Source organism: Equus caballus, chromosome 28 (genome assembly GCF_041296265.1).
Source record: "Equus caballus isolate H_3958 breed thoroughbred chromosome 28, TB-T2T, whole genome shotgun sequence".
NCBI classification, from domain to species: Eukaryota; Metazoa; Chordata; class Mammalia; order Perissodactyla; family Equidae; genus Equus; species Equus caballus.
Genome location: NC_091711.1, coordinates 9,014,999 through 9,159,177, shown reverse-complemented (window position 1 = coordinate 9,159,177; position 144,179 = coordinate 9,014,999). Strand labels below are relative to the sequence as shown.

General features: G+C 39.2%; 3 protein-coding genes and 1 long non-coding RNA gene across 12 annotated transcripts; 1 reads left to right on the top strand and 3 right to left on the bottom strand.

Moving 5' to 3' along the window:
- Window positions 1-25,345: 25,345 nt before the first annotated feature.
- On the bottom strand, window positions 25,346-33,909 carry LOC111771022 (uncharacterized). 2 transcript variants are annotated; one of them, XR_011433646.1, is made up of 5 exons: window positions 33,760-33,909; window positions 30,565-30,697; window positions 26,699-26,808; window positions 25,888-26,119; window positions 25,346-25,643 (listed from the first exon to the last, which is right to left on the bottom strand). It is a non-coding gene; the product is annotated as an uncharacterized lncRNA (long non-coding RNA). The 2 variants fall into 2 exon arrangements; XR_011433645.1 differs by lacking the exon at window positions 30,565-30,697 and having other exon boundaries at window positions 33,760-33,899.
- KRR1 (KRR1 small subunit processome component homolog) lies at window positions 33,835-50,437 on the top strand. Its single transcript, XM_001488436.7, has 10 exons — window positions 33,835-34,115; window positions 36,714-36,886; window positions 38,662-38,796; window positions 38,991-39,116; window positions 39,207-39,290; window positions 40,425-40,481; window positions 41,645-41,815; window positions 43,643-43,720; window positions 43,823-43,916; window positions 46,375-50,437. Exons 1-10 carry the CDS (start codon window positions 34,031-34,033, stop codon window positions 46,512-46,514), a joined length of 1,143 nt encoding a protein of 380 aa, XP_001488486.2. The 5' UTR covers window positions 33,835-34,030; the 3' UTR covers window positions 46,515-50,437.
- GLIPR1 (GLI pathogenesis related 1) lies at window positions 47,388-93,767 on the bottom strand. 8 transcript variants are annotated; one of them, XR_011433644.1, is made up of 9 exons: window positions 93,576-93,724; window positions 65,173-65,575; window positions 64,181-64,426; window positions 56,769-56,848; window positions 56,021-56,133; window positions 51,305-51,427; window positions 50,839-50,924; window positions 47,767-47,793; window positions 47,486-47,664 (listed from the first exon to the last, which is right to left on the bottom strand). XR_011433644.1 is itself a non-coding variant. In XM_005606486.4 (8 exons), the coding sequence occupies exons 2-8, from the start codon at window positions 65,344-65,346 to the stop codon at window positions 47,560-47,562; spliced, it is 831 nt and encodes a 276-aa protein (XP_005606543.2). In that variant the 5' UTR covers window positions 65,347-65,575; window positions 93,576-93,742; the 3' UTR covers window positions 47,486-47,559. The 8 variants fall into 8 exon arrangements, 5 of the variants coding, with proteins under 5 accessions (XP_070110286.1, XP_070110287.1, XP_005606543.2 ...); XR_011433642.1 differs by lacking the exon at window positions 56,769-56,848; XR_011433643.1 differs by lacking the exon at window positions 56,769-56,848 and having other exon boundaries at window positions 93,572-93,707.
- Window positions 93,768-103,298: 9,531 nt separating this feature from the next.
- Window positions 103,299-143,113, bottom strand: GLIPR1L2 (GLIPR1 like 2). The gene is made up of 6 exons (XM_023631216.2): window positions 142,838-143,113; window positions 131,170-131,415; window positions 129,620-129,723; window positions 116,084-116,169; window positions 104,483-104,509; window positions 103,299-104,400 (listed from the first exon to the last, which is right to left on the bottom strand). The coding sequence occupies exons 1-6, from the start codon at window positions 143,069-143,071 to the stop codon at window positions 104,081-104,083; spliced, it is 1,017 nt and encodes a 338-aa protein (XP_023486984.2). The 5' UTR covers window positions 143,072-143,113; the 3' UTR covers window positions 103,299-104,080.
- Between the last annotated feature and the right edge of the window lie 1,066 nt (window positions 143,114-144,179).

Below are 144,179 nucleotides of genomic sequence, written 5' to 3'. Positions count from 1 at the left end.
TACCCTTCAGAATCCTCACAATTAAAATGCCGCATGCTTTTCCGAGAGATCAAGACGATAGTAAATAGATAAGCATTTGATCAGACTGGATGTGTGTTAACATGGTATAAACTTTTTTTTGTTTATTTACACTATCTTATAGTTTAGATTTTCTCCATCCATTAATCCCTCAAAAATTTAATGAACATACTTTATCATGTACCAGGCGGCAGCATGCTAGGTTCCTAGGAAAGAGGAGCCAGTAAGAGTCCTTGCCCTCAAGAAGTTCACAATGTGCAAAGTGGAGATTAGGCTGCTGTGCCAGTGTCAAAACAGTCATAAGCCACAAATGCTAGTGGAACACACAGAAAGAAGCCATTTATACCAGACGGAGGAGAAAATAAGGGCTTTGGGGAAGTTACATTGAGTTGGTAGGAATTATTTTTGGCATGTTAAGAGGAAATAGAATCAATGTAGAGTGAATTTTCAAGACTGAAAAAATAGTTCAAAATTTGAAAACAATCTCACACTGATAATGCCATATGCATATGGGCATCATTTTTTACCACCATGTTGTTTTCGTTTTCTAAAAAGCAATTCTGGGTTCATTGTGTTTCTTCATGATTTGATACTGAATTGTCATGTGACCTTGTCAATTCACTCAAGCGTCAGTGAATATTTTGAGTCCCTTGAACCTTCTGAGTCTCAGTTTCTTCTAAAAATGAAAGATTTAGAAATAGATAACGTATAAGGTGGCTTTGAGATAAAAAAATCCAACAGACTGATTTTGAAATGGATGTATCGGGACTGACACCTGTGAAAATGTTAGAAGTTTCAATGTGGCTATTCTGAGGGATGCTACTTATATTCCAATGGTGTTACCATTGTTCCCACTATTTTTGGCAACTCTACTTTGGAACTGACTTAATGATTTGAGGACTTCTGTGGGAACAGCCTGAGGAGTAGAGGGAATTTCTCCCTAGGACAAGAAATCCCTTTGGAAATAGGAAAGCAGAGTTTACATCAGAGCTTGATCTCTCTGGCCCTCACTTCTTTATAAACTAGATCCATGAGTATGGACCCCGCCTGGCCGAAAGAACCACCAGGAGGCTCAAATGCTAAGGTTCTGTGAAATTGTTACCATGAAGCATAATACTAATCTCTCTCTTTCAGGATCAACTTGACTTTATATCTGAGCCAAAAGTCATTCAGAGTGAGGTAAATAAAGTGGATACCATTATTGGGTCATAAATGAGCAGTGATTTTTGAGACTGACTTTTCTTCAGTTTGTACATAGGTTCTGAAGGTAACTCAATGAGATGACTTTTTAGAAAGCACAATGGGTTCCTTTGTTGTCTGAAGATCTAGTATCCCAAGATGACTTCTTTTGAAACATTACCAGTTTAAGAACAATTGTAGTACCTTTACTAGAGTCATGATTTATAAAGTGTGTTCTATATATGGTTTCTAAAAATGACCAATAACGAAGATGAGTGTTGTAACTCATTTTTACAAAGAGTGAGCTGCTCCCAAAAAGCCCAATGATACATTTATATGGACTCTACCATTTAAAAAGTTCTTTGTGTAAATCATCTCATTTGAGCCTAATAACAACACTGTGAGATATATTTTAATTTTATTCTCAGTTTACAGATGAGGAAATTGAGGATTATCTGTAAAATGACACTAGGCCAGTTGTTAACCCTCTTGAGCCTTAAATTAGCCACAGGGCAGAGTTTCAGTCCCACAAATCCCGAATGTGAAGTCCTCCCACGCTCACACACATATTTAGACCACCAGACATCTTCATTTCACTGATGAATCTGTTAAAGCTATGTCAAGCTTGTCTGGATGTCTGGAATTGTCTGAACAGCCGCATTTTCTCGCCCCCTCGAGATGCCTGTGATCTGGGTTCGTGACAAGTTTTAACTCATTGGGAAGGGGCTGTTTCCTATCCTAAGGTTTCACCTGGTGGCCATGTGGCATATTGACTAATGGACCTTGGGAGGTCTATGGCATGGCCAGAAACAGAGGTTTGACTTCCCATTCCTGACCTCTCCCTTCAGTTGCGCTAAGCTCTGGCCTTGAAATAAGATGTCTATCATTAGTGCCCACCCTGCACGCTAAAAAAGCCAGTGTGGCAGGGTTCCTAATGCACTCCTGGGCCCCACCTGCAATTTATCCTTCTCTGATTTACTGGCTTCCCCTATAAACTCTCTTGTCTTCCTTTACACTCTCATTCTCTTCCTCCTTTTGTCACACACTCTAAGTGTCCACAGATGTCAAGTGTAGAAAAAGGCGTGTGGTGTTAATGCTTTAGTGCTGGCACAAAGGTACTTCCTGAAGAAGATATGGCCCCTCGCAGAGGTTGTTATATGCTGCCCATCTATATTTATCCCTGCTCACTGCTGATTCTTGATTCAAATAGCCCGACAACTTTCAAGCTGGCATGATGCCACCCAGGATATCAGTCAGCGGGCCATCTAGCCATATCAAGTGCGGCTGTTAAAGGCAGGAATCCTGGCCAGGAATTTCTAAACTGCTGTCTGTGAAGAGGTTCTATGCATTTTGGCTGGGGAAAACTTCCAAAAATAAAAATGAGATACCGTGGCCATTTGTTTGGACTTTGTAGAAGAGTTATTAGTCATTGGGGGAAGGGACAGGATGGCAGGGAAGACAGCATGAAATTAAACTAATTAATCACTCTGACAGGCAGACAAGAACTGAGTCCACTCTTACCAGAACAAGCGCTGGAAATCTAGGAAATGGGAAAAAAGCATTTAGTCTTACCAAATTGTGTTTATTTCTTCAGGAACTGGAAAGGCCAGATGAAGAAAAGTGTGTGGAAAGTAAACAATGCAGTGATCGGAGGCGTGTGTGCACTTTCCTTGGACTTTAGATGGAAGAGGGTCAACATGCCCTTTGTTTCCGTCTGTGTGATTGACTCGCTCTGCGCCATGCTTGCTAACTGAGACCTTCCTTCAGCTCTTCAGCTGAGCTGTGAGTGGCTTTGAGGGTTGGGAGGTCTCCCACTGAGGGGTCAGGGGTCGGGTCCTGTATACTTTTTGAAGAGCAGGGGCATTTGAGCAAAACAAAACTGGAGTTAATCCCTGCTTTCCTATTAGAAAAGTTGTGTTCTTTCTCTATGCCTGTTTCCCCATTTGTTAAAAAGTGATAATGGTAATACAACTTAGTGAGGCTGTTGTGAAGAATAAATAAGAAATTTGACATAAAGAGCAAGCTGACATTTACTAAGTTCTCAATAAATGTTGATAAATATCTAATTGATCCACTACAACTCACATAGGCTAGGAGTTTTTGTCTTTGCCTAAACATTCTCGTGGCTTTTATGCAAGCTTTTCTTTGTCCTGGTCTCCAAGTGGCATGCTAACGGCAACTTTTACTGGCTCGCAAGAGCCGATTATTAAATTTTTAGGAATTTTGAGCTCTGGTTGTTAAATACTGCCAATATTTAAAAATAGATGAAAAGAAACATATAATTAAATAATTATATTTAAAACAAAGTTGATAAATACTCAAAACTCATCACTTCCTAATTAGTTCACTGGATTTTACTATTATCTATACTCTTGAGGTTATGTCTATTTTTATCTGTGTGGTGAAAACATGTGCCTCGCTTCCAAACTTGTGTTCAGTGACATCCCTCTTGTGGCTTGAAAAGAGCCAAGTGGCTTGAAAACAGACATCCCTCTAAGTGGCTTCTGTAGACCATTGCTCCACAGAAATACGCGAATACTAAATTCAAGACTTTTCCCAAAGAGCCAATTATTAAACACTTATCATAATTTCGTGTTTATTAATTCTACACATGGAAAAATCGGATTAATTTTATGTGAGAATGTACAAAAATTTATTCTGATAAGCTTTTTATGCTGTGCAGGAGCCAACTCTAAATGAGTCAAATAAACTACATATTCTAGTGTAATTCCTTCATGAATTAAAAAAGTGCAAACAACAAAATTTCCATTTTTAGTGAAAATGAAATTTCTGTAAAACATGCCACTTAATAAACTTCTAAATGAATGTGCATTCATCAAACATTTTGATTTTAACTGGCTATTTTTGAAGTATCTGAAAGTTTACCTATTCTTGATTTGGGGAAATTGCTGAAAATCATAAAATTATTATTTGTCTCCAAGTATGTAGAGATATAGTTTTAAATAAAAATATTAATATGTAACTGTGCATCAATGCTGCTTTGTTTTTAAAATAAAAAGTCATTCAACCCGGTGACTGGCACAGATTGGAAATGAAGTGAAATAGAGGAAAGAGCATGAGATTTACATCTGGAAGATTTGGGTTCAAGTCCTGCTCATCGTTTGTGTGCTGTGACCTCCAGGCAGCAGTCAGTTAACTATCGGTAACGTTAGTGTGTCATGGGTATGTTAACATCCATGGGGTGTTTGGCATTCGGTATGTTTGGCATATATGAGGGAGTTTGGCATACAGTAGATTTTCCCATACATGCTAATCTACTGTGATGTCGTTAATATTTATGGATTAAATAAATCGAGATCAACTGATTACTTAAAAGCCTCAGTATATGCAAGGGAAGAAATTCAGAAGACCACACTTTTTGGGGAGCAATTCATGTCCTAATTTTGTCTGAATAAAAACATGTGTCCCCGACCCGATAATCTGATGTCTCTCAGCGCCCTTTTTCTCCTCGGCAACTGGCCACGACCTACAGAAACAAGTTTTAGACTTTATTCCCCTGGACTCCTCTTCCTCACCTCCAGAGTCCCCCTCAATCCCTCTTCGCTCTGCTTTTTCTTACCTTCTCTTCATCCAGCCCAAACGCTCCACTTCAGCCAAGCCTGGTCCTTATTATTCTTTGATTCAGCCAATGCTCTTGATTTTCTCTTCTCTTTACTCAAATTGTCATCTTCTCCACTTTTCCGCATAGGAAAACAATGATAATCTTTTTAGTCACAACCATTCTTCCTTTTTTCAAGACATCTTGCTGATCTTATACCATCAGTGTCCACCCTTGATGTCCTCAACTGTTGAATGCCCATAGTTCTTAGCAGCAACCCCTCTCGTTGGTGCACTGGTCTCTCAGCTCATCCATATGGGCATATTTATCTCATCACCTAGAGGGTGAACTCCTTGATAGCTTCCACTTTCTGTAACTCCCTCCTTATCCCCAGCGCCTGGCACTGTGCTAGACTAACAATGTACTCTTAGTAAAAGTTGGAATCTGTATGTGTCCAGCATCCAATTTGGTTTTTTCCTCCCAGACTATTTTTTCCTTGTTTTACCTTTATACAGATTTGAGAGGAAAATTGCAGCCTAGGAGTCCAATAGCCCAGAAATATCTGGTTTTCATTTAATATAAAACAATAAACCTCCGGCTGCTCGCTAGATTAAAATAACATAAGGCACTAAACACTTCATGAAAGTACATGAAGCGAGATATTTTTCCTACTAGTGAGTAAAAGATACTTTTTACTTATACAAATGTTCACAAAGAATGCGTTATATAAAGAACAAATCTAAGACCAAGATTGACGTCAATTTTTAATTTTATATCTATTCAATTGACTGTCTTTATAAACAATTGGACATTAATTTACTCAGAAACTTTTTGAAATTGAGGTTTCAATTTTCATTAGAATCAATAAAGGAATATATCTCTGGTAAACAGAGGAAAATTTAAATTTCAGATTCTTTTCTACTCAATTCCTCATAATAAATTATAGAGTACTGGGATGGAATTGTGAGAACTAATTAATATTCATCAACTTGCCTTTGATTACGTGTATTCTCTTCCTTTCTACTTGACTTATTTTTCAGGCCCCACAGGTTCTGTTCAATTTGGGCTGCTTGAGATTCTTTCCCCTTACAGCCAACTCTCCCGCCCCCAATACAGAGGGAACCAGAAAGAAAAGTTAGAAGAAAGGAAAACAGAGGACTGATTTGCAACTTTCTTTCTAACTGACCTCTTTTTTTCTTTTTTCCCTCCTCTTACTCTCTGCTAAACCATTAAAATAATCCTTACAGAAGTGCTGTGAGTACCCTTTTTAAAGCATGGGCTGTATTTTCTGAAACAATTCAGTTTAAGGATAAATGCAAAAGAACTAAAGTAGACACAAAGTCATGCAGATCTAAGTTGGTTTAAAAGAAAGTAAACATGTCAAGAGACAGGAAAAAACAGCTCTTCAATGCCATACAGCACTAATGTGACAACAGGAGATGTCCAGCCTTATGACTCAACCCCGTCCCTCTCTGACCCATGTACTATGATTTGCACACAACCTCATGAATCAAGATGCATGCCACATTCATAAAAACTTATCCAAGATTGAAAAACAGCTTGTAGAAGAGAGTGTAGGAAACGGAATTTGGTATAATCAAAATTCAACGGGCTTCCCACATGTAAATTTTTTCAGAGCAGACTGAGAGGGCATCTTGAACTGATAATCCCCCTGGTGTTCATGGAATTAGAGCACAGATAACCACTTGTACTTTGCAGACTTTAATTATTCTGTCCTGATCTGATCAGAAAATCACAAGCATGTCTTCTGATAAACCTGAGGATTACGCAGCAGCCAGTAAGTAGTCTCAATGGGGATGTCCAGGGAAATGTAATAGAAAGGACGAAGAATTCTGTTATAATTTCTGCTTGTTGACTTGCCATCTCAAAGCTCCACGTTTGTATTTTTGGATTTGCACTAAAAACAAATTGTCGTCCTAAAATTTATATGAATCAACAGAAGACCCCAAATAGACAAAAGAATCCTGAGAAAAAAGAACAAAGCTGGAGGCATCACAATCCCTGATTTCAAAATATATGACAAAGCTGTAGTAATCAAAACAACATAGTACTGGTACAAAAATAGTCACACAGATCAACGGAATAGAATTGAGAGCCCAGAAATAAACCGACACATCCATGGACAGCTAATTTTCAACAAAGGAGCCAAGAACACACAATGGAAAAAGGAAAGTTTCTTCAATAAATGGTGTTGGGAAAACTGGACTGCCACATGCAAAAGAAAGTAAGTAGCCCATTATCTTATACTATCCACAAAAATTAACTCAAAATATATTAAAGACTTGAATGTAAAACCTGAAACCATAAAACTCCTAGAAGAAAACATAGGCAGTACACTCTTTGACATTGGTCTTAGCAGCATCGTTTTCAATATCATGGCCACTCAGGCAAGGGAAACAATATAAAAAATAAAGAAATGGGACTAAATCAGACTAAAAAGCTTCTGCAAGGCAATGGAAACCATAAACAAAACAAAAAGACAACCCACCGACTGGGAGAAAATATTTGCAAGTCATATATCCAACAAGGGGTTAATTTCCAAAATATATAAAGAACTCATACAAGTCAACAACGAAAAAACTTGAACAACCCAATTAAAAATGGGCAAGGATGGGGCTGGCCCTGTGGCCGAGTGGTTAAGTTCGCGCGCTCCGCTGCAGGCGGCCCAGTGTTTCGTTGGTTCGAATCCTGGGCGCGGACACGGCACTGCTCATCAAACCACGCTGAGGCAGCGTCCCACATACCACAACTAGAAGAACCCACAACGAATAATATACAACTATGTACCGGGGGCTTTGGGGAGAAAAAGGAAAAAATAAAATCTTTAAAAAAAAAAAAATGGGCAAAGGATCTGAACAGACTTTTTTCCAAAGAAGATATTGTGATGTTTAACATCATCAATTATTAGAGAAATGCAAGTCAAAACTACAGTGAGATATCACCTCACACCCATCAGAATGGCTATTATTTTTTCAATTTATTTTTTTAATTTAATTTTTTTAAAAGATTTTATTTTTTCCTTTTTCTCCCCAAAGCCCCCCAGTACCTAGTTGTATATTCTTCATTGTGGGTCCTTCTAGTTGTGGCATGTGGGACACCACCTCAGTGGAGTTTGATAAGCAGTGCCGTGTCCGCGCCCAGGATTCGAACCAACGAAACACTGGGCTGCCTGCAGCGGAGCGTGCGAACGTAGCCACTTGGCCACAGGGCCAGCCCCAGAATGGCTATTATTAACAAGACAAGTGTTGGAGAGGATGTGGAGAAAAGGGAATCCTCATACGTTGCTGGTGGGAATGCAAACTGGTGCAGCCACTATGGAAAACAGTACGGGGGTTTCCCAAAAGAATTAAAAATAGAAATACCATATGATCTAGCTATTCCACTGCTGAGTATTTATCCAAAGAACATGAAATCAATAATTCAAAAAGATCTATGTACCCCTATGTTCATTGCAGCATTATTCACAATAGTCAAGACTTGGAAACAACGTAAGTGTCCATCAGCAAATGAATGGATTAAGAAGATGTGTTATATCTATATATAATGGAATACTACTTAGCCATAAAAAGGATGAAATCTTGCCATTGGTGACAACCTGGATGGACTTTGAGGGTATTATGCTACGTGAAATAAGTCAAACAGAGAAAGACAAATACCATATGATCTCACTCATGTGTGGAAGATAAACAAATAAGCAAACACATAGATACGGAGAACAGATTGGAGGTTACCAGAGGGGAAGGGGGTAGAGGGAGGGCAAAATGGTTAAAGGGGCGCATATGTATGACGTCAGACTGAAACTAGACTATTGGTGGTGAAGATGATGCAGTCTATACAGAAGCTGACATACATGATGTGCACCTGAAATTTACACGTTATAAACCAATGTGACCTCAATGAAATTAAAAAAAAATTAAGTCAAATGGCTATTCTAAGCATATAAATGAAATAAGGAAAGCATCCCATTGTTGCAATTCTCCTCTGTCTCACTCCCCGTGATTTTGTTTTTCCACTTTCATCTTTAAAAACAAAAAATCAGATGCTCTTCTTTATAAATTGCTCTGGCTTCATTTCTATTTCCTGCCAATTCTCATCTATTTTAAAATGAAGTTTCTGGCCCATTTAGGAGTAAATTTGGCTTACTCACTGACTATTTCTATGCCTGGCGCGTAAATTTAGCACAGCGACTCAAATGGAGGCGCTCAACATTTTAGAAGAAAATCCAAACAGGAAGAGCTCTTTAAAGTCATAGAGCCTCTTCATTTTACTTGTAAACAGAAAATAAAGCAAATCCCTTTCCTCTCCCTTCCAATAAAGAAAGAGAAAGACCCTTAGCTACAGGTTTAATCAGATTTTTGCAAGTGACCCCTCACAGCTGGAGCCGGGTCTTGGTGTAGGTGAAAGGGCAGCCGCGGAAATCTGGGCTTCAGACTCAGGTTGTTCGGTTTCCGGTCTCCTGCTCTGTCTTGCTCTCTTTAATCTTCACATACAATTTCAGAGTCTATTTTATTTTGTTTAAAAAAGGATTGTTCATAAGAAGCAGCATACTTAACTATGAAGGAAAAAAAGCTACCTTAAAATATCCTTCATTGTTTTCTTCTTTAACTAAAATGAATATGTAAGTCAAAAAAATGTTTTTAATTCATTTTGGGTGTCATTCATTTTTTACAATTTAATAGAGCTTCAAGTTAAAAAAAAGTTTAATTTATAAGACAATGGGGAATACAATGAGGGATTGAGTTGACCTCAGGTATCTAGCTGAATTACATAAACAATATTTTCTAATAAGTGGGAGCTGGGAATATTTTTAGGAAGGAGTACACCAAGGGAATCCTGAACACATTGAAAATCAAGAGCATGTCCCATTTATGGGTGCCTTTGATCTGTTTATGAGAAGGAAGTTTCAGTTTAGCTTTTCCTTGCTGTCTCCTCTGACAGCAGGACAATGCACTCTATTAGACTCCTTATTTTGTATATATTTCACTTATTTTATAGATTTTTCCTGAAGGAAACATTTTTTTCCTTCTATTATAAAGTCACGCTAAGCAGATTTGTTTATTCCCCATGAGTATAGCCAACAGGGCAATATTGCCTTTGCCCAACAAGCTCTGAGCATCAGGCTCTACTCGAGGTTCCCTTCAAAGGAGTCATCATTTTCCACTGACACACGTTGTAAATTAGCTAACTTCCTTATTTGTAATGTGTGTCATTGGCTTAAGCAACTTCAGTTCCTTTCAGTGAATTCTTATCTGACTTTTCTGTTTTTCACTAACTAGAACAGAATGTCTTCCCAGACACAGAAACACTAGCAATTTAGTAAACAAAGCAAAACAAATAAGCAAACAAACAAAAAGCTGTGATTAGGCTCTGACTCACTGGTGTTCCACATTCGTGAATAAGATTGCTACTATCTCTAAGATCATGGGCTTAAGAAACACCATAATATTGCATCAAACTCATCCTGTGTACACTCTCCGGTTCCTCCCAATCTCCCTTTCTGTTATGTCTTTCCTAGTTTTGTTTAATATGGTCTAGGATGTTCTTATAGTTTCAGATGAATAGATTAGGAAATCCGTAGAAATGTTTGAGCCTTACAGAACATGGAGACACTTTTGAGGTCAAGGAAGTTTTTACTTATGTATTTAAAAAAACGAAAGTCCTTTAGACAAAGATCCATCAAATCAAAGTGTGGTTCTCTTAAAAACTGTTCATATTAAAGACTTCTTTACCAGTCACTACATACCACATGGGTGCTAATAAAACGGTCCTTGCCTAATGAACAGCTGTTATTATTGGTTAAGCTGATTGAAATAAGAGAGAATTACGGCCAGCTGCAAAACACATTCGTGAGTAGTGAGAGAATCTAGCAGCTGGTATTCCACTTGCTATAAATATTTTTAATTAAAATTTGCCTCCTGGTTTTCAATTTGTGTAATAGCAGGGATTTTTAGTTAGTTACTTTAGGGGTAAAGAGATGTCTTTCTCCTCAAGAATAGCTTTTTAACTCTTCTATAAACGATAACTATTAACAACAATGGTGGCATCCTGCGGTCTGATAAGAAAATGAGCCCATGATGAAACTCTCATTCTTTTCTAGATCTGCACCCAAGAATTTCAAAGTTTTCTTTGTTAACTGTTAATACATGCATTTCCAGATGAAGAGTCCCTGCCATCCATCAAGATAAGATAGTAAATAGATGTATCTTACAAGTACCGAAATGGGACTTGCAGTAGAAATATAATACACATACAGACACACACACATTTTCTTACTGAAATTCTGCTTTTTTGGCTTATAGGACTCCCCTCCCACCCTTGATGGTTCCCTTTCATCTCATCATCCATTTGCTCTCAAACGCTGATAACTTTCTGGAATCTAGTTCCCAAGTCACTTCTACTCTGCATGCTCTCCTCAGATTTACGCAGCTTCTTTGTGGCATTAACCGTGATCTATGTATTAACAGTGCAAACCTCTCATTCTCTAGCCCTGCCTTCTCTCCTGAGCACCAAGGTTGTATATCTGGATTCCTCTAAGCACTTAACCCTCATTAGTTTCCCCACATCTGCTTCTCCTCTGTCTTCTGATCTCAGCACTACCTACTCCTTCACTGAAGCCAAAAGCCTTGGGTCACTTGAGACTTCTCTCTTCCCCTTACATTCTTGCCTACATCCTATCAGTCTCCAAGCTCTGATGATTTTGCTTCTTAAATATTTCTCAGTTCCGTCGTCCACACCCTCATCTCCATTGCTGTCGCCCTTTATCTGGACCGGGCACGTTCTGCCTAGAACGTTCGAATAGCCTCCTAACTGGTGTCCCTCTTCTCCGATCCGGCTCCTCAACTTTGTCATCTGCCTAAAGTTAAATCCTACCACTCACTCCCCTGCCTAACATTTTTCAATGGCTTTCGACCATCTCTCGGATAAAATTTGAAGTTTTAGCATAGACTTCAAGGTCCTCCATGACCTGGCCCCAGCCTATCTTTTCTTCCACCCCCATTTCATACTCCAGGCTGAACAGTACTGAATTGTTCTAGTCCTTCACTCATCAGCCTCAAAAATGCAGCTTAAACATGACATTCTGGTGAAGCCTTCCGCAGATTCCATGACTCTATTCCTATATGATCCCAAGACTCTGATCGTGTACCTCTAATGTAACATCTATCAAAATATGTTATAATCATTTGTTTACATGTTTGTGTCTATGATGGGGCTATTCTTCAATTAAGGACAATGTCGTTTATTCTTGTGCTCCAGCAGTGACTGGCACATGGACACAAATGTTCTATGACATTTAAAAAAAGGATTTTAAAGAGTAAAACTAGATCAGTATTCTTAGGAGTCTTTACTTAGCTTTAGGCCAAGACAAACTTTCTTATCAGTTATCTAGCAGCATTTTCAATGTTTCATACATGTGTAAAGGCTCTCAGTTACAGTATCTCAGTTCAAAACCCAAGACCAAATTTTCTGTCCTAACGTGGACATTCACAACAAGGATTTTAAAGAGTAAAACTAGATCAGTATTCTTAGGAGTCTTTACATTAAATAGACAATTTTGGAAATTAGAATTTTAAAAAACACCCATTACTGGGGCTGGCCCCGTGGCCGAGTGGTTAGGTTCGCGCGCTCTGCTGCAGGCGGCCCAGTGTTTCGTTGGTTCGAATCCTGGGCGCGGACATGGCACTGCTCATCAAACCACGCTGGGGCAGCGTCCCACATGCCACAACTAGAAGGACCCACAACGAAGAAGATACAACTATGTACCGGGGGACTTTGGGGAGAAAAAGGAAAAAATAAAATCTTTAAAAAAAAAAAAAGAAAACACCCATTACTTTTACTTTAAAGAGATAGGTACTTTATTAGTGACAGCAAGAGAAGATCTTGTCTGTCTCTTATTTACAAATGATATTCAACCAAAACCATTCACTCTCCTGGAAAATAATGACACGTTGAAAATAAGAATGACGTGATTCTACCAATGAACATCTTGAGGCAACCAGTAGAACTGCTTTGTACCAATAGTTCAAACACGGAATGCTCAGGACTCCCAGAGCAGAAAAAAATCCTCAGTTGAAAACAAGCTCACAATAGGAAAAATTACTAACTATACAAGTAATATTTGTTATGAAGGAAAGTCAGCAGATGCAATCATTAGGAGGATTAACACTCAATAAGAACTTGAGCTAACAGAACAATCTGAAAAAGGCAATAAAAATAAACATGTTTAACATATTCAAGAGATAAAAGAAGGACTGGAAACTGAGAGCAAAGAATAGAATATAGAATACTTAAAAGAGTGAAGACAAATATGAAAAAGAACCAAATAAAACTTACAGACTGAAAAGGGAAGTAATGAATTGGAAGAAAAATCTGAGGAAATGGCTTAGAATGAAGAGCAGAGACTTATAGAGATACCAAATATCAAAGAGCGATTAAGAGAAATGGAGTAAAGAATGAGAACAACAAAACTCCAATGGGAATTCAGAAAGAGAGAAAAGAAACATGGGGAAGAGACGATATTTAAGGAGAAAATAGACAAAGATTTCGGTGAGTTTACAGAAACACACAGGCCCTAAGTAGAACAAAGAAAACAAAATCCACATGTGGGTATATCATAGTGAAACTATGAAATTCTGAAGATAAAGAGAAAATTTCAAAGCAAAGAGAGGAAAAGCACAGGTGACCTACAGAGGAACAATTATTAGACTGATAGCCATATCGCCATCAGCAACAATAAAGGCAGAAAGAAAACTGAATAATATCCATAAAATACTGAAAAGTGGGAACCTAGAATTCTATTCTCAGGGCAATTTCTTCAACAGTGAGAGTAAAATAAGGACATTCTCTAAAGAAGGCTAGGGAGGTTAGCGCTCACACACTGGCGCTGAAAGAATTACTCAAAGACGAATTTCAGTGAGAAAGGAATTGAACCCATGAGTGAACAGCAGTAGTGAGCGAAGGAACATGTAAACATGTAATTAGAGCTAAGCAGGCATTGATGTTAAAATAAACAAAGATCTATGTACGCACGTGTGTGTTATATTTGATTAACTGGAGGATGTTTTAAAACAATGTATACTTCTATTGACCGTTATATTGGATATTCAAGCCAGCATGGTAAGAAAAAGAAAGCAAAGGGTAAAGAAACAAAAGAAAGAAAGAAAGAAGCAAGACTACCATTATACAGAGACTGCATTGTTGATTATGTAAAAATCCTATGAGAACCTACAAATTAACAGAATTAATGAGTGTCCTGAGTGCTTGCTACATATGATATTAATATATAACAGTTAATTACATTCCTAATTATCTACAATACAGAAAGTAACTTTAAAAGATGTCATTTAAAATAAGAACACAATTGCTAGATACCTAGGAATACCTCTTAAAATAGGCACAAGTGTATGAAATGTTATGGGAAGACATCAGAGAGACCTGAATAAGTGGGAAGATTATACCATGCTTATGGATAGAAAAATTCAATATCAAAATATTAATACCAAGTTAATTTTAAATTCATTGCAATCACAATAAAATCCCAACAGCTCTGTGTGTGTGTGTGTGTGTAACTAGGGAACTGATTCTAAACATTTAATTAATGAACCAAGGGACAAGAATAACCCAGGCAACTTTTTAAAAGAAGGATAAGATATAGAAAATCTCGCTACTAGACATTGTTACTTATAAAAAAAAAACCAACCATGTTTAGTACAGGAACAGCTAAGTAAACCAGTGAAACAGACGAGAGCCTGTATGCGGAAATAAGATCTGTGAGAGAGGAGGCACCGCAAAGCCACAGGAAAGGACAGTTTAATCAGTAGTCCTGGGACAGAGGCTTTTCCATTTGGAAATAATACAATTTGATTTCCACTTTACATCACACACAAAAATCAATTCAAAGTGAATTAAAACAAAAATGTAAAAATAAAACCGTGAAAGTTTTAGGGAAAAAAATGAAAATATTTTACGATCATACTTTCCAAAGAGAGAAAAATTTTAAACCAAACACAAACATTTAAATCACAAAAGAAGAATTTTACAAATTAGATTACATTAAAATTTAAACTGTCTGTTCATCAAAGGATGCCACAAAAAGTGAAAAGAAAAACTACATACTGGGAGAAGTTGTTTGCAACACAACATAATAGTATTTTGTGATGACCAGATTGATAAAATTTGAAGGCTGAATAGCAAATGTTGATAAGGATGTACATTGAATAAAAAAGCGTGTTGTAAAATATGTTCGGTATAACACACATAAATTAAAATTGCACAAAACAATACTGGTGTATGCATATGTTAAAATGTACAGATATACATGGGAAAGACATGTGCCCCCTTAGGACGGTGATAATTATTGGGTGTGAAGGGCTAGAGATTCTGAAACCAATATGACAAAATGTTATTCCAAGTAGTGGGTTCTAGATGGCTATTTTATTTTTTCTGTACTTTTCTGTATGTCTAAAATATTTCATAATTAAACAAAATCTAAATAGACTGACTTTAAAATAAATTAAACACATGTATGTATGTGCATGTGTGTGTATATTTGACTAATTGGAGGATATTTAAAAACAATGTATGATACCTCTATTCCACATTATATTGGATTTTTTTTAGAAACAATAGAAAAATTATTCTTATAAAAGAGTCTTATGCCTTAATCTGGACATATTAACTATATTACCCAAGTGTTATAGCTACACCTGACAAAGGACGTTGATCCCGGAAGAGTGAGAGAATGTGCTTTCAGCCCTGGTGCACGTCTGCATCCCGTATGAGGCTCTCTCTGAAGGTGATGAGGCTACGGAAGATGGTCAGGAGGAAAGTGAAAATTGGTGGCACATAAATCTATCTCCTGATAAACTGAATTACTGAAAATGTCAAAGGGCACAGACATAACTTATCGGTATTAGTGAATTCAGCATACAGCACAGAGTTGTGGATGGCGGAGTTGACTTTATGTTTAGAGAGATTTCAGTTTACATTCTTCTTTAAATGAGGGTTCAGGGGCAGGCGTGAAGAACAGGGACATTTCAGAGACTTTCTCTCTCAGTCACACCCTGCTGCCTCTTGTTTGGCCCTGAGGCCGGCAGCCCTCTTGTGTGCTGAAGAGGTGCCTGGCTGCTAAGCACTGTTGGGCTTCCCTATGCACTCACCATAAGCTGGATTTAGGAACTGCTTTCTGTGGGGGTGGCAGAACTGCCTCGAAGGCGCTGATGGCACAGCTGATTAAAGACGTGGTCTGGCTGAGTGAAGATTACAGCTGCAATGGTTCTCTGCCACTTGGCGCAGGACTTAGGCTCTTCCAGATGCCCTCCTCTGCAGCTCAGGTCTCTCTCAAGCCACCTGGCAAAGGAAGCCACAGGCCCCACGGGACTCCCCTACTCTCCGCCGTGTCAAGCTTGGCGACAGCCCTGGCCATTTACCACTTTGTGTCCAAAGACACAAAGCACGTGGAGTTCTCTGTTTATGGATTTGAGGCTCCTGTAGGGCCAGAACTACATCTTCAAGAATATGTGGGTGACTTGCTCATTGTAGACCAAGGGATAAAACAAAAAAGAAATTATCGGATTACATGCAAAAAAGTCTTTGTCTATTCCAATTTAATGATCCTGGAACACACACACACACACACACACACAAGTGTGTGTGAACATATTTTGAAACTGCTTTGTTTTTATGTTAATGTCTCTGTTACACCTTCTCTAAATCAACGTAGCATTCTACGTTCTGTTTTAAAATATTCTAAATTATGGAAAAGTTTTGTTATTTAAGTGTGAATGTTAGTTTTGGAATTAGCTAAGAGCCATATAGAGTTCATTTTAATCAAAACAGCAAAACCATCACATGGGATCTCTCAAATCTGCCAAAATTCTATTTAAAATGCTTGAGTTTCTCCCATCCAAGTGCTAACCAGGCCCGACCCTGCTTACCTTCTGAGATCAGATGAGATCGGGCACGTTCAGGGTGGTACGGCCATACACAAAAATGCTTGAGTTTCTCCCTAGCCTTGGAGATCAGATTTATTAAGAAAGGCCACACCAGTCTAGCACAGCTTAACTCTGGACTCCTTTACATGAAAGAGAAATTAGCTACTTAGTTTAAGCTGTGGCTATTTGGCTTTTTAAATTTATAACCAGACAAAATTAATGCAATTAATAATAGATACAGTACCTAAGAATATGTCAAATGTCAACAAGTGGTAGATATCAACTTTTCATCTAATCTGTAGTTCAGAAAATTGTATTTCAGTATCTTCAGGAATTTCTTTATTCCTGCTATGTGGTGACAGAATCCAAAGTCACTGTTCTATCGTCTCTCTTTGCAAGAGTTTCTGGCTAACCCCAAGGTTGCCTGGGGTAATCAGGGACACCTCTTGAGCTCATTTCTCTTACCAGTTTATATTTTCATCGTAATTATATTTTGTGTTCATGGACGATGCACGCCAGTCAACTCCAGCCTAAAAGTTCCAAAGAAGGACTATTGGGAGTTGATGAAATCTGTTTCTTCTTCTATGGTTCTGCTTTTCCATGCATGAGAACGTTAGGTTTTAATGAATATTTCAATGGCTTACATTTAATTCTCACACCTGGCTATCCCACTTGAACAAACCAAACAACACTAATAAATAAATAACAAGGAGAACCCAAGCAATTTGAGGTCTTTTCATAATGCTAATAATACTGTAGCCAAAAACAAGTCTGGGAACTCAGAAATTAGTATCCAGAGACACCAGGGGCCGTATGCTTTAACTGTGGCTCTTGTATTTGGCCCTTCAAAAACGTCATGTGATGAAAGTTGCCCATAGGAATTCCTTTGTCCTCCTTTCACAGCATTCATTCAGTTGATGATTTAACCAATGTTTATTATATACCTACTATGTGCTGAACACTATGCTTGACACTAGGCAAGAATGTTCCCTGTCTCCAAGGACCTCCAGGGACTTCAAGGAGTCTAGTGGGCTTACATTTCATCTACTAAAAAAAGTATTAAGACCACTTACCCCAAACAACTGATAGAACTTAAGACACACAGAAGGAAAATTTATATCAACTTAAAGTGAAATTCAGACAAACCTTCAAGGTAAAGCTTCTATCATGATAATTATAACAATAGATAATACTTAGAAATTTAACTGTACAAAATGTCTTTGTCAGTTTGCGCTGCTATAACAAAGTATCACAGACTGGGTGGCTTATAAACAACAGGAACTTAATTTTTGCAGTTCTGGAAGCTGGAAGACCAAGATCAGGGTGCCAGCATGGATGGTGTTCTGGCAAGGACCCTCTTCCAGGTTGCAGATGGCTGTCTTCTCGTTGTATCCTCGCTTGATGGAAAGAGGGCAAGAGAGCTTTCTGAGGTCCTTTTTATAAGGGCACTAACCCTATACATGAAGTCTCTGTCTTCATGACCTAATTACCTCCCAAAGGACCACTTCCTAATAGCATCACATTTGGGAGGAAGATTTCAACATATGAATTTTGGAAGGACACAAATATTCAGTCCATATGTACGTCTTAGGAGGTAGTTGCTGCACCCCCAGTGAGGGTTCAGGCCAGGATCTGAGTCAGGCAGTCTGACTCTGGTGCCTACAGTGGGGATCTTTTCAAGGTACTTTTGGTTTAATAAGACACAAAACACTTATTGTATGCCCGAAATGTTCACACATGTGAGAAATGCCCTCTCCAAAGTGGGAGCTTTTAGTCAATAGGCCCCATATATACAGCTTGTGGCAGCCTTGCATTTTTAAAAAGATATTTTCAGTCTCAGACTCTATCCCTCTGAAAGGGGCACAACATCTCACCATTGAGTTCAGAGTGGTCACAACCTGGGCTTCTCAAAATTGAAAGTATTTTCATCTCTTGTAGGGACAGCTTGGTGCTGGTAGCTTTGTTTGCATTCAACTCAAATATTCCAAAATTCATTGATTGAAACCTCATGCTTACAAGACAAAACGCTTTGAAAGAACCAGGATGATTTTCTGCCACCCAAAGACACAAGCACATTCTGATCAACGTCAGGCTCCTGCTAAGCACACCAAGGCCACCCTGAAGTCTCCGTATGTGGCCCTTCTATATATGACCAGCATCATTAGTAGAAGTTCATCAGTTAGGATAATGTTCATCTCTGAGGAACAAGAACCCGCTAAACCTTTAAAATATCAGGTTTAGTGTAGACCGTCCAAGGCCGACAGCATCTCTGAAATATCACTACCGAACTAAACTCCTTCTCTTTCTGCTCCATCAACCTTAGTGCTGACTTTCCTCCTTGGGGTTTCATGATGGCTGCTATACTTCCAGCCATCAGAGGCGTGTTTCAAACAGGAAGATTGGGAAAAAGCAAAGCAACAAAAAGCCCTCAGTCCACAGGGACTTCCATCTACATCTCATAGGCCAGAATTGAGTTACATACTCATAGCTGAGAGAAAGGCTGAGAGTTGACCATAGTCATTTTCTAGCCTCAACAGTAGAGAAAACAAGAGAGAAGAGTTGGAAAAGGTGTTGAAAGAACCACATTACAGCATGGACTACAGAAGTCTTTTGCATATCTACCTCAGCTACTATGGAGAACACGTCTCTGTGTATGGGACTTATCCTTTGCTTTAGTAATGAAAGGCCTAAGAAGAATAATTTGAGGTTCTTGCTAATCCACTTGGTTACTTCGGGGGGAAAATGACAGAGTGCAACCTTTTGAGGTGGCACCTTTGGGGCACGTGCCAGCTCACTATGATGCAGAAGAGAGTAGCATCCCCACCCAGCTTGGTGCACAAACAAAAAAGGGGGCCTTTGGAAACAGAAAGCAAAACCATGCGGGTACCACATGGACCTTATTCCTGGAACATTTCCAGTTGAGGGTATCGAACATTTCAGGATTCTAAATTGAACGGTCACCGCTGCCACTCTAGGGATGATCAAAGGCAGAGCTATTGTCTGTACTTAGTCCTCAAGCAGTCCTCAGACTGCGCTTTCAGAGAAAGGTCTTGAATATGCCATCGGGATTGGAGAGGTTTGGAAAGAATTCCGGCACCTTGTCACTGGAATGTCTTTTAGAATTCATTTAATCTGACCCCTCTTACTTTCATCTGAGGAAACTGAAACCCAGGAAACTATTTGCGCTGGGGTACCCAGATGAGGATCACTGTGATGTCCTTTTCTGTTCTACCAGCTGGAAGAAGTAGGAGCACTCCTGCATTGCCATAGGACCACGTGCTTCCCATATGTGACACTTAGCTGCAAACATTTGTCTGGTATCCTCCCCCTCTACACTGTAAGCTCTCAGCAGGTAGGGACTTTGTCTCAGTATTTCTAGGTCCCAGTACAACTCTGGGGATAGAGTAGACACTTGATATATTTTTATGGAATGAATAAATGAAAGACTAGATGGTCCGAAAGATGCTAAGCAACACCCAATAGAAGTTGTAATCTTTTTTTCTCAATCACCTGCATTTTCAAGGCCATCGTTACTCAGCTCATCAGCAGAAATTGGGTAAAGGGCCAATACAGTGTTGGACTTGGGAAGATTTCCTACCTATTCCATTCCCAAACCCTGTCACCCACTTTCCCAGAGCTAAGGAGCATTCGAGTCCCTCCTGCTTGTGAATCTGTGAATGAGGGAAATAGAGATATTTTCAGTAAAATGTTCCCTTCTCTGAGAAGATATTGGTAGCCTGACAATGATATAGACCCACAAATTCTGGGTGGAAACTGAGCCAAACATATATTTTTAAGTGCAGAGCTAAAGAGATTATAATAGTACCTGTCACGGTAAATCCTAAGGGCTCTCCATTGATCTATCTGGGTGGTCTGGAATGTGTAACCAGTTCACACAGTCTCTCATCTCATACCCTATATGCAGCTGGAGCCCAGGGATAAAAACACCTTCATGTACTTTTGCCACATCCTTGGGGTCTGCCGTTTATCTTAGGTTTTCAATGGCGTACTTTTGGGAGAGAGTCTCAGTGCTTTTAAGGTTACAGAGATAATTGTTCTAATCTTGTTCCAATCAGAGACGCTGTCTAGAATGCTGGGCCTGGAGAACGCGTTCAGACTACAGACTGCCCATCAGCCAGGCGTGTGAGTTGGAAATCTCCCAGTCATTTGTCCCCAAGGTAAGAATGAATTATAGGAAGAGGAAGCCGCTGTTTCTCCTTCTAAATCTCTTCATAAACCCTTATATTCTCTGCAGGATGAAACACCAGGGAATTAGGCATGATACAGATTTTGAAAGATTAGAATGGTTATTTCAGCAACTCTTGAGAGCAGATAAGGCTCTCCCTAGCGGTTAGAGAAGAAAAGATTTGAATCCTCTTTAAAGGCTATAGTTTCTACTACTTAAAGAGATTATCCTATAAATTGAATCTTACTGTTTTGTTTCCTAAGTTACAGACTAAAACAAATGACTTTTAACATTAAGCTGATTGTCCTAACCATAATTTTAACTCATTATCATTCATTTTAAAATACTGGTGAATCTCAGCTATTAGGTGTTATCTTGCCAAATACAGCTTATTCTCTAAAAAATACTAATAATCATCTCATTTGAATTTTTTCAAATTCTATATCAATAATTCTGTATCTACTTATTTTATAAATGTGTGATAAACATAGAAAATGACAAAAACTATTTATTCGTGGCATTTGCTTTTTCTCTCTAGGCAATAGTCTTTCATTGAAAGACACATTTTTTTCAAAATTTCTACCTAGGTTCCTTTTCGGCAAGGACACATCACTTGTCCTATCAGCATCATGGGAGATTACAAGGAGGTGACCATGGACAGACATTTCAAGACGAGTCCCTCTGGCCTTAGACCTATAGTTTGTGAAATGAGTCATTTTGCTTCTCCTTTTCTCTGTCCTTCTGACTCTTTTGCTCCAGCAAACTTTGATTACCACAGTCATTGATTTAAAAGTAATATTATCAACTTTCCAAAATAGTGACTCTCGATAAATTATAACAGATGTTCAGCTATTGCCAGCTAATACTGGCCAAATAAGAAATTTATCTTACATGAAAGCAGAATTTGAAAAGTCACCATTTAAATAAAAATACATTCAAACTGAATTCTAGCAATAGTGACTGTCCCAGTCCATTCGGGCTGCTGTAACAATATGCCATAGACTGGGAGGCTTAGAAACAACAATAATTGATTTCTCACAGGTGTGGAGGCTGGGGAGTCCAAGATCAAGGCATCTGCAGATTCGGTGTCTGGTGACAGCCAGTTGTCTGGCTCACAGAAACCTGTCTTTTCTCTGTGTCCCCGATGGCAGAAGGTGGGCAAGGGAGCTTTCTCTGGCCTCTTTTGGAAGGGCACCAATCGCTTCCACCTGGTCAGACTGATCACCTCCCAAAGGCTTCACCTCTTAATAAGATCACCTTGGGGGTTAGGATTCAACATGCGAAGGCGGGGGTCACGAACATTCAGACCACTGCAGTGATCTTCACTTTCCCCAGATTTTATCTAAAGGCAAATAACCTCTTTGAGGAGGAACTACATTTACTTAGATTCAACTGCATGCAGGCTCTGCGTTAATTGCATTATATATGTATGTGTTATACTTGTGTGGATAGTTTAAGTTTTATGACAACCAATCATGTAAAATATTATTTTTCCTACTTTACAAAGTGAGAAAATGGAAATGTAGAAAAACTGAGTAAATTGACCAAGGTTATACTACTAGTAGGTCACAGAGCTGGGCTTCAAACGCAGATGCGGTCTCTTTATCCAACTTCTGCTCCTTCAACAAATTCTTGTTACACATGTACTGTGGAGGGACACTGTGTGAGAGGATGAAGAAGCATAGAAAGTCATTCAGAGTCCCTGCTTCAAGGAGGTCACTGCTAATTTTAAAAGAACAAGGAAGCGCCTCAACAGGAGACACACAGATAGCACAGAGAAGCACGCTATGCAGGAAAGAAAAGCAGCCTGGGGTTCGCCAGTTCGGATCCCGGGTGCGGACATGGCACTGCATGGCAAAAGCCATGCTGTGGTAGGTGTCCCACATATAAAGTAGAGGAAGATGGGCACGGATGTTAGCTCAGGGCCAGGCTTCCTCAGCAAAAAGAGGAGGATTGGCAGCAGTTAGCTCAGGGCTAATCTTCCTCAAAAAAAATCCCAACAAAACAAAACAAGTATTATTGAGCATGAATGAGTGCAGGAAAAAAAGGAATTCTCTATTTTAACAGGACTTTTATGAAGGTAAAAACTGTATTCCCTCCATTTTACCACCCTGTTATCTTTTTTCATTTCATTTCTCTGAAGGAATATTCTATTTCATTTAGCAAAGGGAGAGCGTCAAGAGATATATGATCCTGTTTGAAATGTTGATAGGTGTTTCAAATATCTATTGCTGTGTAACAAACATCATGAGAACATAATGGCTTAACACCACCAAATATTTATTAATTCTCCCATTCCTGCAATCTGGGCTGGATAGTTCTTTTGCTCCACATGGTGTCTACCGGAGCTGAAATGTCTAAGATTGCTTCTTCACTTACTCATGTCCAGAACATCAGCTGTGATGACTGGAACATCTGAGAGGTGGTCAGGCATGTCTCTGTCTCTCTCTCCACGTGGCTAGCTTGAGCTTCCTTACAGTGAGATGCTTTCAGGGTAGTTGGTCTTCTGCCCTGAAGCTCTCAGGGTCCTTCTCTCTTGGAAGAGAGCTCAGCATCCCTGTTGAAAGTTTGAAGGAGGCAGGTGTATTTAGAAATGAAGAACGTGCAACAAAGAAGCTCTGGGAAGGTTAACCAAGATCACACAGCTGGTCAGGTAGAAGGACGGGAAGAGGCAATGTGTGTGTACGTGAGTGAGGATGAGAGAGCAGGAGAGAGAAAGGTCTCTGGGAAAAAGGAAAGGAGAGTCATCAAAATTAGTTTTTCTTTTCTCTTCCAATGCTGTACATAATGCCACTTAGTTATCTTAACATACTAAAAGATTTCCAGAAACAACAAACTTCTGGTATAATCAAAGACTGAGTTGTGCTCCCTAAATCACTGTAATGAGATTTAACCTGTATCAGATTCACGTTTGTTTTGCTTCTTTCTAGCTAACATGTCCTGACTCTCATGCGTTGATGAGTGTAAGTTTCAAAGTTCATTGTGCAGATTGAATGAAAAGACATGTAGCACATAATGTCTGGGAAGTGGCCCATAACAGGCAGCCCATAAATGGGAATGGTTGTTATAAATTTTTTGGCTGTGGGAATATTAATATGTTAATTGAAATAGAGAGGATTAAACAAATCTTTCTCTATTCTGTACCTAGAGATTTTTAAAAAACAACAGAATTGATTAATAGTTATCTAGGCTGCATGTTGTCATATGCAGCTGAGTTTTTACAATTAGAAGTAGGTCTCTGTGACCTCCCACCCGTCAACTAATGCCTCTGGGCATTAGAATCCTCATTTGTAACTTGACTGAACGGGACCAGGTGATCTCAAAGATTTTGCATCTCCGACACCTGCAGTTCTATGGAAAAAGAAAAAGCCTTGTAATTCTTCCCCCCCTCCTCCCCGCCCCACCCACCCCGCCATCATTTGTGACCATTTTGCCCTCTGGTGGCAAGAATCAAGGAAAAATACTCCCCCTGAGAAAAAGTTTCATGTCTACACTTTCATCAAAATCCGATAAATGTTTTCAGGAATGCTTAGACTTGCTTCCATATTGTTCTAGCTGTGTCTATGTAAAAATTACCGCAAAATTAGCATCTTAAAACAACAAACATTTGCACAGTTTCTGAGGGTCAGGAACTTGTGAGCAGCTTAGCTGGGCCCTGTGGGCTCGGGGGCTCTCAGGAGCTGCGTCATCTGCAGGCTCCACCGATGGGGGGGGGGGGGGCGCTGCGCTCCCAGCTCTCTCACGAGGCTCATGGCAGAGGCCCCAGGTCCTCCCCATGTGGATCTCTTGCTGGGGCTGCTCAAGACACGGCAGCCGGTTTCTCCCAGGGCAAGCCATCCCAGAGAGAACGAGAGAGAAACTATGATAGGAGCTGCAATGTCTTCTACACACTAATTTCAAAAATTTTATATCATGGAAGAATGAACTAGAACTACATAGATTCAACATGAGTAAATCTCAAAACAATCTATTCCACCAAAAAAGCAAGTTACATGAGTAGATACAGCGTACATATGTATATAACTTTGTGTGTGTATATATAATATATACTTTATATGTACATGACTAATGTAAAATACCTATATAACTAATTATGTTTATTAATGTATAATGTATAAATATGTCATATATAAAATATTTAAAGCCTACTTTATCTAAAGATTATGTGTGTGTGTGCAGCAGCTGTACAAACAAACAAATGCATGGAAGCGATAAACACTGAGCTTAGCGGGTGCTCCCCGCTCCCCCTGCCCTCCCGTGGAAGGGGAGGAAAGGGATTAGGGAGGCGCACACAGGGGCTTTAATTGGCAATATCTTATGTCTAAGGTTTAATTATGACTACTAAAGCATTGGTGTTGTTAGTCTATCTGCCTTTTTGTAAGTCTTAAATAGTTCGTAAAAAATCAAATCATATAGTTATTGCTTCTAGAAAAGAAAATACAGATACAGGTCTGTGGAGAGAGCAACTTCATTTTGCATATACGTAAGATTTTCTCATACAAACATTTATGTAAATCTGCGGCAAAAGTGGCAAAATGTTAACATTTACGAATTCTAGGTAGAGGGGCCTTGGGTGATGGTTGCATTGTTCTTTGCATTTTCCTTTTTTATTCTTTTCAAAATTAAAAGAAAAAAATACAGCCATTTGTTGTAGGAAATATGGTGCATGAGAGAATAATCATCATGAAAAGGGGTTACACCAAGTCCCCATGGTTACAGCAGATCACCTTTTCAGTATCAACACAAGTGCCTGGAGAAACAAATCAACTTATTAGAACAATCAATGCATTTCAGAAACCTCACAGCAAATATGGAGAATTATTACAACCCCTCCCCCAAATACAATTTTAGCAAATAATTCCTCTATCTTTCTTGGCCTAAGTAATTCTTCAAGTGTGTGGCTTATTTTAATGAAATGGTGGCATGGGAATCAGGAATGGTGATGGATAAAACCCAAAAATCTATTAATCCCTTGGATAACTTATTCTACTTACTGTAGTACACAGTGTGCGCTTATGCCCCTCTCACCAGCATCCATTCCCCTTCTTTTGGCAACAGCTCTCGATTTCCCCTTGGGAATCATTCCTTCCTATTCTCAGCTCACGCGGTTCACATGGTGTGGTCCATCTCTGGCTCCAGCAGGTGACTCAGGACTAGACACAATTCTTAGGAAGAAAGAAACTCTTCTTCTGTTGAGGATTTAATTCTGGAGCTGCTAGTAGACATCTTTGTTTCAGAATAAAGACAACACGGAAAAAGCAGAAGTGAAAGATGGAAGAGGCGAGAGGGGGGAGAGTGAGAGAGATCTGTAGAAGATGGTTGAGAAAGAGCATGAATGTCTCTATGACACTGTTGAGGTCCTAGATCCAGTTCCCAGGTATGTAGGACAATAAACCTCTTTTCTGTTATTTTGAGTTTCGATGACTTGCAGTCAAGGGAATCTTGAGAAGTGTACCCATATGCAAGTATCAAAGCATACCAAAATGCTAGTTGTAGAAGGCGTGTGCCTATTTACTCAGGTAGAGGAGCCCTCCATGCCCTCTGCCGCTCCTGGGGAGCTCTAAGAGCCGGGGACCTGAGCGTCCACAAGATCAGATCCAGGCTTCTGAGACCCTCCTCTCATGTTGCTTTAAGGCAAGGGTCCTTAACCTGATAGCCTTGTCCTCTAAGGGTTCCATGAAAGAGCGTGACACGTGTGAATATCCCATCAAACTGTGGGTAAAATGTTACGGGTACCCAAATATATGTGCTTCTCTGGGGAAAGGGTCCATAGATTTCATCACCTTAGTGAAGAAACTGGCATACCAAAAGAAGTTACAATCCCTGTAAGATGATCAAAGGCAAATGTGCAGTCTTTAAGTCTGAATTTTCATGTCTCTCATGTCCCAGGTGGCTAGACTTTCCAATCAGAGAATCTGAAACAATGAAGTGATGTCACAATCTGATTAACATCATGAAATGGCTTGTTTTAAATTAAGCACATTAAATGTTTGAAATACTTCATCTAAAAAATGTGTTTCATTGCTGCCCTCGGCGGTGACTACCCTCTGAAGGATGGGAGAGGCATATTGACTTAACAAACGACTAGAAATCTGCTTCCTGGAAAAGTTCAGATATTCCCCCAGTATCATGTAAACAAATAAAAGACTGTAGCTTGCTTGTTCTATTTGCATAAAATAATAATTCTCAGCAGTATCAATACATTTCACATGCCACTGATTAAATCTTGAATATTCATGCATGCATAAAAAGCCTTCTGTTGCCATGGTGGAAACTAATATCATGAAATGTATTCTAGCTTTCCTTTAGGGAGAAGGATATTATAACCGAAAATTAAAGCAAAGCTGTTGCTTATCAATAAGAACAACCAGGAAGACAAAGAGGGAAGATTGCCCTGGAAACAGTAGGAGAGGCTAGATTAGATTCCCAAAGAAATATTAATGTTTTGGGGGCCTGGAGCCTGGAGAGCCTAATATTCAAGTAGTAATGAGTGTCTTTGGACCCAAAGCATCCATTGTACATACAAGTACCATTGTTTGTTCGGGTAATGAGACAACAGAATTCCAGAATGACAGGAGCAGAGTTGAGAAAAATGGAGCAGGATTGCCCACCAAGGAGCCCAGCATAATCACCAACAGCCATCTGGAAACTTTGGCTTTTGACAGTAGACAAGTTCAGCTCTAGGTGGGTTAAAAGAGTAGAAAACAACTTTGCTTTCATTCCATTCCTGGTTAGGAGTAAAGTCCTTACCGGCCCTTTGAAGTAGAATGACAGGAATTAGGAACACCGATAGAACCGAGTTTCTTAAACTTAGCACTACTGACATTTTTGGGTTAGCTAATTCTTTGTTGTCAAGGCTGAAGATTCTTGGACCCTACCCCAGTCCTACTGAACTGTAAACTGGGAGATCACCCTTCCACGTGATTCTGAGGTTGGCTAAAGTTTAAGAACCAGTAACCTAACTCAACTTGTTGATTTTACAATGGAAGAAACAGAGGTTGGTCACGTGCCTACTCAAGATGCAACAGCCGGTTGGCAGCCAAAGCAGTCCACCACACCTCCTCACCCACAGAGTTTGCCAGGCGCAGCCTTGCAGGAAGAGGTGGATGTCCTCCAAGGATAGTTCAACCCAGCACCCCGACACATGAAACACCTTGCTGCACGGCAGAAAACATTCCGAGACTGGTTGAATACGTTTCTGAGATTTGGCCTCTCTCCTAGATTCTCAGGTTTCCTAGACTTTCATGCAGAATACTTCATTTTTTATTGATATTATTTTTCTGAAGATGGGTTAATAACATGAATAATTTACAGGTGGCTGCTTTATTGTGTCTTTTCCTTGTCAACTGTTATCATTAGATCCCTTATATTTTATTTTTTTAAAATTTTATTGAGATTATGATAGTTTACAACCTTGTGAAATTTCAGTTGCACATTATTGTTTGTCAGTCGTGTTGTAGAGGCACCACTTCACCCTTGGTGCCCACCCCGATCCGCTCTTTCCCCTGGTAACCACTAATCTGTTCTCTTTGTCGATGTGTTTAACTTTCACATATGAGTGGAGTCATACAGAGATTGTCTTTCTCTATCTGGCTTATTTCACTTAACATAACACCCTCTAGGTCCATCCATGTTGTTGTGAATGGGACAATTTTATCCTTTTTTGTGGCTGAGTAGTATTCCATTGTGTATATATACCATACCTTCTTTATCCAATCATCAGTTGATGGGCACTTAGGTTGCTTCCACGTCTTGGCTATTGTAAACAATGCTGCAGTGAACATAGGGGTGCATGGGACTTTTGGAATTGCTGATTTCAAGCTCTTTGGATAGATACCCAGGAGTGGGATGGCTGGGTCATATGGTATTTCTATTTTTAACTTTTTGAGAAATCTCCATACTGTTTTCCATAGTGGCTGCACCAGTTTGCATTCCCATCATCAGTGTATGAGGCTCCCTTTTTCTCCACAACCTCTCCAACATTTGTTACTTTTTGTTTTGGTTATTTTTGCCATTCTAATGGGTGTAAGGTGGTATCTTAGTGTTGTTTTGATTCGCATTTCCGTGATGATCAGTGATGATGAGCATCTTTTCATGTGCCTATTGGCCATCCATATATCTTCTTTGGAGAAATGTCTGTTCATGTCCCCTGCCCATTTTTTGATTGGGTTGTTTGATTTTTCGTTGTTGAGTTGTGTGAGTTCTTTTTGTATTATGGAGATTAACCCTTTGTTGGATATATGACTTGCAAATATTTTTTCCCAATTGGTGGGTTGTTTTTTTGTTTCAATCCTGTTTTCCCTTGCCTTGAAGAAGCTCTTTAGTCTGATGAAGTCCCATTTGTTTATTCTTTCTATTGTTTCCCTTGTCTGAGGGTTTATAGTGTCCGAAAAGGTCCTTTTAATACTGATGTCAAAGAGTGTACTGCCTATATTTACTAGATCCCCCCCTTTTTTTTTTAAAAAAGATTTTATTTTTCCTTTTTCTCCCCAAAGCCTCCCAATACATAGTTGTATACTTTTAGTCGTGGCTCCTTCCGGTTGTGGCATGTGGGACGCTGCCTCAGAATGGCCTGATGAGCAGTGCCATGTCCGCGCCCAGGATCTGAACCGGTGAGACCCTGGGCAGCTTAAGCGCAGCGTGGGAACTCAACCACTCAGCCACGGCGCAGCCCCTACTAGATCCCTTTTTAATATGCAATCTCGTGGAGTTAGAAGAGGCCTTATTTTTACAGCCAAGTTATTATTACTGTCATTGATGTTGCTAGATATAGGCTGATTTAAGATGTTACACCTTTCTGTGAGGTTGAGTGGACTAGAAAGCAGTTTATGTATGTTGGAAAATAAAAATGTGTCAATCCTGATAAATAGATGGCAAGCAATAGGATATACTAGAGTATATGAGGAAGCCATATGGCATAAAACGAATTCAGCCTGACCTCTTTTTTCCAAAAGGGCCTGACGTGGCTGTTGAGCACACACTGTATATCTGCTTTAAGTATTTGCTATGTCCCAAAGACAAGAACAAATGCCCTTAAGATAAAGATGCAACTTCCCCCACATTGGCATTTCCTTAAGGATAAGAACCACTCCCTAGGCTAGGAACTGATTGCTGTGCCCACCCTCTGACCACCCAGCTCCAGACAACAGACCTCCTACTTCCTGCGTCCATCCAGACAGCAGACCTGCTACCTGCTGTGTGAAAAGTTGTGCTGTGCCAGCTAGGCAATCTCGTGACTGTTGTAAAAGGCACATTCCTATCATATGGGATGTATGCTCTTTGTTCCAAGATAGTATATGACCACTCTGTACATTCCTCTTCTTTGGTGCCCTTCTTTCCTCGGGGAAGGAAGGCCCCAGGCTAGTTCACAGATCTGGCTCATAATAAATTCACCCCAATTTTGATTTATAGAATGATTATAGATTATTTTTGTCGACAATCCCAAGTATTTGAGAAACTCCCTCTTGATTACTTATTTTTTAAAAATTAGGAAAAAAATAGATTACTGTGCAAAAATCTTTTTTTATCCCTCGTAAATGAGTGTAGAAATGTTAAATGGAAAATAAACCACACTTATTTGTTCAGTTTTTCTACTCTTTTTAATAAGGGATAAACAGACCCTTCCTCCCCCAACATTGTTAACTCACATCCCAACTTCTCTGCCCACTAACCTCTGGGTTAATTTTGTGGGAACTGAGGTCTCTAATTCCAAAGGAAAGTTGTGAGGCCAACTTGCTTTTCACGGGAAAGTGAATAGGCAGGGTCAGAGCTGGTGGAACTCGGCATCTCTAGGAAGATGGCCACCTGTGGGCGTAGATTAAGAAGCCAAGGAAGGGAGAAGTCACGATGAAAACGGGTCTGCCGCTGTTGCTGCGACACAGACAGGACTTTCGTAGCCCAGATTTGTGCCAAGAAACCGTTCAGAGATGGCAATTTTCTTTCCCTTTTTAGCGTTATTTGTGCAATTTCTGGAAATAACCTTGCAGATCTCAGTACATATTTATATTCAGATTTCCAAGGATGTTAAAATAAAACGATGTAAATTGTGATTGATTTACAATGGTACCATTATTTAAATTGCCATCCTTTGAACAGCCTCTATACTGAGAAGTAACTTGGTCAACATTTTGGTCACCATCATTTCATATACTTCCCTGTGCACACGTGCACACACACACACTCACACACAGAGTTTGATATAAACAGGGTCATATGCATGCTGTTTTATCATAGAATCCTACTTTTTTAAACTCTTTTTGCCTACTTCCTTTTTCTTTTCTAATTGCCTTCATCCCTAAGGTAGCCAGCCTTATAAGCTTGATGTGTATGTTTCCAAACTTTTTTTCATTGTTCAATCACATACAAATATTCGTATATATACAGACACACATATATACACACATATAATTATTATTATGTCCAGCACATAAAACAGAACCAAGTATTTAGAACAGTGCCTGAAACATTATAGATGCTCAATAACTATTATTGAACGAATGGTTTGCTTTATAAAAATGAGATAATATATAATTATTACCTAATTATAATTATACATGATATATAAATTTATATATATTTAAACAGAAAGATGGGATAATAATAATATATATAATTATCCCATCTTTCTGTATCTGGCTTTTATCACTCAATGCCTTAGTTATCTCTTCCACATAGATTTAATTAATTCTTATGAATGATTGCATAATATCTCACAGTTATGAAGGTAACATCAATTTATTTAACTATATCCCAAATTGATAGCCAAGATGCTTTCACTTTTTTGTCACTATAAAAAAATAAGAGCTAGCACCTATTGAGTGAGTACCACATGCAAAGTATCTTTTTTTAGCATTTTACATGTATAAAGTCACCGAGTTAAGGCTATTCTCCCCATTGTAGGCAACTGAACAGGGGTCGGTAAGAAACTTGTGCAAAGCTATATAGCCAGTAACTGGCAAACCAAAGTACCAGCAGTGGCTCCAAAGTACCTTTCACTGAACCAGTTCTGTACAGGCAGTCATCCACATAGCTGTACTTACATCGTAACGGAATGGTGCTTTATTTCTAGCTGACAGTTTCCCAGGAGTGGAATTACTGTGGAAGAATATGTGTATATTTTACATTGATAGATTGTTTGCACAAAGGCAGTAACAGTTTACATTTCCACCAGCAGTGTATGATAGTTCCCTTTCCTCCAGTAGATTATCATTTTAAAAATATGTTTTTATTACTTCGTTTTTTGCCAATATGGTGAGTGAGAAGTAATATTTCATTGTTATGTCTATATGCTTTTTTTTTTTTTTTTAAAGATTTTATTTTTTCCTTTTTCTCCCCAAAGCCCCCCCGGTACATAGTTGTGTATTCTTCGTTGTGGGTTCTTCTAGTTGTGGCATGTGGGACGCTGCCTCAGCGTGGTCTGATGAGCAGTGCCATGTCTGTGCCCAGGATTCGAACTAACGAAACACTGGGCCACCTCCAGCGGAGCGCGCGAACTTAACCACTCGGCCACGGGGCCAGCCCCCCTATATGCTTTTTTGACGATAGTAAAGTTGACTATCATACGTTCATCAACCATTTGGATTTACTCTACTATAAACTGCTGTATCAGTCAAAGTTTGCCAGAGAAATAAAATACACATTTATATATATGGAGGCCTGGCAAGTCCAAAATCTACCCAGTGGGCCAGCAGCCTGGAGACCCAGAGAAGGGTTGATGCTGCTGCTGAAGTCTAAAAGTATGAGGCTGAAAACCCAGCTCTCCTTGGACACATTTGCAACAACGAATCCTTAGTGTAGTAGCCTTCCTAGAGGTGTTAATGGTCAGACTGTCTGGACTTGAAGTCTAGCTCACCACTTACTAATGACTGAGTTCCTCAAAATAAGGATAATAAAACTCTGCTTCCTAGGGTTCTGGGAACATTGAAGGAACTGCTTCTCACTTTTTAACTTTCACCTGTTGTTACTTGTCCTATTAAAGGCATTTGTCATTGCTTTTTGAGCAAACTGTTAAGAATATAGGAATGGAATCACTGTCATTTATAAGACAGGATAAAAGAAAAATCTTAACATAATCATGTGTCTTGGGATCTTCTTTCCCTAAGAAACAGTCCATTTTATACATGTACCTCATATATGAAAATCTAAATTTTTATAGAAGATACCCAAGGATGGATTTCAGATCAACGTTCTTCTTTTCACTAATACACGGAATTCAACCTGTCAAAGACTTTCCCTATTTGTGCTGCAGGAAATTTTAGAAAAGGCAAGCAATAAGACCAATCATCAAAAGAAGTCTTACCTTTAGCACATCTAAGAACATTTGGATTCCCAGAAGTGTAAAGATTCATAGTAGCGCTGAACTTCACCCCCTGAAGTCAGCCATATGCAGTGTTGGGGTAGACAGGAGTTAGTCATTTTGGGAAATCTTAGGCTAGGTGAAATACTTCAGAACTGTAGCTTAATTACTATCCCTCTGGCTTAGAAAGAGAAATACCAAGACCCTAGAAAATTACCGTAAAAACAAGAACTTTGAAAACTTCCCTTCCAAAATAGTATCAACCTTGGAGAGATTTGTTTTAACTTTGTTTTAAGGATTAGAAATGTAAATAAAGTGGCGGGCACAAAGTAGTCTCACAATAAATGGTAGCTATTACCGTCATTTCCTGCTGTTCAAGACCATATATTCCCATATTTGCACCTCCTGCCAACGCCTAGCACTTATTTGATGATCATATAAATATTTATCGAACGAATAAATAGGTAACATCAATGACGGCTGCATCCTGTGGCCAAACCCTGGAGTCAGGCGTCCCAGGTTAGACACTGGGCCCACGAGAAAACTCCAAGTCGGACAGCCTCCAACTTACCCACAGTGCGGAACTACAATTCCCAGCATGCAGTCCCACGCCGCAGTTGCAGCGCCTTCGGGAAGACAAGTCTCCGGCTCTCCATTGGCCACGCAGGAGAAGCGCTGTATTGAGCAACTCCCCGGGCTCTGGCGTACGTGCCACGGAGACTGCGCACATCTGCCCGTCTGAGTTCTGCGGAACTCCTTTTGAGTAGAGGGATTTTTAGGATTAGAATCCGGTAGTATTTAAGAACCGTTCCATTTCCGGTAACCCGGGAAGCAATTTGAAGATGGCGTCCTCCTCACTGAACGGGCCGGACAGGGCGGCTGGGAAAAGTGAGTCTCGGAGGCAGAATGCGAAGCCGGAGGACCGAGGTGAGGCGTGCAAGAAGCGAAGCCTGGGTCTGGGTGTGGATGGGACTGTCCTTTGGCTGGCTGGGGACGCGCACGCCGCAGGGGGCCGTTATGTGAGGTTGAGTTAGGTCCTTGCTGACGCCGGGGGCGTTGGCTGGACCTGCGGGACCGTCCGGGGATGGGGCCGGCCACGTGTTCCTAACGGGCTGCTCTCGCCGGAGCCCCCCGAGCGGAGGCGTTGCGGACTCCTCCCTCTGGAAAGGCTGGGCATGCGGAGATCGCGGGGGGCGCCGGCGGCCGGGGCTGACGTCGGGCGGGAGGAGGGGGCCGGGGCGGACGGCAGTGAACTCTGGCGCGGAAGGAGCGACACAGGCCGGGGGCGGCGCGGCGCCTGGCGTGTTTGTCAGCTCGGGGAGATATTTGGAACGTTTGCACGATCCCTGTTTGTCAGGTTGCTCAGATGTCGGACGACTCAGCTCCTGCTCTGTAGACTGAGGCTGGAGAAATAGCCCGGGGTCTGAGCAGCCAGGCTTACTGCAAGTGTTTTGCCTTGAGCTCTCACCCTGTGGGCAGCACAGCTGTAGGTGTGTTGTTGTTGTTAATTATGTGACGTTCAGAGCGGTGCAGCTTAAGGAAGAAAACCACGCGGGAGGGCGGCGCGCGGAGAGCCTTCAGCCGGGTCGAGCGCCCCGCCCCCTGCGGGCGCCTCTCGGGTCGGATTCTGTCCTTCCCGGGACGTAAAGGAACAGTTCTGAATCGTGTCGGTTATTGTGTGCTCTTTCTTCATAATCTTTACCACCCACGCACAAAATGGTTGGGATTTGTTTGTTTTTGAATTTTATAGGAATGAAAGAGGTGTGTAGGCATTTTTCTACGTCTTGCTTCTTAGGTTTGTCTTTGTTTTTGTTATTCAACCAGGGTGATACTTGCAGCTGTAGTTTATTCTTTTCACTTCTGTGTGATGTTCCTTTGTGTGAATGTACGCTAATTTATATTTTCATTCTACGCTGCCGGACTTTTGGGTGATTGCCGTTGTTTGCTGCTATAAACATCTTTGTAGATATGTCCTGGTTTACACGTTCAAGAGTTTTTGGAGGTTATGTACATGCATTGGAATCCTTGAAGGGCAGGGTATGTGGGGGTAGTGTGCAGGCTTTCCCAAAGGGGTTGGTGCCCGTTTACGCTCCCACGAGCAGTGGGTGAGAGTTTTCATTGCTCTACGTCCACACTGAGACTTGGAATTGTCCCTATTTTGAATTTCTGTCGTTTTGGTTAGTATGAAATGGTGTCTCTTTGGGGTTTTAGTTCAGACTTTCCTTGTTACTAATGAGGTTGCATATCTTTTCACGTGTTTGAAAATGGGGCTATTTGTACCTATTGTGAAACTCCTCTGTATTTCTTTTGCCACTTTGTTGCTTTTTAAAAAAATTCCTAGCCATTGAAGTGTTTAAATTGGATACGGACTTGGTCAGATATGCATTTTAAGTACCCCCATTGTAGAATTTGAGTTTTTTAGGATATTGGGAAGTGAATGGTATATGAGGACTGGCTAATCCGCTGTGATTTGAAGGACAGATAGCAAAGTGGATATGAGTATCAGAACCGGAAAGCGATTTTACCTGACTGGAGTAGATAATATGGGCTATAAAGACCCGTTTTTCAGACTTCACTGTGCATAGGGATCTCCTGATGAGATTGTTAAAACAAGATTCTTCAGCCTCATCCCAGAGATTCCAATTCAGTAGGCCTGGGCCGGAGCTGAAGAATTGCATTTCTAACAAACTCCCAGTTGATGCTGATGCTGCAGGCCAGTGGATCCTATCTTTGAGTGGTACTGAATTAAAGTCTAGCTGTTGGAGGTTCCTTAAATCCAGGACCAGAAGTTGTAATAAATTATGTGGGAGGTAATTTGTAGCCCTTAGGAGGCATTTTGTTTTAATGAAAGGAGACCTGGACTGAGTCACTTTTGTGTCCCCTTAGGCAAGTCACTAATCTTCTTGGAATGTCTTTTATAAAATGGGAAAAATAATACTGGTTCTTTCCACTTTTCATGGTTATCATGAAAAGTATACAGAAATAAAGCATGTGAAAACTCTTTGGAAAACCTGAAACTCAATATCAGTGATTATTAACTGAAAGTATACACCCGAATTTCGGCTTTTAAAAGTTTTGTGCATGCGTGTGCCTGTGCACACCCATGCACAAATATATACACACACACATACATAGGCTCCACTTCAGGAAAGTCTGAAAGGTTACTTATATTTAAAATGGGCCTGTAAACAAAATGGTATTAGAATTTTCAACTCTAAGGTAGTGTAGTACAATAGAAATTTGAGTACCCACTGTCTGTCAGGCGAATGCTAATTGGTGTGGATCCAGGGAGAGTCCCTGCCCTTAAGGAACTTTGTCTTATGAGGGGACAGGAGTGTATACAGATAATTTTAATACAGTGTGTTGATGATAATGAGAGGTGTGTCCTTTGTTAAATAATCTAAAAAGCGTGGGATGAGGAATTGTAAGGAGGGTATTGGGAAGCTTGTAAATATAAGCATATGTGTTCAGAAAGTGTCCAAAAGGAGGTTGAAATCTGATGTGTAAATGTTCTCCCCTCTCTAGATGAATCCGAACTCCTCACTGTTCCTGACGGTTGGAAGGAACCCGCTTTTTCCAGAGAGGACAATCCCAGAGGACTCCTAGAGGAGAGCAGTTTTGCAACTTTGTTCCCAAAATATAGAGAGGCTTACTTGAAAGATTGCTGGCCGTTGGTTCAGAAAGCCTTGAATGAACATGTATGCATATTTTATATATTTCTTTGAGATTTTGCTTTCTTATACCTTGCCTTTTAAGTAAGTGTGTGCTGATGGATTTTTTTTTAAGCTGCTAGCATAACTGGTTAATTTGGTTCCTTTTGTATTTTAAACAGCCTAGATAAACTTTGTTCTTATCCATTTGTTTTTAATTTTGGGAATAACAGATTACTTTGAAAAATTCACATACGTTTAAAATTTTGGGGATTTCATGGACTGTCTGAGACTCACCTGTGAACTCCCAAGTTTCAGAGTGTCTGCTCTTTGCTATGGTAGTTACACTGTACCTAGACAGTTTGATTTGAGGCATGTTCTTGACAAATTGCTTAATTTTCATTTAATTTTTAAATGAAAGGTGTAGATGTGGCCAACTTTCCCATATTTGTTGCTGCTGCCATCCTCCTAGAGCAGTGTATTTGTTTTTGTTTTTCAAACTATGGATTGAAACCTATTAGTGGATCAATAAGTCAAGTTAGTGGATATAATGAGCCTTACATAAAAGTGACTATTACATGTGGTAAGGGTAAGTATCATTTTCATGAAGCTTTTGTTTCATTTCTGTGTGTGTGTCTGTCTACTAGATTGTGACATAAAATGCCTTTCTCAACTATGGGACCGGTCTGGAGTTGTTTGTGCCCGTTGGGTATGAGAGTGGGTCAGCAAACTGCAGGCTCTGTCTTACAGCTGTCTACACCTGGGACTGGACTCTCTTTGTTGTTAACTCATAGAGACCCAACCTTATGTTGAATTGTTCATCACTCACTATGTTGAAATAGTCTTCAGATTATGCTCGTAAGACAGAAAACGGCGTTTTTGTTTGTTTTGTTGCCATCTGGTTCTTCCTATTAATACTTAATGCATAATTTTCCAGTCAATTACTGCTTCTTTCTGAACCTGTGATCATTTGTTTTTACTTTGTATTTAGCTAATACAAACCAAACTAGAAAAAGGATTGAAAGGGAAAGTCCGTTCTCAGTCTTAGGGAGCAGATGGTGGATGAGAGCTGGCTCCAGGATAGGGAAGCTATGTAGCTTTACTTTCTTTTTTCTTTTTTTGTATGAGGAAGTCTTAATACCAGAGTGAATCTTCCTCCAATAGATGACTTGATTTTGTCTAGATGCCCGTAGAATTTTTTTTGTCTTTGAAGTCGATTAATGCTGAATGTGTTTCAGTGCTCAGCAGTCAGTACCAACTTTTCCTGAAGTGATGTGTTCTTTCAGTCTGTAAATTGAAGTTTGCCTTTATTTCAGTAAAATGTCCTAGTGTTACAATTTAAAATTTTTTTTCCTATTCCATTTGTCATATTCTCTTCAGAGACACCAAATATCCTTATTTTGGATTTCCTTTATTCTGAATGCATTTTCATCATTCTCTCTTATCCTTTTGATACTGTATTATGTATCTATTTATACTGTATATAGGTTTACATTTTTATTTTGGTATTAAGTATAGCCTCATTTGGATTTATTTATAGTTTTTAAACTGCAGATAACCTGTATTCCAATAAGTACAACATATTCTAAAGCCAGGTAAGTGTAAATGGCTTCAATTGCTTGACTTTCTGTATTCTTTGAAGTATGAAAGTAATCAAGTATTCATTATTTATATTAACTTCCCAGCTTATTCAAGGAGGAAGTTGATAGAATTTGAGAGAGCTTAATTCACAGTGATTAATAGTTTGATAGGTTAGGCTCTGTAATTATCTAACATTGCATCCATTTTTAGACAGCTGCTTCTTTTCTCTTTCCTGTGTGTAGCACGTTAATGCAACGCTGGACCTGATCGAGGGCAGCATGACTGTTTGTACAACAAAGAAGACCTTTGATCCATATATCATCATTAGGGCCAGAGACCTCATAAAACTATTAGCAAGGAGTGTTTCATTTGAACAGGTAAATTTAGAATTACAGAGACTTTGCTTTATTTGCATAAACATTAGAGAGCATATAACACTGCACCCCTCCCTCCCTCTTTTTCTCCCTCCATAGAGTTTTCATTTTTCTGCTTAGATATCATTAACCTGGGCTCTGAAAAGAATGTATTTGTAAAGAATATTGATTTAGTATTTTCCTTATTTTCCCAAAAGGCAGTACGAATTCTTCAGGATGATGTCGCATGTGACATCATTAAAATAGGTTCTTTAGTAAGAAATAAAGAAAGATTTGTTAAAAGAAGACAACGGCTCATCGGTCCCAAAGGGTCTACATTGAAGGTACTTTTTATCAGCGGACTACTTGAATGTCTTTCTCTATCATTAGTTTTTCAGTGTACTGAATTTCACCCTATTGTCCTTTTGATATAGGCGTTGGAACTCTTGACAAACTGTTACATTATGGTTCAGGGAAACACAGTTTCAGCCATTGGACCTTTTAGTGGCTTAAAAGAGGTGAGAACTATTTACTATCTTCAGTTAGTTTTTAGCAGAGAACGAATTAAATAATTTGGTTATAATATAATGGTTCATTGGATAATGTATTGTTTTATAATTATTTTGTTTATTTGGAATGTGCTTGGTTTGATTTCCCATTAGTAAATACTTTGTACTTCATGTAATTTGAGGGAATCATCACTCCAGGACCCTATTATGGGCAACCTTTGGTCACTACAGAGGCGTCCAGGTTTGAATTAGAAGGTCTGCCCGTCATCACTCCTTCCACTACACATTTTAAATGGGTGTGTAAGATCTTAGTGTGCAGCGCATATGAGACACATGATGTAGTTAGGTGTGCTCAAACGATCGGAGAGTTGGAGAGATCTTGTTATTTGCAGTAACGTATAGAACCAGTAGAGGTCAGACTCTGAAATCTTCTTTTCCTTTAAGATGTATTTTCTTTTGTTTGAATTTTAGTGCAGTGTTTAATGTACTTATGAACATTTTCTTTAACTTAAGTGTTACGAGAAAATCTGTGGAGCAGATACTGTCTCTGTTAACTCCCTTTGGCGCTGCTGTTGTCCGGATCTGGCTGTGAGGTCTTGCTTCCTTTCCAGGGCCTTTGGTAGTAATTCTCTTGTACTTCTTTCTCATAAGTTATCTTCCCTTTTCTCATGGGACAGTAATAATTTAAATGCATTGAATACTTTATAGTTTTGTAAAGTCTAAATATGTTATCTTATTTAATTCTTACAACAGACCCTTGAGGTAGTTTTATTTCCATATAACAAATGACAAAGCTGAAACAGGAAAATTAAGTGACTTTGCCATGTGAAGCTGCAGTCCAATTATTTGAGCCCACGTTTTCTGACTCTAAATCCAGCCCCTTTCCCCTAAGTTGCACAGCTCCGAAGTGTTGTGTTAGTTCTGTGTACCACATTTTAGCAGTAAAGTTGGCAGACTTCATTGCATTCGAGGGAGGTTGACTATTATGAAAGATCTAGAAGTCACTCAGAGCAGTTAAAGGAACTGTTATATTCAATTTGGTAACCATTGCCTGCCTCACAGCGTATGTTGTAATATATTAATTTCCTTTTATCTAGTTTATTAAATCTTTATAAATGATTCATTTTTCTTTGCAAATTTCAGGTTCGAAAAGTAGTCCTAGATACAATGAAGAATATTCATCCAATCTATAACATTAAAGTGAGTGTTGATTATGGATTACTGTAACAGTGGTGGTCAAATTTCTTTTAGCTACAGAAATATTTCTTGAAATTATATCTTTTATGAAAGTCTGATATACAAAACAAATAAAGCAGAGCTATATTTGGATAAATTAGACTTCAGCCCACTCAACTCTACCCTAGTCCTGTAGTTAGATCCTTGGAACCTTGGGCCTCTGTGGAATACAGTTTGAAAACTATTGAAGGGGACACTGTAATGTATTATACAGTTTTAATGCAAAGAAAATGTTTCATAGAATTTGTCATCGATGACATCAATCCAGTTTTCTTAAATTATGAGCCCATATACTGTATTTAAAGATGTGATCTTTCAGAATTGTGTTTTTCTATTAGATAAAGTATAGACTATTTCAGAGTGCATTAAAACCTTTTTTGGAATTTAACACTCAAATTATAGACTCAGAGAGAGATCTATTATATCCCTGTGTGCACAGAGCTCCTGATGGTACTTGGGAATGTAACCATGGTAGCGTGAGCTGTTTTATGATGGGAATTTGTTAAGCAGTCCACTTAAATTTGATGAAGTTGAGTTAAAAAGTCACTCATATTCGGGTAAAAGAAGAATTTTGAGTTACATTGGGACATTAAAGGTGAGAGCTAGTCTTGTATCTGATGCCTGGTTTGCATCCTCTGATGTTCCAGTGTCTGTAAAATTCACCTGGTGTGGGGGAAATGTGAGAATATTGGTTTTGTCTGAGCTTGAGAAAATTTACTTTTTTCTTTCCCTGTGATATTTCAAGTGCTCCCAAAAGCTTCCTGCTTGCAGGGAACACTGCTAATTAAGAGCTCTCCCTGCTGTTACTAAGTTGAATTTTAAAGATTTTCAGGAAATAATGTTTGAAAAGCTGAATTAGTCTCATTTTCATCTCAATTTATTTATCAATGCTGCATTTCTTAATCTAAATTTCTGATGGTTTTCTGATGCTTGGTTAATTATACATGTTTGAGATTACATATTTTTTCTTTATGGAATTGGTTTACTCCTACTGAAGAGACTAAGAACTGTTCCTTCTTTTAATTTTATTATTTATAGGAACAATATTTATAATGTCTTAGTTTGAGAAATATATGAATTTTGAAATTAAAAACTTTTACTTTGTTCATATATTGCCATGACTAAAGACCTTAATGATTAAACGAGAGTTGGCAAAAGATTCTGAATTAAGATCACAAAGTTGGGAAAGATTTTTGCCACAGTTCAAGCACAAAAATGTGAATAAACGCAAGGAACCGAAGAAAAAAACTGTTAAGAAAGAGTATACACCATTCCCACCACCACAGCCAGAAAGTCAGGTCAGTATTAAATGTTGAATTTCTTTATGTGAGGGGAAACCATTATAATCTATTTTGTCAGAAACTTTATTGAGGGTATTTTAGGTGGAATTTCTGTGTATGTGTTTGGGTGTGTAGAGAGAGAAGAAACTGAAGGTAGGTGTAAATAGGCTTATTTTGAGCCAAGTCCATGGGGTGGGGATTGGGGGCTTTACATTGTGAGTGTAAACTACAAGGTGGTTGGTGTCACTTGTGTCTATAGCCACTGTAAATGTTCCATGGATGAAAAATCCAGTGACTTAGCCCACAGTACTCTACTGTGCTTTAGCCTCGTTCCTCCAATGTGGATCAGTCCTAGAAGTCGACTTCTTCCCGTAGTGTGGCTACCAGACAGCTGGAGAAAGTCAGATCTTTGGATTCTATCTACTCTAAATTCAGGTTTCTCAACTCACATAGGTCTTCAGGACTGTCTGGCAGTTGTGTGTATCCTCTTAATTCTTTAGGCACCCTCCCACTCCTAGCAGATGACAGTGCAGTTTATTTTACTGAAATAGTTAAGACCATCAGGCGGGAACTCCTTCAACTTCCTCTTCTCTCACCTTTAGCTGTTTTTTCCATCTGCATTAATCCTTTCTTAACCTGTTCTTTGAATTCTGTTTTCACCTGTTTCCTGAGGGATCTTGCATCGTTATTCCCTGCCTTGGATGTATCTTAAAGTCTTCCCTTTTTCCTAGTTCTTTGGCTCAGCATATAAATCCATCCCTTTCTGTGTACTGTCTAGTCTTCTCCACAGCCTTTGTTTGGAGTTTTTCAGGGAAGGTTCGATGAAAGGTCAAAGGGAAAAAAGGCATGATGATTATCATGGTGAAAAAACAACGCAAGTTTTGGATCATGAGTCTACACTGGAAAAGGATGAAAGTGAAGCCGGAAAGAAACTGATAGTAAAGTGGGGTGATCCAGTTACTGACCCATGCTTCCCCGACACCTGCCACACTTCTTAGGGCCCTGTCCTGTAGTTAGTCACTGTCCTATCTTTCTTCCCTGCGACTATAAGCTGCTTGAAATGGTGATGTCTGAGTTGACTTATTCTGCCACTTATTTGCTCTGTGACTATGGGAAATTTATTTAACCCATCCATGTCTCAGTTTCCCTGTACATTAACTGGGGATAATGATAATACATATCTCAAAGAATTGTTAATGAGTATAAAATGGATTAGTGATTGTAAAGAGCTTAGTAACTGTAAAGCGTTTAGAATGCTGCCTTAGATATAATAATGCTATGTAAGTGAGATAGATCACTTATATATGTGGAGTATATATTGAATGATTGAGCTGGAGCTTTCTCTCATTAGTATTTAATTAGTCACCAAATCCTGACAATTCTTGTTTTTCATTTTGTCTGCTGCTACGTTTATCCCAAGCTTTCATTTCTTCTCCATTCTTCTGTACCTTAGAAAATGCTGCTTTGGTCTCTTCACTCTCAGAACCCTTCAAGTCATTTCTAATCATCTCACCTCCTTTGCCTGGCATGCAAGTTTCTTTAAGCTTCCCCAACACTATCTTTCCAGTTTCCTTTCACACTTTTCTGGGTCATTGACCTTCCACACCATCCAAGGCTGTCTGTTGTGTATTCTGTGAACATATCACCTACTTTCCTACCTCCATGTTTTTGTGCCTGCATTCCCCTCAGCTTAGAGTACATTTTCTTTTTTTTTATGTTGCTTCCTTTACAAATTAATCATGGATTTTTGACCCCATTGTCTACCTCAGGGACATTGTAACTTTCTTAGGAAATGACTTCTCATCTGTATTATTCTGATGTAATTGTAAATACCAATTTCAACAGATCGATAAAGAATTGGCTAGTGGTGAATACTTTCTGAAGGCAAGTCAGAAGAAGCGACAGAAAATGGAAGCAGTGAAGGTAAGACTGTCACTCACAACATTAATAGCAAACGTCAGAGAAACTGAATTCCTGCTTACCTATAAATTGTGTTTTACTAATGTATTTGTATTAATAATGTAGGCTAAACAAGCAGAAGCGCTCAGTAAGAGGCAAGAGGAAAGAAAGAAAGCTTTTATTCCACCTAAAGAGAAACCAGTTGTGAAACCGAAGGAAGGTAATGCTTGTTTTCCAACACTTGGTATGATGTGAAAGTCTGTTATCTGAAGAGCAAACTCATAGGGAATTTGTCTGAATCTCTTTGAGTGTTCAGTAAAGAAAGGACCTTATCTTCCATCAGTTCTCTTAGCACGTCATTAGTAACTAACCCTAGGGATAAGAGACAATGAGGTCATGTATAAATTAGGAGCAGCTAATGCCTGCTTAAGAGATCCTAGATTGACAGTCCTCTCCTGACCTCCGGTTGTGCTGGTGAAGGACCCTTTGTTGTGAAAGAGAGAAGCCAGAGCGGTGACTCCTGTGAAAATAAACGTAGAGCAGGGAGGGCCCTGCGCTCTGCTCTCCTTCCTCTCCGACACCTGCTCGGAAGTGGTGCTTTTCTTCTCTTTGCCTGTGTGATCTGTGGCTTCAAGTTTGCGTCCTCTGTGGTCAACATGGATTTCTCATCGCCGTGGGCTGAAGGACACCAACAAGATATCAGGAAGGTCTTCTTCAGGGGCTTTTTAAAAAGGCACTTGTGCCTTTTCTTCTCCCCTGGCCTCATTTTGATCTATCCGCCCCTCTTTTGCATGCTCTTTCCCACTAATGAGACTTGTCCTGTTCCTAAGGTAACTCCCAAGTGGCCAGTGCACAGTGAGGGGAGGGGTCAGTGCTGCAGCACTGCACATGACCTGTCGGTCAAAGCTGGGTGCAACATTACTCTTTTAGTATCTTAGGTTACATCAGTGATAACAGCTTTAAAAATACTGTTTTACTTTGTAGATCATTGGTTATGTAAAAGTTAAAAATGTTTTCAGCATTATAATTTCCAGTTTGTACAATCTGTCACTTGTGTACTTTGAAGGTTATTCAGTAGGTGGTTTAATTCAGTGTGTCACAAAGAGCAAGATTTCCTTCTTTTTAATGGCTGAATATGCGACAACATGGATGCAACAACGTGGGCATTATGCTAAGTGAAGGAAGTCAGAGAAAGACAAACACTGTATGATTTCACTTGCATATGTGGAATCTTAAAAAAACAAACGAGCTTACAGATAGAACAGATTGGTCAGAGTGGTGGTGGCCGGAGGAGGAGGATGAAGGGTGGGAGAAATATGTGATGGGAGCGAAAAGGTATAAAATTCCAGTTATAAAATAAAGGAGTCCTGGGAGGGCATGTACAGCATGGTGGCTAGTTAGTAATACCGTATGGCATATTTGAAAGTTGCTAAGAGTAGATCTTAAAAGTCCTCATCATGAGAAAAAAAGACAGTGATGGATGTTAACTTATTGTGGTGATCATTTCATAATATATACAAATATCGAATCATTATGTTGTATACCTGAAACTAGTATATAAGATTATGTCAGTTATACCTCAATAAAATAAAAAATAATCTCAGTTTCTAATGATTAAAAATGTAGCTGTTCCACTATAGTGGAGACTTCAGATCTCTGCCCCTCACCTTGCTGGGTAGTTTGTCTGATGACATTTGATCTTGTGATACTTTTATGCTCTGAATACTGTTCTTTAAAAGCTAAGAGAAAGTTGCATTTTTTTTCTCTGCTTCCTTTCGTTTTTTTTGAGGAAGATTAGCCCTGAGCTAACATCTGCTGCCAATCCTCCTCTTTTTGCTGAGGAAGACTGGCCCTGAGCTAATATCCATGCCAGTCTTTCTCTACTTTATATGTGGGATGCCCACCACAGCATGGCTTGCCACGCGGTGCCATGTCCACACCGGGATCTGAACCAGCAAACACCAGGCGGCCAAAATGGAACATGTACACTTAACTGCTGCGCCACTGGGCCAGCCCCTCCTTTCTCTATTTTGTTCAAGCTTTTGGCCTTGATTGATTAGATGGTTGGGTTCTGTTAGGAGGAGGACCTCCAGATACTCTCATTATTATTTTTATTACCAAAATCTTGTTAAATAAAATACTACTAGTCATTCATTGAACTAATATTTGGAAAACTTTATTTTTAAATTTTTATTTGTGGTTTTAGATGAAGTAGATTTTGCATATAGCTTCATGATTAGTTAAAATTATTGAAGCTAGAAGGACAATATGTAATATTCTTCATGAAATGTAATTTTCAATTATTTTAATGTGCAAGATGGAAAATTGGCATATTAATGAATGCACTAAAGTTTTAAAATACAAGAGAGTAAAAATCTAATCTCAAGTATAATTTAAGGAAAAAATGTAGTTTTAATATAGTTGAATCTAGTAATTAGTTCAAATAGCTAAACTATAATGCCGTTTTCATGTATACTTTCACGAATGTATTTTTTAAGTACTTTATGATTTCTCTTAGTTTGAAGAAATTTCTAACTTTCCTTCAGGCAGGTGTTTTATATTTTATAACATGACCTTTCAGTTTATAACAGTACTCTGAAAGTATTGCCCTAAAATATGTTATGTTTTATTGGGTAAAATCTAAGTAATTATAGACATTGTGTTCTTAATTTGTCTAGCTTCTACTGAAACTAAAATTGATGTGGCTGCCATCAAGGAAAAAGTTAAGAAAGCAAAGAATAAGAAGCTGGGAGCTCTTACAGCTGAAGAAGTTAAGCTTAAAATGGAAGCAGATGAAAAGAAAAAGAAGAAAAAGTAACATACAGAAAAAAAACTGAACTAAAACTTAATAAGCTTTCTCCTTTTGTAAAGGATTTTGAGATACTAGGGCATTAGTTGCCTTATCTGATGAGTATACTCTGATGATTTTTTTTCTGAGTTTATTTTTTAGAAAAGTGTTTATATAAACAGCTGTTCTTTATAAACATAAATTATTGTATTCTTGATGTGTTTTTTGAAAAATTTTATAGTAGAAAGTGGTATATATGCCTTTGTATATTTTGCATCTAATCTGTTCCAGGTGGGTTTTGCCTAAGCATGATTTTAGGATTAACTCTTTAGGTGGTTTATATAAATATTTTTTGGAATGTGGCTATTGTAATTAGCCATCAAATCCAGTGTCTCATGCCATTCGTTAGTCTTTAAATCATGTCTCAGCATTTGTTTTGAGGAAAATAAATGCAGATTTTTCAATGTGCTCTCTAATGATAACAGTAAACATTTAGGCATATTCCTTTTTATAATCTCATTTTATGTTTCGTTCCAAGATGAAATAACCGGTAAGCAAAAAGCAAGGCCTCTTAGCTCAAATCCTTAATGCCTTTTCTATTGAGTCTGAGGAAGTGGTAAACCAGAAGCATATCAAATTGCAGGAGAGTGGGGAAAAGCAGGTATTCAGAGTTGAAGCAGCACGCTCCCAGTGAGGCAGAACTGTGTTTACTGATGAGGGCCCCGGGGGTTATTGGGAATCACCCGCAGCTAGCTTGCTCATCTTACAGATTGAGAAGCTGAGGCACACAGGGACTGGGTTACGTACTGACAGTCACCTGTGGCAGCCTGAAAACAATGGTCATTTCACAGAAGAGTAGAAAGTAAAGATGAGTTTATCCTATAGATTTAGGAAGTTGAATAGTTTCTTTTGATCAAAGGTTTATTGCAACAACATTTTTTTTCTGAAATGTTTTAAAATTTGAATTGAACCCAGTTATCTTTTAAAGAGCCATATGAATGTTTATTTTTTTTTTCTGGATTGTATGAGTTCAACAACTAAATATGAGGGTATCTGTGCTTGACCCAAATGGTAATTATAACACTGAGTAATAGAATTGGCGGACTAACGATGAGAAAGAGAGAGAGGTATCTGTTACGTGAATATAGCGGCCAGTCTGGATACACGGTAGAGTAGTAATCTGTGAAGTAAACATAAGATATCCTCTTAAATGCTGTTCCTCAGAATGCAGTAACATAATTCAGTAGATCTTAATGAAACAATTTAAGATTTATATACATACGTGTGACTTTGTCTCGCTGTGGGTTAGCTATAAAATCAGAAGAAAGAAAAATTAAAAGAGTAGGCACTGGTGAGGCTTTTGTTGTTATTTTAAAAAGCCAAGTCTCTAACGATAACCATTACCTGTGGCTTTGGCTTCACTGCAGTGGTTTTCACAGGTTAATTATTCAAGATGTTTTTGTATTAACTGTGCTAACTTGATATTTTTATGTCAACTTTTTATATAAACTATTTATATACCACCACTAAAGATGGAAAATCATTTTACACACCATAACCAGCAGATAATAAATATAATTTAAAAATAATTAAAATTAGTAATAGTGTGAGGAATTTATTTAAATATTTTCCTGTAAATCACTTCCTCCCTGAGAAGAACGATACTGTTTATGATCAGTCAGTAACAGAAAAAGCTGCCTCCCCCTCACCTGTCCCAGTGTGTCCTTACATTGTCAGTACGTCCTTACATCGTCAGTACGTCCTTACGTTATCAGTATGTCCTTACATCGTCAGTACGTCCTTACATCTTCAGTACGTCAGTACGTCAGTACCTTGTCAGTAGGGCATTTGGCTATGGAGTCATAATCATGCCTCTCCTTTCACTGACCTTTCTTCAGATTTTAACATGCAGAGCACTGGGAAGAAAATCGCACATCTGCCTTAGCCTTCTTGATACTACTGTATTAAAAGAGTCAGACATCTTTTCCTCATCAGTTCTCCACCAGCTGCTATTGGATTCCTGTGGTGGAATCATCAAGGAGCTGACCCTCTGGGTACTTGTGAGCATCCCTGATCATCATATGTGTGCTCGGGCTTTGTTGATGGTAAATTAGCATGAAGCTGCTGCTGCTGCTTTAGCTTTTCTTGGCAGTTATAAAATCAAGGATGTGATGTGCTAGTTACATTTTTTCCTATGTATATATTTTTAAAATGTTAAATATTTCAACTATTGAATATTGAAACACGACCCCTGTACTAGCTAAAATCATCTGGTGTGCTGTCTGTATGCCCAGCATAGTTTGCAGAACTGCCCTGATTTGGCCTCTGTGGGTATTTGTTGAACTACCAGCAGTATCCAGAAGTCCACTCCAATGTTTGCCCTGATTTGTTGGAGACGGACTCTGTTAAACAAAAGCTATATCCTCTAACCCTTACCCTACGCACGAATCAGCCTGCGTTTCCCTTTATCTGTCTGAAGAGCCCAGGGGCTTTTCACTGTTGGACTACAGCTTTAATTTTCTGAATTTTATCCCACAGGATTAGAGACCATCTCAAGTTAGATCTCCAACATCAGAAGCTGAAACTCCAGCACTTTTCTCCCTGTTGTCGTGGTGGTGGTGGTGTTACTACTTAATCTAGATTTTTAAAGGGAAGGAAAGATTTTTCTAGGAAACATGCATTCAAATTAGTGCTTATTTGCCAGCCAGAGTAGGCACTTTGGATACAAAGGAGAATTGAATAGGCATAATTCCTGCCTGTTTGTAATTTATAGTCCAGTGGGAAAGGCAGCTAACCAGTGGCAACAATTAAATTACTCTTCAAATAATTTAAAATGATTGTCTCACTTTTCATCACTGATTTTAAAGAAGCATCGTGAAGATTGTTCATGGGCATAAAGACATACCACCTAAAAATGTGGGCATAAAGAGAACACCAAAACATCAAGAGTAAACTCAAGATTTGGAATTACAGGTAGGACACACTTGGGGACAGATAATGTTTGTTCAGTGCCATGGTGTGCCAGGCCCTTGTTCTAAATATAAACATTTCTTTCTTTTTTTTCCCTTGGTTTGTTTCACCACACCTGTGAAAAGGTACTGTTACTGTCATCCGCATTTTATTGTTGAGGAAAGAGGTCCAGATAGTTGCCCAAGGTCAGTGCGTGGAACTAGAAATTGACCTCGAGCACATTGTTTCTAAAACCTCTGGTTTTAACTCCTGTGTTACTGTATACTGCTTAACTTGGAAAAAATAATACTATGCTTTGTAGTGTTGTAGCAACATGAAAGGAGAACTTGAGTTAATATGTCGATACTCTGAGGAGAGATTCCTTGCGTTATGGCTATGTTACCGAGTTCTCAGAACTGATAAGAGTGAAATAAAGAATGGTTGAACTGGGAGAGAAATGACTGGCTCGGAAAGTTAGTCAAAAGTGTTGCATATCTGGAGTAAAGATGAGAATTCAGTGTTTACAAATCAGGAAGGGAACAAACAGTTTAAAAGAATTTTATAATTTTAGACCTGGAAGGGACCTTAGAAAACATGTAAGCAATGGAACACTTGCCAAACAAGATCTGTGCAGTGAAACTCCGTCCACGCTATCCTCGCTCTGGTCTAAGTACCTACCCCAGCCCTGGAGCTCGCAGGAGTTCACTTGGTTACAGATGTGAACACAAAAGTACTTATAGGATTTGCACAACTAATAGCTTAATCGAGGCTTCCCTTCTTTACCCCATGAGAAAACATGAATTAAAATACTGGGATGGAAGGGGAATGTGTCTGGACAGGAACCATAGATAAACTCTTGGCCAGTTATGTATTAATACTGCAAAATTACACAATTTTAATAGGAAGTTCACTGAAGCATCCTTGGAAAGTTATCTTTATTGGCTTTCTACACTGTTCTCATTGAATGCTGTCTTGCTAATAAAAAATGCCACATTGCAGCTTTATTTCATTTGTTTAATTCTACAGATGAAAATGCAAGCCTTGAGTGCCCTGGACAGGTAGTATCATGAAATTGAGAATTCTGCTCTTTTGGATATCTTTGTTATACAAATTTTTGATCTTGATGAAATTATCAAATCTTGAGTCTACAGTTTCCAACATCATAGCCATTTTTTGTTGTACTGATAATAGCTAAATAAAAAGGATATCATTTGCTTCTTTAAATTTATCTTAAACATATTCATTCCTAGGTAGGTAAGTAAACCATTGGTTTGACTGCTACCTGATGCCAGTCTCCCTAAAAATAGCTATGAGGATAAAACAAATGTTTGCATTCTTAACTCTGTAGAAAGTTAAAATAGTTTTGAACACATTATATTATCAGTCGATTGTTCCTTTTACTCACCACAGAGATTATCCAAACAGACGTCATTATTGGGGCAGGCACTGCAAGTGGATCCTTCCTTATACGGCCAAGTAAAGTAATTTCCTCTATAAAGTAGAAGAAGGCTGTCCATTAGGAAAGATTTTTTTTTGCAGTTACAATTTACTATGAATCCTTGATTAAATCCATAGGACGAAAGCCCACAGATTCAGAGGGTTGGTAAGAGAAGTGGAGAGAGAGAAGCAGAAAGGGAAGCCTGTTAATGTTTGCAGAGTTCATTCTGTGTGTCTGTGCCTATGAAACTATGTCTTAATCTACATCTCATTTAATTCTTAAGACAAGTCTGGGAAGAAGTCATCTTTATTTACAGATAAGGAAGGTACAGCTCTAAGAGAGTAAGTAACTGGTCAAAAATCACAGTGTACGTGTCAGAGTCAGAACAAAACCTAGGTTGGTCTGCCTCCAGGGCCTCGCCCCCTCTACTTACTGTCTGGCCTATATGATTACTGTCTTCCAGACACTGTCCATCTTAGGAAAGGTGTCGGACCCACATCTGCTCGGTCTGGCAGACGTCCACAGTGTTATTGGGTAGGAGCCATTTGTAGGGGAACTGCCTTTCAAAAGAAAATCAGATATGAGGGAGTTTCTAAAGTGCAGCGTTTTCACATCAAAGATGTGATATGAATGATAGACAATAATTACTGAGAACTCCTTATGTGCCAGGCACTGTTCTAAGCATGAATGAACTAATCTTCACGATAATCCTATGAGGAAGATACTTATCCCCACTATATAGGTAGAGGCTGAGGCACAGAGTGTAAGTAGTTGACCAAGATCACAGACTAGAAAGTGAAATAATCCCAAACATTTCATAGCCCCATGAATACCTTCAGAGAGTAATGATGAGAGGCTGCAGATTTATTTCAGTGAACCTGCCACCGCACTGATCTTTCTTAGAACTGTGCTTTTGGAAAGGAGTTCTTAACTTTTTTGTCACGGCACCCTTTGGCAGCCTGGTGGGGCCTGTGGACTCCTTTCAAAATAGTTTTTAAATACATTAAGTTCGTAGGATTATAAAGGAAGCTGATTAAATCAAAATAGTTATCAAAATGTTAAAAAATTTATGATACGGTAATATGTGCTTCTCTATTAAGTATTAAATAAGACCTAGCAGGGAGCTAATAATTACAGCAATTTCAAAGCAGTGATGAATAAAACCTATATTTTGAGATACCGGCAGCAACTGGAATGTGAGATGAAAATAGCTGTGATGTTTACAGTCACGGGTGGTGCTGGTACGACTGGCGAGTTATCTTCGCGCAGAATGAAATGTTCCTTTCAATACAAGTGAGTGGAAATAAAGATGTAACTTTTCTAATCCAAGTTCACAGACTCCCCTCCCTGATACTATACGCTTACCTCCAAAGTTAAGAACTTCTTTAGAGACGTTACTTTATGTTAACACCTCATTTCCAACCCAAAATACAGGTTCTAATCTCATTTGGCTCCAAATGAATTTAGGTTGTTTCAGAAATTAAGTTTACCCTTGTGCTTACTCTACATCATGGGAAATAGTCAAAGGAGAATAGCTGAGATTCTGATAATTATAAAAGGTGTCCAAAATGGACATTAATCATTGGAATATCTTTCATTGTTAACAAGCACTATACTCATTGAGTGGTTAAGTTCTAGAATGTTTTTAATAACATCATTTATGCTGCTTCATTCTTTGCTTAATCGTGCATTCCAAACTATAAGGAAGAGGGAAAAACTGCTACTTCAAGAAAGGCCTGGGCTGTCTGGATGGGAGTGAGGAAGACAAAGGGGCCTGAAGGGTTCTGCCCCATAAAACAGCAGGAAGATTGAGTGTTTCCCCTCGCGGCCTGAGAGAGAAAGGGCTGGGACCCTGGGACTCTGGGGAAGAGAAAAGACAGATCTTGAAAGAGAGAAATATGAGTAAGGGCCCCCAGGCAGTGCTGGCCCAAGTACACTGGGTACTGTCCTCTGTGCTTGTCCTGCTCGTTACCTCCCCTCTGTGCTGTATCCTCTCCCAGCAACTCCTCTGAAGATCCGCTGGGTAGCCTTGTTAGATGCCCCGAGAATGAAGAAGAGACTGTCTGTGCTTTGGATCATGCAGATCGACAGACCTGACGCAGCCGGGAGGAGAGGGATTGAAACTGTCCCCGGCAGTGGAAACGGGCTGAGGGCTTGAGGGCCAGGCGGCTGGGGAGTGAAGCCCCCACTTCCCAATCTAGGAAATACCGGGGGCGGATACCAGACTTCTTAGAATTATATGGAATCGGGGCCTATGACTTTGCACGGAGAAGAAAAACAAGCTCAGAAGGCAGAAGGGAGCGAGGACATTCCTAACTGGTCTCTGCTCCCTGCCATGCCCTCCACTCCATTCTCCACGCTGCTTGCAGAATGACCTCCAAAGTTAAAGCACGTCCAGTCACTCCCTTGCTTTAAAACTTGGATGGCTCCCTCCTGTGATGTGATAGTGAAATTTGCACTGGCCTGCACAGCCCTCAAGAGCCCAGCTGCCTCCCTTCCCCTAGTGTCATCTGTTCAGTGGGCTGAGCACCCCTGTCCCTTCTGCAGGCCTCTCCACAGGAGCTTTGCCGCCGTTTCCTCCACCACCTCTGTGCCCAAAGCTCCTCACGCGTCTGGTTCCTCCTCGCCCCTCGTGCCTGGGCTTCCATACATCACAGAAAGCCCTTCCCTGATTGTTCTTCCTCAGCTGAGGGCCCTGCCTATCGATAGTGTCATTACAGTGTATGTGTATTTCCTTCATCACTCCCATCATAACAGAGTTATTTCATTTGTATTTTTATTGTCTATCTGCCCCATAACTGTAAGTTCCATAAGGGCAGGACCTGTGTCTGGCTTGTGCCCCTTTGAATTTCAGTGAACAAATATTTGTTAAATAATTGAATGTATGGATGCATTTATTTGTATGAATAAATGAATGTTACTCAATCTTTGTAGATGCATTATAACTGGTTTTAAAGTTTTACAACTTAATATTATTTATAACTCTGAAGGCAATTAAAGTGAGTCTAAACCAAGAGAATTCACATTTGCACTTCGTTATTACAATAATAATAATTATGTATACTTCTTAAACCACCACCATTGCCAGGCATGGCATGTAGTTGGTGTTTAACATAGCTTTCTCATGTAATATTCATAGCTACTCAATAAGTAGTAAGTGCTATTGTTAACCTGACCTTTTAGAGAGGAAACTGAGATTCAGAGAGGTTAAGTAACTTGCTCAAGGCCACACAGTAAGTGAACTAAAGTAGTAGGCCTCAAGAGTCTGTATCTTAACCATTAAGCTATAGAAATGTCATGAAAAGTTCCCATTGATTGACTTGTGGCTTTGGCCAGTTTTTCCTGGGTTTCCCTTACTTTCTGACTCAGGGGTTTTAAGTCAAAGCTGTTATCTTGTGAACAACACCTGATTGTAGTCCCCTCACTCCCGCCCACTCTCAGCCAGACTCCCCGGAAGCTCCTCTGGACATCGCTTCAGGGAAAGAGAGGCTGCTTCTGGCAAATCTCCAGGAATTCTGACGATTGGTAAAATCCATCGAAATTCAAGCACAACGAATTGAAGAAAAAACTGTTACATATATGACAAAGGGTTAAAATAGAAACAACTACCATAAACCAATGAGAAAGTCACTCTAGGAGAAATGAGCAGGCCGCATGCTTCCCAACAGGAATGTAAGCGGTGGAAATGTGTCCTCACTAGTAGTCAGAGACGCTAAAGAAAACACACCATTTTCTATCAAATTAGAAAATACTGAAAATTATAATAGTACTGATGAGGTATGAATTGATATAGTAACAGTGGAGGATAACTTGGCAATCAGTATTGAAAAAGATTAAAAATGATCACACCTTTTATTTAGTGTGCCATTTCCAGGAATTGTAGGGAAATAAATGTGACCAGAGACTTATATACAGGGTTGTTCATCGTATATTCAAAGGAAATACAGGGAACAATCTAAATTCTGTAGTAGGATGAGCGCTTGTGTGAGCATCAGCCCAGACGTGGGAGCAGCCAGCCAGGTGGCTGTCCAGCTGACGTCACCAGTGCGGGCCCTGGGCAGCTGCTCACCCCGATGGGGCCTCAGTTGTCTTATCTGCATAACAGGCAGTAACACGACCTCTCTCCCAGGCTTTCTATGAAGATTAGGTCAGTCACTACATGAGAAGCACTTAGCACAGTGCTTGGCACGCGGTAAGCATCACACAAGCATCATCTCCCCCTGTTTTTATAACCATTGAAATCATGTCTGAAATTGTAACGAATGTGAAATGCTCGTGGTATAACTTTTAAGTAAAAATAGAAAATTTTGGGGGCTGGCCCGGTGGCGCAGTGGTTAAGTGCACACGTTCCGCTTCTCAGCAGCCCAGGGTTCGCCAGTTCGGATCCTGGGTGCAGACATGGCCTCTCTTGTCAAGCCATGCTGTGGTAGGCGTCCCACATATAAAGTAGAGGAAGATGGGCACGGATGTTAGCTCAGGGCCAGTCTACCTCAGCAAAAAGAGGAGGATTGGCAGCAGATGTTAGCTCAGGGCTAATCTTCCTCAAAAAAACAAAAAAGGAAAAAAGAAAACGTGTATTTCTAGTATGACCTCAGTTTTTGAGTTTGTGTCTGATGTGTAAGCACACATATCTAAGTTTAGGAAAGTTGGGGGATGTCATGTGTCTTCCCCGTTTTCCAAAAGGAGAAAAATTGTATCTATTTCAAAAACAAAACTGTCAAAAGTAAATGAAATAAGTTATATAAATTGAGGAATTCAATTGAGTTATTTTTGTTTTGAAAATTGTGTAAAACTTGCCCAGTTTTTAATAAACCAATAAATATAAAGTAACATCAGTCCTCCCATTTTGTGACATTATTACCATATCCAATTAATCTCTGTCCCTGAAAACATTTTAGTCTTTGCTACTCTGAAAACTGTGTGTGCGCGCGTGTTTATGTGTTGTTCACAAAGGGTGTGCATACACACACACAAACACACAAACCAAGAAAAATGTACCAGAATCTTAATGGAGTAGATCTCTGGGCAGAGGAATAGTAATTTCCTTTTTTATACTTTCTTTATTATCCAGATTTTCTATAATGAAGGTAAATACTTCTAAAATAGGTTTTAAAAACATTTTCAGAAAGAAGTTGATTTGGGCACTTACGCTGGTCCGTAGTTGCATATAAAATGTGCTCCATTGGAAAGACCTTCAAAGCCAGAAACTTTAAGACAAAATTGTACTGCACAGCCAACTTTGTAACTATCTGCCCAAACAACCTAAAAAAAAAAAAAAAAGGATTTGTAATGAGAGACAATAAAACGGGGAACACCTGAGTGCGATGAGGCCTCACGCCCGCTGGACATCCGCCCTGAGGAGGTGGAACTCAAAGTCCAGGGGAAAACAAGACCTGTAATTATCATCACTGGCGAGTGTGAGAGGGAAATATGTAAGCAATAGCTGAGGATGGATGTTGACAGCTGGTGCAATGAAGAAATGGAACAGGACAACACGCAGAGCGACTGCCGGGAGGAGGGGAGCGCTGGGGGCCGATGTCTCTGCAGGAGGCGCCTCAGGAGGACTGTGCAGGGGCCCTCTGCGCTGGGGAACAGCGCTCTGCGCAGAGGGGTGCGAGCGGCAAAGGCCCCGGAGGGCTGTGCTGGCACGGTAGAGGAGCAGGAGGAGGGCGAGCAGAGCTGGGATCCAACGAGTGAGCGGGAGTCGGAGGCAGTGAGGTCAGGACAGGGGAGCAGGCCGGGGGGAACTTGTGGGTCAGGAGTGATATGCTCTTTTCCACAGCTTAGAAAGATCACTTTGGTGGTTATGAAGTAAAGGGACTGAGAAGAGCGAGGCAAGAAAGATGGAGTTTGGGAGGCTGTTTCAGTGGTACCAGAAAGAGAAGACGACGACTCACGTGGACGATGGTGGGGGCGTTCCAGAGATTTCATCAGGCTCACGGGTCAGCTTAGAGGGAAAGCTGAAGGAGTTCCTTTGCTTTGAGGGTGCAGTAAGAGGGACAGAGAAAAATCAAGTTAACGTTTTGGCCCTGAGCAAGATTTCCCGCGACGGGAAGCTGGGGCAGGAGGCAGTGGGCGAGGGCGGCCAGGGGCTCTGCTCAGGCCGAGTCACGTCTGCGATGCCTGTTAGACGGGCGCGTGCAGGTCCACCGGGCTGCCGGGTGTGACACCTGCAGCTCAGAGCGCAGGTCCAGGCTAGAGATGCAAATCTGGAAGGCACGGGCCTCCAGTAGATCACCCGGCAAAGATCATAGCCAAAGAAAGTGAAGGCGAGCGGGGTAAAGAAAAAACCAGCCGGCAAAGCAGAGTGAAAAGGAGTGTCAGCGACAAGGCAGGGACAGAAGGACACAGTCCGCTTCGGGACAGGGCCCTGACCGGAAGGGCTGCACACTTGGTTGAATTCAGCGCTGTCACACAGTCGAGCACTTTCCTCCGATTTCTGAACAGGGGCCTCCACATTTTCGTTTTGCACTAAGCCCACAGATTGTATAGCTCGTCGTCAAAGCATAAAGAAAAAGGTATTTAAAGAGCTCGCTCTGGAGATAAGCCAGCAGTTAAATGCACTCCTTTTTACAGTGATACCAAACTGCACTTTAAATTACTGTTCCTCGTAAATGTTGTTTAGCAGTTTTGTGACCGGACTTGTGCCGACTCTGCGGGATGCAGGGGCGATGAGCGGGAGCAGTGGGCGCCTCCGCAAAAGTGCAGAGACGTAGTCGTGGCAGCCGCCCAGGGTTTTGGCCACTGTGAGGGGGCGGAGGGTGCTGCGGCCTCCAGCGCCGGCCTGCTCTGAGCCAGCGGGGCTGAGCGGGAGCCCGGGGAATCTCCAGCAGAGGGCGACGCCTGTGTGGGCCCAAGGCGAGAAAGACTCCGGTCGGAGAAAGCCAGGGTGGCTGCCGAAAAAGATCGTTTCCTTTAAAAAAATCAGCAGAAGTTCCTCCCTGGGGAGAGAGGCTAGAGCAAAAGAAGAGGAGCTGAAGATGGAGTCTGAGCTTCTCCAAGGCGTGAAGGCGGGGTAGGAGGTGGGCAGTGGCGACGGAGCGGGAGGGCAAAGTGTCAGGGAGGCCGCTGGGCTTTGCATTCTGTCCTCCTTGGTTGGGCAACTGGGGAGGAGCTGGGAAGGCAGCTCCTGGTCCCCCGAGGAGGAGCAAAGCTCTGCCTCGGCCTGGGCGGCGCCCTCCCTGCTCCCCGATGGAAGTGGGGCGCTTCCCTTCACACCCCGTGCCCCGGAATCGCCTTCGGGGAGCTCCAGTTCACCCAGTGCTCGGCCCCTCTCCCACTGAGAGGCCCAGCTTTATGGCTAGTGTCCCTCAGGTTCCACCTGGTACTTTTACTTTACAATCATTTTTGCATTTATTTTAAATATTCTTAATTTCTATCCACTGCATCTCAAAGTGATTTCACCTGAGGTGCTTCATTTAAAATGCAGATTTCTGGGCCCATCTCAGTCCTACTGGAAGAGAGTCACTGGAATTGTCCTTGAAATCTGTACTTTTAAAAATTGAGATATAGGTGACATATTAGTCTCAGATGTAAAACATAATAATTAGATATACATATATATTGCAAAATGATCACCACAATAAGTGTAATTAACATCTGTCACCACACACGGTTACAAATGTTTTTTTCTTGTGATGAGGAAGAACTTTTAAGATCTACTCTCTCAGCAACTTTCAAATATACAATACGGTATTGACTATAGACACCGTGCTGTACACCACATCCCAGGACTTATTTATTTGATAACTGGAAGTTTGTACCTTTTGACTCCTTGACTCATTTTGCCCACGTCCCACTCCCCACCCCTGGCAGGCACCGATGTGTTCTATCTGAGTTTGTTTTTTGGGTTTTTTTTGATTCCACGTATAAGTGAGATCATACAGTATTTGTCTTTCTCTGGCTGACATTTCACTTAGCATAATGCCCTCAAGGCCCAGCCACGTTGTCGGAAAAGGCAGGATTTTTTCTTAAAGAAAATGTGGTATGTATATACAATGGAATATTATTCAGCCATAAAAAATGAAAGCTGTGTTTTACAAGTTTCTCACGTGATTCTTACGCATGCTAACTGGGTACAAGGTTGTCTGTGTTCCTTTTACTATCACCTTAGCACAGTCAGGCACTGCTTGATGACATTTTGGTCAACGATGGGCTTCATATATGACAGTGGTCCCACAGGATCAGTACCATACAGCGTAGGTGTGAAGTGGGCTGTACCATCTAGGTTTGTGTAAGTGCACGCTGTGATGTTCGCATGACGATGAAATTGCCTAACGATGCGTTGCTCAGAGTAACCCTGTCATTAAGCGACACATGACTATAAATCACTGTCTATTTTTATCTTTTGGTCAGTGAGTACGTTCTTCTGGTGGTGTTGTATCTCAAATATTCTCAATCTTTGGGTTCCCCGCCACTTTTATGTTTTATGCTATATCTTTTATTGTGCTTTCTTCTAGATTTCTGGTCTCTTTTTCCCAAGTGTGCAAATGTTAATTACTACTCATTTTGTGTTTTAGATGGTCTCTTTTTTTAAGTCGGGTTGTAATTAACATACAGTAAAATCTACCCTTTTTAGGGGTGCAGTTCTATGAATCTTGATAAAAGCATGTAGTTGTGCAGTCATCACCATATTCAAGATCTAGAAATTTCCATCACCCCACAAAGTTCCCTTGTGCCCTTTGTGGTTAGCTCCTATCCCACCCCAGCTCCTGGCAATCACTAATCTGTTTTCTGTTCCTGTAGTTTTGCTTTTTCCAGAATATTATACAAATGGAATCATTTTAAATGCAGCTTTTTCAATCTGGCTCTTTCACTGAACATAAGCATTTGAGGTTCATTCACGTGTTGATCATAAGCAGCCACTCCTTTTTATCGCTGACTAGTATTTATCGGATGGATGTACCACAGTTTATTTATCCATTCAAGCTGGTCTCTTTTTAAAAGCTTCGTGGGCATTGGGTTCTGGGTTAAACTAGTGGGCTCTGAAGCTACAAAGACCCAGTTCATATTTCAGCTCAGCCACTCCCTCTACGACCTTGGCCTTAGCTGCCTCGTCTATAAATGATAGCGGTGCCACAGGCTTACTTTACCATTTTAAAGGGGCTAAGAAGAAAGTGCTGAGAATCTAGCACTCGGCAAATGTTCATGTGTTTTTCCTCTTACAACTAATTTTGTTTTCCTTTAAAATTTTTGAAATCTTTGGTTTTTTATTAGGCTGATTTCTGTTGTATGTTTCCTTTTCATTTCTTTTATAATGGTAAACAAAAAACATAATTATAAAAAAAAATAAGAGCTACTCGTTATTGAGAATTTACTTAGCGCAAAGGCAGTGTTACGCATTTTCCGTGCAACATCACGTCTGGCCTCGCAGCACATCAATAAATAGGGATTCCCTGTTTCTAGAGAGGAGACGTGACCACGAAGTCCTGGGAGGACAGTCCACGCCCTAGGCAAGGTACCTTCAGAGCACCTTCCCTTTTGGCAAAACCGGGAGCAACTCCACACCTTTCTGACACAAACACAGTATCTGGGCACCCAGTGTGGCCGTCAGTGTGGTCATCTCTCCTTCTAGCTGACAAACCCTTCCCATCGTCATCTTTCAATTCTCAGTATGAGTCCACCTGGCTGATTAAAAGGCGTATGCAGGTAACACTGCAACACATATAAAACCAGCTAGAGAAACCTGAAACAGGTCACACTTCCATTGGTTCTGTGAGTGTAAAAATTACAAAAATTTCAAGAGGGTGGGGTAGGGTGGGGATAAAAACAAAAATGGATCAGTAGTGCCATCTAGTGGGCATTTACAGCACTACCAAACCCAAGCGGCTGCCCTACTAATTGAATAATCTTTCATATTAACGTACCAAGATTCTTCCACAATGCAGATCCGCCTCTAGTGAAGACAGAGCTAAAGTGTGTGTTAACAAGTCAAGAAATATCACACCGTTATGAGGTCATAATGGATCTGAAACTACTGTCTTTGCTCCATACAACCACCCTTCACTGGCCAAAACCTGATAATAGCTTGCTTTTTATTAATAGAAGATGAGGAGAAGTGGGGGGGTTATAATACCCACTTGAGGTAATTTCCAGCATGAATTTCAAACAGAACTGAGCAGTGTTGAATCTCCCAGCAACATTTCTTGCAAGGATGAAAACGGAAGTCTTTAACCAAGCTATCAGAGTCTTCTCCCAAAAACTGGTGGAAAACCAGCTGCTGGAAGAGAGCTAACTTTTGTTCAGTGCCTACTAAATACTAGTACTTTCCTAGATAATTGATATACATTCTATTATTTAATCCTAAAGCATCCCTGATATTCGAATCCCGACTCTTCCTCTCACTAGCTCCATGACATTGGGAAAACGACTTCTTAACCTCTCTGAGCCTGTTTATTCCCCATGGGTAACAGCACCTCTCTTAGAGGTTTATGGTGGGAACTGAAGAGAGCTAAACACCATGTGACTTAAAAAATGGTTGCTCCTGCCCCGTCTCCCCAGACCCACGGGTCCCTGGGCACGCTCCCCACGAGGAGGGCCCCTCTTCTGAAGAGGCAGCAGGATGTGAATGCACTGGTTAGGCTCACTCAGCTTGGGCTCTGATACCTAGATGTAAGGAACTGGATTTTAGGAAATGAGTTTTCTCATGTCCAAAACCTTAGCCCTCCATTTTTTCCCTAGACATAGGGGGAAAATTTACCAGCAAGCTCAGTTAATTTTGGGAGGGCCGTCTCTGAGATCTCGGGCCCAGATGCCATTAGCTCGAGTTTCCTCCTCTTGTTCTGACCCGCTGGCATGAGGGCCACGGAGGCTCTCGCACAGTTTCAGAGTCCGCTGTCAGTTTAATGTCTCTGCTCTCGGTACACCTGTGTGCTGAGCTGCCTGCCATTCTTCGGAAGGACAGGCCCAGTTGCACACACTGCACACCTTCTACACCTTGTTCGTTTTGCCTGGAGCTCTCTTCCCTTTCGTTTTCACTCAACAAACGCTCACTCAGCTTTCAAAAACCAACTCACCCATCTCCTGCTGTGAGCCCATCTCCAGACCTCCCCTTGGCCGCATGAGTTGCTCTGTCCTCTTTGCTCACACGGCACCTCGTCAGTTTCTCCAAACTGCACCAGCCACGCACTCTGACACAGCCACTGACACACCTCTCCCAGGAGAAGGTCAATTCCCCAGGGTCAGGGTCCCTTCCCACTGCGCCCCTCATTCCCTCCCCCCCCCCCCACTCCTCCTCCCCTCTTCTCTGCAACTGGACTCACCAGTAGAGTGCTGGCACAGAGGCTATTGTCTCAGGTTCCGTTTTCCAGGCATCTGGACTAAGACACACGACCAGTGCTTACAGAGTGCCTGGGATAGGACTGAGGCTTAAATCTGACTGAAGGCGAGTCGGCACCCTCAAACTGACATTGCTGGAGATTTAAACACCACAATGCATAATGGTATCAGGTACCACTCATAGGCAATCTGGATTTAGCTTTCTTGCCCTCTAGGACTTGTGGGAATCCAACAGACTTTACTTTCTGGTTAAATTTATTGTAAACATAAACCAAAATTGACGCTTTATGGGAGAAGTCGAGGGGAGACCTTATTTTTATTTCCAAGAAAGGGACCAATGCTGCTGTTGATTTGACAGCAACTCTTTGCTTACAGGACTCCCGAGAGGGAAACGCCACTGAAATCAGTCCTTCCCTCTCAACATTGTCATCTCCTACAACTGTGCCAATGTGTCTGCCTGTAACGACACTGTGAGAGCAGAGGCTCTATAAGGCTGAACTCTACCGAGAGTGTTTCCAACATTTCCTCCTGAAAAACATCTAAGATTCTAAGTTAACTGCCTTGTTAGAAATGTTTTTGCCCTCATACCTCATTTCAACAAATTTTTGTACACTGAAACCAGTCAGGGGGTCGGCGGTGGCATAGTGGTTAAGTTCACGGGCTATGCTCTCGCCGGTTTGGATGCTGCCTGTGGCCTACGCATGGCTCGTTAAGCCACGCTGTGGCGGCGTCCCACATGGAGGAACTAGAATGACCTACAACTAGGCTACACAACTATGCACTGGGGTTTTGGGAAGTGAAAAAAAAAGAAGAAGATTGGCAACAGATTTTAGCTCAGGGCCAATCTTAAAAAACAAAACAAAAACCAGTCAAACACATGTTTAGCACCTTTAGTTATTAGTTTGACAAGGACTGCCAGGAAATAAAAATAAACAACGTATGGCCAGGATAGAGAGGCAGCATTTTAAGACGACTATAGATGACGCTACCTAGGGATTTGTTTCTGTCATGTTGCAAACGTGAGTAGGGTGAGGAAGCCAAAACCAGCTTGAGTAAAAGACAAAATCGCAGTGGGAGGCTCCCTGTTGGCTACTGGGACTAATGCTGTAGATTCTGGGGGCAGAACAGCCACTGGATGGTTTATACAAGTTGACATGTTGGCCTCTCCATTGGGGCTTGGACTGTTTTGTTTTTGTTTTTTCCTCCTCGGGTGGCACATCATAGGTTCTCAGTCCATGTTTGAAAGAATAAGAGGATATGGAAGCATCAATAAGAACGAGAGGCTTGGGGCTGGCCCCGAGGTTGAGTGGTTAAGTTCGCTCGCTCTGCTTTGGTGGCCCAGAGTTCACCGGTTCAGATACTAGGCATGGACCCACACATCAGTCATCAAGCCATACTGTGGTGGCATCCTACACAGAAGAACTAGAATGACTTACAACTGAGAGATACAACTATGTACTGGGGATTTGGGAGAAAGAAAAAAAAGAAAGAGGAAGATTGGCAACAGATTTTAGCTCAGAGCCAATCTTCGTCAGCAAAAAGCATAAAAAAAAAGGAGAGGCTTATTTCTCCCAATTTTATAGTCCCTAAACAATGCCTCAAATTTCATAGAGAACTCATACCTGGAAATCCATTCACTTAGAAGGTCCTTTGATTACTCACAAATGGAATAAAGTCCCCTGAGAAGACAGCTGTTGTCAACATTGTTCAAAGTCTACCCAGATATTGGTGGGCCTCACATTTTACCTATGTCCACATAACCGATTTCTTCAAGCACTATCTCCTCTGGTATTGGAGTCTATTCCATGTATTTATTTTTTTACAGTAAATTTTAAAATTTAGACGTTTAAATTACTTACTTACTTTAAAAGTTTACTTACTTTACTTACTTTAAAACAGTTCATTTTTTAAACCCCTACTCTGTCATATTGACAGATGCACTAGCTTACTATATATTTTCTTTGCACCAGATTCCAGTGTTCTCCTCACCCTTGGAAAGATGGTTTCAAGGGAACATAGGGCCGATACTTACCTGAGTGTAATGGCCGCAGACGTTGCTGCATTTCCGAGTCTTGAAGTCATAGAACTTACTTTCGTTGTACCAGGCTGTGACAGCTGAAGACACAGAAAACAGAGACAGAGACCCAGTCCAGATGTTTTCTCCCAGTGAAGTGAAATTTGGGTGCAGCTTGTGGGGTGGCTTCAGCCGTGTATTATGTGAAAATTGACAATTTCTTGCCCACGATTTTGCAATTTGGGCTAGTCCTGGGTCCCAAGTCTGCGAAAATAAATATTAAACAACAGGAGGGTCAGGAATGGAAGTGATACCCACAGCGTAAGTGGAGTAAGCAAAGTGGGGATTGAAATGGGATGAGGTGCGATGACAGAGGTCGGGGGAACCACAGACGCAGGTCCCGCAGGAGTGTGCTCTTCAACATGGCCTCAGGCGGTGGAGACCCGGGTGATCTCGTTCTGTGGAATCTAGAATCTAAGTTAGGGACACAGACCAACATTTCACTGAAGGCCCATTCTGTGCAAGATACTGGACACTGTGTTTCACATACTTTATGTAATTTGCTAACCACGGTAGCGCCTATCCTAAGCAGCTCAGAAAGTCAGACCAGCTCAAAGCCACAGAGCTGAAATTCAAACCGAGACTGACTGAACCAAAATCCTCTCCTCTCCCAGATGCCATGCTGCCGTCCTGAGAAGTCCATGCTCTGCCCACAATGAAAACAGTAAACTTAGAGAACAAACAAACAGAAAACCTCACAAAAATTAACAGAGGAGAAAAGGGAAGTAAAAGCTACCTGTGAACAGCAAAAGGAAGTGTTCAAAAAGAGAAGTAAAATGCACTTGTCGAGATTGCTGTTAACAAGAGTTGAGCAGACAGAATGAAACTGGCCGCGCTTGACCACAGATTGTGTTACTGTACACTCAGGATTCCCAAGGATTACCTCCCAAATCAATACCGCTTAGTTGTTTTTGACTGACTTATGCCACAAATACGGATATTTTCCTTACCATGTATAGCATGTCACTGGCCGTTGGCTGCACCTCTGATCGGAACTTGTTGTGCATTCGAACACACTCTTTGATGAAATCTTCATTCTTGATATCTGGCAAAGTATCTGCTGGAGATGAATAACTGGAGACTAAAGAAACCATCCAGGCTGTCACAGCAAGTGTGACTCGCATGCTCAGTCTGCCTGGCCCGGAGCCCTGGATGCTGGAATCCAGAGCCACCGCAGGTCTGGGAGTGGGCGCGTCTCTCCGTTTTACCAATCACAGCTGACCTCAGCTTTGAGAAAACAAAAAGCAGAATGGGAACTCCTCCCCGTTTGAAGAAATGGGTTTCTCCATATATGGTCTGCAGCTGTTTTGTGCTCTTAACCCTGTCTTTGCAGTGGTTCTCGTTGAACGGCACCTATTGCAGCACAGATTTTTAAAAGACTTTGTCAGACTTTCTTTTGGGTTGGGGGATATTGCCAAAGGAAATTCTGGAATCTCCAGAAATAACAATCTCAATTTTTACAGAGGTTCTGGTGGTTAAATAAAAACATATCTCTTACTTCCATAAATGTCTTGCAAAATGCTTTTTAAAAATTTTTTCTAGAGTCCTATCAGCACACAGTGGTTGGAATATCTGGTTAACATCATAACTTGACCTGGAACTCATCACAGTGGTGGATGCGGTGTGTGCACCCACGGGCAAGAGGAGGCAAAGAGAGAGACAACAGTGGAAAGATCATTGGTCTCAATTCCAGATTTTAGTTCAAGCTCTGTTTCTAACTAGCGGTAAGACCTTGGACAAGTTACCAAACTCTCCAGCCCTCAGCTGCCTATGCACTGCGTGAGGCCTTCTCTATCCCCTTAATCGGGAGAGCTGGGGAGGGGAGCAAATGAACTAGCTAATATTCTAATTCAACACAAATTAAATTCCTGCTCTGCCTACTCAGTTTAGTAACAGGAGATAAAAACCTAGTCTCTGTCCTCAAGGAGCTTGCAGTTAAGAGCTGTGAGATGGCAGTGACAGAGACAGGGTGAGCTGAAGATGTGGATGGAGGAGAGCGGAGGGGACTAAAGACGCAAAGGAGAGAGTGCTGAACCCATTCTGGGAAGGGCAGAGACGGCTTCCCACATGTGGCAGGGAGGTCTGCACTGAGCTGGAATCAGAGAGGTGTTGATCAAGTGAAAAGGGATGCAGAGATGAAGGGAATTAGTGGAACAGGAACTGCATATCTAGTTGGGAAGCTGGAAACACCGTGTCGTGGCAAGACTAAAGCACCACGGCACGCTGCATCTCCCCATAGAGATGGTCTTCAAGAATTGCTTATGGCTAGTAGGAAACACGGTACCTGGTTTCATGGAATTTAGAATCCAAATGGTGCCCTCATGCCAGTCGGGGAGAGAGGTAAGAGTCGGCCCAGAGAGACTTCTGGATTCTGCCAGTGATTTGGATTTTATCACAAAGGTTTGAGGAAGTGATAGGGGGCTTTTTAGCTGTAGGTGGAATGTGATCTAGTTTTAGAAAACACCAGAGTTTTAGAAAATCGAGAGATACAGAGAATGGAAAGGGGTGAGGGAAGTATTTCTAATGGAAACTCTTAAAAAGTAAAGAAACATTACAGAAGCATAAGGTGGAATTATTGTTGTCACACACACACAAAATAACCTCACAAAATACTCATATATAATTTCAGATTTTGTCCAGGCTGCCTAATTTGTACTAGCATTCCTTTCCATTATATTGACCCAGGATAAGCATCTCCTTGTCTGGGGCTCAGAGGCAACCTTTGGATCAAGGTAGCAGCAATCAACAGTGAGGCCTTCTCCCAGCTTGAGGTGGAAACCAGGCCTGGGGCCTGCTTCCCATTTTCTTCTGGGTCTCTTTGAGCTAGTCTGTCCAGGTTTTGAAAACAAGAAAAACGAGACCTCGCACGCAAGGAAATTCAGTGACATTTTGTGGTTGCTTGAGCAATCCCCATGGTACACAGACAACTTCCAGAAAACGCATTATCTTAGCATTGAAAATGCATCAATTTTTTCCCTCTCATTTCCAGAAAATAAAAAGCAAAAGGAAAAGTCTACCATTACTGAGACCATTTTTACATTATTATTCATAGTAATTTAGCTCCTTAGAGCTATCACCCTCAAACTTCTTAATTCACACCTCGTTTCCACCACAAAAGCCCTCAGAAGTAGTTTGCTCAGAACAACAAGACTTCTGCCTGGAAGCACAGGCAAGCCTTCAGTGCTTCCGGAAGGCTCACCACTTTGCTGAGTCTTTCCTATCCTTAGGCTGAGTCTTCACCATGGGCTCCTTCAAAAATACGTGTGTGTGTTAAACATTGAAAACAAATCTGTCTTTCTTATCTCTGAATGGTGGCATTTTAGATTTTTTTACTTTCTTTTTTATTCTTTCTGTATTGTTTACATTTTTTTTACAGTGAGCATATACTATCTTTTATAATCAGAAAATAAGCTAAAACTATTTTTACTTTGGAGAAGCATGGGATCTTTATAACCATGCACAAATTACCACATATAAACAGCCGATAAACCCATGCACAGATAAAACACTAAAGGAATATTGGTACACCAGTGTTGATGCAAGTAACTAATACTCAATCTACATATTAAAAATGGGGTGAGTTTATTACATGAGCCAGTTCCGAGGACTATAGCCCAGGAGAGCGACCTCCGCCAGGGAAGAAAGCACTTGGAGAAGCAAGGCGTACAGCATGGTTATATACCGTTTTGGAACAAGGAACATACGGCAAATACGGCAGGAATACTTTTTTTTTTTTTACTACAGTCACAAGATGTTTTGCCACATACAGCAGGTCAGTCCCACTCTGGCTTCTGGGAAGGAATGCTTATCTTTAGAGAAATGCTGATGCTGGAGGGTGGCATTCATCCCTACCTTTAAACACAACCTTCTCTGCTTTGGGATGCCCTAGCTGTTTAAAGCAGATGTACAGTGCATGCTTGACAGGCCACGTCAGACCATTCTGGAGAAACAAGGTCAGGCTGCCTCAGTTTTAACCCAGACGGCTTCCTCACATACACTAACCTTTCCGTTGCTTTCCATCTATTCCACCACCAGGATTAACTGCAGTTATCAATGGATGGTGGGGTGCGTTCCTCTATCACAGCGTGTTTCACTGAAGGGCTTCATAAAAAGCAACAGTTTGTGCAGCTGCAGATAACTGTCTGTGTTGTATGGCAAAATCTCAGCCTTGCTCTACTGTTCTAGACATGTCCTTTTAGATACAGGATTATCTAAAACATGATTATTTTACAAGCAATAAGGTACCTTTCTTATGTCTTGGGGAGAAATGATGTAGAATTCCCTATATCTCTATATATCCCTCTCTGATTAGATTCTGTAAATATTTAGGCTCCAAAAGGCTTTAGTCACATTTACATTGAAGATGGGGGTGGGCGGGATGGGATGGACAACAGTTAGGGGTCCAGAAAGGGAGAAGGATTCTAATATTTATCAGTGAAACCTCAGCACAGCACTGTTACATCGTGTGTGACAACGCTCCTCCAATCACAATAACTGGGTATGAGACAGTTTCACGTATGCCAGTGTGCACACGTTAACTCGAGTCTACACTCTAGGAACACAGTGCTGAGGTACTCTGATCAGGAATCCGCACTCCAAAGCAGGTCTCAGCACGTAAGATCTGGTTATGGAAATTGACACTAGAGAGTTTGTTAATTAAAGTAGGGATGTTAAAGAATAATTTCCACTGATGAAATGAGTATGTTCAGGGTGGATGGTTTGTAGGAAGACTGAACATGCCCCCCGCCACCGCATGAATGAAGCAGCGCAGCCGCCAAGTGCGGCTCTCTTGAGACCTCTCACAGAGGCCTCGGGCGACAGGCCCTGACTTCGGACCTGGCCAGTCCTGGCTTCGGAATGTGTGCTGAGTGAGCCTCTCACACGAGCGCATGGTTGGAGAGGTAGGGGCAAAGCAGGGCTGCTTTTATAACTGCTGGCCAATGGATGTTTAGACGCTGAGCAGAATTTGTCCAAGGCTTGCTGTCACAGTAGCATACCATCAGATATGAGGCTGTTGGGGAGGGGAGAGGAGCCTTTGCCTGACCCAGCTCCAACTGCGCGAGGCTACCTGTATTTCCGCATATTTAGTGGCCCCCGGCCGCTGGGCCCACGCTGGTTCAGCCAGCCCCAGCGAGGTTTCTTCACTTCCCCTCTCTCCGGCTTTCACAATAACTGTGTGAGATCTACATTATTATCCCTGTTTTACAGACGACAATATTGAGAAAAAAATAAGTTAAACAACTGGACCAAGAGCATGACTCTAGTAAGATATCAACACAGGGTCTGTCTGATTGCAAATCCTGCTTGTAGTCGTTAAGAGCACAAGTCCTCTGAACCGTCTGGGTTCAGACCCAGTCCTGTGTGCTGCTGTGTCACTTTGGGCCCTTGACTTCTCTGGGCCTTGGCTTCCTTGTCTCTAAAACTGGGATAATAATAGCATCTATTTCATTGCACTGATAAGAAATTATTTGTAAAAAAAGCTTAGAAAGTGCCTGACACACAGTAAGTACGATATATATGAACTATTATTATTACTTCCCTTTTATTACCCTAGGTATGCATACACTCTTCTATAGGTCCAACTGAGACTATCTTTAACCTAGAACATTTTCATATTTTACAGCATTACATTTAGATAATTGTTAGAAAAAAATGTATCTTGACAGTATAAAAATTATTGCTGTAGATTCACAATGGATTTTGATGTGAATTATTCAGACTGGTATTAGATTTGTTTCTTAATAGATTCTTTATCTTGTGATTTTTCATGCCACTGCATTTGATATTCATTTGCATAGTCTAAATAAATTATTTATTTTCCTAGTTTTAGAAATGGATGGACTGAGTTATGCATAATGATATTTTATAATTAGTTTTTAAACATTTTATTACTGGGCAACAAAGTATGAGTGGTTTAAAGATTTCAAATATAGAGTGTCCAATTAACCTTTTAGAACTTACGCTAATTCATACTTCCATCATCACCATATAGGCACTGAGACCATATATTATCTTAAACATTCGAACTGTGTGTGTATATGTAGATGGTTGTGCATATTGTCAAACAGAACCAGAGCTTTAACTAGCTAAAGCAGTAAAAATAGATTTTATTCAGAAACTATTGCAATAGGGGAAAAGAGACCTCAGTATACAACTAGGCTCAATTCCGAATACAATAAAGACAGCTGGGGATTTACAGCCAAGGAGCAGAGTTGGGGTGGGAGGGTGTTGGTGGGTGGAAAATTGCTGAGAGCAGGCCAGTGTGCTCAGATGTCACGGGCTGGGGATGAGGAATCTGAGTAGATTTTGAGAGTGATTAGACGTCAAGGGTGGGAGAGAGTCTCTCTAATCTGACTTAGCAGGATTCTTGCTAAACCTGGGCTCTGCAGATCTGGCAAGACTGACGCCTAGGTCAAGAACATGGCTTGGAGATGTCTGACCGAAGCGTGCTCAAGGAGAGTGTCTCGGAAATATGCATATTCAAGTACTTCCTGTTTTCTCCCCCCTTCGCTTGCTAGATTCTAGTTTATCACTTCCTAACTTTAGCTGACATTGAGGCTTAGTTTTTCCAAAGAGGAAGGAAACCACAGTGGAACTTCTCAATTTTGCCTTTGACTTGTTGTATGGGATAACAAGGGAGACAGCACCCAAACCAAATTTATGAGCACTGGGATAAATTCTGTTCATACTTAAGCAGATTAGTTGTTTTTAAAAATATAAATTCAAAGATAATGTTAACATGAGAATTGAATAACATACATTTCTAAACTCTTAAACACGGCTACATTTGTCTTTCTATAGATATTTCTAAAAACTTTGTTTAGCATGGATAAGTTTCAGCAAAAAATAATTTTCTGAAGGTTCAAATCTTCTTGTTGCATTTTTTCATCTGACAAAAGTCCAAATATGAGTTAACTGGAGTTCAGCATAAAGATCCGCCTGGTGCTCCCTTTTCTGTTCCTCTATGGAGCAATGCTGTTCTGATTTGCATAATGCAAGCGAGGAGTCCTTACTGTGCACCCCCTCCAGCTCCTCCAGGACCTCTCTGCTGGAGCGACCTCAGAGTGATTCATACGCTTCAGCAGTTATGCTACAGGCTCTCGGTAGCTGAGCAAGGATCTTTGTACAAACCGCAAAGCGTCTGTAGAAAATCAGTTGAGAGCTGGTGTGCAGTTGCCATAGCAACAAGCCTTCACCTTCTGCCCAAGACAGGCGAAGCCTAACATTCTATGTGGGACTATTCCACTTACTTGGAGGGCAGCTATCTGCTGCCAGTTCACTCTCGTCCATTCACAAGACAGAGATCCATGACCACCGGCTTTCTATTTTCCATGGCATGGTATAGCATGGCCCGGCATGTCCTTAGTTAATGTTTAATTCATTGTGATTCTGGAAAGTATGTATCATATCTACATTTTTGATGAGGAAATTGAGGATCAGCATTAAGTAATTTGCTCAAGTTCACACAGTAAGTGAAAGGAATAAATTAAACTCAGGGTTATCTCTCTCACACAATGACTTACACACCTTCGTGGGCATTAGAATGTCCACACCGTAACAACCCACCAGTGCTTTTAATCAGCTCTCCCCAGTATTTCTGGGGGATGGCCAAAGTTTAAGAACCACTATTTTATATCATGCTGCTTCTCTTTGCCTTGATGACGTCTTATCCCCAGCAAAGTGCTTAGGCTGAAGGCCCTCATTCACTCTCATTCACTGTGTCTTAGGATGTTAGGACCAAAATTCTCCCAGCTTCCAACTGCTGTTTCTAGACCATTGCTATACAGCCTGTCCTCAGTATGCTTCTCTGAGGTGTACGACTATTTATTTACACCAACTTCCACTCTTACCATCGTCATCCTCAGACCTCCCCTACAAGGCCTAAAGACTTGAGCCTTGGTCTGTGGTCCTTGTCTCCATTGGAATTTTCTAACACTGTGCCCAAAAACTTCTTTAACCAACACTTACCTCACGGATTTAACAAATCATTCGCATAGACATATCTGGGCCTTGCCAACTGAGTCGCTCTACTTCCAAACTCCACCCGGACTGGCTCTACCTCCGAATTCCTATTCTTGGGCCACGATCTCCTCCCTCCCACCTCTCAAGCACTGGCACTGTGTCTGCTCCTAAATCTGCTCTCCACATTCATGGTGATTCACAGGCTTCTCATCTTCTTATTCTCTCAGCCATCACCCCCCCCGCCCCCATTTCAACCTGTTTTCATTTCTTCTATCTAGCCTAGGCACCAATAATCAAAAATCACAAATGTGTTCACATTAGCACCTTCAATCCTTAGGGTCTCCCTGTGAGCTAGCTCAGCCAATCTTTAATCAAAGAATGTTTGTTGTTTTAGTTTCTACTAAGTACAGCTACAGAAAATAGGAAAACTATGATAATGGGCACCATCACATTGCTTATTGCTCAGCAACATTTCAAATCAGATCTACCTTCATTTTGAGAAATGGTTTATCCAAACCTTTTGCAATCCTCAAGCTACCTACCCACTCTGAGATCTGGTCTCCTGTAAGCTTCTCAGCAAGCATTAAATGCCAGGTTCTTCTGCAACTCAGTGTTTCTGTTCCTTTTGACCCATGTCATTTTCTTACTTCTTTCTCTGTCAAACTCCTACTCACCCTGTAAGGCCCAACTCAAACTTTGCCTTTTCTGTGTTGCATTTTCTGACTCCCCTAAGCATCCCTTTTCCTCAGTTCCCCTATATTTCCTTTACATACATGTCTTTCTTTCCCACTAAACAATGAGGAAGAAGCAGTCTGTCTTCATTATACTACCTCCTACATTCTTTCCCTGTGCCTTAGACTTCTCAGGCTGCTAGAACAAAATATCACAGATGGGGTGGGTTAAAAAACAGAGCTGTATCTCTCACAGCTCTGAGACTGGAACATCCCACCACCTAGGGGCTGGGTGATTTGGTTCCTGGAGAGGCCCTCTTCCTGGCTTGCACAGGCCCACCTCTTGGTCTGTCCTCATATGGTGAAGAGAGAAAGAGAGAGCTCTGGTCTCTTCCTTTTCGTATAAGGACACTAATGCCATCATGGCGGCTCTACCTTCAGGACCTCATCTAAACCTAATCACTTCCCAAAGGCCCCACTTCCTAACACCAACACCTTGGAGGTTAGGGTTTCAACACAGCAGTTTGGAGGGGACACAAACACTCAGCCAATATACCCTCTACTTCAGAATCCCCACCTAAAATCACTTTAAGTAAAGAGAAGCCTACTTGGATATTGGATGAGATGTGCTCCAGCATCAAGGCACTTGCAAGAGCTCAGCCTTTAAATCTGTGCTGTCCAGTGTCATAGCCACTAACCATGTGGGGCTGTGGAGCCCTCAGAATGTGGCTAGTCTAAATTGAGGTGTGCTCCAAATGTAACATAGATACCACATTTTAAAGACTTGGTATGAAACAAAGGATGTTAAATATCTCCTTAATACTTTTAATATTGATTACATGTTGAAATGATATTATTTTGGATATGTTGAATTAAATAAGCTCTATTATTAAAATTAATTTCATCTGCTTCTTTTTACTTTCTTAATGTAGTTAAATTTTAAGAAAATTTAAAATAATATGTGTGGCTTGCATTATATTTCTATTAGATCATGCTGTTTTAAATAAGTGATCCACGACATTCAGTATGAATAGAGTGACTAACACAGAAGTATAAATTGATAGAGTTTAGGAATATTTTCAACTAGGAACTTTGTGCATAAGCCTGTACTTACAAGAATATTCTATTTTTTATAATTCTCCAAATTATATAGTACATTCATTCTTATCAATATGAGATTAGAATTAGAAAGAAAGTGGTGATGATTCTACCCTGCCTCATTATCAGAAGACTCTATAGATTGTGTCCTAACATATTCTTGTATAAATTTAAAATATAAGCATCCTCATTATCCAAGTATTCACATTCAATGCACCACAGTTACAAGGTGGCATGGGGCAGCTAACGCAGTCATAACACACACACACACACACACACACACACACACACACACATTCGTTAATAAACATACATAATTACTTCTAATTCAAACATTCCTATTCTCTTGTCACTAATACCTAATCCTTGGAGGAAGTGTCATTATGTTTGTAGTTCTCTTGCTAATTCTGCAATGCTGTCAACACCCTACAGTACAAGGCAAATGCCATAGAATAAATCAATTGCAATGTGAGACTGCAATTCTTGCAAAAGATTCAGGATTTCAGGAGTTTATTCAAAAGCTGCTGACAAATAAAATGCTGGCCAGCATTCAATCAGTTAATATTTGAAGGAGAACAAATAAACAAAATAATGACTCCATTAGTCCTTAAAAAGAGACTGATTTGGGGAAGTGATGTCAGCAACATGGCAGAGTGAGCTATTCCCTTTGGCTCTCCTCCTTTGAAGTACAACTAAATGGACATTCATTGACCAATGGAGGATGCCCACACAGCACAACAGGATGCCTGAGAGGTCCATGCAGGTATACATCCAAAGGTAGATGAACTGGACCCCCAGGAAGTAGTAGAGATGGGTGAGCACTCCCCTATCATTCCTCGGCAGCCCTGTGCATGTGCACAAATGCTCTCCCACCCGGTGGAAGCACCCATAGTGCCACTGTGGCCCTGCAAGTGGGAACATGCCTCAGCTTGTCTGTAAGAAGAGGTGGTGGCAGATCTGAGCCTGTGCACAAATGCCTTCCCAGCTGGCAGGAGTGCCCATTGTGCCACTGCGATCCCAATGAGTGGCCCTGGCTCAGACCTCACAAAGAAGCCCTGCCCACCAAGCACAGCAGCTGGCACAACCATAACAAGAGGTGGCAGCAGATCTGTGTTTGCATGCATGAATGCTTTCCTGGCCAGTGGGAGTGACCATAGTGCCACTGTGGCCCCACAAGTGGGAACGCACCTCAGCCCAGCTGTAATAAGAGGTGGCAGCAGCCCTGAGCCCACACATGAATGCTTTCCCAGCTGGCAGGAATTCCCATTGTACCCACACAACTTCCAGCAGATGGGTGGGACCAAAAACACAGCTCCTGCTTCATCCCAGTGGTAGCAGGTGAAATCTGTGAACTGATACTACCACAAATGCACCAGCAAAGGATTAGTTCATCAAAAATCATGAGAAACTACAGCAACAATTCAGAGCAGACGGAAAATGACAAGTCTCCAGAAACCAACCCTGAAGGCACAAGTTTACAATCTAAATGACAGAGAATTCAAAATAGCTGTCATAAAGAAACTCAATAAGTTGCAAGAAAACTCAGAAAGAGAGTTCACTGAGCTCAGGAATAAAATTAATGAGAAGAAGGAATAGTTCACCAAAGAGATTGAACCTATAAAAAAAACCAAGCAGATATTCTGGATATGAAGAACACAATTAATGAGATAAAAAATAATCTAGAATCCTTAAAAAATAGAGCTAACGTTATGGAGGAAAGAATTAGTGATTTAGAGGACATAAATATAACAATGCTTCAGGTAGTGGAGGAAAGAGAACTAAGATTTTTAAAGATTTTACTTTTCCTTTTTCTCCCCATAGCCCCCCGGTACATAGTTGTATATTTTTAGTTGTGGGGCCTTCTAGTTGTGGCATGTGGGATGCTGCCTCAGCATTGCTCAATGAGCAGTGCCATGTCTGCACCCAAGATTCGAACCGGCAAAACCCTGGGCTGCTGAAGTGGAGTGTGCGAACTTAACCACTGAGCCATGGGGCCAGCCCCAGGACTAAGAGTTTTAAAAAATGAAGACATTCTTTGAGAAATATCTGACTCAATTAGGAAAAGCAACATAAGAATTATAGGTATTCCAGAGGGAGAAGTGAGGAAGAAAGGAGCAGAGAACTTGTTGAAAGAAATAATAGCTGAGAACTTCCCAAACCTGGGGAAGTAACTGGACTTACAACTACATGAAGCCAATAGAACTCCTAATTACATCAATGCAAAAAGGCCTTCTCCAAGGCATATAATAGTAAAAGTGGCAAAAGTCTACAACAAAGAAAAAATATTAAGGGCAGCTAGGCAGAAGAAAATAACCTACAAAAGAACCCCTATTGGGCTTTCAGAGGATTTCTTGGCAGAAACTGTACAGGCTAGGAGAGAATGGAATGATATACTCAAAATACAGAAAGACAAAAACTTTCAGTCAAGAATACTCTATCCAGGGAAACTATCCTTCAGATACGATAGAGAAAAAAAAGCTTGCCCAGATAAACAAAAGCAGAGGGAGTTCATCACCACGAGACCTGCCCTACAAGAAATGATTAAGGATGCCCTCATACCTGAAACAAAAAGGCAAAGGTCTACAAAGCTATGAACAAGGAGATAAAGAGAGAGGTAAAATAAGAAAACTGCAGTTCTCTTTCACGACAGGGTAGCAAATATTCAATTATAACTTAAAAGATAAAGGAAAGGAAAGCATCAAAAGTAACTATAAACACTTCAACTTAGTCACAAACTGACAATACAAAACAGAATAATTTGTGACAACAATAATTCAGAAGAAGAAGAGGAACGGGATGAAACCTGACTAGACTAATAAAGATAAGAGGCTTTGAGAAAATGGACTATCTCATCTATGAGATATTTTATACAAACCTCACGGTAACCACTAAACAAAAAATCAGAGCAGGGGACAGCCCCGTGGCCAAGTGGGTAGGTTCACGTGCTCTGCTTTAGTGGCCCGGGGTTTTGCTGGTTTGAATCCTGGGCGCAGACATGGCACCACTCATCAAGCCATGCTGAGGTGGCACCCCACATGCCACAACTGGAAGGACCCATAACTAAAAATACACAAGTATGTACTGGGGGCTTTGAGGAGAAAAATAAAATCTTTAAAAAAAAATCAGAGCAAAGCCACAATTCATAAATAGTGAGAAAACCACCACAGAAAACTGCCAAATTGAAATGGCAGTCTGAAATAAAAGACAAGAAAAACAATGGAAATATAGAACAACTGGAAAACAAGAGATAAAATGGCAGTATAAGCCCTCATATATCAATAATCACTCTAAATGTAAATAGATTGAATTCTCCAATCAAAAGACACCGAGTAGCTGGATGGATTAAAAAACAAGACCCAACAATATGCTGCCTCCAGGAAACACATCTCAGCTCTAAATACAAGCATAGGCTCAGAGCGAAAGGTTGGAAGATGATACTCCCAGAAAGTGGCAAACAAAAGAAGCAGGTGTTGCTACACTTCTACCAGACAAAGCACACTTCAAGATAAAAAAGACAATGAGAGACAAAGAGGGACAGTATATAATGATAAAAGGGACTTTCCACCAAGAGGACATAATACTTATGAATACATATGCACCTAACACAGGAGCACCAAAGTATATAAAGCAACTATTAACAGATCTATAGGGAGAAATTAATAGCAACACAATAAGAATAGTGGACCTCAACACCCTAGCTACATCAATGGATAGATCATCCAGATGGAAAGTCAACAAGGAAACAGTGGATTTAAATGAAACACTTAATCAGATGGACTTAACATATATAGTGCATTCCATCCAAAAACAGCAGAATACACATTCTTGCCTAGTGCACATGGAATATTCTCAAAAATAGACCATATGTTGGGAAACAAGGCAAGCCTCAATAAATTTTAGAAGATTGAAATCATATAGAGCATCTTTTCTGACCACAATGCTATAAAACTAGAAATCAACTACAAGAAAAAAGCTGGGAAAGTCCCAAATATGTGGAGACTAAACAACATGCTACTGAACACCACTGAATCAATTAAAAAATCAAAGGAGAAATTAAAAAATACCTGGAGACAAAAGAAAATGAAAATGCAACATACCAACTCTTATGGGATGCAGCAAAAGCATTTATAAGGGGGAAATTCATAGCAATACAGGCCCACCTCAACAAACAAGAAAAATCTCAAATAAGTAATCTTAAACTACACCGAACAGAACTAGACAAAGAACAAACAAAGCCCAAAGAAGGGAAATAATAAAAATTAGAACAGAAATAAATGAAATAGAGACCAAAAAAAAACAGTAAAAAGGATCAATGAAACTAAGAGCTGGTTCCTGATTAAAAAAATTGACAAACCCTTAGCCAGACTCACTAAGAAAAAAAGAGAGAGGGCTCAAATCAATAAAATTAGAAATTAAAGAGGAGAAATTATAATGGATACCACAGAAATACAAAGGATTATAAGGGAATCCTATGAAAAACTATACGCCAACAAATTGGATAACCTAGAAGAAATGGATAAATTCTTAGACTCATACAACCTCCCAAAACTGAATCAAGAAGAAATAGAGAATCTGAATAGACCAATCACATGAGATCAAAACAGTGATCAAAAACCTCCCAAAAAACAAAAGTCCAGGACTGGATGGCTTCTCTGTAGAACTCTACTAAGCATCACAAGAAGATTTATTACCTATCTTTCTCAAACTATTCCAAAAAATTGCAGAAGATAGAATGCTTCCTAACTCAAATGATGAGGCCAACATTACCCTGACACAAAAACCAGGCAAGGATAACACAAAGAAGGAAAATTACAGGCCAATATTGCCAATGAACATAGATGCAAAAATTCTCAACAAAATCTTGGTAAACCGAATTCAGCAATACATTAAAAGGATCGTACACCATGATCAAGTGGGACTTATGCCAGGGATTCAGAGATGGTTCAACATCCACAAAGCAATGAATGCAACCCACCATATTAACAAAATGAGGAATAAAAATCACATGATAATTTCAATAGATGCAGAGAAAGCATCTGACAAGATCCAACATCCATTTATGATTAAAAACTGTTAATAAAATGGGTATAGAAGGAAAGTACCTCAACATAATAAAGGTCATATATGACAAACCCACAGCCAACATCATACTTAACAGTGAAAAACTAAAAGCCATCCTTCTAAGAACAGAAACAAGACAAAAGTGCCCACTTTGCCGCTCTTATTTGACATGGTACTGGAGGTTTTGGCCAGAGCAATTAGGCAAGAAAAAAATAAAAAGAATCTAAATTGGAAAGGAATAAATGAAACTCTCACTGTTTGCAGATGATATGATCCTTTATATAGAAAATCCAAAAGAATCCATCAGAAAACTATTAGAAATAATCAACAACTATAGCAAAGTTGCAGGGTACAAAATCAATTTAAAAAATCAGTTGCATTTCTATACACTAATAACAAACTAGTAGAAAGGGAAGTCAAGAATACAATCCCATTTATAATCACAACAAAAAGAACAAAATATCTAGGAATAAATTTAACCAAAGAGGTGAAAGACCTGTACACTGAAAACTGTAAGACATTATTGAAAGAAATTGAAGGCAATATAAAGAAATGGAAAGATATTCTATGTTTATGGATGGAAAGAACAAACATAGTTAAAATGTCAATATTACTAAAGCAATCTACAGATTCAATGCAATCCCAATCAGCCCAATGACATTCTTCACGGAAACAGAACAAAGAATTCTAAAATTTATATGGAACAACAAAAGGTCTTGAATAGCCAAAGAAATCCTGAGAAAAAAGAACAAAGCATCACAATCCCTGATTTCAAAATATACTACAAACCTACAATAATCAAAACAGCATGGTACTGGCAGAAAAACAGACATGCAGATCAATGATACAGAATTGAAAGCCCAGAAATAAAACCACACATCTACGGACAGTTAATCTTTGACAAAGGAGCCAAGAATATACAATGGCGAAAGGAAAGTCTCTTCATTAAGTGGTTTTGGGGAGACTGGACAGCCACGTGAAAAAGTATGAAAGTAGACTTATCTTGCACCATCTACAAAAATTAACTCAAAATGGATTACAGACTTGAATGTTAAACCTATAACCATAAAACTCCTACAAGAAAATATAGGCAGTACACTCTTTGACATTGGTCTTAGCAGCATCTTTTCGAATACCATGTCCACTCAGGCAAGGGAAACAAAAGAAAAAATTAACAAATGGGACTATATCAGACTAAAAAGCTTCTGCAAGGCAAAGGAAACCAATAACAAAATTAAAAGACAACTTACCAATCATGGGAGAGAATATTTGCAAATCATATATCGGACAAGGGGTTAATTTCCAAAATATATATAAAGAAGTCATACAACTCAACAACAAAAAAACAAACCCAGTCAAAAACTGGGCAGAGGATCTGAACAGACATTTTTCCAAAGAAGATATACAGGTGACCAACAGACACATGAAGAGATGTTCAACATCACTAAATATTAGGGAAATGGAAATCAAAACTACAATGAGATATCACCTTACACCTGTCAGAATGGCTATGATTACCAAGACAAAAAACAACAAATGTTGGAGAGGGTGTGGAGAAAAGGGAATCCTCGTGCACTGCTGGTGGGAACACAAACTGGTGCAGCCACTATGGAAGATAGTATGGAGGTTTCTCAAAATATTAAAAACAGAAATACCATATGATCCAGCTATCCCACTACTGGCTATTTATCTAAAGAACTTGAAATCAACAAGTCAAAGAGATTTATGCACCCCTATGTGCACTGCAGCATCATTCACAATAGCCAAGACATGGAAGCAACCCCAGTGTCCTTTTACGGATGAATGGATAAAGAAGATGTGGTAAATACATATAATGGAATACTGCTCAGCCACAGAAAAAGACAAAATCACCCCACTTTGAGATCCCATCCCCAAATCATCCCAACAACATAGATGTTAAGCGAAATAAGCCAGACAGAGAAAGACAAATACTGCATGATTTCACTCATATGTGGATGATAAACGAACACATGGATAAAGAGAATAGATTAGTGGTTTCCAGAGGGGAAGGGGACTACGATTTGGGTCAAAGGGATAAAGGGGCACATATGTATGGTGATGGATAAAAATTAGACTTCTGGTGGTGAGCATGATGCAGTCTATATAGAAATTGATAAACAATAATGTGCACTCTAAATCATATGATGTTATAAACCAATAAGACCTCAATAAAACAACTGGAAAAAAAGAGACTGATTTAAATGTCACAGGAATATAAGATACCTTGGGAAAATTGATGAAGAGCCCTGATATTTATATATTTTAATGACCTTCTTTACTTTGAATGTCAAATGTAAAGTGAAATATGCTGTTTTGTATGACTTCTTAACTTTGTTAAAAAATTATGCAAATCTCTTCAAGCAACACGTTTTATTCTTTCCTGTTTCAAAGAATTAGTCCATTGTTGCAAATTTCAGTTAAACATTTGTTAAATATGAGAATAAAAGAACCCAATTTCTAAATTTTCCCTTTGATTTTTCTAAAAAAAATTACATTTAAATAATTTTTTCCACATTTTATTTTGAATATTTAGTCCTCATTTATAGTACATCAAATATCCTAAGATAATTGTGATGGCCTAATTTAAAAAATCATTATAAATTCAAACAGGATAAATGTACTTTCTAAAGCAATAAACAGGCAGAAACGAACAAATATTAATAGCTTAGTGCTTGTGTTAATGAAGTGCTTACATCATACTGAATAATGTTGTAGATTCAGTCATTCATGAGTTAAATTTGTTTGGCATCTGAACACAACCTGAATGTTTACAGGTAGGAATACAAGACATAAATGGTCCAAGAGATAATGTAGCCAATATAATTTTATAGCCTTGAGACTTACACAATCAATGTTTACACTATTCAACTAGTTCCACATTTTTAGTTTAGTTAAGCCCTCATTTCTAAGAAGAAAATTACTTTAAACTTGCTCAATCCAAAGGAAATGGTGGTTTCAACAGCTATTTTGCTGTTTCCTTTGAATGTTTTAGTTCTCAATTTTTTTCTTTCCTGTTTTCCGCTTGCGGCTTCTATGCTAAAGCATCTTCTTTTTTTTTTTCTTTTTTTTTCCAAAGATTGGCACCTGGGCTAACAACTGTTGCCAATCTTTTTTTCTTTTTTTTTCTGCTTTTGTCTCCCCAAACCCCCCTGTATACAGCTGTATATCTTAGTTGCATGTCCTTCTAGTTGTGGGATGTGGGACGCCGCGTCAACGTGGCCTGACGAGCAGTGCCATGTCCGCGCCCAGGATCCGAACCCTGGGCCGCTGCAGCGGAGCGCGCGATCTTAACCACTCAGCCACGGAGCCGGCCCCTAAAGCATCTTCTAAAGCATGTCCTGTCAGCTGTGGTTCCAGGGGCAACTGTTTTATTACAGGCCTTATAGAATTATTTGATTTCTTAAATTATGCATATGTATATCTTTAATATAAATAAAATTTAAGAAATAGAAATATTTTTAAAAGCTTTAACTCATTACCATTGCTGTAAGGAAAATACTGTCCTTTGTCTCTCACCCAAGTCTCGTATTTTCTTTCAGTATCTTTGAAACTGCGACTGACCAGCTTGTTAGCTTGCAAGCAGGATACAGTCTCAGACCTTTCACAATTTTTGACATGAGGCAATTCATATTTTTTTCTTTATTCTCATGTTGATTTTGGAAGTAGACTCATTAAAGAACCTGCATATTCCATTGAAACTGTTGAATCTTTTGACAAAAAGTTAGTTGTTATATTCATTTACTATTCTTTTAATTTCTCAAGGGCCTCCATTAGTGTCCTTTGTTTTATTCCTGCTATTGGCAACTTTTGTTTTCTCTCTTTTTCTTTTTGCTCAGTCTTGCTAGCGGATTACCATTTTCATTAACCCAATATAGGAAGGCTTAGCCAGGATTCCATGGAGCTGCCAGTTAAAAGAAGGGTTAAGAACTTAGGCCAAAGTCAGTATTAGGAAAGCTGAGTGAGGCAGAGAAAGGACTGAGAAGTAGCCAGCCAGATCAGAAACCAAACGGGAACTCTGCTCTGGGCAGTGTCTGAGGTCACTGATATCTGAAATTAAAGTTGGCAAAGATGAAGCAAAACACCATCACACGTGCACAGGTGGGTTGGTGCTGACAGTCCTTTAGTAAGGAGGACATCTGTCACCAACGAGACTGGACTTTACAACCTTACTAGTAGGTGTGAAAATGTGGAAGATCACACTGACTTAAAAGAGAAAGAACAAGAAAAACAGAACTAAAATATACACTATTTGTTATTTAAAAAAAGACGCTATCTGCTTGTGTTGAGCTGCTCAGATATGCCAATCCTCCATCGCTACTAAGCATGATTGACTTCATAGATTTGCATGAGCAGTTAGGCCTGAGGAAGCAGTCCATTAATATAGCTGTTTCATTTTGAGTTGCACTGTTTTGAGGTTGTTTTTGAAGGGAGGGAAGGTGTACTCGTTGCACAAAAACTCATCTACAGTGACAACTACAATGGGGTATAATCTTTCTAAAATAATAGTAAGTCCAAGGTGGGGAGTTCAGGGCTGGTGCCATAGCAACAAGATGTCAATATTTCCTTCTCTTCCTGTTTTCCTGCTCCATCATCCTTAGCATGTGGCTTTTCCACTCATGCCTCTTATCTCAGTCACAAGACGGCTGCTCCATCTATGGCTTCGCATCCACACTCCAAGTATGAGAAAGAAGGAGGAAAGGGATCGTGCCTATATCCGACTGGAGATACAGTGGAGACAGCTAGTTTCTGCTTTGCATAGGAGGCAGAAAAATAAGTTACCACAGGAGAGATATCAGCATCCCCAGACAAGGCACCTATTACGGATTAGGTTGAGTCCCTCCAAAAGATACGTTCAATACTAACCTCTTGTACCTCAGAATGACATTTGGAAATGGAGTCCTTGCAGATGTAATCAAGTTAAGATGAGGTTGTTAGGATAGGCCCTAATCCAATATGACCAGGGCCCTTATAAGTAGAGAAGAGATACAGAGAGGGGAATGCTATATGAAGACACAGACAGACACAGAGAGCAGAAGACCATGTGAAGCTGAGGCAGAGATGGGAGTTAGGCTGCCACAAGCCAAGGAATGCCATGGGCTATTAGAAGCTGCAAGAGCAAGAAAGCATCATGTCCTGGAGGCTTCAGTGGGAACATGGCCCAGCCAACACCTTGCTTTTGGACTTCGGGCCTCGAGAAATGTGAGAGAATAAGTTTCTCTCGCTCAGTTTGTGGTATTTGTAGCCCTAGGAAACCTAATATGGCATCTAACCCAGATTTTGGTGATGGTTATTCCTGAAATCAACATCCCGATTGACAGAATTTGAGAGGACAGCAATGAACAGAGCCTGCTTATAGGAAGGCTGTCAGCCTGGGAGGGCAACAAAATATGCATTACTACAGCTCTATAAAGGAATCAGAAGCAGAAAAAGTAAAGAAGGACTTAATCGAAAGTATCAAGGTTTTAGAATAGGATAAAGTTTTTAATCATTCTATTTACAAAGATACTATTTGTCTTGCTTTTAAGTTATGTTAACAGTTCAACAGAATACATCAATACTAAAGCTGCATTATAGTCTGTTTTTTAAGGAGAGTAATAAATGTTTAATACAATTGATGTTCATAGTTTTATTGGAATATAAATAACAAATTTAGCATTAAAATAGATACAAAGGAAATTTTATGCAAAAGTTCTTTGACATTAAATAACCTACTAGTTGATAAATTTATTTAAGTCCTAATTATTACATATAAATTATAAAACTGTTAAGCTGTTGAGTCAAATACATACATACACTTAGACAAACTTGTTGTAATACAAGAATGTATCATCACACCGGGAGGAGAAGAAAGAGCAAGGAACGTGGGGCAGAAGGCCTAGGGAAGAAATGAAAAAGACAGTGGACGAAAAGCAGCAGCTGAGAGGCAGAGCACAAAAAGTGTCCTTAGAGGAAAGCAACTAAGAAATAAATGACAGTACACAAATAAATTGAATAAATATGGAGCTAGCTTCCTAAATTGGAAAACTGCTCCGAGAAGTGTCAATTTTCACTAATTTAAATGATAAATCGAACACAACCACAATTACAATAATCCCAATGAAAAATATTAACGTGATTTTCTAATAACTTGACAAAATGATCCCAGAGTTCATGGAGAAGTGAGAATAGCAAAAAAATAAAATTGAAAAAAGAAAAAATGAGGAGCGATTTCTCTACGAGAGATGAGAAAATGTACTAGATTACGATAGTAATAATAAAAAGGATCTTACTGGAGTAAGAATGAAGTAACTGGCCTCTATGAGGAGTTCAAGCTCCTCGTATTCATTCTAGCCCTCTCCTTCCACCTGTAGCAGATATACTAAACTCAGTTTGTCATATTCCATCGAACTGACTGGGTCCTGTTATTTGGAGTGGAGTATTCAAAGGAAATAAAAAGTCATAATGACCCAGGCTGTGATCTCTTCTCTATTTTTCTTCCATGTCTGGGTGCAGCTCCTCTTGGAGTTTGTAACACTTTTATCTTTACTCACATAGGATAGGCCTGGGATGTACATCTGCTACATTCCTTTGCTTCTCTTTCCTCTGGTGCGGCAGGTATGGCTTTCAATTCCACTCTATGGTAAACCCTGAGATCCAGGGTTAGGTACTGGGGTGGGAGAGCACACAGGCCATAGTTGGACATGGCTTAATCAAGCTCACTATTGTTCTCTAGCGGGGGGTTGGGGACAAAGCCCTTGCTAACAGTAAAGTATTACTTTGCCTTGCATAATTCTCATGCAGCTGGGGAGTGTGTGTCAAGGGCAGGCAGAGGAGTGAGATGGATGATATTCTCAGGTCTCTTGGTTAACAGCATCTCACTTATATTAGTCAGGGTGCTCCAGAGAAACAGAACCAATAGGACATATATAGATATATAGAAAGAGATCCATCTATTATGTGGGATTGGCTCACGTGAGTACAGAGGCTGAGAAATCTCATGATCTGCCATCTGCAAGCTGGAGGCCCAGGAGAGCTGGTGTTGTAGTTTCAGTTCAAGTCGGAAGGCCTGAGAACCACGAGAGCCAAGAGTGTGTGTCCCAGTCTGAGTCTGAAGGCTGGAGAACCAGGAGCGTTGATGGCCAAGGGCAGGAGAAGATGGTGTCCCAGCTCAACAGAGAGCGAATTTGTCCTTCCTCCACCTTTTTGTTCTATTTGGGCCCTCAACATATTGAACGGGGCCTACTCACACTGGGGAGGGGATTTTCCTTACTCGGTCTGCTGATTCAAATGCTAATTATCTTCTGGACACATTCTCATGGACACACCCAGAAATAATGTTTTACCATCCTTTAGCCCAGAAACTGACACATAAAATTAACCATCACATCAGCATAATCCATTTCTTACCACTAACCTAACAAAACAGATCAATGGAATAAAGCAAAAAGTCCAAAAATAATTGTAAGTGTTTATAAAAATTTAATATATGGCAGCATTTTACCAAACTATATTCTCTTGAAAACAGAGCAGATATGTAAGAAAGTGCTTGATGATAATAAGGGTGAAAAACTTCATATTCTATACACAGTTTAGAGATCCTTAATTCATATTTAGCCTATCAAAGGCTCTGGGAACTCCTGTAGTATATAGCAAAGAAATAAGTTTAACTGTAATTCAGCATTTTCAAGTGCTGAAATTTCAAATTCAAAATGGTATTTGGTCAGAATTTTTGTCCTGGTATCTGTCCAAACATATTTGGGGATTAAGTGATTATTCAAAAAATGATTTCCAGACAACTGGCTCTCAATTTGGGAACAATTGCTGTGGCACATTGCTGTAATTAACTGTGGTAATTACACTGTTTCTGGTTTCTGCATCAGGAACAATTTCCCACCCGCCAGCTCTGTGCAGCCGTGGTTTGGCTGTCAAGCACAGTGCCTGCTCCTCCATCTCCACAGACTGGAACGGCCACACATCCTAGATCGGGCCAATCAGAGTCTTGCTTGAGCTTTCTCTGCATTCTCTGGGTATGGTGCTTGGTAAAGAACGAGAGCAGGACCCAGGCTAAGCCATGTGGAGTCCTTCCTGTGTTTTGGGCTGCAGCTAGTAAGGCAGATCGTCTCTCCTTGTTTGTGAGATAAAGGAGCTAGGCCTGGGGTTAGTGACAGCCATCTTTCCTCCCACAGAGAGGTTCTAAACAAAACGACAGACAAATATAAAAGCAAGTGAGAAACTGGGAACAGATATTGCAACCCATATGATGTAGCATGGTTATCGTTCTTAAATATATACATTCTCACTTATCAGTGAGAAAACAATGAAAACTCTAACTGAGGAATGGGCAAAGAAAATGTACAGGCAAACAATGAAAGAACTGAAACAGCCAATAAGCACAAGAAAAAGAAGTCCTACTTCACTAGCATTAAAAGAAAGTTAAGGGGTGGGCCCAGTGGTTTCGTGGTTGAGTTAAAGCACTCCGCTTCGGCGGGCCCGGGTTTGCAGGTTTGGATCCTGGGTGCAGACCTACAGACCACTCATCAAGCCATCCTACATACAAAACAGAGGAAGACTGGCAGCAGATGTTAGCTCAGGGCCAATCTTCCTCACCAAAAAAAAAAGTTAAAATATGGAGATGGCGTTTGTACTCTGTCAGATTCACAAAGAGGAAAAAGAATAATAGTATTCCCCATTGAACAGGAGTCCACATTGAACAGGAGGTGGAGAACTAGGTACCCTCATCCACTGGTCATAGAGGAAAAAGAATAATAGTATTCCCCATTGAACAGGAGTCCACATTGAACAGGAGGTGGAGAACTAGGTACCCTCATCCACTGGTCATAGGAGTATGAATTGTTAACATTTTCTGAAAGGTGACTGTGGTAAAACAAATCAGATGCCTGCAACATTTGTATACCGTGACATCCCAGTTTTATAATTATTCCAAGAAAATAATTGGACAAGTGCTCAGATACATGTGTTTGTGGCAGGGCTTGATCTCAAAGTATTAGTCTTATTCACTCTCCCTTTTTTTTCTCATGTGTATCTCGGAGGATAATTCTGTGCCCCTAACTCACACCAAAGACTCAAATAAATCACCAACTTAGTCCAAGCAGGGCTGGTCCCTATGCTTTACCTTCATAGGCCCCTTCTGCCATAAAAAATACTAAAAATTATATTTTATAACTGTTGGTATGAAGAAGAATATAATCCAGGCTGGAAGCATCGTTATATGTTATCATTGTATTAATTTTTCTTTTGATTTTAAAAGAAATTAAAATTAAAACATTTTCGTGGGTCCCTAAAAGTGTAGTGGCCCTAGGCCCTTGCCTGCGGTGCCTCCTGGATAAGTCAGCCCTAGAAGGAGGCCCTGGGCTGAGGAGAGAGCCAGAGCGGCAACTCACAACAAAAGGAGATGGAGGAAAGGACGGAGGAGACCAGCGAGCAAAGCGGGAGAGACTCAGGACCAGCTGTGCCTGTGCTCTTCTCCTAACCACTGGTCACTTGTAGAAAACTTTCAAATAAACAGTCCTAGACTTTTTTATCCACACTTTATGGACTTACATGGAGACATGGTGTACAGGGAGAACTGTCCCCCAAGGCTGGAAATGAACTGAAGTCATGGGGAATCTCCTTCTGAGCAGGACGATCAAGAGCCACTGCCATTCATGTAATGTGTTTGAAAGAACAGGAACATCAATAAAAGGAGGCAGGCAGGTCATACAGACAGCATTCACGCAGTAGAAATTTTTGCAGCCATTAAAAGGGATTCAGACATATTTTATTAATATAATAACACATGATCCAATGAGACGGTTCCCAACAGAGGCATTATCAGTCCGTAAGTCTACTCCCACCAGTGGGAAAATAGAATGGGCCTGAGAACCACTCACCTGGGTTATATCTCAGCTCACAAGGTCTAATAATGGCTTGCCTGTCACTGCTGTCCCAAAGCGAGTCTAGTTTTGTGCTTCCCTAAACTGTGATCCCAGAATCCCCAGCCATTGTCTAACTATGGACATTTGCTCCCATAATTCCTAGCATTAATAATAGTTCTGGCTATTTGTATGGAATAGTTGCATATAAACCCACTGTCTCAAAACCCTTTAAGTTTACATTGTCCATGTTCACAAAGCTTCTGCACCTGTCACTCTTGGCCAGGATCCAGAAACAGAAACTCTTCCTGGGCTTCCATTTTACTGCCTTTTCTTTATTATATCTCTGATTCATAAAAATTAGTTTTTTTTAAATTCTGGTTCATGGCTCCTAAACCAATTATCATTGCACCATGTTATATCAAGACTATTTTTCATATAGGACTTAGAAGCCATCTACAAAAGCAATGTCATTTTGCTTATGCACATTTATGTAGAGTACGTATGTAGAGTGTCATGTAGTCATTCACGTAGAGTACGTATGTAGAGTGTCATGTAGTCATTCACGTAGAGTACGTATGTAGAGTGTCATGTAGTCATTCACGTAGAGTACGTATGTAGAGTGTCATGTAGTCATTCACGTAGAGTACGTATGTAGAGTGTCATGTATTCATTCACGCAGAGTACGTATGTAGAGTGTCATGTAGTCATTCACGTAGAGTACGCATGTAGAGTGTCATGTAGTCATTTATGCAGAGTACGTATGTAGAGTGTCATGTAGTCATTCATGTAGAGTATGTAGAGTGTCATGTAGTCATTTATGCAGAGTACGTATGTAGAGTGTCATGTAGTCATTCATGTAGAGTAAGTATGTAGGGTGTCATGTAGTCATTTATGCAGAGTACATATGTAGAGTGTCACGTAGTCATTTATGTAGAGTAAGCCACTTTAGATCTTTTCCATTATATTTAGGAAGTTGGTATAAATTTCAATACCTTGATACATTCCAAAACATGGTATCTGTTTTGCATTTCTGTTCATAGTCTGGCTGGCTGTTTGGTCAGGTAAATTTTTGCCTGGGTTCTAAGGAGAAAAACTCAACACCGATTAAATAACCTATTATTCCCACTTCTATTCCCAAATTATAAGTATCCCATTAGGAATCGGCCACATCCACAATGTTCATTTATTATTGCCCATACAGGATAGCCTTTATCCAAGTCTACAGCAATAGACTTGGGATGACTAGATCAGTGCTGGAGTCTCCTCTCAAGATCCTTCCTTAAGGGGTACAGACACATAGAGTAAGAATGCTAACAGCACATTCTCCTGTTCTCTACTCTTCTTTAAATGCCAATATAGGGTTGCCTGATGCTGCTAGCTCTTTTCTTTCTCTCCATCTGCATCTTTCCTTTGCCCTATGAGAGGAGACAGCTTTGAGAAATACTCCAAATAGTGAGCAGCAAATATGGCACGACCAAACTCTTCCCTCTGTTCATTCCAACCTGCAGTCACGGTGTCTGTGGAGTTCCCCGCTCCCCGCCCAGCGCCCTGGGGAAGGACACTATAAGCAACAGATCTGCCTCAGTCATGAGAAGCAGGGCTGATCCAGCCCATCAACATTATTAATGAAATTCTAGCAGTCACATTTGTATAACAAGTCACAGATTACTGGAATTCTACTGTTCCTATCTTGGAGACACATAACTGAATCTCTGCTCTTAAAATAATGACTGGAATAAAAATTATCTAAAACATTACTTAGGTAATTACACTTTGAGTTACATCTTTCATCTCTACCCCCCAACTCCATCTCTTAGAAATAATTCAACTGGTGATCTACCTTTATTGCCTTTTAATGTGAGTTGAAACACACTCTTTTAATCTGGAACACTACTTCTTAATACTCTATCACCCCCCTTATTTTGTCTAATAATTGCTTAAAATGCCCATTTTCATTTATTCCTCTGCTTTGTGGTTATGAATTATCGAAAGGATCACTTCACATTACATTTCCTGCTCCTTCATATTGTGTATTTACTGTGCTAGAAGACGCTATTTCCTGATCTGTTGATATATAACTTTGGGTCTGTATTTGTGGATAGTCTTATCTTTTTGTCTCTGTCAAGGCTCAGTCACAAAGTCAAAACCAAAAAAAGTGTCCATACCACAGAAAAACTAGTTATCATTTATTGCTCCCAAGGGTGATGAGCCATGTAACCTTGGGATCTGTTTACTGACTAAAACATAAATACATCTTTGGCTAGTTACAAGCTGGACAATCCCAAGAAACGAGCAATTTTTAGAAATGTGTCTATTGAAACTTAGCTTACAGCCCCATGCACTCTCATCTCAGGGACCTAACACTGCCAAAGCACACACAAATAAATACATCTTGTCTCAATCACTAGTACTTTCTTCGTCTGAATGTGACTGAAGGGCATGGACAGGACAAATCCATATTTTCAGATAAAGAGCTCATGGTTTTTCCTTAAGCCCAGCATCCAAATGATGGTATTTTGTGTGTGTATGTTTGAGGAAGATTGGCCCTGAGCTAACACCTGTTGCCAATATTCCTCTTTTTCCTTGAGGAAGATTGTCCCTGAGCTAACATCTGTGGCAATCTTCTTCTATTTTGTATGTGGGATGCCACCACAGCATGGCTTGATGAGCAGTGTGTAGGTCCATGCCTGGGATCCAAACCTGTGAACCACAGGCCACCAAAGCAGAGCATGTGAACTCAATCACTAAGCCACTGGGCCAGCCCCCAAATGTTGGTATTTTTAAGTCTTATTCCCTGGGTTCCACATGTCAAAACAAATGGTTAGACCACTGGTCATTGACTGAGTCATTATATGTATATATAAATCTATCTATCTATCTATCTATCTATCTATCTATCTATCTATCTATCTCTAGCTAGCTAGCTGTCATCTACTTATCTCAGTAGGGGTTATGCTACCCACACTGTATATAACTCTGTCCATTTTGCTGACATATCCCATATTTTTTTCTTTTACAAGTTTTCTGTTAGCTGGCATTCTTTCAGAAACAAGTCTCCTCCATTAACCAAGCATTGCCATCCATAAACCAAGCCTCATCATTTTTTTTTCTTTTTCTGAATATAGAAACTCATATAGTGGGCCACAAGCCTTCAAAGTTAGAAGCAAATCATTTCATGGGGACAGTCTTGGCCTCAGGGAGGTGGTCTCCTCTTGTTTACAGACAGTTTCTGAATATACCATTTCCATTTAATCAGGTCACTTTGATAAGCTGCCTGTTTTTTATTTAACTGATTTTTCTGAAAATGCTCAGGTTCTTATTGGAATCTCTGATTTTAAAACTAGTGGAGTCTCTCATTAGTAGGTATAGTTTCAACCAATACCGAGTAGAATGCCTATAACTGCATTTCAAAGGGAAAGTGGTGAGTAGCTAGATCAAGGATTATTAGGTCTAAGATCCCAGAGTTCCCTGAAGCACTTCCCAGATGTGTTTCTGCCCAAAGTACAGTTTCCTATCATGCCCTACCAGGTCTGCATTTGAAAACTTTCCTATGTCTTCAGCTTCGATTACTCCAAGGTTCCCACTTAATGAATCCTTCCTCACTCTCTCAGTGGCAGCAGACTCCTGCCACTCACAGCAGAATTTCCTGTTCACTCACAGCGTCCACACCAACAATGGGCTCTGATGTTCCTCATAACAGAATCTGTTCCTAATTTGCTAGTTTAACCCCTTCCACTCTCTCACCACTGCATCTTTCTCTCCCCTCAATATTGACATATGATCCTTGCCCTAGGATCTGGGTTGTACTGTACACTGAGCCCAGTGCTCAGAGATCCAGGAAAGCTTTGCTACTGATCCTTTGGCCATTATACCATAACCCCATCATACAGCTTCAGCCTGCCTGTCGACGGGAATTTTCATCTCATCCTCCAGGAATTATTTTCCTCATGGAAGAGAGTTTAATCTCAGGCTCTTTAAATCCCACTCTCTCTCTCTTTTTTTTTTTTTTAACAATTACTTTCCCCCCATCTTCTCTGTGAAACCTTAACAGCTGTAAGATCTGCTGCATATATGATTTGACTCATGTGAAGCGTCTGTTACAGCAAGCGAATCTTAAATTCACTGTGGCAAAATGGAGGCATATCCCTCAGATTTCCCTTCAAGATAGAACCTGCCAGAGGAGTCTGGAAGATGACGGTGTAGCAGGAACTGCACTCACCTCCTTCCATGGACACAAGAAATCTATGACTACCTGTGGAACAATTTCCTCTGAGAAAGATCTGGAAACTGGATAAAAAGAACCCCCACAAAAGGGACAGCACTGATGGGGGTGGAAGAGGCAGAGATACAGCTATGCTGAAGACAAAAACCACACCCTAGCCTCAGTACTTCACAGCCAGGAGCCATCTCAAAGGGACAAAGCTTTTACCGGAGAAGCAGGGGATCTGAACTCCACAGTGGGCATCTCAACCTTTAGATTCAGCACAACCTACATGAGATCCCATAATACCTGGCTTTGCTGGCTTTGAAGACCAATGGGGAATACACTGAGAAAAACTAAAGAACTTCAGAGAAGGAAAAGCCTGCTCTTAAAGTGCCCACACACAGATACACCCAATCTGGAAAGCAACACAAAAACATCAGATAGGAAAGTGCATAGTCCATTGATAAAAGAGACTCACTTACTAAGCTCAGAGGCATCCCAGAGAGGCAGGAGGCAGCTGGGCCCACCCTCTAGAAACTGAGACACAGGCAGCAGCCATTACTGTGACCTAGTGCAGTTGTGCTGACACAGAACTCACAGCTGCCAGTTGGATTCCTTCCTCTAGCCTGTTAGTGCAGGGGTCAGCCCCACCCACTAGAGCACCCAAGGCAACTGAGCACAGCTAGGGCAGGCAGCCTGTCCAAAGGGCTGGCCCCACCCACCAGGAAGCCCTCAGGGAATTTGTGGGCTGGTATAGGCAGGCTGTGTGGGACCTCTGCAGCAGGGTGGGGCATGTCAGTCTGCAGCAGACTTGTGCTGCTGGCTATTGTAAACAGCCACACTGGGGATCTACCCCACCTTTCAACACCTGAAAGGATTATGTGCTGCCACGCCTGGCGTTGGCTACACCCATCTGCCCTCCAGAGGCAGGTGTGTACTGCAGGGTAACATAGCCAGATCTAGTCAGAGGCCTGCCCCACCCAAAAGAGGGCCCACAACAGCCATGCTCTGCAGGAGCTGCACTGGAGACCTGCAGCAATTGTGAGCTCCTGCGTCTAGCAACAAGCCACACTGGGGACCTAACTTACAAAACAGCAATAGTTGTGTGCTATTAGACCTTGCAGCCAGCTGTGCCAAGGGATTGCCTTGCCCAATAATGTGCCCATAGCAGCCATATGTGGCTGGGTTGTACAACCAGCCAGCTCAGGGGCTGGCCAAGCCTACCCATACACCAACAGCAATAGCAGCCCCATCTCAACAGAAAGGCACACATAGCCCAAATAGGGGACACCATGTAGCATTTGGCACTGGTGATGAGAGGGGGGCATGCTGCTGGACCCTATAAGACATCTCCTACATAAGGCCACATTTTCAAGATTAGGAGATATAGCTGATCTACCTATACATAGAAATAAGCACAAGGAAGCAGGCAAAATGAGGAGACAAAGGAATATGTTCCAAATAAAAGAACAGGACACATTCTCAGAAAAAGAACTAAAACAGAGATAAACACTCTACCTGCTAAAGAGTACAAACTAATGGTCATAAGGATGCTCACTGAAATGGGGAGAAGAATAGAGGAAAACAGTGAGAACTTCAACAAAGAATTGGAAAATATAAAAAAGAACCAATCAGAGCTGAAGAATAAAATAATGGAAATGAAAAATTCACTAGAGGGAATCAACAGCAGAGTAGATGACAGAGAAGAACAGATCAGTGATCTGGGTGACAGAGTAGAGGAAATCACCTAAGCTAAACAGAGAAAAGAAAAGAGAATTAAAAAGAATGAGGACAGTCCAAGGGACCTCTGGGACAACATCAAGTGTACTAACATTCACATTATAGGTGTTCCAGAAGGAGAGGAGAGAGACAAGGGGGTAGAAAACTTACTTGAAGAAATAATACCTGAAAATTTCCCTAACACATAGGGAAGGAAACAGACATCTAGGTGCAGGAAGCATAGAGATTATCTAACAAGATGAACCCAAAGAGGCCCACACCAACACACATTATGGTTAAAATGTCAAGAATTAAAGACAAAGAGAGAATCCTAAAAGCTGAAAGAGAAAAGCAACAAGTTATGTACAAACAAAACCCCACAAGGCTATCAACTGACTTTTCAGCAGAAACTTTGTAGCCTAGAAGGGAGTGGCACAATATATTTAAAGTGCTGAAAGGAAAAAACTTAGAACCAAAAATACTCTCCCTGACATGATTATCATTCAGAATGGAAGGAGAGAGAAAGAGTTTCCCAGACAAGCGAAAACTAAAGGAGTTCATCACTATTAAACTGGCCTTACAAGAAATATTAAAGGGACTTGTTTAAGTGGAAAAGACAGCAAATAGGATAAGAAAATTATCAAAGACAAAATATCATTGGTAAATGCAAATATACAGAAAAGGTAGTGGATCAACCACCTACAAAGCTAGTGTGAAGGTCAAAAGACAAAAGTATTAAAATTATCTATTTCCATGATAAGAGGTTAAGGGATATACAAAAATAAAAGAGGTAAAATATGATATCAAAAACATAAAATGCGGGGAGGGGGAGTAAAAGTGTAGGGCTTTAGTAAAGAGGTCAGACTTAAGAGACCATTAACTTAATATAGATTGCTATTCACATAGGTTATTATATATGAACCTCACGGTAATCACAAATCAGAAACCTATAACAAATACACAAAAGAGAAAGGAACCCAAACACAACACTAAAGAAAGCCATCAAATCACAATGGAAGAGAGCAAGAGAAGAAGAAAGGAACAGAAGGGCCTGCCTGGGGCATAGTGGTTAAGCTCCACTTTGGCTCGGATCCTGGGTACAGACATACACACCGCTCATCAACCCATGCTGTGGCAGGAGTCTCACACACAAAACAGACGAAGATGGGCACAGATGTTAGCTCAGGGACAATCTTTCTCAAGCAAAAAGAGGAAGATTGGCAACAGGTCTTAGCTCAGGGCTAATCTTCAAGAAAGGGAGGGAGGGAGGAAGGAAGGAAGGAAGGAAGGGAGAACTACAAAAACATCCAGAAAAAACGTTAGAAAATGGCAATAAGTACATACTTATCACAGCTACTTTAAATGTAAATGTACTAAATGCTCCAATCAAAAGATATAGGGTGGCTGAATAAAACTAAACAACCTGTATATATGCTGCATACAAGAGACACACTTCAGACCTAAAGACACTCACAAACTGAATGAAAGTAAAGGGATGGGAAAAGATACTCCATGCAAATGGAAATGAAAAGAAAACTGGGTTGCAATACTCAATATCAGACAAAATAGACTTTAAAACAAAAACTGTCGCAGGAGACAAAGAAGGGCACTACATAATGATAAAGGAAACTATCCAACAAGAGGTTATAATACTTGTAAATATCCATGTCCCCAACAGAGGAGCATCTAAATACATAAAGCAATTATTAATAGACAAAAAAGGAGAAATAGTAACACAATAGTAGTAGGGGACTTCAACACTCCACTTACACCAATGGATAGATCATCCAAACAGAAGATCGATTTAAAAAATTGGCCTTAAGTGACATATTAGAGCAGATGGACCTAATAAATATATACAGAACACTCCATCCAAAAACTCCAGAAAAGACATTCTTTCTGAATGCACGTGGAACATTCTCCAGGAGAGATCACACATTAGGTCACCAAACAAGTCTCAATAATTTTAAGAAGACTGAAATAATACCAAGCATTTTATCTTATCACGACCATATGAAACTAGAAATCAATTACAAGAAGAAAACTCCAAAAGCCACAAATATGTGGAGATCAAACAAAATGCTACTGAAAAACTAATGGGTCAACAAAGAAATCAAAGAAGAAATAGGAAAATACCTGGAGACAAATGAAAATGAAAATATGACATACCAAATTTTATGGGATATAGTAAAAGTGGTAGTAAGAGAGAAGTTTATAGTAATACAGGCCTATCTCAAAAAACAAGAAAAATCTCAAACAATCTAACAATACATCTAAAGGAAGTAGAAAAAAGAACAAAGGAAGCTCAATTATCGGAAGAAGGAAGGAAATAATCTGAACAGACATAAATGAAATAGAGACTACAAAAAAAAAAATAGAAAAAAGCAATGAAACTAAGAGCTAGTTCTTTGAAAAGATTAAAAATTGACACACCTCTAGCTAGACTCACAAAGCAAAAAAGAAAGAAGGCTCAAATAAATAAAATCAGAAACGAAAGAGGAGAAATTACAATGGATATCACGGAAATACAAAGGATTATAAGAGAACACTATGAAAACCAATATGCCAACAAACTGGGGTAATCAAGAAGAAATGGACAAATTCTTAGAATCATAAAACCTTCCTAAACTGAATCAGGAAGAAATAGAGAATCTGAATAGACCAATCAATAGTAAGGAAATCGAAATGTAATCAAACACCCCCCAAAAAACAAAAGTCCAGGACCAGATGGCTTTCCTGGTGAATTCTACCAAACATTCAAAGAAGACTTAATACCTATCCTTCTCAAACTCTTCCAAAAAACTGAAGAGGAAGGGAAGCTTCCTAACTCATTCTATGAGGCCAACATTAACCTACACCAAAACCAGACAAGGACAACACAAAAAAGAAAATTATAGGTCAATATCACTGATGAACATAGATGCAAAAATCCTCAACAAAATACCAGCAAATCGAATCCAACAATACATTAGAAAGATCATACACCATGATCAAATGGAATTTATTCCAGGGATGCAAGGATGGTTCAGCGTCCACAAATCAATCAACATGATGCAGCACATTAACAAAACGAAGAATAAAAATCACATGAGCGTCTCAATAGATGCAGAGAAAGCATTTGACAAGATATAGCATCCATTTATGATAAAACTCTGAATAAAATGGGTATAGAAGGAAAGTACCTCAACATAATAAAAGCCACATATGACAAACCCACAGTTTATATCATACTCAGTGGTGAGAAACTGAAAGCTATCCTTCCAAGAACAGGAATGAGACAAGGATGCCCACTCTTGCCGTTCTTATTTAACATAGTATTGGAAGTCCTAGCCAGAGCAATCCGGCAATAAAAAGAAACAAAAGGGTTCCAAGTTGTAAAGGAAAAAGTAAAACTGCTGCTATTTGCAGATGACATGATTTTATATAGAGAAAACCCTAAAGAACTCACAAAAAACTATTAGAAATAATAAATGAATATAGCAAAGTTGTGGGGTACAAAATCAACATACAAAAATCAGTTGTGTTTCTATACACTAACAATGAAATAGCAGAAAGAGAAATTAAGAATACAATCTCATTTACAATTGCAACAAAAAGAATAAAATACCCAGGAAAAAATTTGAGCAAAGAAGTGAAAGATCTGTACACTGAAAATCATAAAACATTGTTGAATGAAACTGAAGAAGACACAAAGAAATGGAAAGATATTCCATGCTCTTGGATTGGAAGAATTAACATAGTTAAAATGTCCACACTTCCTGAGCAACCTACAGATTCAATGCAATCCCTATCAAAGTCCCAATGACATTCTTCAGGGAAATAGAACAAAAAAGCCTAAACTTTATATGGAACAACAAAAGACCCCTAATAGCCAAGGTAATCCTGAGAAAAAAAAGAACAAAGCAGGACGTATTACAATCCCTGATTTCAAAATATACTATAAACGTGTAGCAACCAAAACAGCATGGTACTGACACAAACACCAACATATGGATCAATGGAACAGAACTGACAGTCCAGAAACAAACCCACACATCTATGACAGCTAATTTCCAACAAAGGAACCAAGAACATACAACGGAAAAAGGAAAGTCTCTTCAATAAAGAGTGTTGGGAAAACTGGACAGCCACATGCAAAAGAATGAAAGTAGACCATTATCTTACACCACACACAAAAAGTAACTCAAAATGGATTAAAGTAAAACTTGCAACCAGAAAATTCCTAGAAGAAAATACAAGGCAGTATGCTCTTCAACACTGGTCTGAAACACTATCTTTTTGAACACCATGTGTCCTCAAGCAAGGGAAACAAAAGAAAAAATAAACAAGTGGGACTATATCAAATTAAAAAGCTCTTGCATGTCAAAGAAAACCATTAACAAAGAGAAAAGAGAACCTAACAACTGGAAGAAGATATTTGCAAATCATATATCTGATAAAGGGTTAATATCCAAAATATATAAAGAATTCATACAACTCAACAACAAACAAAAAAACCAAATAACGCAATGAAAAAATGGGCAAAGGATATGAACAGACTTTTCTCCAAAGAAGATACACAGAGAGCCAACAGGCACGTGAAGAAATGTTCAACATATGTAATCATCAGAGAAATGCAAATCAAAACTATGCTAAGATATCACCTTAGTATAAACACGGACAAAGAGAAGAGTTCAGTGGTTACCAGGGGGAAGGGAGTTGGGGGGTGGGCACAAAGGGTGAAGGGGAGGTTTTATATGGTGATGGACAAATAATAATGTACAAGCGAAATTTTACAATGTTGTAAGCTATTATGACTTCAATAAAAAAATAATTTGAAAAGAGAATAGAAAAAGAACCCCGTACCTACAATGAGATATCACCTCACATTCGTCAGAATGGCTATAATTAAAAAAGGAAATAAGAGTTGGAGAGGATGTGGAGAAAAGGGAACCCTCATACACTGCTGGTGGGAAAGTAAACTGGTGCAGCTACTAGGGAAAACAGTATGGAGATTCCTCAAAAAATTAAGAGTAGAACCACCATATGATCCAGCTATTTTGCTTCTGGGGATTAATCCTAAGAACATGAAAACACTAATTCGAAAAGATATACACACTCGTATGTTAATTGCAGCATTATTCACAATAGCCAAGACTTGGAAACAACATAAGTGCCCACCAATGGATGAATGGGTAAAGAAGATGTGGTATATAGATACAATGGAATACTACTCAGCTATAAAAAAAGATGAAATCTTGCAGTTTGTGACATCATGGATGGATCTTGAGGGTATTATGCTAAGTGAAATAAGTCAGATGGAGAAAGCCAAATACTGTATGATTCCACTCATAAGTGGAAGAGAAAAACAACAACAACAACAAAACAAGCACAAAGATAGAGATTAGATTGGTGGTTACCAGAGGGAAGGGGGAGGGGGAAGGTGAAAGGAGTAAAAGGGCACATGTGTGTGGTGACAGACGATAATTAGTCTTTGGATGGTGAACATGATGTAGTCTACACAGAAATCAAAATACAATGATGTACACCTGAAATTTATATAATGTTATAAACCAATGTTACCTCAATAAAAAAAACAAACTTTAAAGTGAAAAGGTAGTTAAAAAAACAAAAGATGGAACCTGCCATGAGGAGTGCAGTTAGCTGAGAGCCATCAGCAGCAGCAACGTTGGAATCTGCCACAGCGTCTCAGCCAAGGCTATACTTTTCCCGGACAACCCCAGTCAATGACTGAGCACGACAGCCCTAACAAGCCATTTCTGCCCAACACCTACTTCTCCCAACATGCAAGATCTCCATGGGGGATTTTTGCATCACAGCTCCCCTTTGTGTGGGCTGAGATTTTCTCAGAGTTGCCTTGCAGTCTGAGCCTCCTCCAACTGAATTTCACAGGTGTCAGATATGCACGGTACTCTGAAGGCTTTCCCTGCCCACTCTTGCTCTCCCAGCCCTTTGTGTGTTTGTGTTCCAATAAAACTTTATTTATGGACACTGAAATTTGAACTGTATAAAATTTTCATGTGCCACAAAGTATTCTTTTTTTATTTTCTTAAAATACTTTTTATTTTAGAACAATTTTAGATTTACAGAAAAATTGTGAAGACAGTACAGAGAGTTCCCATACACTCCAAACCTACTGTTCCCATTATTAACATGTTACAGTATATTTGTCACAATTAATGAACCGATTTTGATACATTGTTATTAACTAAAGTCCACACTTTAATCAGATTTTCTTAGTTTTCACCTGATGCCTGTTTTATTTTCTAGGATCCCATTCAGGATACCACATTACACTTAGTAGTCTTGCTTCTAAGCTTAGACTCCTCTTGGTTGTGATGGTTTCTCAGGTTTTCCCTGTTTTTGACGACCTTCACAGTTTTTAGGAGTACTGGTCTGTATTTTATAGAATGTCCCGTAATTGGGATTTGTTTGATGTTTTTCTCATGATTAGTCTGGGACTGTATGTTCTTGGGAAGAAGACTAGAGGTAAAATGCCATTTTTGTCATATCATAGCAGGGAAATATGCTAGTAACCTGACTTACCACTGGTGATATTGACCTTGCTCACTTAGCTCAGGCAGTGTTTGTCAGATTTCTTCACTGTCAAGTGACTCTTTTTTCTACCTCTTCCCATATTGTATTGATGCCTCCATTTTTACAGGCATCACCTAAGAAATCTCTTATACTTCTAGTTCTGTCTTGACATTACATTCAGGAGGATCTAAACTGGCACAGTTGGTTTCAGTAGTGGCCCATGGGAGCGACCGGTAAGAAATCATGATCCCGTGCTTAGTTACTGGAATGGGCCAGTTTTCACACCTGGAAACCGTCGACTGAAGAGGTGGCTGAGTTCCCAGGAGAAAGCCACTAGTATGCATTTTAAAGATTTCCCTAGTACTTCACAAAAGGGACCTATGGACATGTACTTGAAGGACTATATACTTGAAAACGGGAGTATCCACACATTTGGGCAAATATCAGATGCAGGATGTGATTTGACATCAAACCAAAGTATCATCATGGGGTCAAATCCAAGCAGGACCAGAAGGCATGAGTGAGCAGACAACCTAGACCTCCAATTCACCCAGCACAGTTATACCAGCCCCCTTTCTCAGCTCACACCTATGACTATATTGAAGGGGTTCCTATACCTTCAGATAAAGGTAACGAAAAAAATCCAAATCTTAGTTTATCAATTGGTTGGTTCGACATGCTGGTGTAAGCTAAAAATGGACAATGGCTGCATTACAGCCATACTCGGCGGGGGAGTGGGTCCTTGAAAGATAGTGGAGAGGGAAAATCTTCAAGGTGGAGCTTTCAGTGGTATACCTGCTCATCCACTTTGTATGGAAGAATAAGTGGCCTGAGATGAGAATCAATATGGACAGTAGCAAATGCTAGGCCAGAGGTTGGGTGTTGAGAAGGAAAAGGATTGAAAGATCAGAAATAAGAGGATCTAGGGCAGACCAATTGGCACTTGGTGGCAAGTTGACTATCTTGGGCTCCTTCCATCCTGCAAAAGCCAGTGGTTTGTCTTCATTGGAATAGATACCTATTCTGACATCTTTTCTGGGTATGGGTTTAACTTTCTTGCCCTCAGAGTCTTAACTAACACCACCATGTATGGGTTTCCTGAGTGCCTGATCCACAGGAATAGGATACCACACAAACTAGCATCCTATCAGAGGTCTCACTTCACAATGAAGGATTTTCAGAAGGGGGGCCCTGATTTGGAATCCACTGGTTGAATTACACATCACTTCATGTAGAAACTTCTGGCTTGATAAAGCATTGGGATGGTCTTTTGCAGGTGCAGCTAACATGCCAGCTTAAAGGCAATACTCGATATTGCCTAGAGGAAGACTACATGGGACCAGGAACCAAGGGGTGGAAGCTGAAGTGGCCTCATTACCATCATGAGCAATCATATTCCATGAAATTACCCAGAGAGTTTGTTGCAGAGTAGACGTAGGAGAACAGAAGTTAGATATATAACAAGTTAGTCACAGCAGGAATGGAACACAGTATCAGGACGAATTTATACTTATAAATGCAGCAGAATGTTCGTAGATTAATTTGTTCTCAGTCCTAGGTTGAACCACTTCAGAGATCCAAAGTCAGTTTTCTCATTTAAAAAAATGGAAGTAATATCAACTTTACAGAGTGGTTTTGGGTATCACATAATTACGTGAATTTATATATATATATATATATAAAGCAGAGCTCTTGAAAAAAACAAACGAAAAACCAGAAACTACTGAACAGAGGATAGTTCAGGGCTTTTTTGTATAATTCTCATCTTGCCCCATTTAAGGACAGGCTTTTAACATAAGAGAGTTGATAAACAGAGTTTATACCACTTTACATACTTTGCTATGTTAGGTAGTTTTATTCAGTTCATTTATTAGTCTTACAACTGGTAAGTAGTTAATTTATATTACTAATTTATGAATGTTTACTATACATATTGAATAACAAGTAAATAACTTTTTAAAAACTTATTTTATTTTATCACATAAACTTGGAAGCAGCCAGATTGCTCAATCACAGCTAAATTTTTGACATTTATTAGCCCTTGGTGGCAACAAATCACATAGCCTAGTAAAGAATTACAGCAAGGCTTTAACGAAATAGTAACATGAAGTAGAAATAATAAATTTGTCTCCTAACAGCATGTACAAGTACCATCTAAACCATTCCAAACACATATACAACAAAGGCAAATAATGATATTAGATGCATTCAAATCACATGGAAAACACCACCACCACCAATAACAACTGTTATAGTAATGATAAAACAGCAAAACCAAGTGATTAAATGGTCGTCCTGAACTTCAAATGGTCCTGAGCACCTTACATGGACAATTTTATTTAATCCTCAAAAAACTTATCACATTTAAAAAATATTTAAAACATAGAGATAGAAACACATTTAAGAAATAGAAATTCTCTCCTTCATCAGGTGACATAGTGAAATCTTAAGATTAATTAGACTGGTCAAATATTTTTTAGTATTTCTATCATCACCTCTTTATCTGTTCTTAGTGTCCAAGAGCTTCCCTTATAATACTTACTAGAAAATACATGTTTTTGTTTATTTGTTTTCCAAATTTAAATTGGTTGAATAAGTATGAGAAAGAAGAGAATAAAAGGTATTGCAATAGTGGTTTGTACATATTCTTTCTTGTTAAAGCTCAGTGTTCTTGTTTTTTGGGTTTTTGCCTTTTTTGTATTATGCTTTTGTCCTACAATGGTGGTAAATCTTACCCCTCCTCTTCCTCCTCCTCCACTTTGTCCTCCTCCTCCTCCTCCTCTTTCTCTTTGTCCTCCTCTTCCTCCTCCTCCTTCTCTTTGTCCTCCTCTTCCTCCTCCTCCTCTTCCTTTTCTGGCTCTACTTCATTTACCTCAGGGGTAGATAACATCTGTTCTTCCAATAATATATTTGGAAACTGAGACTGTATCATCAAAACAACTGTGGCACAAAGTGAAAAAGATAGCACTCTCAGAAAGAAAATAAATATGCATAGTGGATCACAGACAACCGGCCGGGGCACTTCCCACCTTGGATACCAATATCGGTAATCTGTAAATAAAGAAGGAATTGGAAACTGGATTTCACATAAAGTAGTTAAATTGTTCAAGAAATAAAGGACAACAATACATACATATGGCTTGGTCACGCTCTGCATTACCTAGAAAGACAAAGAAAGTACATAGAGAATTACATAAAATTTCTTCTTTCTCTAGAATATAATTTTTCCAACAATAGCATCATCCTCCTAGTTCTCAGGCATCATGCCCTCATCTTTGATGTCCTCCCTCCAACCAGTAGCTAGTGATAAAGTCCAATACATTCTCTTTTAAGAGAAAGTCAGCCTGGCCTGCTAGAGAAGGCATGGAAGTATAGGAGCGAGGAGATGTGGATCCTAGCACTAACTCTAAATCTAGTACTAATTCTAAACTAGTCTCTAAATCATTGTGTCACCTTATATAAGTCACTTCACTTTGACCTCTAGAAATTGTTCCAGGCTCAATATTCTAGGACTCTATAACATCTCTTATTTTCATCTCCCCACCCCAGATCATTCCAAATTAATCTTCTGAATCTTCTCACTTTCCTCGGTGAGCTCTTATTTTCACAAGATTTCAGTTCTTCTTCATTCCTAGACAGCAAAGTTAACTCTATAGCCTGGGATTCATTGTTTTTGCTATCTGGCCCAATACTCTTCAAGTATTTTTCAGGAAATAAATTTCCTTTCCCCTGCACACCTGGGCAATGAAGGCCAGACAACCATTCCTGGATTCTGCCAGGAAGGAGAGTGGGAGGAAGAACGAGTTTTCACACACAGAGAGCCCAGTGGCAACCAGGGGCTTTGTCTTGCAGTGGCAGTACCCTTAGAGGGAAAGTTGGAAATCGTGCTTCAGCATCTTGGAGAAGATGTTGGGTCTTTGAGGTTATTTTAGCCTTTTGTGCTTGGTCTTATTTATTCCTTCATATTTTAGGCAGTGATTTCTATTTTGGGGCTCCTTTTAAAAAAATTTTTACCATACAGTCTTTATTTTCTCTTCTTCATTCTGTGTATGTGTATCTATTGATTGCTTAGAAAGAGCAATGATGTAATTAGTACGTTTGTTCTTTGCATCTTCCTTCCTTTCTCATCACTTATTTTCACTAGGCATTCTTCTTTTACTTTTGCACTTGATTAAACATTTAAATACATTTAAATTTACTTATCTCTTTATTGTTGGATTTGTCAGCTTTAAATAATGTCTTTTGGCCCCTGGTTATAAAAGAGAAGGAAATTAAGCACATTTTTCTACCTCTCTTTTCTCCCAAGTTTTATTAGTTTCATCATTTGTATATTACATATATACCAGATATTTGTAAATTTATTATTTCTCTTTGTAGTTACAACCTTCTGATTTGTTTTAGTCTTTGCCTATCAATTAAGGTTCAATGCTTACAGACAGTTCTTTCAGTTCAGCTTTTCACTTTTCCATTCGTCTCCTCTTTTTGGTGAAAGTCATCCTCTAGGAGTTTACTGAGGAAGTGTTGATGAGAACTATGTACCACAAGTACTGCATGTTCCCACAATATTTGTTTGTTTGCTTATACTTAAATAATAGATTTGGCTGCCTACAAATTCTTGGTTCACACTTCTTGCCTTAAGGCTGATACAGGTATTACTCCATCGTCTCTTAGTATTGATTGTTATAGTAGAGAAGTTCGAGGCCAGGCTGAATTTTACCCCTCAATGCAGGACTGTCAATTGCCAACGCAGCATCACTACCACACCAGCGTAAAGTCAATTCTGTACTGTACAGCTGGAACAGGGAACTAAGTACCTTTCTGTGAATTCCTTTCTCTGTATAGCTTCAGGTTAGAGTTTGCTGATGAAAGAAATGCAAGTGAAATTTGGAAGATATAAGAGAAGTGGAGACCATCATTCTCCAGAGTTGGTTGTTAGCCAAAGACTGGAATGGATGTGAGATTCAGTGGCTTCTTGGTAGAATGGGAAACTATTTGCTTTGCTGCCAAAAGCTGAGACAATTGGTGGGAGCTTTCTGAAAGATTCTTGAGAATTGCAGCAATTTCCTGGTGAGATTCTGAGAGCCACCTATTTTTGGTGCTTCAGACTAAGAGGTCTTCAGCATCTGCTTCCCTGACCCTTTGACTACAGTTTCTCTGCCCTTCCATGGTAACTTCTCTGACCTTTGCTCCCATGGAGTTAACAGCACTCATGTAAACTATGTTAAACACTATATTCTTGGAATACTTAGAGTGGCTGTTTTCCTGACTCAACCCAGACTGTTAAACTCTCTAATAAATGATTTTACATTTTTGCTTGGATACTTAAAGGATTCTTCCTTTTCTTCTAACTTACTAGGCAGTATCTAAATAGTGACTGTTTAGTGTTATTTTTTCCTGGCACATAGTATGCACTTTGTTTTTTTTCTTTACAAGGTTGTCTTTATTTATTTTTTAATTGAAGTATAATTGACATATAACATCATGTTAGTTCTAGGTATATGACATAATGACTTGATGTTTGTATATTCTGCAAAATGATCACCACAATAAGTCTACTTAACGTCCATCCCCAAAGAGTTACAAAAATATTTTTCTTTTGATGAGAACTTTTAAGATCTACTCTCTTAGTAATTTCACATATGCAAAACAGTATTATTAACTATAGTTACCATGCTGTACATTACATCCCCATGACTTATTTATTTTATAACTGGAAGTTTATAGTAAACTTATAAGTTTATAAGTTCTAACTGGAAGTTTTCAGCCCCGTCACTCATTTCACCCACTCCCTCAATCTCACCTCTGGCAACCACCACCAATCTGTTTTCTGTATCCATGAGTTTTTTTTTTTTTCTTTTTTAGATTCCACATATAAGTGAGATCACACAGCATTTGTCTTTCTCTGTTTGACTTATTTCACTTAGCAAATGCCCTCAAGGTCCATCCATGTTGTCACAAAAGGCAAGATTTCATTCTTTGTTATGGCTGAATAGTATTCCACTGGAGATACGTATATCACATCTTCTTTATCCATTCATCCATCAACAGACACTTAGGTTGTTTCCACGTCTTGGCTATTGTAAATAATGCTGCAATGAAGAGTGAACAGGGAGATGCACATATCTTTTCAAGTAAGTATTTTCATTTTCTTCAGATAAACACCCAGAAGTAGAATTATTGGATCATATGATAATCCTGTTTTTAATTTTTTGAAGAACCACCTACTGTTTTCCATTAGTGGCTGCACCAATTTGTATTTCATAGTATGCACTTCTAATGCTTAGATTCAAGAATTTCTATTTCTGAAGGTTTTTTTAATTATTTCTTTAAATATCTATATATCTATCTACAGCTATATTTTCTGTTCTATTATTTTGGTTCCATTCTTTGGGGCCTCCAATTATTTACATGTTGAATCTGATTTACCTGTGCATATTTATAATTTTCTCCTTAATCTTTTAAATCCCTTGCTTGCATTTCTCAATCATGTCCTTCATATCCCTTATTGTGTTTTCCAGCATTTTTGGTTCCTTGCACTGTTTCCAATGTGATCTTCATTTCTGTAATGGTTCTACTTTTTTCTTTCAGGTTTTTCCTATGCTCTACTAGCAGCTTCATCTTCTGTTGTCTTGCTATATTTTCCTTGACCTTTGTATCTTTGCTTTGATCTCTTGTTTTAAGCTGCTATGTCAAGTTTTTTTGAAGATGGTACATCTGTTCTCATTTTCGATCTGTTTTTCTTTTGCCATACGCTTATCTGTTTTTCTCTTTTTCTTGGAGTTTTTTTGTATAGATAATGGATTGGTCTTTTTCAGTATTATTGTATTAGTTTAATTAGTTGGTTAACAAATTTCCACAAACTTAACAGCATAGGACAACACACATTTGTTATCTCACAGTTTCTGGGGTCAGGAGTCCAGGCATGGCTTGGCTGGGTTTCTACTTCAGGGTCTCACCAAAAAAACAAAACCAGAAACAACTCACTGGAAGGACTCAATAGCAAAATAGAGATGACAAAGGAAAAAGTCTGTGAACTTAAAGACAATAGATCAGTGTAAATGATCCAATCTGAAAGACAGAACAAAAATTTTAAAGAAAAATGAAGAGAGCCTCAGCGAAACTGTGGGACAGTGACAAAAAGTCTAACATTCATGTCATCAGAGTCGCAGAAGGAGAAGAGAAAGAGTGTTGTATTGAAAAAAATATATGAAGAAACAGTGGCTGAAAAGTTCCCAAGTTTAGAAAAAGACAAACCTACAGATTCAAGAAGCTGAGCATACATTATACAGAATAAACCCAATGAAATCCATGCTCAGACACATCATAATCAAACTTTCAAATAATCCTGAAAGAAGTCAGAGAAAATAACATTACCCATAAGGCAACAAGGAGTTAAATGTCTGTGGATTTCTCATCTAGAAACCATAGAGGCCAGGAGGAAGTAGTACAATATTTATGAAGTGCCAAAAGGAAAGAATTGTCAAGAAAAGAATTTTATATCCAGCAAAAATAACCTCCAGCAATGAAGAAGAAATAAAGACATTTCCAAATGGAGGAATCTTAAGGGAATTTGTAGCTAGCAGACCTGCTGTAAAAGAATTGTTAAAGTATATTTTCATATAGAGGGTAAACGATACCAGAAGAAAACCTGGAATATCAGGAATGCAGGGAAAGTCACAAAATGGTAAACAAAATAGACTATCTAGGTAAATATAATACACTATTCTTCTCCTCTTGAGTTATTTAAAATATATTTGAGAGTTGAAAACTAAAAGTTTAACATTGATGGCATTTTCAATATATGTAGATATAACATGTAAGATAACTACAGGATATAGAGGGAGGGTAAAGGGATCCATAAGGGATGGTAAGGTTTCCACATTCCAATAGAGGTGATAAAATATTGATTCTAAATAGACTGTAAAAAGTTAAGTATGCATGTTGTTACAACAACTAAAAAAATTATACAAAGAGGTATGTTGAGATCACAATAGATAAATGAACACTGAAAAATGTTTAAGTAACTCAAAGGAAGCCATAAAAAGGGAAATAGCAATTAAAAAAGAGCAAAAAAATCAGAAAACAAATAAAATGGTAGACTTAAATCCAAACATTTAATAATTTTATCAAATGTAAGTGGTCTAAATACATCAACTGAAACAGAGATTGTCAGAATGGATTGAAAAGATGGCCTAACTGCACACTTTCTATAGAAATATGGGCAGTTCAAAAATAAACAGAAATGAGCAGAAAGCTGAAGTTACATAGATTTATTTTTTTATATTTATATAGAAAAAACAGACCGGTGTAAAGAAAACTGTCAGGCATAAAGTGGGACATTACTTTTGATAAAATGGTCAATTCAGAAAGTGTAATGATTCTAATTGTTTGTGCATGTAACAACAGAATTTCAACATACATGAAGGAAAACTGACAGATCTGAAAGGGAAAATAGAAAAGTCTACAAAATTTCAACATACTTTTCTTAAAAATTGATAGAACAACCAGACAGAAAATTGTTATAGATATAGAAGGACAACACTATCAACAACAGAATCTAATCGATATTTATACAACACTATACCCAACAATAGCAGAATCACATTCTTTTAAAACCTGTCAAATATACACTAAAGTAGAATATATCTCAGACCAAAAATCACACCTCAAAAAATTTAACAGAACTGAAACCCACATGCCGTATGTTCTCTGACCACAATGGAACCAAACTAGAAATCAGAAAGATAACCAAAAGAGTTTAAAATACCTTTTACAACAGCTCCAAAAAACTGAAACACTTAGAGGTAGCTCTAAGAAAACATGTACAAAATCCTAATTCTGAAAACCAGAAAACATTGATGAAACAATACCCCAACAAATGGAGAAACAAATTATGTTTATGGATTGGCAGACTCAGTATAGTCAAAATCCATTCTCCCCAGATTGATCTATAGGTTTAATGCAATTTCTATCAAAATCCCAGAAAGACTCTTTGTTGACATAGACAAGTGTATTCTAAAACTTATATGGAAAGGCCAGGCACTAGCATAGCTGAAACAACATTTTAAAAGAAGAGTAAAGTAGGAGGAAACAGTCTACCTGATGTTAAGGGTGTATTATATTGCTAGAATAATCAAAATAGTGTGGGATTGGTGGAAGGATAGATACATACATCAAAGGAACAGAATAGGGAATCCAGAAACAGACCCACAGAAATATGCCCAACTGATTTTTGACAAGCGTGCAGAAGCAATTCAATGGTGAAAGGACAGTCTTTTCCACAAACGGTTATGGAACACCTGGTCTTCCATGTACAATCAAACAATCAAAGAACTTCAGCAAAAACCTCACATCTTATTCAAAAATTAACTCAGGGCCGGCCCCGTGGGCGAGCGGTTAAGTTTGTGTGCTCAGCTTCGGCAGCCCAGGGTTTCACTGGTTCAGATCCTGTGTGCAGACATGGACCACTCATTAGACTCTGTTGACGCGGCGTCCCACATAGGACAACCAGAGGCACTCACACTAGAACATGCAACTATGTACTGGGGGGCTATGGGGAGAAGAAGAAGGGGAAAAAGAAAAAAGAAGAAGATTGGCAACATTTGTTAGCTCAGTGGCTAATCTTTAAAAAAAAAAAACCTCACAAGAGATCACAGATCTAAATGTAAAACTATAAAATTTTTAGAAGAAAACATAGGAGAAAATCTTCGAACTCTGAGGTTAGGTGAAGTGTTCTTAGGCATGGTAAAAGAAAAACAATCTGGAAAAGAAAAATTAATAATTTGGACTTTATAATATTTTGCTTCATGAAAAGATACTGTTAAAAAATGAACAGACAAGCTACAGACTGGGAGAAAATATTTTCAAATCACATATCAATCAAAGGATTTATATCTATAATATATAAAGAACTCTCAAAACTCAAAATAAACAATCCAACTAAAAAATGGGCAAAGGATTTGAACAGACGCTTCACCAAAGAGGATATAATGAGGTAAATAGTACACGAAAAGATGTTCCACATCAGCAGCCATTAGAAAAAGGCAAATCAAAACCAAAAAGAGATACGCTACACTACACACAAATGCAGATTAAAACCACGATGAGATACTACTACACTATTTTAGAGTGGCTAACGTAAAAAATACTGAGAACACCAAGCGCTCATGAGAAAACAAAGCAACTGGAATGCCCATACATTCCTGGGGGGAATGCAAAATGGAACAGCTACGAAACCAATCTGTCATTTACCTACAATGTTCAACACATATTTACCATATGACCCAGGAGTCTCACTTCTGGGTATTTACCCTAGAGAAATAAAAACATATCCACACAAAAACCTGTACACAAATGTTTGTAGCAGCTCTGTTCACAACTGCCAAAAACTGGAAACAACACAAATGTCCTTCAATGAATGAATGGTTCAACAAACTGTGGTACCTCAATGTAAGGGAATACTACTCAGCAAATAAAGAATAAACTATTAATGTATACAACGACTTGGCTTAATCTCAAAGGATCATGCTGGGTGAAAGAAGCCAGTCTTCAAAGGTTACAAACTATATGATTCCATTTGTATGACTTTCTCAAAAAGACAAAACTAAAGTCGTGAAGAACAGCTTGGAGGATGCCAGAATTAGGGATGGGAGGGGGGTGAAATCATAAAGGAATAAACCAAGGGAGGTTTTATTTGGCCATGGAACTGTTTTATATCCTGACTTTAGTGGTGATAACTTGAATCTATACATATATGAAAATTCATAGAACTTTAAATAAATAAAATTTAAAAATGATAGCTTTATACTTTACAATATTATTTTTTACTTTAAATGCTATCTTCCTAGCTAGACTGTAAGTTCAAAGAGGGCAGGAAGTATGTCTCTCTCCTTACCATTTTACCCCCACTGCATGGTGCAAAATCTGGCACACAATTACCACTAAACATATGTTTGTTGATTAGCTAAATGAAAGAGTCCTTAGTGGCATTTTAATGAAAAATTAGGATAAGCTTTGTTGGAACCTACCAGCAAGATGCTATTTTAAACTGGAAATTCCTCAACCAAGCTTTTTGACCACATGATATTGCCCTAGATATTTCTACTTCTTCACTTTCCATTCACTTTCAACTCATGGAAGTTCGGTTGCTACCCTACTACTCCTCTGACATCTCTCTCAGGTCCCTAATGATCTCCGTATTGCCAATTCCATGAGCATGCTTTAATGAAAGGGTACACTTGGGTATCCTCTTCTCCTTGTCCCTCTCCTCCTGTTGCCCCCATTCTCTTTCAGTATTTCTCATTGTTTTTTCCTAGGATTCCATTCTTGGTATACTATTGTTCTCTCCCTCTGTGTTGTACTGAGTTCTTCCTTTTTTATATTTTTAGTCTCATCTATATGCTAATAATTCTGAAATACAGCCATGATCTGTACCTTAAGTTTACTAGTCTTATCTACTCAGATGTTAAACAGGTACTGAAAGCTAAATAATGATCAAAACTGAACCCATCATCTATTTTCATATACTTCCTATCTCAATAAATTGCCATTGACCATTAGTCACGCAAACCCAAAACCTGATATTTATATTAGACTCTCTTTTTCTCATGACCATATCATATCAAATTAGTCTCCAAGACTTGCTAACTTTGCTCCATAAATATTAATCAAATTTGTCTCATCATCTCTATTTCTCTGACAAATACTCCAAAATGGACTTCATTTCTCCCCTGGACTCTAACAAAAATCTTCAAACTGATTTGCTTTCCTTTGATTTTGCATCCTTCTTTAGAAATTTTTAAAAATTTAAAAGAAGCCCTAACTTACAAAAAAGTTGCAATACAAATAACTATTTTGAACCATTTTAATGAAAGTTGCCAATCTGATACCTCATCATCCCAGAGTACTTAGCATTTCCTACAAACAAGGACATTCTTCTACATAACCATATACAACCATCAAAATCAGGAAATTAACATATTTAAATTACTACCACTTAATCTTTAGACCTCATTCAATTTTTGCCAATTGTGCTAATAGCATCCTTTATAGCAAAAGAACCATGTTTGGAATCATGCATTACACTTAGTTTTCATGTCTATTTATTTTCTTCAGTATGAGACAGTTCTTCATTCTTTATTTAACATTCATGATGTTGACATTTTTGAAGATAACAAGCCACTTGTTTTGTAGACAAAACCTCAATTTTTTAAACAAATCTGCAATTTGGACTTACATGATGCCTCCTTGTGATTGGACTAGGTCATGCATCTTTAGTAGAAGTACCACAAAGGTGATGTTATGCTCTTCCCATTGCTGATGATGTTCACTTTGATCACTTTATTAGGGTGATGTCTGCCAGGCTGCTCCATTGTGAAGTTACTCTTTTCCCTTTAGTAATTAAGTATTTTTATGAGGAGTTACTTTGGAACTATGTAAATACACTGTTCCTCATCAAACTTTTAACTTATTCATCTATTAAATTATATTGGTATGAATCATAGTTTGTTTTATCCAATGAGTTAAAAATTGATTTGACCAGTGAGAGCCCTTTAAGATGGCTTCTGAGTCCTTTTGTGTCCTTTTTGTTACATATTCCATCACTCTTTGAGCACTTCCTTGCTTTCAGGTATAAAAAGATGTTCTGCGTTTATCTTATGCTTTCTCTGCCCCAGCCCTGGAAACCAACTTTTCTCCAATGAGCCCTGGTTCCTTTGAGTGCAGACTAGAATTTAGAAATCAAGATCTGGGTGCTAGTTGTGCTCATTGCTTTGGGGGTAGGAGGGTACTGCTCTAAGGCCAACTCAGAACAAGGGAATATATGTATGTATACACATACATATACAGATATTTACATCTATGTTTATTTACATTTGTTGAAATCCTTAAGTTCCCAAACCTCTAATTCCAATTCATCACAAGAGTCATGCTTGTTTTCTTCACTTAGATATTTGTACTCCATTCTCTGACAGTGAGAAAATTGTCTCCCATTATGCTTAATCGGTTTACTCATTTGATCAATCCCCCATGTGCTGCCAATCTCCCATCACTGCCTCTACTCTGCCCTAAATGGGTGCCCTCCTCATCCTGCTTGGGCTGACACCACACACTAGGCTGGTAGAGTTGCCAGAATTAGCAAATAAAAATATAGGATGCCTAGTTAAATTTGAATTTCCGAAAACAACAAATAATTTCTTAGTATAAGTATATCCCATGTAATATTTGGGATATATTTATAGTAAAAATATTTTTCATTTATCTGAAATTAAAATTTAGCTGGGCAGCCTGCATTTGATATGGCAACCCACAGGCTGATTTTCCACTTGGACTCCCTCCCACCACTCAGACTCTGAAACTCAGCTTTGGACTTTTCCAATGTGTGGCTTCCCCGCTTACTCCACCAGGCTCTGACCCCTCCCATGCCAGGCCACCTCCTGCACATTAACGCCTTAGTCATCTAGTCACCTAGTCACCTAGTTTGGACTCTGACACCTCATGTGAGGTCGCCCCTAAACATGGATGCCCCCTTACCTGCTTAGGTTTTAATATCTCTTGCCAGGTCACCCCTATGAGTCAATCCTCTCCTCATTCTGCTTGGGCTCCAACAGCCAGTGCCAGACCATCACTCCATGGAAGCCTTCCTCATTTGCTTGGGCGCTGATACTCTACGCCAGGCTTCTCCCTCCCACCTCATGTTGATGTTCTCCTCACCATGCTTGGGCTCAGACAGCACATATTGAGCCACCCCTGCACAGCCATCCCTTCATCCTGATCTGTCTCTGATATCCCAAGCCTGACCTTGTGCATGGACACTCACTTCACTCCACAAGGGCTCTAACTTCCTATACAAGGCCATACCCCACATGGACACTGTCCTCACCCTGCTTAGGCTGTCTCCCCATGTCCACTGCCTTGTATGGATCTCTAGTCATCCTCCTTAGGATCTCACATGTCACATCTGGCTCTCTGTGTGGATGCCTTCCATGTCCTGACCTACCTAATGGCTTTAGGACTGAATTTTTCAGGAAGGGAAAGGAAAGGGGACGAGGAAGAGCAAGACTTTGCATCCTGATTCAAGTGAAGCAAGGGCAGAAACATTAGGGTGGATTCACCCAGCAGTGGCATTATGCTGAAATTGTCCACTAGTTTCAACACAAAAGCTAATATGTCCCTTCTTACTCTCTGAATTTATCCCCTACCGCATTCCTCTAAGCATCATGTATTCCAGGTATAATTATACTTTTCAACTATCTGCTCTTACATTTGAAAAAATTAAAAGAAAAATTTAATCAAATATATTTTCTACTTTTACCTTTTGAATATTTGGGGGGAAAAAATAAAAGAAAAGGCCATTAAACATTTGCTACTTTACTTCTTTTCTCTATATAAATATTCTGGAATATCCTATCCTTTAGAGCAGTCATTTTCTAACAGGCTGCTATTTCAGGAATCAGCTGTGAAGCCTTTTCAGGGTATAACTGTTAGTTCTCATTCCTTCTTTCTGGGATTCCGGTATGTCAGGGGCAGGAACAGGGGTGAGAGAGGGCAGAAAAGGCTGTGTAGTTTAGAAAAATCTAAAGATGATACTGTTTCAACCCTCCTTTGATAACATAATAATACCATTCTGATCAAAGGAACAATATTAACATGACAATGAAAAATGAGTGTTCAACACTTCATTTTCCTTGTCGTCCGATGCATTTTTTTCATATTTAAATCATTTTCTTTATCTTACTGCATAGAAAATCTGTGCATCTGTCATATCTGCTACATTGACTACAAATTAGTCCTGGTTTATAAGGCCTTCTTGTCAGAGCTCCTCTACAAAAAAGCAGAAAACATTTAGTTAGAAAAAGTCTCAAATATTATGTTATTTAAATAATATGGTTACCAATTTTTAATTAGTTTATAAAGGTGATTTAATTAATAAAATGGACTCAGGAAGTACTTAAATTGGAGATGTAATCTTTCCCTTCTTTTTTCCCCCAGAAAATAGGTTCTTCTGAAACTAATTCCCATGACCTTGGAACAAAGTACTGTAATTTAAGTATGAGTGAGTTTTAAAGCTTCTTTCATTTTCGTTTGTAACAAAATTTTCCTTTAAAAATGGATGTTATGGAATGTCTTATAATTAACTGCTTTCTGGTTGGCAGAAATGTACAAAAAGTTCTACAGAAATGATATTAATTTTCTGAAGAGTTTGCAAAATCCCGAAATGCCTATTGTCCCAAAAATCCAGCTGCATGGATTACTTTGAGGTCTACATGAAAAACACGTAAATATATAAACAAGCGAACAAATTTAAATGGGATTTACACAGTAGAAAGCAGAGGCGACAACTGAGAAATTATTACATCAATTGCCCAGAGTTAAGTAAGAAAAAGACGCCCAAAAGTAAATATGAATTGGGCAGCTTATACCAAGAAGATAGGATAAGAAAGATAGGGAAGATAGGGAGGGAAGATATTGTTCAGTGAGGGGAGGGTCATTAATCCTAGTCATTAAACAGGATTACTTATTAACTCAGTGTGTAACTGGAAGCTATAAAAACAAACATTAGGCATATATGTCCATGGTTAGGCCACTCTGGGCAATCTAGAAGAATGGCAAACCTAAGAAATACATATTCAAACACCTGAATATCAAATTCCTGACTCATATCTTATCAGAAGTTTTTGGTGACACCCAATAAGGTATCCGACACTCTTGAATGGTAAGCTTTCTGGTCCATCAAGGTCATCCAGAGGTTTGTAGTTATTTTCACTTCCCTAATTTCACTGCCCCACTAACAAACTATTTCAAGGAAGAAATGCATTTTGTTTACATCCCAGCCAGAACACTAGCCTTCCAGAATTCAAGAACTGATGTAGTCTCCTTTACCTAAAGCCTAGTCTACTTTTCCTGCCCTAATAACCCTCGATCACTGAAACAGACGCCTTCGAAACAAAAGCGGAAGTTATCGTGTCCTAAAACTGCAGGGATGGAGGACCCCTGCCCTGGTACCTATGCGAAAAGCTACTCACTGTAAAGACTGCCTGTAAAACTCGGAGCCTAGGCCAATCACCCTGTGATCATAATGTCTGATAACTGCAGCCTGGAATAACTCTGGAAAGGCAAATAAACCAATAAATATACAAATAAATACATGAATCAATCAATCAAAATAAATTCAAACTGTGCTAGAATACAATGGGCCTTTTTTCAAAGATCTGAATTTCATATCATTATTTATATTAGATAGCCAGAAATGCCAAGCTAATACTCTCCCAGGTCAATCTTCCTCTTGTTCGAGTTTCTAAGTTGTTTAACCTAAACCAGCTTGAGTCTGAGTCTACAGCACACTGCCACAACTACAACTGGAATCATTGGGCTGGATTAGGAGGAAGCAACAGGTAAGTATCTACAACAGCAAAGTGTATTGACATTTCACAGCTGCCCTGGCAGTGCCTGAAGAAACAGATGAAATTCTCCATTTCAGGCATTTGCCTTTTCCAAGAAGCAGCTGAGTGGTTCGCCGAGACCAAATCAAGACTCTGAATATAGTCCTCTGGAACTTTTCTTAGACTCATATCTGGCCGTACCTTCGGTATATTGCCATCTATAGGACATGTGTCCAGGCTCTAGAGAAAGACATGCTGCCCAGGTGGCTGAATGGGTAGCTATACCCATGTCCAACCCAAAGTCCATTAGAAGACCATTATTCAAATTTTATAATAGATCTACACTGTTCCAGAATGAGAACACAATTCTGGTGGTGATGGAAACTTTCATCGCCTACACTAGACCCATACCTGCCACCATTGTGTTTCTGAAGGAGGTAATCTAGCTCTATGGATCAACAATCCAGCAATTACAATTTGTAGGCAGGTTCTTCCCTTCAAAGTTCTCCACGTGCAGACTCACACAGTCTGTACACTGTCCACAGAACAATGGCCAGAGCGCATCAAACAGATGTTGATTTTTCCATCTCACACAGCCATAATAACTAGAGCACCTACAATAACTCCTTTCACTTTCACTTCCATTTATCATTGAGAAATACTACAACGCTGGCTTCTGGTTCATATCTGGACATCTGTAGGTTCCCAGGAAGACTTAAAGAACCCTTCCCAATAAGCTAGAGAAGAATACAATGCAATATGCAGCAAGAAAGATTATCTTTTAGAGATCCTATCTGGCTCTCTTTCTGATACATCTAATATATTTATCTTTGCCGAAACTCCATGACTACTTCCTGGACCTATTAAAGGTCAAGGAAAGCATGAATGCTGTTGTTTTCTGCCTCAAATTATCCCTGTACATGCAAAGCTGCCTTATTTTATATCACTTTCTGTAAGACTCAATTGGTCACATCTCCTCCCTTCACTTTCACATCCTGCAGCTAAAGGACTAGGGACCACAATTAAACACCAATAAAGCTCCTTTGAGGGTGATATTATTTAGCTGTACCATCCTCTAATCCTCCCCAAGATATCACCTTCTTTCTGATCATGAGGCAGGTGACTCAGCCTTTTTCAGTCAAAATTGTGCCATTCTCCCAGAATTTGGGACCTAGATGATTATAATATGCTTATGGATGATTCACCTAAGAACAACTTCTCTCTGTTACTGAATCTCTTCACCATCACAAAACTTCCCAATACTCCATTAATTGTCACTTTTGTAGCCACACTCTGGATCTTGTTATCCCCTACAACTGCTCCACTTCTGAACTCCAAAAATCACACATTCCACTCACTGACTGCAACCTCCTATCCTCCCAGGTTGCTCACTCATTTACTCCTGCCACACCTGTCCATTGATTTCACTGGTACCACAAGTGTATTTTCTCCCTGTCCATCCCATTGTCTCTTCTCTATCCAGCTTAGATGAATTGGTATGCATATTCTCTCACTAAAAACCTGAAACTCTCTTGCACTATTTCCCTTTACAATCACCTGACAAAACCCTAGTGTGGGGAAAAAAATGAAGGAATATTACAGTCTGCATGCTTCATGTCTGCTTCAGGGCTGCTGGAGAAAAATCATTAAACTAGGTTGAGAATCTTTCTATGGTTCCCTAGTCAGCTTGCTCTCTCATTTGCCATAATAACTATTTCAAACCTTCCCAATCTTCAATATTCCAACTTCACTGTCTCCCCCTTTATTCTCAGGACATGATCTGTCCTACTTCACAGAGAAACATAATGGCCTTCAGATTGGAACTTGAGAAATTTTCTGTCACGAAATATGATAAAACGTCTACCCCCTCTTTCCTTCCTTTTCAATAGAACTGAAGAACTGCTCCTCCTTCTTTTTAAGACTAATCTCTTTAATACTATTCTATCTTCTCAGGGACTTGTACCTTAACACATACTCTGCCTTTATTCTTTATAAAGAGTCACTTTTATTCTGTATTAAATCCTTCAGGTCAATACTTAAATATGCTCACATCTTTCCCATTTTAAAAACAAAATAAAAACAACAGCAAAACCACCGTCAGTTCATTCCAACCTGGCATCAGTTTCCTCTTCTCCACAGAAATAGCTCTTCCTATGTTTATCAATGAACTTCTCTTTAAATTTGATATTTTTAAGTCCTTATTTTGCTTGTCTTCTTAGAATTTGAAGTTTTGGACTACTACTTCCTTCTAAAAACAGTCTTTCCCTCTTGTCGCCTATGAAACCATATTCTTCTGTTTTTTTCTCCTACCTGTCTGGCCATTCCTCTTAGGTCTTCCCTCCCACTTTATCTTCCTCTAAGTACCCTTGAATGTTGGCATGACATTCCAGAGGTCCTCTTTCTTCTCCTTTATACTTTCTCACTAGGCAATCCCATCTACTCCCATGATTTCAATTACCATACGTATTCTGGAACTCCAAATATTTGTTCTATGCTATGCCTCACTCATGAGTTTCTGACCTATATAATCACCGGCTTACTAAACATCTCAAAATAAGTATTCCACAGCCAACTCAAATTCATTATGCCCAAAATAGAACTCATCACCTTCCCTCTCAAAAGGTTTAGTGTTCCCCACTGGAGTTAAGGGCAATACCATTCATGCCTGAGTCATAAATCTGAGAATCTTCCTTCACTATTTCCTCTTTCTCATTACTTAACACAATGACCTACAAATTGTTATTTATACCTTCTAAAATGTCTTAAATACTTCTCCAATCTCAATCCAGACATCCTTTGCTGATATAAAAGTTAATAAATAAAGTAATACATGTAATATTTGTAAGTGTACAGTACACAGGAGAAAGCAGAATAGGGTAGCTTCAAAGGGGAGAAATGTCTCCATCCTCCACTTTCCATCTGTTTCCCCAAAGCTAACTTCTATTAACAGCTTCTTATGATTCCCTTCAGAAAAAGTTTTTCACAAAAATTCTCAGTACTTATATACTTGTGATAGAGATTGCTAGCCGTCAATCTAAATCTCTCTTGAAATACTCAAATAACAGTATTCTAGCTTGGCACGTTAATGCCTAGCCTCACTACATTCCTAATTTCCCTTTCCACTTAGATGTGGCCATGTGTTCCATCTTATATCCAATGGAATGGAAGCTGCAGTGAAGCATCACTTCCCACCTGGTGCTTTAGGAGATGGTCACGCTGCCAACGTGTTTCTTTCCTTTACTATGAGCTTGAGCTAGATTATATCTGTGACCTGGATTTGATCAGGCACACAAAGACCTTGTCCCCTGGGGATAGTGAAGAAACAAGATAGGAGCAGTCTGGGTTTTTGAATGACTAGTGGAGCAGAGCTACCCACTAAATTGAAATTTCCCATTTCTATCTTATTGAATCACTACATTTTCTTTCTTTTTATTGAGCTAACATTGGTTTATAACATTCTATAAATTTCAGGTGTATATTATCATATTTCAATTTCTGTGAATCACTACATTTTCTGGTAATATCAAATGCTATAACAAAAAGATGCAATCTTACTTATTATTATTCTGCATCTTACTTTTTCACCTAACAAGTGAGACCTTTCCATATTGGTACACAAAGACAGACAATAGTCTTTTCAATGGCTACATAATAATGTACAGTACATTAATTGCTCAGTTCCCTATTACTGAGTCATTGGTTTTTTGATTTCAGTTTCATGTTATTAAAACATGCTACAATATGTATCCTTGTATGTATATCTTGGCCAACTTTCATGAGGATATTAATAGTATAAAATCTTAACAAAGAGATTATAGGTTCAAAGGTATGTATATTTTAAATTTTGTTATACTACTAAATACAGAAAGATTGAACCAATTCATTGTCCCTCACACGTGAAGAATATCAATTAAGCTTTTCTATATTCTCAAATGGATGAGTGGAAAGTGGTCACTTATTTTTGTTTTTACCTAAATTACTTCAATTATAAGTGAGATCGAGTATCTTTTCATGATTGATGACCATTTTCTTTTCTTTTCAGTAAATGATCTCTGTATATCTTCTGTACATTATCCTCTTGGGTTGTTTCTCTTTTTTTCTTTTCAATGTATATGAATTCTTTGTATATTAAGGAGACTAATTCTGCCATATATTCCACAAATATATTATTTTTTCTTTGGCTATATTTATGATATTGCTTTAGCCATTAATTAGTTTTCAAATTTTATATAGTCAAATGTATACATATTTTCTGGATTTACGTTCTGCTTTGTAAGGCTCTAGGCTGTTTGCCAACATCTCTTCATTTCAGCTGGGCCCAAAGTGCAACTCTGTCTTCTTAGCACCGTGCAGCTTCTGAAATCTCTGTGCAGGTCTTCAGCCCTCAAAGCAACTCTTTCCATCTAATCCTTCCAGAAACTTGCCTTGAGATGTGCAGCTTAGGAGTTTGCCAAGGACCCACAAAAAATCTTTACACAGACTTTTGGGGGTCCTTCTTTGAAACTCCCTCTTCTTTGGATCCTGGTCCTAAATATCAGACACCTTATCATCAACAAACACTGATATATCCTTCGCACAGAAAACATACATTCTTTGCTTGGATTCTGTTTCTCTCACTATGGTTTGGAGAACACTCTCAGAGAGCAAAGCAAGGCAAATATAGGGGTCCCATTGAGTTCTTTTCTATTTGCATAGATCATAGCCCGGCATTAGTTGCACTTAATGCCTGAAAACAGTTATTTTATATGTTTTGCCTGGTCTTTATGGTTATTTTAAGCAGGAGACTAATTCTCGTAACAGCTTAATAATGTGCAGAAGCAAAGTGGATCAAATATTTACAAGTTCAAAAAAATAAAGAATTGGTAGAAGAAAATGTAGGATAATAGTATTTTGGGAAGGTTTGTCTAAGTATTACACAAACCTCAAAACCCATGAAAAAAAGTACTGATACTTTCTTCTACAATTAAAAAATATAACTCTTGAGACCAGCCCCGTGGCCGAGCAGTTAAGTCCGCGTGCTCTGCTTCAGTGGCCCAGGGTTTCGCTGGTTTGGATCCTGGGCACAGACATGGCACCACTTGTCAGGCCATGCTGAGGCGGCATGCCACAGCTAGAAGGACCCACAAGTAAAGATACACAGCCATGTACCAGGGGACTTCAGGGAGAAAAAGGAAAAATAAAATCTTGAAAACAAAATTGTTTTAAAAAATATAATTCTTTTTGGCAAAAATAAATTGGATTATAAATAAAGTCAAAAGTTAAACATCAAACTGGGAAAATATTTCCAAATTACATTACATGAAAGAGCTAATTTTCTTGCTATATAAAACTTCTACAATTGAAAAAAAATGTCCAACTTCAAAGAAAAACAGTGAATACATAGGAACAGTCAGGTCCCAGAAAATGAAGTCCAAATTTTCTGAGACCTACAAAAAGATACCCAAACTCATGCAAAACAGCAGATGAAAACTGAAAATACACTGAACTCTTAGTAGTAAACAGCAAAATGGTAGAAAATATATTATGTTAAGCAAGGAAGTTGAAAAATTGTCTCACATGTTGATGTAAAAGAAAATTTGTAATAGAAAAATGGTGTGAACATAATGAATAGATATTTAGTAATATCTATCCAAATTAAAAGTACACATGCTTTTTGACCTAGTAATTCCATGATTATGAAATCATATTACAGATACTAACTTATATGAGAATTACAAGTCCATGTGGACAATTATTGCTTATAATAAAAATAATAAAATAGCCTGAATGTCCATCAAAAGGAGAGCATTGTTTAAATAAACTTTTGCATATCCATTAAAAAAAAAAACCTGTGAAAGTCTTAAAAAGAATCTGGAAACTCTTTGTGTACTCAGATGGAAAGACTTCCAGTGCACATGATTAAGCAAAAAAAAATAAAGAATGCCACAGGAAGTGTAGTGTTCCTGTTTGAATTTTGGAAACACAAGCACACACACACATAAATAGATAAACTTTTGTATATGCACAGATATATTTTGTATATATATTTTAGGATGAAATACTGGGGAGGGTAACAGGAAGACAAGGATGGGGCCATCACTTTCTCTTGGCACCTTTGAATTTTTTATCATGAATATGTATCAAGTATTAATCATTTTATTAAAATGACCAAAAATTACAATCCATAGAAAGCAATGAGAAAGAGGCTCTATCATACAAGATCCTAAGGTCCAACAAGAATTGTAATTGGAGGAAAATATATAACTGCAAATATCTTCAATATTAAGTAGAATTAAAGATAAAGAAATGGTGTATATCTTAACCAAAACAGCAACATATCATAGTCTCTCCCCCTAAAAAATACTTGGAAGACTGAATATCTCAAAATAATGAAATAAAAAACAAAGGAATGAGAAAGGATACATAAATCCAAAAATCTTTCCCTTTGAAAGATCAATGAAATAGAATTAAATCCTCATGAGCCCCATTAAGCAAGAAAGGAAGACAAATATTCATTATTAAGAATTTCTCTACATTTTCTCTTCTAATCTCTCCTGCCTTTTTCCAGATAGGACTTGCTCTTTCAATTCCTTCCCCAACCCTCGCCTGTTCTAATATATTCTATCAGTCTCTACTCATTGATGCATTTCTTTAGCTTATAAAAATGCATCAGCAACCAAAGTTATAAAACACAGCTTTCACTCAACTCTACACACCTACCCCATTTCCTTCTCTTCATTGCCAAACATTTGTATACAGTATTCTAAATTGGCAATATTTTTCAAACTGCAAGTCATGAACCATTAATAGGTCATGAAATCAAATTCAGTGCTTTTAATATGACAACCAGTATTTTAAAATATGAGCTACATTAAACGTTGCACTTAACTATGAATAAAACATTTCATATAACATTTTCATTTTATCATACATAGTAAGGATATGTACTGTTTTGTAAATCTTTTCTTTCAGTTATATACTGCGTTTCATAATTCTAACATGCACATCTTTTCATTTTTTAACATCTCTGAAAAATCAAGACACATCTTAACATTGATGGTGACTGAGAATCATTGCTGGTTGGCCATGAATGTGACATGGATGTCACGGCTCATTTGTGAACCTGTCAGAGCTCTTCATACTGTCATCACTTCAAATGTGTTAAATGCATTGTTTGCACTTTACGTTTCGCCTGTTATTCAAAATATCTAAAATGATTACAATATGATACATAGAATCACAAATTACTATGTATGCAGAAAACCATGGAAAGATAGCAAGCTTACATATAAGAGACTGATGAAAAAATAAGTCTAAATATTATTTTAAAAATCCGCCAGCACAGTTCTAGGTTCCTTCTTAGCTCGCTAGCCTCTCTTTATACTCCTTTGCCTGAAGTGCAAATACTGTGGTGACACAGGGCTTAGTCCTAGTCTCTTCTGCTCCCTTCTCCACATGTACTTCCCCACAAGGTGACCTCCCTTAGGACTGTGACTCATTCTGCCTCAGGACTGTTATACCTGCAGACCTCACTACTTAGAACCCATCCTAGACCTCCATTCTAGCTCCTTCTCACAGCTCAATGTCTGAAACAGAAAACTTGATCTTTCCTCAAGCTCTGCTCCTCTGCAAGTCTTCCCTATCTGATTTAGTGGCATCACCATTCATCCAGTTGCTCAGACTAAAGACATAGGTATTGTCCTTTATCATTCCATTCCATTTACCGCTGAAGTCTAGTCTATCAGCAGGCATTATTAGCTCTTTCTTCAAGCTGTGTCCTGAGTCTGGCCTCTCCTTGCCATTTCCGTGCCATGGTGGGCAGAATTCACGTCGTGATTCCAGGATGGGTGTTGGCAGTGGTAGAGGGGCTTCTTCCAGCACTCATTCTGGGGCATTGCCTCATGCCATCTTGTGGCTTTGCCATCCTCTGGGACATCTGAATTCTTCACCAGATCCCAGCCAGCAGATGAGGAAAGACCAAGAGTGTGATGGATCATGTAGGAAACTTTTAAAGGCCAGGCCTGGAGGTGGCCTATATTCCAGTGGCCAAACTCAGTCACACGGCCCTACCAAACTTCCAGGGAGGCTGTCTGCTCAAGAGGTAAAGAAAATGGTATTACCTGCCAGACTGTATTTTCTTAATTATTAAATAAAGAAAAATTTCTTTACTACATACTTTTGGACACTATAATTTATTTCTTTTAAGGGTCTAGCCCCAGAGTCAAGTCATTTTCCTCAATCCCAGATCTCTTACCTTCTCCAGTGGCCTCTTTTTCCCCCTAATACACATCTTTCATGCATCAAAGCTGACTGCTTCTGAATCTGTACCCAGGCTAATAGCTTCTATGATCTCAAATCTACTTTTACAACAGCTCCTTCCTATTTAAAATATGGATATGTGTATATATTTGGTTAATGTTGCCCCCTCCTTTTTTTAAGTATTTCTTTCCCAACAGATTACAAGTGTTTTCTGGATAGACATCATGTAAAAACTGTGGACTTGCATGCCTAGTCAGTTTTTGGTGCACCTATTACAAACTTATATTTAATTAAAAAAAAGGTCCTGCAGTCACTGCAGATGAAACATGTCTAAAAATAAACAAATCCTTTTTCCTCCACCCTACATCTTTTCCTAGCTCAGTTAACAAAACTATATTATCACTTAAGCTTAAATTCTCATGATCATCTTTGATTGTACACTCTCCAGTAACTAAGTTCAAGGCTAATCTAATAATACTGTTTTGTTTTTCTTAGAAATGTATGAGTCTTTATTTTTGAGACTGAAAAATAATCACTAGAAAATGATGTCGGTAAACATTGCTTTAGTTCACTTTTTCTGATATATTATAAGCTATCTTAATCTTTACATGGGCATCTTTATGGATTAAGAACATTTTCTTTTATTTATTATTTCTGTTCCATTAATTTTTCTCTATTCTTTAGGAGTACCAATTTGTAGATTTATCTGTCCTATATGATTCCTATTTTTGTTCATATATATTTTGATTTCTACTCCTCTTCTTTGTGTTCTGAGAATTTTTCTAAGGTTGTTGTTAACTCATATTTTCTCTATGGCCAATTCTGTTTTTATTCTTCCATTCTGTGTTAGTCTCCTGTGGCTACTTTAACAAATTACCACAAACTGGGTGGTTTAAAACAACAAAAATTTACTCTCAGTTCTGGAGGGCTGAAGTCCAAAATCAAGATGTTGGCAGGACTGTGCTCTCTCCAAGGGCTCAGGGGGAGAATTCCGTGACTCTTTCAGCTTCTAGTGGCCCCAGGAGGCCCTTGCTTTGTGGGTCTGTCACTTCACCTCTTCCTCCGTGGTCAGGTTGCATCCTCCTCTCCTGTGTGTCCAGTGCTCAATCTCCCTCTCTCCTGTGAGAACACATGTGGAGGCTGTGCTCCCCCCTCAACATCCTCATCTCAATCACGTCTTTTGTCATATAAGGCAGTATTCACTCTTGCCATCTAAGTTACCATTCACAGGTTTTGTGAAGTAAGACCTGAATATATCTTTTAGGGGGCCGCCATTCAGCCTACTACACATTCCAATTTTCAATTTGGCTCTCTTATTTTCATTTCTACTCAGTATTTCATAATACTATGATGGATTGATTTTTCTACCAACTATTCTTAAGAAAGATAGCTATGACTGCCTATTTTGAGTATATATCAAATAAGGCTTGGACTGACTTAATATGTTCCAACATAGATCCTTCACAGGTAGACTTGCCAATATTTATATCAAAGGAAAAATGGGTGATAGAAATTTCAACAGGAGGGTGGAAAGAAGAGTAATGCTAACAACTGGCAGCTTCATCTTACCACTACAGTCACCAAGGGATACCCTTGCAGCCACTACTGTTATTCAGGGTACCAAATACCTTCAACCGTCACCTCTCCTTCCTCATTTTTTTCATTCTTTCAGAAGCATCTCATACAGTTAACCACTCTGTTCTTCACTTGGCTTCACTTTCTTACCAGCACTGCTTTGGTTTCCCTCTTACCTTGTTAGCCTCTCTTCATTCTCCTTTGGTCAAACATTGTAGTGCTCTCGCACTTAGTGCTTAAATTAAGTTTCCATATGCACTCTCTGGGACGGTGATCTCATTCAAGACTATGACTCATGTCCACCTCAGGGCCCAGCAGTTCCTTCTACTTAGAAACCTATCCCAGACCTCCATAGAGCTAATTCCTCCTCATGATTAATTTACATTTCCCACATTTGTATTTCTACCTAGTGTCCAAACACAAAACACATCTCCTTAGGATCCTCAAAAAATTAAAAATAGAACTACCATATGATCTAGCAATTCCACTTCTGGGAATACATCCAAAGGAAATAAAAACACTAACTTGAAAAGATATCTGTACCCTGTTCATAGCAGCATTATTCACAATAGCCAAAACACAGAAACAACCTAAGTGTCCATCAATGGACGAATGGATAAAGAAGTTGTGGTATATATATAATGGAATATTATTCATCCATAAAAAATGAGGAAATTCTACCATTTGCGACAACATGGATGGACCTTGAAAGCATCATGCTAAGTGAAATAAGTCAGACAGAGAAAGACAAATATTGTATGATCTCATTTATACGTGAAATCTAAAAAAAAAAAAACAACGAAACTCATGTCCATTCTTAATACAACAGCAAGAGTAACCATTTCTTTAAGTGTTCTTTTTGAAACATAGATGAGATGATGTCACTCACTTGCTTAAGACTTTCCCATGGCTCTGCCATTACTTAGAATAAATTCCAAAATCTTTAACGTCGTCTATGGTATTCCATTTTGTGTAGCTGTCACCTAACTCTCTACCTCAACTCCTACCTCTAAGCACATTATTCATTTCTCAAACATGCTAAACTCGTTCAAGCTCAGAGATTTTATACGTGCTCTTACTTCTACCTGAAATACTCTTTAGCAATCTTATTGTTTGACTTTCAACTCAAATGCCACCTCCTTTTGCAACCACCTTATCTATATTCCCTACTAGTTATTCCCTTTTCGCTTATCTTGATTTTTTATGGTATATTTTATCATCTAATTAAATATTACTTATGTATCTATTCACTTATTCATTGTTTGCCTTCCTTCCAAGACTATAAATCAAATATGGTCAGTCGTTTTTGGTCTTGTTAGTAGATAGATCAGAGCCTTGGACATATGTGCTGAGTGCATAAATGAAGACTAGTGCCCCAGAGGAACCTCTTCCCTCCTCTGCACAAGTGTCCAGTCCTCTGAATTTTCAATACCAATCAGTAGTTAACTTTCAAAACTTCCTCCATGTAATTGATATGACCCCAATGCTTCCAGTCTGTGGGAATGAAAGGAAGCCTAAAAAGTTTTGCAAAGACTCCACATCCCAAACTTGTTTCACATGCCTGTCCGAATTCAGCAAAGCTTCCCATCAGGAAAGGGCCTTCTGAGTCTAATCTGACTTACATCATAGTTCTGTTGTTTCTCCCATCTCAGAGCATATAACCAGTAATCAGTAATCTTTTTTTTTTTTTCTTTTTGGAGTAGTTCCAGAAGCATTTTATTTGACAGAAACTCCTTCTCAATCCTAGCATGTAGTCAGTTTTTACTGTTTACTTGACATGTTGATTACCATATTTTCTCTTAGGTGGACATTTTAATAATATTACTTAGAGTATCATATTGACCTGAAAGAATACTTGAGACTTTCCAACAGAGCTCTCCAGAGATGGCAGCTATTTTGGAAGGTAGTTATTTCCTATCATAGAAAGATATTCAGGTATAAGGTAAATAATCACCAGGTAAGTAAGTGGAAAGAATTCACAAAGACATTTAGAAGAATATATTGAAAGTTAGGAAAACTTAACCTTGAAAAATTCCCAATTTATCTTTACATTATTTTTAAAATTTAAAGTAGCTTACCCTGGTGCATAGTTGCATATGAAAATTGCCGCATGTCTGATAGGTCCAATTCTTGAACATGGAGTAACAGCACAACCAACTTTGTAAGATCTGTCCCAAACAAGCTAAAATAAAATTTTCAAAAAATCGTAAAATTTAATTCTAAACATTTACTCTGCCATGTTATAAACAATAATATATTCAATTCACATTGAACCTTTAACCAAATAATTCAAGGAATATGAACTACTCTTCATTTAAATGCAGGGAGAGAATTATCACGGACTTAGGGACGCACTTCCAAACTATTTAGAGATATGCTTTGATAGGTTTGCTACCAACTGTATTCTTAGGACAAAGAGTTTGATAAATGCTGATCCAGAGTAATGTTTTAGAGCCAAAGGAAGGCACACTTGCTGAATCAATTTTCAACCTCTTCTTGAATCCAAGAGTTCTACGTTCTTGACAGAGAGGAAGAGGGAAAAGAGAGGAGAAAAAGTTTTCGAAGAATGGAAGTTGTGAAGGGAGAAAAAGAGGGACAATAAGATTACAGAAAGGAAGGAAAAGCGATATAAGAGTAGAGAGCCATTGTGGTCAGCATTTCTCTTTTCTTTTGTTGAGGAAATTCTATTATAAAATAAAACAAATAAATAAATAAATTTTATTTAATGATTTTTTAATTCTATGTAAATTATTTATTGAATAAATTTTCTCTTTTTATTTGGTATGAGCAAGATAATGGAGAACCACCATAACTTTCTAGAGGAAAAAAGAACTGATCAAAATTTTTTTGGAAATATGATTCATTTGATGGAACAGAAAAACAGGAGTTCAACATGAAAAAAATTCCAAGATTTTAAGTTCTACATAAAACATGACATCAGAGTCTACTGATTGGAAAATGATCGTTTTTTGAATAAGCTTGGAAGTTTATTCAATAATTTATTGATTCATGATACAAATAGTTATTGAAGACCCAAATAATGTCATGCTGTGGTGGTGAGACCATACGGGTGAGGAGACAAAGTCCCTGCCCTTAGTGTCACATATAAATAGAGGATCATAAAACAACAAATGCATGTACAGGAAGTAACAAGTGGTGCAGTATGCTGGAGGATGAGGTGTAAGAGTGGACTGTTAGACACGAGGCAGGGAAAAGACTATTAATTTGCACTTAAAATGTTTTAATCAATAAGTTACATGGCAGTATGTGTACTGATCTGTGCAAAAATTATCAAGTCTTTCACTTATGTTTATAGTCAATAATTTAAAAATAATTTTTATTTGCTGGTTTCTTACTTCCTTTTCCAGTGTCCATCATTTTTGGAAAAGTACCTACCATCTTTGGGCATGGAGATTACATTTATATATTTAAGGAATGTTTTACTGTATGGTTCACATAATAGATGGAAGCACAGACATCTTGAAGACCTAGGACTGATTAGAATTGTGATTCTATTAGAAGTAATCATTTTACCATTTGGGTTTATCTATAGAACTGAAACATAATAAAAACTTAGTAGTAATGCAACTAAGGAATCTACTGAATTATTAATATAAAAATCAGATACCTGTATGTAATGAGAACAGTCATCCAAGCAACTGTCATTTTCAAAATGGTACTTCTTCCTCTCTGCATACCAACTTCTGATAGCAATACTCGCGGTAAATTCGTTTTCAGGGCCAACCCACATATTTTCACCAATACCATTAAATTTAGGATGGGCCATTCTCAGTTCTTCTAAATGAGTATTAGGCTCAAACACACATTTTTTCCCCCATGCTCTAGCAGTCCGTGACAAAGCTACATCCCAAGTCTGAAAAAAAACGCAAAAAGCAAAGTAAACAAAACAACAATAATAAGGTTTTTTTGTACTCTACATTATTTCCCTTGAGTTCTCATCATTAGATTTAGGGAAAATAATTCTAATGTTGTGCTTATAGGTCTTGACTGTGGAACTTATATGGGGGAAAAGTTTTCTGAGATAATCATAAATGAAATGACTATTTCCTGAGACAAGGTCTATGCACATACTTGTAATTAAAAAATCAGATTGTTAGATGATGCAAATGATTATGATACCCTTACATGGAGACTGTTCAGAATATGTATTTTTAACCTCATTTCTTTTATACACAGTAATACAATAATTTAAAATATTCATCTAAGAACTATTTATTGAGCACTGACTATACGCAAACTATTGTATTGTGAGGAATAAAATATAAAGCCAGGCATAAATTTCATCCTCTGGTTGCTTACTGTTAGGAGAACCACCTGGGATATATACACAATTTTAACACATAGTAGCAGTTGGTAAATGTTATAAAAGAGGCACATGTAAAGTTTTACGGATGCTCCCAGAAATGTGAGAAAATATCACAAGATGGTGCTCCTTGGTTATGGACAAGAGCGAAAACAACACACGTAGAAAAAGCAACAAAATAGTTGTAAAACAAAAATGCTAAGTATGTATGTTATAGTATATTTGAAAGTAAACATTTCTGAAAACCAATACTAAGATTTCCCCAGAGTTTCTTAATTTCATTGATTATACACAAATACAACATATGAAATATATTATAAAAAATACATCAGGACTTTGGAATATCGTACACACACATATTTCCCTCCCCATGGTAAAGATTCCTAAAAAAATTGTTTATGTATACATTGCTCTATCTCTGTATACATTCAAATACACACACATTCAAATATAAGATGTAAGTGTGGATGTTTTAGATGAGCAATTGTGATTTTTTTTTCCTTGCACAATTGTAATCATACCATACATAGTATTATTGGCCTGCAACTTGCAATTTTCATTTAGAGAGACTGTTCCAAATTAGTACAACTAGATCTAACTAATTTTTACAAACTCTACACAGTATTCCATAGTATGGATAGAATATGATACATGTTACCATTCCATTATTAATAGCCTTTTAGATTGTTTGAACCATTTGCAAACAATGCTCCACGGACCATCCTTCTACTGCCTTATTTTGCATAGTGTTTACACACCACACGCTTACAATGTACCAGTCACTATTCTAAGTGTTTTTAATGCATTATTTCACTTAATGTTTACAATTACCCTATGAGGTATGCATTATTATTACTGTCTCTGTTTCCCAAAGGAAGCAACTAAAACACAAAGAACTTACATAGTTTACTTATAACTACTTACAGCCAGTAAAACGTGGACCCTGGATTTACACCCAGGAAGCCTAACTCTCAACTTTCACTGCTTCCCATGACGGTGTGCAAATAAGTCACGATAGTTACAAATACCGTTGCTCAACCTTGAATAAAATTACAGTTGAAAACAAAGGCTGAAGTTTCTTTTTTTAATTATATAATACAGTGTTACCAACTACAGTCACCAAGTTTTACATTAGCTCCTCAGACCTTATTCATTTTTAAGTCTGTACCCTTTTACCAACCACTTTCCATTTCCCCCACTCTCTAGCCCCTGACAAGCACTTTTCTATTCTCTGCTCCTATGAGTTTGACTTCTTTTTTGTATTTCCCATATAAATTAGACTATGCAGTATTTGTCTTTTTCTGCCTGACATTTCAATCAGCAGAATGCTCTCAAACCCCATCCAAGTTGTCACAAATGGCAGGATTTCCTTCTTTCTCATGGCTGAATACTATTCCATTGTACATATACGCTACATCTTCTTTATCCCTTCATCTGTTGATGGAAACAGGTTGTTTCCATGTCTTGGCTATTATGAATAATGCTGCAGTGAACATGGGTGTGTGTACACATAGCTGTTGGATTCTCTGTTCTCACTTCTATCACGTAAATACCCAGAACAGGAATTGCTGGAACAAATGGAAATTCTATAATTTTTTGAAGAACTGCCATTCTGTTTTTCAGTATCTGCACCATTTTACGTTCCCACCAGCAAGGCACAAGTGTTTCAATCTCTCCACATCCCCAACACATTATTTTCTGCTTTTTGATATAGCCATCTTAATGGGTGTGAAGTGGTATGTCATTATGGTCTTGATTAGCATTTTCCTAATGATTAGTTATGTTGAGCATCTCTTCAGGTGCTTATTGGCCACTGTATATCTTCTTTTGAGAAATGTCTATTCAAGTCCTTTACCCATTTTTTTATTATTATTACTTTATTGTGGTAACACTGGTTTATAACATCATATAAATTTCAGTTGTACATCATTATATTTAGATTCCTGTGGAGATTACATCATGTTCACCACCCAAAGACTAATCACAATACATCACCACACACATGTGCCACACACCATTTTGCCCTCTTCCCTCCACCCAACCCCTCTGGTAACCACTAATTCAGTCTCTGTTTCTATGTGTTTCTTTCTCATCGTTTTTATCTTCTACTTAGTGAGTGAGATCATACAGTACTTGACTTTCTCCCTCTGACTTATTTCACTTGCATAACACCCTCAAGGTTCATCCATGTTTTCACAAATGGCCAGATTTCGTCATTTCCTGTGGCTGAGTAGTATTCCATTGTGCATATACCACATCTTCTTTATCCATTTATGCCTTGATGGACACCTATGTTGCTGCCAAGTCTTGGCTATTGTGAATAACGCTGGGATGAACAGAGTGATGCATGTATCTTTACGCATTTGTGTTTTCATGTTCTTGGGATAAATACCCAGCAGTGGAATAGCTGGATCATATGGCAGTTCTATTAATTTTTTGAGGAATCCCCATACTGTTTTTTTTTAATTTTTTATTGAGATAATGGTAAGTTACAATCATGTGAAATTTCAGTTGTACATTATTGTTTGTCAGTCATGTTGTAGTTGCACCCCTTCATACTTTGCACCCACCCCCCACCCCACCTTTCCCCTGGTAGCCACTAATCTGTCCTCTTTGTCTACATGTTTAAATTCCTCATATGAGTGGAGTCATACAGAGATTGTCCTCCTCTATCTGGCTTATTTCACTTAACATAATTCCCTCAAGGTCCATGCATGTTGTTGCAAATGGGATGATTTTGTTCTTTTTTACAGCTGAGTAGTATTCCATTATATATATATATACCACATCTTCTTTATCCAATCATCTGTTGATAGGCACTTAGGTTGCTTCCACGTCTTGGCTATTGTAAATAATGCTGCAATGAACATTGGGGTGCATAGGACTTTTGGAATTGCTGACTTCAAGCTCTTTGGATAGATACCAAGTAGTAGGATAGCTGGGTCGTATGGTAGTTCTATTTTTAATTTTTTGAGGAATCTCCATACTGTTTTCCATAGTGGCTACACCAGTTTGCATTCCCATCATCAGTCTATGAGAGTTCCTTTTTCTCCACAACCTCTCCAACATTTGTTACTATTAGTTTTAGATATTTTTGTCATTCTAATGGGTGTAAGGTGATATCTTAGTGTAGTTTTGATTTGCATTTCCCTGGTGATCAGCGACGATGAACATCTTTTCACGTGCCTATTGGCCATCCATATATCTTCTTTGGAGAAATGTCTGTTCGTGTCTTCTGCCCATTTTTTGATCGGGTTGTTTGATTTTTTGTTGGTGAGTTGTGTGAGTTCTTTATATATTATGGATATTAAGCCTTTGTTGGAGGTATGACTTGCAAATATTTTTTCCCCAGTTAGTGGGTTGTTTTTTTGTTTCAATCCTGTTTTCATTTGCCTTGAAGAAGTTTTTTAGTCTGATGAAGTCCCATTTGTTTATTCTTTCTATTGTTTCCCTTTTCTGGGAAGACACGGTGTCCGAAAAGATCCTTTTAATACTGATGTCAAAGAGTGTACTGCCTACACTTTCTTTTAGAAGCCTTATGGTTTCAGGTCTTTCCTTTAGGTCTTTGATCCATTTTGAGTTTATTTTGGTGGATGGTGAGAAAGAAAGGTCAATTTTCATTCTTTTACATGTGGCTTTCCAGTTTTACCAGCACCATTTGTTGAAAAGACTTTCTTTTCTCCACTGTAGGCCCTCAGCTCCTTTGTTGAAGATTAGCTGTGCATACATGTGTGGTTTCATTTCTGGGCTTTCAATTCTGTTCCATTGATCTGTGCACCTGTTTTTGTACCAGTACCATGCTGTTTTGATTACTGTAGCTTTGTAGTATGTTTTGAAGTCAGGGATTGTGATGCCTCCAGTTTTGTTCTTTTTTCTCAGGATTGCTTTAGCAATTCGGGGTCTTTTGTTGCCCCATATGAATTTTAGGACTCTTTGTTCTAATTCTGTAAAGAATGTCCTTGGGATTCTGATTGGGATAGCATTGAATCTCTAGATTGCTTTAGGTAGAATGAACATCTTAACTATGCTTATTCTTCCAATCCATGTACATGGGATGTCTTTCCATCTCTTTATGTCGTCATCCATTTCTTTCAGAAAAGACTAGTAATTTTCATTGTATAGGTCTTTCACTTCCTTAGTTAAATTCACCCCAAGGTATTTTATTCTTTTTGTTGCAGTTGTGAATGGTATTGTCTTCTTGTGTTCTTTTTCTGTTAGTTCATTACTAGGGTATAGAAATGCTATTGATTTATGCAAGTTGATTTTATACCCTGCAACTTTGCTGTAGTTGTTGATTACTTCTAAGAGTTTTCCAATGGATTCTTTGGAGTTTTCTATATATAGGATCACGTCATCTGCAAACAGCAAGAGTTTCACTTCTTCCCTCCCTATCTGGATTCCTTTTAATCCTTTTTCTTGCTTAATTGCTCTGGCCAGGACCTCCAGTATTATGTTAAATAAGAGTGGTGATAGAGGGCATCCTTGTCTCGTTCCTGTCTTCAGGGGAATGGTGCTCAGTTTTTGCCCACTGAGTATGATGTTGGCTGTGGGTTTGTCATATATGGCCTTTATTTTGTTGAGGTAGTTCCCTTCTGTGCCCATTTTTTTCAGAGTTTTTATCATAAATGGCTGTTGGATCTTGTCAAATGCCTTCTCTGCATCTACTGAGATGATGATGTGGTTTTTATTCCTCAGTTTGTTGATGTGGTGTATCACGTTGATTGATTTGCGGATGTTGAACCATCCCTGTGCCCCTGGTATGAATCCCACTTGATCATGATGTATGATCCTTTTGATGAATTGTTGAATTTGGGTTGCCAAAATTTTGTTGAGAATTTTTGCATCTATGTTCACCAGTGATATTGGCCTGTAGTTCTCTTTTTTCGTGCTGTCCTTGTCAGGCTTTGGTATCAGCATGATGTTGGCCTTGTAGAATGTGTTAGGCAGTGTTCCATCAACCCTAATTTTTTGGAATAGCTTGGAAAGGACAGGTATTAAATCCTTTCTGAAAGTTTGGTAGCATTCCCCAGGAAAGCCATCTGGTCCTGGGGTTTTATTCTTTGGGATGCTTTTGATTGCTGTTTCAATCTCTTTCCTTGTGATTGGTCTGTTCAAATTGTCTGTCTCTTCTTGAGTGAGCTTTGGGAGATTGTAGGAGTCCAAGAATTTATCCATTTCCTCTAGGTTATCCATTTTGTTGGCATAGAGTTTTCTGTAGTATTCTCTTATAATCCATCATATTTCTGTGGAGTCTATTGTTACTTCTCCTCCTTTATTTCTGATTTTGTTTATTTGAGCTTTCTCCCTTTTTTTCTTTGTAAGTCTGGCTAGTGGTTTGTCAATTTTATTTATCTTCTCAAACAACCAGCTCTCTGTTTCATTGTTCCTTTCTACTGCCTTTTTTTGTTTCAATAGCATTTATTTCTGCTCTGATTTTTATTATTTGTCTCCTTCTGCTGACTTTGGGCTTTGTTAGTTCTTCTTTCTCTAATTCAATTAGATGTAATTTAAGGTTGCTTATTTGGGATTTTTCTTGTTTGTTAAGATGTACCTGTATTGCGATTAATTTACCTCTTAATACAGCTTTTGCTGTATCTCATATGAGTTGATATGGCATGCTATCATTTTCATTTGTCTCCAGGTATTTTTTTATTTCTTCTTTAATTTCTTCAATGGTCCATTGCTTGTTCAATAGCGTATTGTTTAGTCTCCACATCCTTATGCATTTCTCAGCTTTGTCCTTGTAATTAATTTCTAGCTTTATAGCATTATGATCGGATAAGATGCTTGTTATTATTTCAATTATTTTAAATTTGTAGATGCTTGCCTTGTTTCCCAACACATGGTGTATCCTTGAGAATGTTCCATGCGCACTTGAGAAGAATGTGTATTCTCCTGTTTTTGGATGAAGTGTTCCATATATGTCTATTAAGTCCAATTGTTTTAGCTTTTCATTTAGCTCCACTGTTTCCTTGTTGATTTTCTGTCCGGATGATCTGTCCATAGATGTGAGTGGGGTGTTGAGGTCCCCTACTATTATTGTGTTATTTTAGTATCTTCTTTTAGGTTTATTAATAGTTGCTTTATGAACTTTGGTGCTCCTGTGTTGGGTGCATAGATATTTTTAAGTGTTATTTCTTCTTGATGAAATAACCCTTTGATCATTATATAATGTCCCTCTGTGTCTCTCTTTACCTGCCTTATTTTGAAATCTGTTTTGTCTGATATGAGTATTGCTACACCTGGTTTCTTTTGTTTGCTATTAGCTTGGACTATTGTCTTCCACCCCTTCACTCTGAGCCTGTGTTTGTGCTTGGAGCTGAGGTGTGTTTCCTTGAGGCAACAAATTGTTGGATCTTGTTCTTTAATCCATTTTGCCACTCTGTGTCCTTTTATTGTGGAGTTCAATCCGTTTACATTGAGGGTGAGTATTGATGCACGAGGGCTTAATGCTGTCATTCTGTTGCTCGTTATCCGGTTTTCCTGCGTTACCTTTTTTCCTCATCCTCTGTGTTTTAGCCTACCCATTGACTTCTGCAATTTCTTATGCTGGGTTTCCTAGATTTTTCCTTATTTATGTTTTGTGTCTCTGTTCTGTTTTTTAGTTTAGTGGCAACCCTGAAGTTTGTATTCAGAATCCTGTGTATAATATAGTCCATTTTCTGGTGGTCTCTTACTTACTTGGCCTAGACTGATTTAGACCCTTTCCTCTTCCTCTCCTAAATTATTATTTTTATCTCTTATTCCAATTCGTGTTGTGAGTTTGTGGTTAGAGTGATAAGATCGTCTTTGCTTTGGTAGTTTCCTTCCCTTTATCCTAATGCTATAGTTGAACATTTGCTATCCTATTCTGATTCTATCTATTTGTCTCCCTACTCTGTGATTTGTGACCCCTTTCTCCCTTTTTTTCTTTTTTCAGGTATGAGAGACTTCTTGGGGATTTCTTGTAGTGGAGGTGTTTTGGATACAAAGTCCCTTAGCTTTTGTTTGTCTGGAAAAGATTTAACTTCTCCCTCATATCTGAAGGATATTTTTGCTGGATAGAGTATTCTTGGCTGTAGCTTTTCATCCTTCAAAGTTTTGAATATGTCATTCCATTCTCTCCTAGCTGGTAAGGTTTCTGTTCAGAAATTTGCTGAAAGTCTGATAGGAGTTCCTTTGTAGGTTATTTTCTTCTGCCTTGCTGCCCTGAGTATTCTTTCTTTGCCATTCATTTTTGCCATTTTTACTACTATATGCCTTGCAGTACGTCTCTTGACATTGACAAATCTAGGAGATCTGAAAGCTTCCTCCACACACATTTCTCCCTCAATCCCTAGATTTGGGAAATTTTCTTCAATTATTTCTTTGAGGACTCCTTCTGTTCCATTTTCCTTTTCCATGCCCTCAGGAATTCTGATGATTCTTAAATTGGTTCTCCTCTTTGAATCCACTATCTCTTGGAGATTTTTCTCATTCTTATTAATTCTTAGTTCTCTTTCTTCCTCTGTCTGGAGCCATTCAGCCTGTCTATCTTCAATTATGCTAATTTTCTCCTCTATGGTGTCTACATGAGCATTCAGGGAATCTGTATTCTGATTTACCTGATCCATTGTATTTTTCATCTTTAGTATTTCTGATTTATTCTTCTTTATAGTTTCAATCTCTTTTGTGAAGTAACTCCAGCACTCGTTGACTTGTTTCTCTATATTTCCCTTTACCTCATTGAGTATTTTGATAATAGCTACTCTGAACTTATTTTCACCTAGTTTACCTATTTCCAAGTCCTCAGGACTTAATTCTGTGTTTTTATTGTTTTCCTTCTGGTCTGGAGCTTTTATAAATTGCTGAATGGTAGAGGAGTGGTTTTTGCACATGATGGTAGTATTCGGTTGCAGTTACAGCCTGTTGCCACTAGATGGGGGTCGAGAGCCATGCGTTCTGTGCCTTCCGCCTTCAGCCGCAATGGTGGCGTGCACCATGGGTTGGGGGAGGAGGGGCACTTTCTCTCGTGCACCAATCTGGATTCCAATCAGCTCTGGCTCTCTGATCTCCCGGGGCCCTGGCTGCATGGGGTCCCCGCACACAAAAGCTTTCCCCCGTTAGTGGGTTTCTGCTGCATGGACGGTGGAAGTCCTGGACGATCCCCAGATGCACGGCCCCTCCCCTGCTCCTTCCCTCACCCGCGGCAGCAATCCCAGTCTCTAGGGGACGGAGCGAAGTTCTCTCCTACCCCGTTCCAACTCCTCCGAAGGCAGCGCCAGCCTGTGCCCTCCATCGTTTAGCTGCTGTGGGTTTCTGACGATCTCTGTATTTTTAAAATTATTGATTGAAATTCAGTTGTTCATTTTTTGCTTGTAGTTTGGAGGGGAGAGATTCCTGGGTCAGCTCACTCCACCATTTCACTGATGTCACCTCTCTCCTTTACCCAGTTTTTGATCAGGTTGTTAGTTTTGTTAGCTGAGTTGAAGAAAATCTTTATTATTCTGGATATTAATGCCTTATCAGATATATGATTTGCAAATGTTTTCTCCCATTCCATAGGCTCCCTTTTCATTCTGTTGATAATGTCCTTTGATGCACAAGTTTTTAATTTTGATGAAGTCTAATTTATTTATGTTTTATCTTGTTGCTTGAGCTTTTGGTAACACATAAAAGAACTGTTGCCATATTCAATGACATGAAGCTTTTCCCCGTGTACTCTTCTAAGAATTTTGTAGTTTTAGCCAACCAGTACACGAAAAGGTGCTCAATATGACTAATCATCCTTAAACAAAGCCTTAGTCCTTAAATCCTTAAATAATGCCTTAAACAGGATGGAAATTCTGACACACGCTACAACACGGATGAAACTTGAAGACAATATGCTAAGTGAAATAAGCCAGTCACAAAGAGAAATACTTATGATTCCTATATGAAGTAGCTTGAGTAGTCAACCTCATAGAGACAGACAGCAGAACGGTGGCTGACAGGGCCTGCGAGGAGAAGCGAATGGGGACTTAGCGTGTAAGGGTAGAGCTTCAGTTGGGGAAGATGAAAATGTTCTGGACATGGAGGCTGGTGATGCCTGCACAATGATGTGAGACTATTTAATGCCATAGAATTGTACACTTAAAGATGGTTAAAATGGTAAATATTATGTTATGCATATTTTACAATAAAAATAATTATTTTTGAGGAAGATTACTCCTGAGTTAACATCTGCCACCAATCTTCCTCTTTTTGCTGAGGAAGACTGGCCCTGAGTTAACATCCGTGCCCATCTTCCTATACTTTACATGTGGGACACCTGCCACAACATGGCTTGACAAGCAGTGCCATGTCCGCGCCCAGGATCCGAATGGGCAAACCCCAGGCCACCGAAGTGAAACGTGGGAACTTAACCACTGCACCACCAGGCAGGCCTCAAAATAAATTTTTTTGAGTTTAAAAACAAGGTAGAACAAAAATACTAGATGACACCAACAGCATGGACATGGGCAGGAGACATTCAGAATTTGTGTTGTAAGATCTTTTTAATATTGGGAAGGAGGTTATAGATGTTGATTAACTTTGGACTTTGTATACATATTAAAAAGAATAACCAACAAAAATAAAATGTATGATTTCCAAACCTGTCAAGGAAAAGTTCTAAGTAGATCATACTATTATCGTAGACTATGCTATTTAGTCACTATTTATGTGCTAGTAAAATCCATGGGAAAAATACACACCAACTTTTAGGAAGAAGAGGAGTATAAACTTTAGGGTGGGGCTTTAAGATGTACCCAAAACACTACTGCTTTAAAAGCGTCCATGTATTAAGATACATATTGTGGGTAAACAGGTTTCTGCTATACTATTCTCTATACTTTATGTTTGAAACATAATTTTTAGAGATTAGAAATACAAAACTTATAAAAAGTTGTATTAAAAAGTATTATGTATTTATTATTATCAGGAAGAAGGCTAATCTTCAAACTTGCAAGAAACAGAATTAGTCACAAAGGGTGGGAAATACAGAGTTAAAACTCTCAAATCTAGCCTCAAATTCTATGATTAAATACAAAAGATAAAAACTGGCGTGGAAAAACCTATCTTCAGCAAGTAGTACTAAACGCTAGTATATTTCTATAAGAAAATATATAAACAGGAGAGGAAATGCTGACAATAGGAAACGTAAAGAAAATGAACAAGAAAGAACTAAAACATGTCCAATCAAAATAACATTTTAAAGTTACCAATAAAATGAAGTACCATTTTATGACTTCTTGGTTTACTATTTGCTTACTTTGGCACAGCCCTTTAGAATAGCAATTGCTATGTATCATATAAATAAAAAAATATTATACCCTTTCTTTACCCCATTTCTGGAATTTGTCCTAAGGAACTATGTCTAGGGAGTCCTCGCAAAATCATTTATCATGTAAACTGGAAGCTCCTTGCTGCCTGATAAGAGGATAGTTATTACTCAATAAATTTTGCCATCATTTTTAATGACAACTACGAAGACTCCACAGCAACAAGAGAACAGCTGACGAGACGTTAAGCAGAAATGGGGGAAACGGGAAAGAAGCATGAACGACAGTGCAAGGGACGCAGACTCAGGGCCGGACCGGGGCGCGGCGGCCGGGACACGCCCCCGAGCAAAACCGCGCGTGGACACGGAAAACTCGGTAATCAAGGTGAACAAGACTTAAAAACTAATGTGAAAGTACCCAGGATGAAAAAAAATCAAAATTTTAAATAAAGCCTGGATCTGATCTTTCACTCGCACCAGCTGAGAGCTCACCTGCCTCTCCCTAATCCAAGCCCAGGGATGCCGTTTTGTTGAGCGGGCAGCGTCCTCTTGAGATGTTCGCTTTGATTTCGGGAGTGTGCCTTACACCGCCCTTTCGTGGGACGACGCCCCTTCGAGCCCGCCCCCGGCCAGCGCCCCGCTGCCAGGCCCCCCGCCAACGCGCCGAGCCGCGGGGTGGGCCGCGCCTCCCGCCGCCCGCGGCCAGGGCCTCACCATGAAGCGCAGGTTCGCGCCGCTGGGCTCGACGCTGCCGCGGAGCTCGTTGTGCAGGTTCACGTACTCATTGATGAAGCTGACGTCCTCCTCGTCGGGCAAAAAGTTCGCGTTCAAACCGGCCCCCAGCAGGAGCAGCCAGAGCTCCCAGAGCCACAGCTTCCAAACCGCCCCTCGCGTCACGGGGACGAAGCGGACGCCCCCAGCAGAAGCGAAGGGCCTCGGGGCCTCCATGGTCCACCAGCCGCGGAGAGACCAGTGCGCACGCGCCGCCCCGCCCCGGGGGGCTGCCAGTCCGCGGGCCTTGAGGGGCCGGCCCCGCCTCCCCGGGGGGCGGGGAGCGTGCGGGGAGGCCGGGGATGCAGCTGCAGAGGGCTCGTCGTCCCTGTCTGCGACCTAACCAGGGAAGCTTGAGTTAGATGAGGGCACGCTCTTCCCTGAGCTCATGTAGGCAGGTATTATCCAGAGTTGATTTCTGACACCACATGATGTCATTAATAAATCATGAGACATCTGTACGGTAAATGCCACTTGCTGAATAGTTAGCATGTCTGAGGAAGCTTCTAATTATGCAAGGGGAAATGATCATTCTTCTGTGATACTGATGAAAATTCAATTAATTTTTCTTTTCATCCTTACCTGTTGAGTTGGAAAGTTAATGCAGGACGCGCCCTTTACTTTCCTCGTGGACAAAAGAATATCCTCTTTTAGGTGGAATTCCTCATTGAAATTTTTCTCTCAGTGGGAAACCACAAAATAAATGGAAGAGTGGGAAGCTCAGCATTTAGGGGCTAGACTAGGGATCATCAAATTCTCATAAGGTTAAAATATTTCCGTTCTCTCACCAGCGCTGTATAGACAGCCTGGAATAACGATATTCATCTTCTCTGACAAATTGTTTTCCCAGTAGGTAAGAATGCGTGTTTTTGTTTTTATTTCTCTTTTTCAGACAAAAATGTCTGGAGTCTTAGCAGATTTTGGCCTGGTCTCTTTACTGCCACATATTTTGCTTAAGAAAACTTGCTTTGAAGAATATAAATTCTAGATTCAAAATAAAAGCACGTACATATTTGGGGGTACACATTTGCATATAACATACTGTGCTCCGTAGTATTAAGGAGATATTCAAAATCACCGACACTGGGACCTAATTTTGCCAGAAAGAAAGCACTGCAGCTGGTTGGCCAAAAATACCTAAAAAGAAATGTGCTTTTAAAAATTATCTATGTTGTACACAAGTGAAAGCAGTAGACCTCATAAGATGGTTTCATTGATGCCTTTATTCTTTTAATAAATATTTATTACCAGGCAATGTGTTAGGTGGTTGAGAAAGACTAGTAGA

Excerpts from the sequence above, each read along its gene's own strand:
- KRR1 (XM_001488436.7), top strand. The coding sequence starts at position 34,031 with ATGGCGTCCTCCTCACTGAACGGGCCGGACAGGGCGGCTGGGAAAAGT. Across the intron at positions 40,482-41,644 it reads ATCCAATCTATAACATTAAA|ACCTTAATGATTAAACGAGA; the intron begins GTGAGTGTTGAT and ends CCATGACTAAAG. Across the intron at positions 41,816-43,642 it reads CACCACAGCCAGAAAGTCAG|ATCGATAAAGAATTGGCTAG; the intron begins GTCAGTATTAAA and ends CAATTTCAACAG.
- GLIPR1 (XM_005606486.4), bottom strand. The coding sequence starts at position 65,346 with ATGCGAGTCACACTTGCTGTGACAGCCTGGATGGTTTCTTTAGTCTCC. Across the intron at positions 64,427-65,172 it reads CCAGTGACATGCTATACATG|ACTTGGGACCCAGGACTAGC; the intron begins GTAAGGAAAATA and ends TTATTTTCGCAG. Across the intron at positions 47,665-47,766 it reads ACAGCGAGACAAAGTCACAC|ATTACTACTCTACCGTGTAT; the intron begins GTATGTATATAA and ends TTTACTTCACAG.
- GLIPR1L2 (XM_023631216.2), bottom strand. The coding sequence starts at position 143,071 with ATGGAGGCCCCGAGGCCCTTCGCTTCTGCTGGGGGCGTCCGCTTCGTC. Across the intron at positions 131,416-142,837 it reads GCGCGAACCTGCGCTTCATG|ACTTGGGATGTAGCTTTGTC; the intron begins GTGAGGCCCTGG and ends GTTTTTTTTCAG. Across the intron at positions 104,510-116,083 it reads ATGCACAGATTTTCTATGCA|GTAATGCAGAGCGTGACCAA; the intron begins GTAAGATAAAGA and ends TTGTCTTTCTAG.